Source organism: Rosa chinensis, chromosome 6, assembly GCF_002994745.2.
Source record: "Rosa chinensis cultivar Old Blush chromosome 6, RchiOBHm-V2, whole genome shotgun sequence".
NCBI classification, from domain to species: domain Eukaryota; kingdom Viridiplantae; phylum Streptophyta; class Magnoliopsida; order Rosales; family Rosaceae; genus Rosa; species Rosa chinensis.
Window position 1 is genome coordinate 581,046 of NC_037093.1, and position 117,233 is coordinate 698,278.

The 117,233-nt window shown below is 40.7% G+C and overlaps 11 protein-coding genes, 3 long non-coding RNA genes, 1 other non-coding gene and 2 pseudogenes across 23 annotated transcripts; 3 read left to right on the forward strand and 14 right to left on the reverse strand.

Annotated features, from left to right (window-relative positions):
- Positions 1–3,075: 3,075 nt before the first annotated feature.
- On the reverse strand, positions 3,076–4,178 carry LOC112174748. The gene is made up of 2 exons (XR_002926158.2): positions 4,069–4,178; positions 3,076–3,124 (listed from the first exon to the last, which is right to left on the reverse strand). It is a non-coding gene; the product is annotated as an uncharacterized LOC112174748 (long non-coding RNA).
- Positions 4,179–11,526: 7,348 nt separating this feature from the next.
- LOC112174467 (translocase of chloroplast 120, chloroplastic-like) lies at positions 11,527–16,051 on the forward strand. The gene is given in 3 exon segments (XM_024312243.2): positions 11,527–11,685; positions 11,994–13,910; positions 13,913–16,051. Coding segments are annotated over 2 exon segments (3,687 nt in total). The 5' UTR covers positions 11,527–11,685; positions 11,994–12,010; the 3' UTR covers positions 15,700–16,051.
- Positions 16,052–16,672: 621 nt separating this feature from the next.
- On the reverse strand, positions 16,673–17,603 carry LOC112174561 (dirigent protein 22). Its single transcript, XM_024312350.2, has one exon. The coding sequence runs from the start codon at positions 17,590–17,592 to the stop codon at positions 17,017–17,019; it is 576 nt and encodes a 191-aa protein (XP_024168118.1). The 5' UTR covers positions 17,593–17,603; the 3' UTR covers positions 16,673–17,016.
- Positions 17,604–34,893: 17,290 nt separating this feature from the next.
- Positions 34,894–38,175, reverse strand: LOC112172847 (dirigent protein 23). Of its 2 annotated transcripts, none has more exons than XM_040507617.1 (2): positions 37,457–38,175; positions 34,894–37,426 (listed from the first exon to the last, which is right to left on the reverse strand). In XM_040507617.1, the coding sequence occupies exon 1, from the start codon at positions 38,054–38,056 to the stop codon at positions 37,496–37,498; it is 561 nt and encodes a 186-aa protein (XP_040363551.1). In that variant the 5' UTR covers positions 38,057–38,175; the 3' UTR covers positions 34,894–37,426; positions 37,457–37,495. The 2 variants fall into 2 exon arrangements, with proteins under 2 accessions (XP_040363551.1, XP_024166110.1); XM_024310342.2 differs by having other exon boundaries at positions 34,894–37,421; positions 37,452–38,174.
- A 1,468-nt stretch (positions 38,176–39,643) lies between these two features.
- On the reverse strand, positions 39,644–40,491 carry LOC112174512 (dirigent protein 23). Its single transcript, XM_024312294.2, has one exon. It carries the CDS (start codon positions 40,405–40,407, stop codon positions 39,847–39,849), a length of 561 nt encoding a protein of 186 aa, XP_024168062.1. The 5' UTR covers positions 40,408–40,491; the 3' UTR covers positions 39,644–39,846.
- A 15,796-nt stretch (positions 40,492–56,287) lies between these two features.
- On the reverse strand, positions 56,288–57,014 carry LOC112169431 (dirigent protein 23). Its single transcript, XM_024306455.2, has one exon. It carries the CDS (start codon positions 56,895–56,897, stop codon positions 56,334–56,336), a length of 564 nt encoding a protein of 187 aa, XP_024162223.1. The 5' UTR covers positions 56,898–57,014; the 3' UTR covers positions 56,288–56,333.
- Positions 57,015–57,809: 795 nt separating this feature from the next.
- LOC112173660 (dirigent protein 15) lies at positions 57,810–58,388 on the reverse strand. The gene has a single exon (XM_024311345.1). The coding sequence runs from the start codon at positions 58,383–58,385 to the stop codon at positions 57,810–57,812; it is 576 nt and encodes a 191-aa protein (XP_024167113.1). The 5' UTR covers positions 58,386–58,388.
- Positions 58,389–61,552: 3,164 nt separating this feature from the next.
- LOC112173659 (dirigent protein 4) lies at positions 61,553–62,137 on the reverse strand (the record flags this gene model as incomplete). Its single annotated transcript, XM_024311344.1, has 1 exon — positions 61,553–62,137. A coding segment is annotated over one exon (585 nt), but the record flags the coding sequence as incomplete, so codon positions are not given.
- Positions 62,138–62,711: 574 nt separating this feature from the next.
- Positions 62,712–65,414, reverse strand: LOC112173657 (probable amidase At4g34880). The gene is made up of 5 exons (XM_024311343.2): positions 64,587–65,414; positions 64,111–64,325; positions 63,692–63,931; positions 63,393–63,591; positions 62,712–63,183 (listed from the first exon to the last, which is right to left on the reverse strand). Exons 1-5 carry the CDS (start codon positions 65,133–65,135, stop codon positions 62,827–62,829), a joined length of 1,560 nt encoding a protein of 519 aa, XP_024167111.1. The 5' UTR covers positions 65,136–65,414; the 3' UTR covers positions 62,712–62,826.
- Positions 65,415–65,543: 129 nt separating this feature from the next.
- LOC112173655 (probable amidase At4g34880) lies at positions 65,544–68,980 on the reverse strand. Its single transcript, XM_024311339.2, has 5 exons — positions 68,305–68,980; positions 67,460–67,674; positions 67,028–67,267; positions 66,736–66,934; positions 65,544–66,305 (listed from the first exon to the last, which is right to left on the reverse strand). Exons 1-5 carry the CDS (start codon positions 68,845–68,847, stop codon positions 65,892–65,894), a joined length of 1,611 nt encoding a protein of 536 aa, XP_024167107.1. The 5' UTR covers positions 68,848–68,980; the 3' UTR covers positions 65,544–65,891.
- Positions 68,981–69,299: 319 nt separating this feature from the next.
- LOC112173656 (probable amidase At4g34880) lies at positions 69,300–71,801 on the reverse strand. Of its 5 annotated transcripts, none has more exons than XM_024311342.2 (5): positions 71,242–71,801; positions 70,704–70,918; positions 70,354–70,593; positions 70,030–70,228; positions 69,300–69,847 (listed from the first exon to the last, which is right to left on the reverse strand). In XM_024311342.2, exons 1-5 carry the CDS (start codon positions 71,770–71,772, stop codon positions 69,491–69,493), a joined length of 1,542 nt encoding a protein of 513 aa, XP_024167110.1. In that variant the 5' UTR covers positions 71,773–71,801; the 3' UTR covers positions 69,300–69,490. The 5 variants fall into 5 exon arrangements, with proteins under 5 accessions (XP_024167110.1, XP_040365300.1, XP_024167109.1 ...); XM_040509366.1 differs by having other exon boundaries at positions 69,300–69,841; positions 70,033–70,228; positions 70,704–70,975; XM_024311341.2 differs by having other exon boundaries at positions 70,033–70,228; positions 70,704–70,975.
- Positions 71,802–81,961: 10,160 nt separating this feature from the next.
- Positions 81,962–88,622, forward strand: LOC121050155. The gene is made up of 2 exons (XR_005802146.1): positions 81,962–82,085; positions 88,361–88,622. It is a non-coding gene; the product is annotated as an uncharacterized LOC121050155 (long non-coding RNA).
- An 8,951-nt stretch (positions 88,623–97,573) lies between these two features.
- LOC112169437 (heat shock cognate 70 kDa protein 2) lies at positions 97,574–99,781 on the reverse strand. The gene is made up of 3 exons (XM_024306459.1): positions 99,562–99,781; positions 97,658–99,085; positions 97,574–97,599 (listed from the first exon to the last, which is right to left on the reverse strand). The coding sequence occupies exons 1-3, from the start codon at positions 99,779–99,781 to the stop codon at positions 97,574–97,576; spliced, it is 1,674 nt and encodes a 557-aa protein (XP_024162227.1).
- A 1,047-nt stretch (positions 99,782–100,828) lies between these two features.
- LOC112173662 lies at positions 100,829–102,672 on the reverse strand. 4 transcript variants are annotated; one of them, XR_005802145.1, is made up of 5 exons: positions 102,067–102,672; positions 101,853–101,896; positions 101,469–101,575; positions 101,166–101,221; positions 100,829–101,072 (listed from the first exon to the last, which is right to left on the reverse strand). It is a non-coding gene; the product is annotated as an uncharacterized LOC112173662 (long non-coding RNA). The 4 variants fall into 4 exon arrangements; XR_005802144.1 differs by lacking the exon at positions 101,853–101,896 and having other exon boundaries at positions 102,067–102,236; positions 102,351–102,633; XR_002925656.2 differs by lacking the exon at positions 101,853–101,896 and having other exon boundaries at positions 101,469–101,560; positions 102,067–102,666.
- Positions 102,673–105,205: 2,533 nt separating this feature from the next.
- LOC112173658 lies at positions 105,206–107,793 on the reverse strand (annotated as a pseudogene).
- A 1,421-nt stretch (positions 107,794–109,214) lies between these two features.
- On the forward strand, positions 109,215–109,308 carry LOC112174960 (annotated as a pseudogene).
- A 6,131-nt stretch (positions 109,309–115,439) lies between these two features.
- Positions 115,440–115,546, reverse strand: LOC112174987. Its single transcript, XR_002926287.1, has one exon. It is a non-coding gene; the product is annotated as a small nucleolar RNA R71 (small nucleolar RNA).
- Positions 115,547–117,233: the final 1,687 nt, after the last annotated feature.

A 117,233-nucleotide genomic window follows, 5' to 3' on the forward strand; every position in this document is an offset into this window, starting at 1 on the left:
GAACGGAATGAGTATTTTAGGATCCTTTGTGTAGGACGGTCTCGGTCCTAATTTCCCGAAGGAACAGGCTTTGCAAAATGAGCGAGAGGCCTTAGAGGTAACCAATGAGAATTTTGGTTGGGCCTGAGCGTCTGTAGCGCTATTAGAAGCAAAGTATGTGACTACATCTCCCATCATGGCGTTGGAGCCATGGGAATAAGGATGTATGTCGTCATGGCCATTGGGAGGAACAACCATGGCGTCATGCTCATGGTTGGTGCCATTTATGGCATCATCAAAAAGGACTTGGGAGGCCCTATGGCATCCCAACACAGCTGCAGCGCCAGATGCTGCGGTGGCTGCTGTCTTACTAAGTCCTAGAATCAATTTTCGATTCTTGCTTCTTCTCACTGTTGTGAAATTTTAATTAAAACTTGCTAGCGTATGAATCGTCATTAGTATAGTGTGCAAGTACGAGGTCGTTCTAACTGAGGATTGATAATCAATTTAAACCCTAACCTAATTAATCCAAACACAAAAACACATAAACAATCAAACTAAAGAAGATATGGTTTTAAGGTTTTCGACTAAACAAATAAGAAACAAAAAAAAAAACAAATAATGATAAAACCTAGGGTTTTAGAATCAACCACTAACAATCCTATTTATGTTTCAATGCAATTAATAGATTCTTTTGTTTATCTAGATGATAATTCCCGTATCTATGTCCTTCTCAGGTACTCTAGACCATAGTTTTCCTTAAGTGTATGATGCTCTCCCTCTCAGGTAAAGATCTTATATCCTAACTATGCAGTTTATCCTTCTCAGGTATAAATTTAACATGCAAGACTCATTACGCTTTAGAAAACAAGGGAATCAAGCAAACCATTAGTCTTTCTCAAGTAATAATGTAATTTACCACACTTAATCACAAGAAGCTAATCAAATTATATTGTATCTCTGCTTCAAATTTATCTTCCAATTACCATATGCAAAGCCCTAAGGTGATCAATCAAATAACTTAAACATAAAGCATCAATTCAAATAGTGATCAAGCATTCATCATAAAGAAACTATAAATCCATCAATAAATCATCAACGTACATAAACAATCATTATGGGCATCATCCTAACCCTAGAGAAAAAGAGTTTAGCGAAATATAACTAAATAAAACATAGGAAAAACATAAAAAGAATGGAAGGGGAAAAGAAGGGAAAGATGGATGAGTCGTCTCCGCTCCTTAGGCATCTACATTGTGCTCCTGAGACTCCCTTCTCATGTAAATTCGTGCTCCCTTATATATGGAAGATTTCTGCTATTCTTTGGCTTCAAGTTTCCTTTTAAGACTTGAGATTAGATTCCTTTTTTGATTTGGAATGGGAAAAGCTTGAAATATCTCTCGTAGAAGTAGGAATACATGTGCTCTTTGAATCCTCATCTGAATTAACTTCCTTGAAATATTAGGATTGATGATCTTGTGCCACGAAACTTGAGTTCTCCACGAATGGTTGTAATTCTCAAGCAGATTTCCTGTCTGACCTATCTTCACTCAAATAATCATAACTTGCTCTAGAAGAATCAAAATTGAGGTCTATAAAATTCTACAGAAAGTAGACATCTGTAGTTTCCAATGATATAAGGTTAATTGTCTGATTCGATCTGAGTAACTCCCAGTAATTCAGCGAAGTTGGATATTCTGCAAAGACAGATTTTGGAACGTGGTATTGCAATCGCCTTTCAATCCTACTTAGCTCATTCTAGCTTCTTTTCTTCTTTCTACGAAACAAACCAACAAAAATACTAAAATATGTAAATAAATCATAAATAAGGAAAACTAAACATAAAAATTAAGATTAAGAGGCAAATAAATATAGGAAAATGTGTGCACATAACTCACTCTGAAAAATGGATATCCGTGTGAAGTTTTTAGTATACGGAGCATCATATCACGACCAGGATGTCCTAGTCGGTCATGCCAAAGCCAGTATGTGTCAGAATCCAAGAGATCTTCTCTTATTACATTATTGGATTCAATTGGTCGAATTGTAGTGACATAAAGTCCACTAGACTGACACATAAGCTTCTCTAAGATGCGCTTTCGTCCTCAATCATTAGAGGTAATGCAAAGGAACTCTTTTCAGTTTTCATTATGCGTTTCCACATAGAATCCGTTGGCTCTGATATCTTTAAAGCTCAATAAGGTTCGATTTGCCTTAGGAGCATAGAGAGCTTCCGGGTCTTTGATCAAGGTGCCATTTGGCAATAGGAATTGGGCTATTCCATGTCCTTGAACTAAACCTGATGGCCCAGCCATCGTAGTCACAGAGGAATATGCACTACTAAAAAAAACCTCAATTGCGACGGCAGTTTGCGACGGCAAATAGTCATTTTGCCGTAGCAAATACTTTTCGCGACGGCAAATTGAGCATTTGCGACGGAAATGTTAGCGTTGCAATAGGTGGCGTCACAAGATCCATTTGCGACGGTAAATTTCCGTTGCAAAAAGTATTTGCGACGGAAAACTGTTGCCGTCGCATCAGTTATTATTTTGCGACGGCAATTTGCTACGCAAGCTTCCGTCGCAAAGTCCGCATCAGGGTAGTCCATGTGGAGGTATTTGCGACGGCTATGATGCCGTCGCAATGTGTACATTTTCAAAATAACCGCCAAAACCTTACCGCCAAATTTGTTGCTACGGTTAGTTTGCCGTTGCAAATATATTTATATTTTTTATTAATTTTTTTAATAAATAGATAAAATTATATATTTTCATACCAATTGGGACGCTGAAATCGGCATCACAAACGCCAATTTTATTTATTTATTATTATTTAGCCCATTTACACAAAATTAAACAAATGAATAATAATAATAATAATAGTTAAGCCATTAAATATTTGGATCTATTAAATCAAATAAGAAATTAACATTAATTCATGAAAAATATACTTAAACATATCCATTGACTCATTGTACTATATTCAAATACAAATACTAAAGTGAAAATAATGTCATTTCTAAGTATTGAACATGATAATAAGCACTCTTAAAATAAAACAACAATTACAAGTGCATCATTTTACTTTGTCATTTTGTGAGCTTTGCACTTGCTTTCATTTGCTTTGCTCTTTTTGCCATGAGAACCTGTAATATCAACATATGAAAACCAATGTTAGCTTAATGTCCAATAGGCAAGATAGTCAAAACAACTAACCCCCATATATTAAGCATCTACTTCTCAACTCTATATCATCTTTTGCAAGAAGTATAACACAAACTAGGGGCTATTAACAATAATCTATCATAACCTAAACAATGAAAAGCCTTTCATGAATGGAAAGGAAAAGCAACACCTATTAATATGGCTAAGGTTAGTTACAGAGTAGCTGGAATCATAAAAAATATAACTGCTTCATCATTACCCATATAAACAACCAAACCAGTTGAGATAAATATATCAACAAAGCAACACCTATTAATATGGCTTCAAGGTAATAGTCACATGGAACTAATTAAATCCACAAACTAGATAATGAAGCACAATCCAAAAAGTCCATCTAAATTTTGAAAGCCAAACCACAAAACAGTTGCAAAAACACAGCTCAAAACATATTTTCCTGCATCATCCACATATAGCATTATAACATTCCTCATCAGGAAATCATTTTCTTTACTCAAACTGTAAATTTCAAAAAGGCAAAAGCAAGCTGACCTAGCAGTAAAGCAACTTGAATGAACTAACAATCTTAAAAAAAAACCCATAGATCTAATCATACATAACAACCTTATAGCAAAAACAAGTTCATCAATATCCTTCGGTGAAAGCCACAATAAGATATACCAAACAAATACATAATCAAACATTTGCAATACAAACCGAACTAATTTCCATGTGAAAGGACATAAAAAAATCATAAGTATAGACCTCAATAACTAGCTTGAAACAACACAACCATTTGCAAGCAAGCCAATTATAACTCATGGTGATGATAATGTCAAGCATCAACTAGAAATACAATATGTAAGAGCAATATAAAAAATTAATATAAGAAGATTGTTGCAATTGCCTAAATTAATAGGAGAATTACCCTTTCAGATCCATTTTGTGAAGGGGATGTTATTGGAGAATTCTGCTCCAATAATGGCTGGTCACTATTTGCATTCGGAGTTATTTCATCTCCTATAGACTCTCAAAATTTCTTGCCCGCTGGTTGCCTCAGCAACCTAAGAAATATACAATACATATATATACACATATTAAACTTAAGTTAGTGCAAGTAGTAATACAATTGACAAAAGTCCAATTTATCAACCATATATCTGCATATTAAGTTTGTGCTCAACCGATACCTGTCTAGGAGACTCTGTACTACTGTCCTTGTTCTGCAGAAAATCAATTCGAGCATGTAGTTGCTGAAGCTGCAAGTGAAACTCTTGACGCACTTGTTCAGTAATTTTTTGTACGAGATCATCTGTGCTTTGAGATATGCTTAATTCCTTTGAATATACTAGACTACGAGGCACACCAGCTCCAAAAGTACTACAATAGCCATGACCATCATCTCCCATCAAAGAGTGGAAAATTCGATAATGCACATAAAGTAATAGACATGAAACAAACCATAAACATAAAGTAATATATAAACTAGCTGTAGAATACAAAGTAGCACCTATCATTCTGATAATGCACAAAAAATGTATAAATAGACCATGTTAATATTAATTAGTGGATATTATACTTAGTAGAGATATTGTACACCAAAAAAAAAAAAAAACTAGAAGGGGAAAGAGAAAAAAAAGGGCAAAAAGTAAGAAGAACAAAGGATTGGAAGTATCCCTTCAATGACATTGTTTCCTTAATGGGGATCAACATCTCTTTTAAATCATGTCAAAAAAGTAAGCTTCTTTTAGATGATACTCAGTAGACATACACAACAACAATTGACTAAGAATCCATCACCCAAAAGTTATGTCAGAACAGGGTAACTAAATTCTTCAAACCCTTAACATAGTTGCATGAAGCAACCACTTCAAAAATTCCAATGCACGCATTTGCGATGTGGGGATCTCATGATTTTAAAGGTAAACCAAAAAAAAGTATTTTGTTTTGGTTTGACCCGTAATCATATATGAAATTGCGGACGGTATAAATTTAGCAACACTCTTTCACTCCTACAGTCCTACTGAAGTACCAGATTACACATTACACTAAATAATGGATTGTAAAATTACTGCCACATCAATTATGTACCCCATCAAAAATGAAAAGAGGATCTGAATTACAGTGCCACAACAACAGGCACATGTGTCCCTGATGAGACATAGTCATCTGGCTTAATCAGATCACTGTGTCTTCATTTGCTCTAACATATTCTATCTAGTAAGTTCCAAGCAATGACATTGTCAAATGTCAATTAAGCCACACCCAACTACTCAGCATGGTCAAACTTTGGCACAACCTCATACCAAGCATGGTTACGGAAATGGAAATTTTACATGCTCAAGTTTTTGGCATATTCTCTTTTGATGTCCAAAACTAATTCAACTGCACTTGGATTTACCAAGTCGGGAGGGATATCAGAAATGTCAGAAGTTGCTAGTGCTGGAGTATTGCCCCTTCGCATAGCCTGAGCTTGTAAGAAGCAAAGAGAATATAATCAAAATAACAACAATGCCTGCTCCTTGCAAATACATACAAATTTTTTTTTTTTAAAATAATAATGCCAGTCTCTTGACATTTCCCTCGTTAATTAAAGCAATAGCATGGGAGTAAGGGCAAGAGCTATATATTTATAAGGCTATGTGTCCATACAACTGAATTCAGATACTAGAATTTCAAATTGTAGTTTCATATTCCAAGGAATATCAATGAAAACTTAGAAGATAGAGGTTGGTTACAAGCCATAAGTGATAAAAGACTTTAGTTCTTAAAATATATTATCAAAAGTTTGATATTTCCACAGAGCATATACAAAATTATCATGTCAATTGATTATTCACTGTGCTATAACTTGGTTGGTAGCCTGGCAATACAGAATGCACATATTAAATTCAATAATGAATTTAAATATGTGTTGATAGCTAATAAAAACGGTGCATGCAGCCAACCATAGGTAACCAATTAATGTTATATGTATTCATATATAGCAGAGCTAGCATGCATGATCGGTTAACTGAACACGTATATGGCATCAGACATATCACCCTATTAGATACGAGGCACTTATGAGAATTCTATAACCAAATACCAAGGCACAGGTAATTAGAATTAATAAACCAATTAATAAAGCAAAGAGTAATCTATATTTTACAATAAAAGATAGAACAGTTCTATCTATATATAAAGTTAAGAACAAACCTGATAATGATTATAGTGAGGAGACAAAAGTAGACAGCAAGCTTAACAAGCCAACACTTCTTCTCAGTATTAAGAACCCTGAATACTTCAGTGACATCAATAAGATGCTTTTGTTTTACAAACCTGAATTATAGAAAGTGGATGGTTAGGACTTGGGAGGGGGTAACGCTAGTTCATCTGCCACCAATACACCAAGACATACATAGAGGCAGACATGTAAACAGACAATATAAGGCAAAACAAAAGCTTATGTTATGAGGATCAATTATTGTCACTCTTTTGTGTTTCACAACCTATTCTAATTGGAACAGTAGACAAAAAGTCATGATCATCACAAGATGCACCAACCATAAATTGTACCAACCCTCTAGTTGTGTCGCTGCATATATCATTTTAAAAAGAGAAGTTCCATAACTAATATATGTGTAATGTGAGTATAAATATAAATAACTCCATGCTATTAGAGCAGGCTTAGAGTAGTGAAAAACAAAGGTGTGGTTCCTGTTTTCATCATATTCTATGGTATAGAGATTGGTCCAATAAAATGTTACAGATATCGGATCAAAATTAGGTAGGAAAGAATAATGAACCTACATATAATGGGTCGCTTAACAAGGAACAGAGTGAGAATAGAGAAAGTCGCTCTCATTCACCATCAACAATCAGCCAAGTTTACTATGAAAATTCATACTCTAAGCTAACAATCAGCCAAGTATCTATTGTCAACTAAGCAATCAACATAACCAAATCGAGCCCCTAACCTAAATCCAATAAAATCTACAATTAACAGCAAAATAAAATGACGAAATCAAGTAAAACTACGTTGGTGATTACTCGGTAGGAGAAATAGGCCTACATGCCATTGCCTAATTACCTTGGTAGGTTCCAGTTCGAGGAGCTGCAAAGCATACACAATCAAAAACCAAGATCCACAACCTAACCAGGTAGCTCCTAAAGCTACTGTAATTTGCAATCAACAAACTAGATCTTCTTCCCAATCACATCCCATACAGACCCAAAATCAGGACACAAAGACAACCAAGAGCCAAAATACACCGAAAGTTGAAAAGCAAAGAGTCACCTGTAAGCTGCCGGCGAGAAGAAAATTCAGTTATCGAAATGTTCAGAACGGCGGGAACAGTGAGGTTTCGGAGCTGAGAAAGAGGGTGATGTTTGGGCGAGAGAGAGAGAGAGAGAGAGAGAGAGAGAGAGAGAGAGAGAGAGAGAGAGAGAGAGAGAGAGAGAGAGAGAGAGAGAGAGAGAGAGAGCAGGGTGATGTTTGGGACTTTGGGAAAAAGAGGGAAAGAATTAGGGCTGATGAGTGTTTTGTTAGTAGGACATTTGGCCAAAAAAACAAAAGAAAAAATAGAGAGAAAATTATTTGGGTTAGCGCCAAGACTAATACTGTGACGTTTATGTGTTGCCATGCTTCTTTCTATTGTATTTTTTTTTCTGTAAAGTACATATACAAATAAGTTTTGCGACGGCAAGTGGAAAAGGCGTCGCAATTGAGTACAAAATTACTACGGCAAACATTTTCCGTCGCAAATGATAAGACTTAATCGCGACAGAACATTTTCCGTAGCAATAGGGTGTCAATTGCGACGGCAACTGTTGCCGAAGTAAAAAGGCGAAGCAATTGAAGTTTTTTTTAGTAGTGATGTAGGCAACATCTCCAAGAATAATTGCCTATGTTGTAGAATGGTGTGCGTAGTCACACTATCAGCGAGACATTGTAGTTCATCCATTCCTAAAAGAAAAGCTCGTAATTAAAAGGAATCATAAAGAAAAGAACTCGACTTTTATTAATAAGCCAAACGAAATTACATCATTGTTTCTTTTGATCAAAGAAAATCTAATCCAATAAACTAGCTAATGCAAAACAATGGTAGTCGTCTAACTCATTTCGATAATTCCAATGCAAATGTGACCAGGTGAGTAGAGAGATGTCGGTGGAGCAAGGCTCGCTTAAGTACCACTTATCTCAAAACCTTCCTAGACATCACACTTACATTGAGTACGCCTACTTTGAAGAAAAACTAATACCATTGGCATCTACTACAAAAATAATATGGCAATTGCCTATATCTCTTGGAAAATAAAAAAACTTAATCAAAATCGCCAGTTTCTGGGTCTTGATTCTTGAAATCTTCCACCCTTAGATCGAGATCGCCATCTTGATCTTCTTGTTCCATGTAGTTTGCCTCCCTTGCTTTGCGATACCTCCTGTATGCGTTTGCAACATTCTGGGATGCTTTACATGCTTTGTCCCAATGTCCAGTTGATCCACATCTGAGACAAGCATCATTATGGTCAGGTTCCCTTGATCGAGGCACTTTGAGGATGGTTATTGCCTTTGGTGGCGTCACCACCATAACCGGAGGCTTGGCCTCTCTCTCTTTTCACACGTTTTCCTCCACAGATCCGTGTACGCCTATCTTGGCTGTTTCCTTCCTCTTTGGGGCGAGAATATGGACCAGAACGTCCAGAATTATCCCTATGTTTAGGGTTTCGCTCCTTGCGTCCTCCCTTGGAGGCGCGACTATAATTAGACTCTAGAATTGACTTGGCTCCCATGGGTCTAGTGTTATAGTTCTTCACAAGTATGTTGTCGTGCTTTTCAGCTACGTTCATGGCACCAATTAGCTCATGAAATCTTGTGACGCGTCTAGCATTGACATCATTCCGATAGTTTTTGGCTACCATCAATGCAGAGACGGGGAAGGTGGAGAGAGTTTTCTCGATCAATATCGTATCAGTGATTTTCTGTCCACAGAATTCCATCAAAGACTTGATACAAAGTTCTTATGAATTTTAGTCAAGTCCAGACTTGAAATCCCAGAAGCGGAGGCTATGCCATCTCACTTCTAAGTCTGGAAGTAGGGAATCACGGACGTTGCCAAAATGCTGCTCGAGTTCTACCCATAGTTTTCTTGGGTCTTCCTCATTGAGGTACTCATTTTGGAGCACGTCATTCATGTGTCTTGTCATGAGAATGATGGCTTTTGCTTCATTTGCCTCTCTGGTAGCTCTATTTGCTTCAAAAGTAGTAGCTTGTTGAGGAGTAAGCACGTTCTGACTTGGCTCTTGGATCGTACACAGGATCCCATCAGCCTTAAGATGCTGGCGCACATCATAGACCGACTTGTGGTATCCTGTGCCTGTTGTCTCTAGTGGAGCAACAACTTGTTCAGGTTACTCATCCTGAAAAACAACAAGAAAAGAGGGTTAGTTTCAGAGCGAAAAAGGCTACCACGAAAAACTATTAAATTTCTGAGCGTAGTTGCTTCCAAGAAAATCCGATTCCATGAGGGGTTTTGGATTATATCGAAACAATGACGTATGTGGTCGATCGTTTTTCTTCTCAACAAACTCTATGTTTGGAGGACTCTACAAGCTCTAAGCTTGGAGTGAGCACGAACCCCCACAGTTCGGCTATTTGGTATCCCCTATGAAGAAGAAAGGGGGGGGGGGTAGAAGAAGGGAGGTTGCAAGTCCTTGAGAAGAAGAAGAGAAAATAATAAAAACTTCAAAAAAGGGGAACTTTTAGGATAATTTACCTCTTAGGATTGCAGAATGTATTTGGTCATTGTCATAGGATTTGGAGATGAGCTTCAGTCCCAGTGCAAGCGAGTAGACTTGTAGGATTGCAGCGTGGGGGGGGGGGGGGAGGGGGGGTCGCAGAGTAGCGAGGGAGCGGCTTTGCGGAGTCGAGGTCGCGGGGTAGCAGATTCGCGAGGTCTAGAGGATGCTGCGGAGATGCCGCGAGTGTGCACGGGGAAAGGCCAGTGTTCGCGGGGGCAGAAGGCAAGGAGGGCTTGTGGACATTGCAGGGGCAGCGAGGCTAACCTGGTAGGGTTAGCGTTGAGTTGCAATGCGGGGGCTGCGGGGGCAGTGGTAGCACCGGCGAGGCTGATCCGGTGAAGATTTTTTTTTTTTTTTTTTTTTTTTTTTTTTTTCCGGCTTTTAGGGTTTTGGTTTTTAAAATTAGGGTTATGGCTCGTGCTGATAACGTGTTTTAGAGAAACAAGAATTGAGAGAAAATCGGTGTGTATTCTCATCGATAATAGGGGTCTCTTTATATAGAGGATTACAAGGCAAAGAGTCTGAATTATACAAGGAAAGATAATCTCTAGATTCTTCTAAAGTAAACCTTATTACTACTAGGTCAAATAACCTAGAGTTTGGGCCAAACACAAATTAGGGTTTTACTAAAACAAAAACATAATTGTCAATTGATAATCAAACAATAATTGGTTAAGGGTTAAATAGATTACCAAAGTTTAAATATTTTGGACAATTGGATATATTACTAATCCAATGGTCTAAAATATTTAATAAAATGAGTGTATGACAAACACCCGGGTACCTAAGAAAATTTCAATATTTTGTGATCAACCCACAAGATATTTTCATCCCTCTCCACCCATCCAACTCTTCCTTTCAAATTTACAACAAGAACCACCTTCGCTGACTGATTGTGTCATTGCTGGAGCTTCTCCATGGTCTCGCGTTGAAGCATGATGACCGAGTTGTAATGGTCGATGGCTTCTTCCATCACTAGCTGACTCACAACCTCCTTGCGCTCTAGAAAAGCAATGCTGAAATCTCGTTAATAACTTAGATTCAGACAATCTAAGTTAATCTATCATAGTGAATATGAAAAAAAGTAGGAAGACTGAAGAGAGATGCTGAGAGGCTGAGAGTAGAACGAGTCGAATAAGATAGGTGTTCTTTTTCCTTTTTTTTCTTCATTTTTCTTTTACTTGCCCAAAAACGTTTATCTTTCTTTGGCAACTCGAGAAATCATTTGCCCCAAGGAAGTACATTTTTAATTAGAAATCCAACAACCCAAGAAAATTATGGCATAACCAAGATAATAAAGGATCTCGTGGAACATGCGTTGGCCCTTGGGGCTCCCCTCCCCTCTAAAACTTCCCACGTGACCATCACGTGACAACAATCGCTAACAAAAATGTCCAAAGCAAACATCAAAATCAACGGATGTAATCAGAGGTCACGTGACTTCCCTCAGCCGTCGATTCCACACGTGCGAAACGCCCAAAATTGGGCACGGGCAACAGCGAACCCTTTTTCTAGTTTCCGTCCACGTCACCCCGATTGGCGTCTTTCACGATGATACCAATGCAACAGTCCCTACCCTCGGATCAAAACCCCAGGAAATTAGTTGACCGTCCGATGAGACTCTTATCCTTAATTACTCTGCTCTGAAAGTAAAGCATAAGAAAAAAAGAAGATCCTCAGTCTCTCTCTCTCTCTCTCAATCTCTCTCTCTGGAAACGAGTCCAAGGCAGGGCCTTTTTCTCTGTGGCACCCAGAAAACCTGGTAAGCTCTCTCTGCTATTTCATATTTCATAACCCTTTTTTTCTTTTTTGCATTTCTTTGTTTGTTTGGGATTGGTTTTGTTATTGATAAACCCTAATAAATCAAAGTCACGATCTTGCGGCGGTTTGCTTCAATTATTGTATTGATTAATCGATTTTAAATACTTAGTGGTAGTTGGGTACTGAAATTTGGTATTGGGGTTGTGTTTTGATTAGGTTTATGATTAGGGGCTGGGATAAAGATTGGTTCTTTATTTGGTTTGTTGAGCTTTTGGTGATTTGAGTTTTTGTGGGTTTTGGTGAATCTAGGGTTTTGAAGATTTGGGATGGAAAATGGTGATGGGATTTTAGGTGGGTCTCAGACGGTGGGTGAGAATAAGGCTGAGGTTGTTGAGGAGAGGGTTGTAGAGGATTCTAATGGAGTCAAGGATGATGTGGAGGAAGAGGTTTTTGAGGAGGCGATAGAGACCGGGACTGTTGGCGACAGTCCTCGTGCGGAGGATTTTGAAGAGGCGATTGAGGTTCTGGATGAGGCTGAGAAGAGCAAGGAGGAGGAGGAGGATGTGGAGAACGGTGGGGAGGAAGTAGAAAAATCGGTGGGTGGGGATAGGGTTGATGGGTTTGTGGGGACCGGTAGTGTTGATGTGGAAGAGACTAGTGCGTCAAAGGGATTGGCAGATGAAGAGATGGTGGGTAGCCTAGAAGATGCGGTAAAAGATGTCTCGGAGGTTGGTGCTGATGGACAAGTAGCAGTTTCGACAGGTGGGGATGAGGCTGACCATGTGAAGTGTGAGAATCACGATTCTAAATCAAATGGATTGACGAATGACGGGTTGTTGGATGCAGCAAATGAGGTTTCAGGGATTGGTGCGGGTGGAGAAATGCCAATTTTGACTGATGTGGACAAGGCTGATGGGAAGCCCGTTGAGGTTGCTGAGAATGAGAAGTCTGAGAAGGGCGACCAGGATAACTTAGTTTTGGAAGTAGTGGCCACGGATGAAAAATTGGAGAACGAAGGTGCTAATCTTGATTCTGCTCCTGCAACTGAATTTAATACGGAAAATTTGAAGGAAGCTGGAAATGGTGAGGAAATAAAGGAGAATATCTTGAGTACAGAGAATCTGGATGATAAGACTGTGGATGTGGTAGATACTTCTGTTGGTGTTACTTTGAAGCTTGAAGATGATAAGGGTGTGGAATTGCAAGAGAGAAATATGGATCCAGAGCATACAGAATGTGAGAGTACTGACTCAAATAATGCTATATTTGTCACTGAAGCAAGGCAAGTGGATAATAAAGTTGAAGAACTGAGAGCTACTATGACTTGTACGGATGCAGGAGATCAAGATTCAATGAAAGTGAAAAGTGTTTCTTCTGGGCTTGGTTTGGAGCATGATGTGGAAACATCTGAACTTAGAGGCATTTCATCTGAACAACAGTTGTCAGGGGTAGAAAGTCCTGTAGCATCTGAAATGGCAGGCTCAGCTGTTTCTAAAAGTTCTGCACCTGAGGACACAGAGAAGATTCAGGTTGGTAGCACTGTTTTGAGATCAGAGAATATCAAAGACGATGAACCTCAGCCAGCTGATGAGGTTGCTCATGTAGTTTGCAACAATGGTGCTGTGCCTGAGGAGCCTGAAAAGAAAGAAAACAATCATGTAGAGAAGAGTAGCAACAGAATGAATAGAGTGCAGGAGGTCCAGCATGCACCAGCTCATGGTAGCTCTGGAAATTCTACAAATCCAACTCCCCTTCCCGCTCGTCCAGCTGGCCTTGGGCGTGCCGCCCCCCTTTTGGAACATGCACCTAGGGCGGTACAGCAGCCTCGGGTAAATGGTACCGTATCTCATGTGCAAAACCAGCAAATTGAGGATCCTGTTAATGGAGAGGCAGAGGAGTCGGATGAGACTCGTGAAAAGCTTCAGATGATCAGAGTAAAATTTTTGCGGCTTTCGCATAGGCTTGGGCAGACTCCACATAATGTTGTTGTGGCCCAGGTCTTGTACAGACTGGGGTTAGCTGAGCAGCTGCATGGGAGAAGTGGGGGTCGTGTTGGTGCCTTTAGTTTCGACCGTGCGAGTGCTATGGCGGAGCAGCTAGAGGCATCTGGGAATGAACCCCTTGATTTCTCTTGTACAATTATGGTTCTTGGAAAGTCAGGAGTTGGTAAAAGTGCCACCATCAATTCTATATTTGATGAAGTGAAGTTCAATACTGATGCTTTTCAGATGGGACAAAGAAGGTTCAGGATGTCGTGGGTACTGTGCAGGGGATTAAGGTAAGAGTCATCGACACACCTGGGCTTCTGCCTTCCTGGTCGGACCAGCGTCAGAATGAGAAGATTCTGCTCGCTGCTAAGCGCTTTATCAAGAAAACACCTCCAGATATTGTTTTGTATCTTGATAGGTTGGACATGCAGAGCAGGGATTTCAGTGACATGCCACTCTTGCGCACAATCACAGAGATTTTTGGGGCGACTATATGGTTCAATGCAATTGTGGTTCTGACTCATGCTGCATCAGCTCCGCCCGAGGGCCCAAATGGCGCTGCTTCTAGTTATGACATGTTCGTCACTCAACGATCTCATGTTGTCCAGCAAGCCATTCGTCAGGCGGCTGGGGATATGCGCCTTATGAATCCTGTTTCCTTAGTAGAGAACCACTCTGCTTGCAGGACCAATCGGGCTGGCCAGAGAGTCTTGCCAAATGGTCAGGTTTGGAAGCCTCATTTGTTATTGCTCTCTTTTGCATCCAAGATCCTTGCTGAAGCTAATGCACTATTGAAGTTGCAAGACAGTCCTCCTGGAAGACCTTTTGCACCTCGATCTAGGCCACCTCCATTACCTTTCCTTCTTTCCTCCCTCCTTCAGTCAAAACCGCAGTTGAAGCTGCCTGAGGATCAATTTGGTGATGATGATGATGGCGTAGATGATGATCTGGATGAGTCTTCAGATTCTGAAGATGAATCAGAATTTGATGAATTACCACCATTCAAACGTTTGACTAAGGCCCAGGTGGAGAAACTCTCTAAAGCTCAGAAAAAGGCATATTTTGATGAGTTGGAGTATAGAGAAAAGCTTTTTATGAAGAAACAGTTGAAGGACGAGAAAAAGCGACGAAAGTTGATGAAAAAAATGGCAGCTGCAGCAAAGGATCTGCCAAGTGATTATGGTGAAACTGTAGAGGAAGAAAGTGCAAGTGCAGCATCTGTACCCGTTCCTATGCCAGATTTGCCCTTGCCTGCTTCCTTTGATTCTGATAATCCCACTCATCGTTATCGATATCTAGATTCTTCCAACCAGTGGCTTGTAAGACCTGTTCTAGAAACTCATGGTTGGGATCATGACGTTGGTTATGAGGGCATAAATGCAGAAAGATTGTTTGTCTTAAATGGCAAAATACCCTTATCATTTTCTGGCCAGGTCACCAAAGATAAGAAGGATGCCAATGTCCAAATGGAACTAGCTAGTTCAGTAAAGCATGGGGAAGGGAAGGCAAGTTCGGTAGGACTTGAAATGCAGACTGTTGGAAAGGACTTGGCTTATACTCTACGAGGCGACACTAGGTTCAGTAATTTTAGGACGAATAAAGCAAGTGCTGGTGTCTCGGTCACCCTCTTGGGTGATGCTCTATCAGCTGGGTTGAAAATTGAAGACAAATTTATTCCTCATAAACGGTTCCGGTTGGTTATGACGGGTGGTGCAATGACTGCTCGTGGGGACATTGCTTATGGTGGTAGTTTGGAGGCTCAGTTAAGAGACAAAGATCATCCGCTGGGTCGTTCACTATCAACTTTTGGGCTCTCTGTGATGGATTGGCATGGAGATCTTGCTATTGGAGGTAATATACAGACTCAGATTCCAGTTGGTCGACATACAAACCTTATAGGTCGTGCCAATTTAAATAATAGGGGAGCAGGACAACTGAGCATCCGCTTAAATAGTTCAGAACAGCTTCAAATAGCTTTGATTGGTCTCATTCCGCTGCTTAGAAAGTTGTTCATTTACCCTGAATAGTTGCAGTAGGGACAATGATGAAAATTAGATCAATAATTGTGAAGCAGCAGCCTTGCGGAAATAGGTCGTCAGCAAGATTGAGCGAGGAGGTCCTAATGTGATGGTTCACCACAAGTGAGTGATAATATGCTGTTGGTTTCTATCCATATGAATCTGGAAGTGTTTCTATTGATCATAGTGAGATTTTTGAGCTTCTTAATTAGATACTGGCAGTTGGTATATTTTTGTTCTTGTTAAGGTACTGGACCCAATGTTGCTTATTGAATCTGGCCTGTCTTTATTCTCTGTATGGGTGTGAAAATTCGTTTATATAGGCAAAATAGAATCAGGCATCTCTTCCATTCTCTTTGCAGATACAGTTTCAACATCTGCTCAGTTTATTAGCTTTTCATCAACTTGATATTAGTTTGTATTTCTTTCACTAGTTATTGAATTGCAGGTGTTTTGAAAGGAACAAGCTTAATAATCTTCGGTTTTTCGAATCCATCATCCTGGAGTTTTGCTGCTTCCCACAAAGGGAAATCCCTTTGCCTGGGTGATGGCAAATAACTATGTCATCTTTTTGTTGTGATTGTATAGCATGTTTTTCTTTCCGGAGCAGATTTAAGGGTTGTGCTTCAATTAGATGTTGGAAGCCTTGTTTAGGTTTTCTAAGAATTCTGTCCGTTGATTTAGTGAGTAAAGACATTCTTATTCCTATGCTTGGATCATTATTTGGAATTCCCTTATGAGTCGAGTCTATCAAAGGCTTAACGTCCATGGAAATGAAGGTTGTATGGCTTCGAATTGATGCTTACGGTTTAGGTTATTGATGCTGTGTTGTCTTAATCATCGAAGACAGAGGGGTAGGGCTTGGAGCAGCTGAGATGGGATTATACTACCTACATTATTTGTATCATTAATGTTCTAATTCAACTCTACGTAAGAGGACGATACACATTCCCTCAATTTTATTGCATCCAATATGACTGATCATATCAAGCTATATACTTGCATAATTTCTTCAACATTTCAGGTGTTGTGACATTCCAACTTACAACGAGAACTTTGGGGAAATTGTAAAAATATATTTGAGGTACAAAGTCTAGAAAAATACGGACTTCAAAAATTATTGAGGTAAAAATTCTGAAGCAACACAATGAAGTCGTCGGTAAAATAATCTTTGCGGACCTGTTTATCTCTTTTTCAAATTCAATAAAAAACCCATTAGAATACTCGCATATCTCCGGCAAAAGCCACTAATCAGAGAAGTCCCTACAAGAACAACAATATTATTAAACAAGTAGGGAAAAGACAACGCCATTCTCATTTTTTCATTCAATAATGTATAACCATAAGATTATATTCCAGAATACCAAGAGTAGCATTAATAAAATAGCTCGAGACTGACGCAAATCCACGGGCCAACCGGAAATCGCCAGTTCCGCCGACAATTGGAAACTCTCGCCGGGATTGAAACACTGCGTTGCGCCCCAAAATAGTGACACTGCTACCGTTGTGTTTGCCGCTGGTGAAAACAATGGTCATGGCCATAAGTAGACAGAGCTCTTCTTGGGACGCGAAACTGTATAGCCCCTGAACCCTGCCTACAAGCCCGGACGTGAGTTCGGGTCCCTTGGTTTGTGGGTTGTCAAACATGTTGACTTGTCCGAACAAGGTGGTCGATGGCCTGATGATCTTGGGTGGTGGAACCACTACGAATGATGTCTGGCCATAGCCTGAAACGATGTCGTGAAAGTAGAAGTGGAATCGGGTCAGCTTGGGTTTTGAGTTGTCGAGCTTCTGAAACCATTGGTCAAATTCTCTATTTTCTTCGATGCTGCTACAGTGCCCTAGTAATGGTATGAACGTGAACAGAGCTATGAAGAAAAGCTTTGGAACTACCTTCTCCATTTTTCTCTCTTGCGGAGCAAAACAAATCAAGGCCGAGGATGCATTTTATAGGAGGACTGGGGAATCAATAACATTATTGTCTTATTATTTTTAATGGGTAGTTCACTTATTTTGCCCAATGTTTCATACCTACTGATGCTATGAATCCTCTTTTGAATGTGGGAGAAGAAAAGTAGTGGCAGCATGAGACAAAAAAAGAGACAAAAGAAAAGAAAAACACTTTAATAGTTTAGGGTTTTGTCTGTGTGGTTGTAAAATTCGTTTACATAGGCGAAATAGAATGGCCTCTCAGGTGTTTTGAAATCAACGAATTTAATAGTGTTCTGCTAGTGGTCTGTGTTTCGAAGCCATCATCCTGGAATGGAGGGAAATCCCTTAGCCAGGGTGATGGCAAATAACTACGTTATCTTTTGCTTGAGATTATATATCATGTTTTTCGTTTTAAAGCATATTCAAGAGTTGTGCTTCAATTACATGTCAGCTCTTTCTTTGAACGTGCCTAGACAGCTAGACTTATTCTGGTTTTCTAAGACATTTAGTGAGGAAAGACTACCTTTTTTCTTAAATGCTTGGATCGTTATAATTTGGGATTCCCTTTTGAGTTTGCCAAATGGTTAATATAGGGCTGTCATTCGGTCGGTTCGAATCGGTTATAGTTATTACCAACTTCAAAACCAAAGCTTTCAGTTTCAAAATTGAGTTACCAATTACCAACCAAAATTTTCAGTTTTTAATCATATCTACCAAATTCGGTATTTCGGTTTTCGGTGTTACTAACTTTAGAACAAATAATTCTTTGTAATATAAATTAGAATGAACAAAATTAGGTTTTTCAATTTTATAGTTGTAAATTTCGTATTCATCTACTAATCATAGCTTTCTTTTGTATATATGACATCAAATTTTAGCAATTTTCAATAAAACTAGGTTATTTAACCATCTTGGACTAGGTTACTTAAAATACATGTACTATTAATGTAGTATGTGTAGTAATATTCATACTATTATAAAATTTTTTATGTTTATTTATTAATATACTTGTATGTGTTGAAAACCATAATATATAAAGTTAATATTTAGATAATCGGTAGATTTGGTATTTACCAAAACCAAACTAACTTTTTTAGTAATTTTTTATTTTTGTTTTATCAGTCTCGATTACCAAAAAGTCGATTTACCAAAACCTAAAATATCGATTGGTATTCGGTCGGTTTGGTAATTACCAAATCAAGTGACAGCCCTAGGTTAACATCATCCCTTCGAATTGATGCTTTTGGTTTAGGGTATTGATGCTGTATTGTCTTAATCATTGAAGACAAGGGGACAGGCGTTTGGAGCAGCTGAGATGGGATTAGGGATTATACTACCCGCATTATTTATTGCATGAATGTTCTAAACGTTAAACGATGGTTTCATCATATCCAGCTTTTATCTTGCATAAAATTTTCATCAACAATAATATTCAAAACTTTCATCTGGATGGGTTGGAATGGGTGTTAAAGAACTTTCATCACCCAAATCCACTTCAAATGTTCTGAAGGCAAAATTCTTCATTTGGCTTTCACCAATGTAATACTTGATTCACTTTAAAAAATGTAACTTAGTTCACTCAATTTTGAAAATTGGTAAATTCATGCTTAAACAATAAGAAAATACTATTTAAAATATTTTTAACCTATATTTATCAGAATCTTAATTGACACTTGAACATTTCGATACATAAGGAAATTTTAATCAAAATTCTATACCTTGCTCTTAATTGGCCAATTACATGACTACCTATTTTTAATTGGCAAAGATAAAAGGGGAGTGAAATTTGCACAACGACTTTTACAATCTGCACTCCCTTAGTATTGATTTTACAAAACTGCCCTTATACTTTACTACTCTCTCTACTCCATCGATCTTCTGATTCTTCTCTCTCTCTCTCATCTTCCTATCAATTGAACAAGAACCCTTAAGAGAAAAAGCCAGCTGTGAGGTTCAGTACACCCTAATAAAGGCTCGACCTTTGGGAGCGAGAGAGAGATAGAGAGAGTAATTGGAAGAACCTAGAAAGAATAGGATATGCGGAGAGAGATGGAGGGGGGAGTTGAGTGACCGGAGAGGGAGATCGGAGAAGGGGGAAGCTCTTGTTCTTCCTCTTGGTAATTTTTGCTTCTTCCTTATCTCATCTAAATTGATATGCCCAATCATATTTGGGGCTTATATAATATGCAATTATCAATACTTCCATCACTCAAAAGCAGGACATATATTCTCAAGCAACTCAACTCCAATGCTTGGTTGCTTAATTTTCAATTTTGTGCTCCTGATTTATAGCCATTGTTTTGCCCACGTTGTACAACAAGTTACTGCTGTTATACCCATGCTTGACTTTTGCCAGCTTGAGGAAGGTTATGTAAATATCTCTTCCTTCCGGGCTCACATTCCTTAACTCGCATCGGGAATTCTTCAATTCTCCCTCCACACTACAAATTGAAGCAAGAACTTGAGGGGAATGGTAATATGGTTCAAGCAGCTCCGATCAGGACCCGTTTCATCGCCGGAGATGGCTGGAATCAGAAGAAATAGCCGGAAAATCGCTAACTGCTACAGTAGCTTCAAGGCGTCGATTCTTCCTTCTTTGGCCAAGATGCCGTGATCTACCACCATCGGCGTGTGCAGCAGGAAGAGGCAGTCATAAAATGACCGGTGGAACGCCGTCAGGTGGCAGGAAGGCGGAGTTATGCAGGAAAAACCAAAGAACCCGAAGAGAGAGAGAACGCGGGAGAGGGGAGAGAGAGAGGAGGGTAGTTATGGAAGAGAATTAACAGCACTAAACAAAATAATATTAAACAATTCAAAAGGAGAGCAAATTGTAAAATTGGGTGTGCAAATTTCACTCCTCAGATGAAATTACCAAACTGTAAGACGTTATATAAGTTAAGTGAGTAAAGTAATAATATTTTTTTGAGATATTTTAATCAATTTTCAAAAATAAATGATTTTATTTTATTTTATTTATTTTATTTTTTCTGGAAGGGTGTCAATCCATTAAGAGTAAATGTAGTTAACAACATATCATGACCCACCCTTTGCAGGGTATGTTAATATTGAGTTATGTAAAGCTACCCTAAAGCAACCTAGAATGAAACACAAGTAACCAAGATAATGCTAGGGTTTAAGACCAAAGTCTGCTATAACTTATTTTAAAAACCATAGGACCTCCCTACTCAGAAGGGGCTTTCCTAGGATCAGTACTAGCTGGCACCATTGTCATATCCTCCTCCACCGGAGTAGCACCGGCCTTGTCATCAACCATTTTCAAAGCACGCTTGACTCCACTAGCTAAAATGAACTTTCTCTTCTTCCTTTTCTATCCCTCACCGCAGATGATGCAAACTCCGACTTCAAGGAATTTAGATCCTCCACTTTTGGTTTGTTACGAGCTCCAAGTGGACGTCCCACCTTCTCGATCTTCTTAAGAGACACTATCAACATTCTAGCATGTTGAGGGAGTTCAAGGGCAGGCTTGAAGTTAGGGCATTTTTTTGCTCGTGATTATACATCATATTTTTCTTTCCGGATCTGATTTAAGAGTTGTGCTTCAATTAGATGTTGGAAACCTTGTTCAGGTTTTCCAAGAATTTTGTCCTTTGATTTAGTGCGCAAATGCCTGTTTCTTATTCCGATGTTTGGATCATTATTTGGAATTCCCTTATGATCGAGTCTGTCAAAGGGTTAACGTCCATGAAAATGAGGGCTGTATACCTTCGAATTGATGCTTCAGTTTTACGTTATTGATGTTGTACTGTCTTAATCATTGAAGACAAGGGGGTACAGCTTGGAATAGTTGAGATGGGATTATACTAACTGTTTGGCTCCAAAACTAGTATGGCTAGCAAATAGTCTCTTTTGATGTTGTGATTGCGCGAGCGTGCCAACACCATGGGGTGTAGTTGCCAGGGCGTCCCTTGACCTGACTTCTTAAATAAACGTTGTGGACGAGGAGAGCACCAACCTCGTCACCAGGTTCTTCCTTTTGCCTTTCGGAAAAGGACTTTCACCTTACGGATAAGGACTTGTGGTGTGATTTCTTGAGTTCACCGAATCAATACTTAACATTGTAGATTAAGCAGTGCAATCATTGGGAAGTAGGAGAAATCACAGTTTGCTAAAGCGTGACTTTAGCTTCGTTGGGTTGCGAGGACGTTACCCTTGCTTCCCTGGTTTCAACTAGGTTGAAGGTAGGTTTGCTCCGGAGAGACTTTGATAATCTGTGCGATTAGTTGATTAAAGAGTTGTTTTTTGTTGTTCAGTTTTAGCCTCTATATATAGGCTATTCGCTGCAGATTCTCCTTCCAAATAGGAGTGAAATAACTTCAAATGATATACTATATTTTAGGCCACAGTTATTGGCCTTGAATCGAATCAAAACTCTTATTAGTCTTGATAACTATCGTAGGCAACAATTAATGTTATTTGCCTCTTAACATAGCTGGAATATAGACAAAGTTAATTACCTCTTGGACGCAGACTGTTGGATATGCATGTTATATGGTACTGAAGGATGGCACAATTAAGGATAATTGTATCATTCCCTCAGCTCCACGTCTATTACACATTAATTGCATGGATAGCTTTGATTCCTTGCATATATATTAGTATTGAAGGATGATAGCCTTCCTTAATTGACCTGCCATGCAAGAGCAATTATATATATATATATAGAGGACCGTTTTGAAGAGGACGTCCGCAACCTAGAAAAAGTACGAACGTCCCTCCTCCGGCGTCTAAAAGGCTGCGATGGCTGCGCTGCTGTTGCTGGACGAACCCTCTGAACATCCCGGACCACTTTCCAGTTGGGTTGACTTGCTGGTAACTACTTTCCAGTCGACCTTGATCGGACTACCACTTTGCAGTCGACCACGCTGCCCAGACCTCAGACCTCGATCTCTTTGGCCTTTGTCTTCACTGCAAACTGGTCTGGGATGCATGTAGCCTCCGTCAGGCAAGAAGAGCGCTGCCGTCGGAGCTTGATCGCTGAGAAAGGAGAGACGTCCGCACTTTTTCTGGGTTGCGGACGTCCTCTTCAGAACATTTTCGTATATATATACAGATTTTATCCAGAGCGGAGCTCCACTTTGAAATTAACGTGTGAAGTTTGAGTTTTTGGTCACTTTTCAGTCGCATATCCACATCTCGACCGTTCAGTTTTTAGGTACTAGTGTATAGATCATCTTTGCAAATTTTCAGCCAAATTAATGATCGTTAAGGTATCTAACTCGCTTAAACCAATTGACGGATTGAATCTGTCAACCTGAACCGTACTGACTTTAAGACAATTATCAATGCCTTAACGATCATCATTTTGGCTGAAAATTTGCAGAGACGATCTATACACTAGTACCTAAAAACTGAACAGTCGAGATGTGGATGTGCGACTGAAAGGTGACCCAAAACTCGAACTTCACATGTTAATTTTGAAAGCGGAGCTCCGCTCTGGATAAAATATGTATATATATACATCCAGGGATCCTTTTTTTTTTGTCTTTTCTAGGGATAGGGCATTAGATCAAATTTTCAATCACATTTCATCATCTCAACCGTTCAGTTTTTAGGTCCTAATGTGTAGATCATTTATGCAAATTTTCAGCCAAAATGGTGATCGTTAAGGTATCAAACTAGATTAAATCAATGGACGAACCAAATCTGTGAAAGTTGAACCGTTCATACTTATAATCTTAAATCGTCATTTTGAATGCCTTAATGATAATCAATTTGGTTGAAAATTTGCAGAAGTAATCTACACATTAAGAACTAAAAACTGAACGGTTGAGATGTTAAAATATGATCGAAAAGTTGGTCAAATGCCCTATCCCTAGAAAACATAAAAAAATGGATCCCTCACAAGAAGGGCCCTGTATATATATATATATATATACAGGGCCCTTCTTGTGAGGGATCCATTTTTTTACAGATCCTATCCAGAGTGGAGCTCCGCTTTGAAATTACAATGTGAAGTTCGAGTTTTGGGTCACTTTTCGGTCTCATATCTACATCTCGACCGTTCAGTTTTTAAGTACTAGTGTATAGATCAGCTCTGCAAATTTTCAGCCAAATTGATCATCGTTAAGGTATCTAACTTGCTTAAATCAATGGACGAATTGAATCTGTCAACTTGAACCGTACTAGCTTTAAGGCAGTTATCAATGCCCCCCAAGTATCTTTGTTGGTTGACGAAGCATGATCTTCAATTGCAACTTTGGAGATGAAGATGAGCATAGATTGACTTTATCGCCAACTACCATGTCATAGAACATGGTGTCTTCATAATAATAAGCCACAAACTGGCTTTTGCATTTGACCACTTGTTGGTCTGAATCCTCCATATCAACAACTTAAAAGGACTTGAACTCCTGCATAAGATTTTTGGAACCAATAATGAAATTATGATTATCATCATACTCATCATAGATTGGCTCTGCATCGAGATCATACTTAGTCACCAAAGAGTGGTGAATTGATCTCTTCTTCAAAGATAGGCATATCAAATATTTATTTGGCTCTATACTCTTTCCAGGCATCATATTGAGACGCCTCTATGGACTGTTTAGTGTCATCATAGATAAATTTCTTGCAAGAGAAATTTGGAGTTGGATAATTATAAGCAAGAGTTAGCTTACCCTGATGGTACTCCAATTTACAACCGCAAAAGCTAAATTGGCCACTAAAATAATTGTTCTGACTATTCTTGCAACGTGGGTTGCAAATGTATCCTCCATATATATCAAAGTCACCGCCTGACCTTGAAGCACAGATGAAGAACTCCAAGTTGAATTGATTAATAAAGCCACAGATTGGCTTATAACTTAATTGATAATTAAGTTGGTCATGAACGTGACCCTCTTCAACATGACGTCTAGTACCACGGCCAAGGCTAGATTTATAATTAAGTGGACCAAGACTTAATTGGTCCTCTGCATGATCATGATGACGTCCAGCAACCGAATCACAATTGAATTGATCATGAACTTGCTTATGTTGATCAAAAGAATGCACATGGGCTGCATCTTGCCCCTATGCATCTGACCAGTATTCACATAAATGGCTGGATCAGTGGAAAAATCAACTATCTGTTTAGAGACAATTTTCTTGTCAGAAGAACATTCTTGTTGACCATCTTCTCCATAAGCAGCCTCTTGTAAGGCTGTGATTCACCAGTGAGCAAGCTAGTTTCTTCTTCTGCAACGGGCTGATCTAGATGAAGGTTTTTGCCCCTAGATTGATCGCCACCTGTAGGCAATTCAATCCCAGAAATACCATCTTCATGCACAGTTTCTGGACTTTACAAGAATTTCTCTTGCTTTGTGTTGATGGCATCATCTCACCTTGCTGCGAATCCACCTGAGAAGCTACGCTTTCTATCATTGCAGGCCGACTGGCGTCCTTCTTGGGCATGGTCGAGAACTCTGCTGTGGTGTTTGCGACATGGTGAGCAGCTTGTTTGTTGTTGCTCGAGAAAAGCTTCTGTGATTGCTCTCTAGCTTCTCGAGCGCTGTGCTCCATTTGCTCTTTAGCTAGCTTTCCAGAGCATTCTGGTAAATTCACTGGTCCAGATCACGAAAATTGTTCTCTGACTGTGCAATCGACTTGGCCAACTTTCCCTCGTATTTATCTCTGTTGATCTTCAGGATAGCGAGCTGTTCCTTAACGCTCACACCCACTGGAATGGGGAGAGGAACGAACTTGTCATCAATAGCAGTATCGCCAGTGACGGAAGCATTGCCCATCTTGTCTGTCTGTGAGTCTAGAGTAGAGTTTGTAGACACTTCTTCCTCAAAAAGACCACGACAAGCATCACTTTTATGCGGCTTGTAGCTGGAGGTCTTGTGTTTTGGGAAGTTTAGGAATTTTTTTGGGTAAAGATTTTCCCCTAGCTTCCCAATGATGGACGCAAAAAGACTCTAGTGTAGTCCCACTGGGTGTGCCAAAATGTTTGGCTCCAAAACCAGTCTGGCTGGCAAACAGTCTCTTTTGATGCTGTGATTTTGCGAGCGTGGCAACACTGTGGGGTGTAGTCGTCGGGGTGTCCCTTGACCTGACTTCTTATCCAAACGTTGTGGACGAGGAGAGCACCAACCTCGTCACCAGATTCTTTCTTCTACCTTTTGGAAAAGGACTTTCGCCTTACAGATAAGGATTTGTGGTGTGATCTCTTGCGTTCACCGAATCGATACTTAACGTTGTAGGTTAAGCAGAGAAATCACTGGGAAGTAGGAGAAAGCACGGGTTTGCTAAAGCATGACTTTAGCTTCGCTGGGTTGCAAGGGCGTTACCCTTGCTTCGCTGGTTTGAACTAGGTTAAAGGTATGTTTGCTCCGGAGAGACTTTGATAATCTGTGCGATTAGTTGATTAAAGAGTTGTTTTTTGTTGTTCCGTTTTAGCCTCTATATATAGGCTATTCGCTGTAGATTCTCCTTCCAAATAGGAGTGAAATACCTTCAAATGATATTCTATATTTTAGGCCACAGTTATTGGCCTTGAATCGAATCAAAACTCTTATTAGTCTTGATAACTATCGTAGGCAACAATTACTATTATTTGCCTCTTAGCGTAGTTGGAATATAGACAAAGTTAATTGCCTCTTGGATGCGAACTGTTGGATATGCACGTTATATGGTACTGAAAGGATAAAAGATGGCACAAATCCTTCCCTCTGCTCCACGTCCATTACACATTAATTGCATGGATAGCCTTGATTCCTTCCATATATATTAGTACTGAAGGATGATAGCCTTCCTTAATTGACCCACCATGCATGAGCAATTATATATATATATACACAGATCCTATCCAGAGTGAGGCCTCGCTTTGAAATTTCAGAGCGAGGTTAGGGTTTAGGGTCACTTTTCTGTTGCAAATCTACATCTCAACCGTTCAGTTTTTAGGTACTAATGTATAGATCATCTCTGCAAAATTTCAATGAAATTGATGGTTTTAAGGTATCTAACTCGCTTAAACCAACGGATGAACTGAATCTGTCCAACCTGAACCGTACTAGCTTTAAGGCAGTTATCAATGCCTTAACGACCATCAATTTCATTGAAATTTTGCAAAGATGATCTATACATTAGTATCTAGAAACTGAACGGTTGAGATGTGGATATGCGACCGAAAAGTGACCCTAAACCCTAACCTCGCTTTGAAATTTCAAAACGAGTCCTCGCTCTAGATAGGATATATATATATATATATATATATATATATTTATATATAACAAGATTATATATACCTTCCTTGATGATTGCGAGCAAGGCTATTGTTTCCTTACCCAACTGTTCGTGATCGCGTCCTTGACTGCAATATATGGGGAACCTTGATAATTACCTTGCATGGCTCGCGTAATCTCAGCCATATATGCAGATTGCATGTTTATCTTCCCATTTTGCTGTCTTGATAATCAACCAAACCACCATTAATTATCAAATCTTTTGATAATTACTAGTAAATTAAATCAATGAATATCCAGATTAACCTCGAGATTACTTGATCTCCAAATAGACTTTATTTAGCCTCTAAACAATATATTTTGAGCTTATCGAAAATATATAGTTTGGGTCACGGATATTGGCCCGTTCTCTTCGAGTCACTTCTGTCAGAAAAAAAATGTTAATTTTGGTTTCAAACACTACATGCATTCTTTGTTTCATGAATGTTCTAATTCAACTTTAGGTAAAGAACGATACACATTCCCTCGATTTTATTGCATCCAATATGTCTTATCATATCAAGCTTTATACTCGCATAATTTCTCCAACATTTCAGGATTTGTGATACTTCAACTTACAACAAGAACTTTGGGGAAATTCTAAAAATTATTTGAGGTACAAAGTCTAGAAAAATACTGAGTTCAAAGATTATTGAGGTAAAAAGTCTTAAGCAAGACAATGTAAGTCGTCGGTTTAGAATCTCCCAACTTTTCTTTGTGGACTTGTTTATTTGTTTTTCAATTTCAATAAAGAAACAATCAAGGAATGCTCTTGGACAAGCTGTGGCTGCTAGGATTGAAAGTGTGAATCCAGGTGGTTATTCCTAAACTGACTAGGAAAGCTTCTAGTGTGCTGCATAATTTGTTTAGTTCTTGTGCAGGTGCTTTGTTATGTGATTTTGTGATTGATCTTGTGTGCCATATGTTTTCTAACAAACGAGACATGGGTGAATCCCGTTTAGTTTTGTTATAATGCTGATTTCCAATTCTTGAACAACAATATCTTTGTCTTTATCAATGGAAGTCCAATCATGATCCAGACTAGTTTCATCTATATTACTTGATTTACTTCCCATGACTATGATTCCAGTACTCTAATTAATTTTTCCAAAATGGCTGCAACAAGTTGCAATGGAATGAATAAAATTAGTTAACTGAAAGCACAAGTGAATTAAATTATTTTTCAAACGTCTTCGGTTTTTGATTTATAGGTTTCCGAATTAAAAATCTGAATACAATGGGATCAGACTATTTTAGATGACCCAAACAATAATCAAACCAATTTATTCTACCAACCAATGCAGTCTTCTTTGCCGATGTACAAGAAAGAATTCAGAGACACGTTGAAACAACATACAACCAACAATGGCAGCGTATATATAACAAATAAGAAAAAAGGAATTAACATAATATTGTATCTGGCTTAGCACAAAAAAGGGGAAATAATTTTACCTTCGAGAATGGAAAGAGAGAGACTGGGAGAGATTGTAATGACTTCAAACTCGAACTGAAACTGAGAAGTAGATGTACAGAGACAATTGTTGAAAGATACAAATGGGGGAAGAAATAATTGAGATCTGCAATCATAGAGTGAAGTTTTACTATTCGAAGTCCCTTTGGCCGCTTGTTTCTTTTTGGCTTTTAATTCTGGCCACTAACTACATATCCAATGGCTCATGAGTGACCACATCAGCAATTTCTGAATATTATAGATGCAAAAGTTAGCTTTTCCAGGTTAACAAGACTTAACAGCTTTCATAGTTTTGTTTTTCGTCTCACCCCCGTCTATTATCTTCTTCCTTAACACTTCTCCTTACTTTCCAGAAGCCATTTGCAGGTAATGGAGATTAAGATATTAAGGACAAAAGAAGAAAGAAAAACAGTGAAAAATAAGTAATGTCAGATCCAACAATCATTGAAGCCATTTTAATTAGGGAAAAATGCACCAACAGTGTCTGGACACTGTGAGGACTGTCAAAATGATACCTGAACTTACAAAGTTATCAATGTGATACCTGGACTCATATTTTCGTATCAACGTAGTACCTACGACCAAATCCCGTCATGAATCCGTTAAATTTTACACGTGCAACGCACGTGAGGCCGAAAATGAGGGCAAAAAGATCGATTTACCCTCAAATTTTTTTTTTTTTTTCCTTTCTTTCTTTCTTCTTTTTTATTTATTTATTTATTTCTTCTTTTTTATTTCTTTCTTTCTTCTTCTTCTTCTTCTTCTTCTTCGGAGTTCTTCCCCGACGGCGTGAGTACGCCTTATTGTTGGACTGGTGTTGTGCTTGGGTTCTATGTGCTAGGTTCAGTGTTCAATTCATGGTGTTGAGGGCTCCAATGGCGGCCTGGAGAGGCTGTTTCGTTGTGGGAGATGAAGGTAAGTGGGTCGAAGGGCTGAGAGGAGAACGGGATCAGATCGGATCGCCATGGCTGCCGAAGTGGTTGGTTCGTTGTGGGAGATGAAGGTAAGTGGGTCGAAGGGCTGAGAGGAGTATGGGATCAGATCGGATCGCCATGGCTGCCGGAGTGGGATCTGGTTGCCGGTTCGATTGGGTTTGGAGACGGTAACGGACCGGGGGTGACGTTTGGTGGGGGTGGCTCTAGATTGGGTTTGGTGGGCGTTCGATTACGGCGGCGGCGGCTTGCAGTGACGGCGGCAGCATTACCAATGGTTTGGACAGGTTGCTGTTTCAATCTTCCATGGCCGCTGCTGTTGGTTCTGGCTACTTTTTCGATCAGGTATGCGGATTGTTGGAAAGAGACGCTCCAGATCGGGTTGGGTGGGCGGTGTTGGTGGTGGTGCACTGGTGGTGGCTGTTCAAGGGCGGTGGCGACCTGTGGAGGCGGCAGCAACGATAACAAAGAATGAGGTGTTGAAGAGGTCATCGATCTCGCGGCGGAAGCTGATAAGGCAGCGGGTCTCCTCCTGGATCCAATGCTCGGCAGCTTCTTCGGGGCGCGGACCTAGTGATCCTCGCCGCAGCTGCTGGTATTGCCACCAATTGAGGCAGACTGCCACCAATCAAGAACATGAACAATTGAGAATATGAACATGAAGAAATGTTAGGTTCATTCTTATTGGATTGGGATTTTGATCATGAAAAATTTTTGTTTTTTTGCTGGGTTTGAGAAGATGAACATGAAAAAATGTATTCATCTTTTATTACATTGATGGTTGCGGTGGTGTTGGCGAGGAGAGAGAGAAGAAATAAGAAAATTTTTTTTTTCTTAATAAAAATGTTTAAAAAGACAATTTTACCCTTAAATTTAACGGATCCGTGACGGAATTTGTCGTAGGTACTACGTTGGTACAAAAATATGAGTCCAGGTATCACATTGATAACTTTGTAAGTTAAGGTATCATTTTGACAGTCCTCATAGTGTCCGGACACTGTTGGTGCATTTTTCTCTTTTAATTAAGCAAAGTTATGAGATAACAACTATATATCTCTAAATTCTCTAATTTGAGTATAGATCAATTTCCCAAATGAACTCAAATCACCATTCCTCTATTTATTTCTTCAAATACAGAACACAGATAACCAAAAGCGTCTATAGTTCGAGTTGAGAGAGAGAGAGGTTTCGTTTTTTGTTTTCTTGTTGGATAGACGGCGTTAGTATATACGTTCTTGTTAACCTGAAAAATCTAACTTGTACATTTAATATTCAGAGAAGTTGCTGATATGGTTACTCATGAGCTCTTAGATATGTAATTAATGGTCAAGATTAAAAGTCAAGGAGAAACAAGGCTCAAAGGAAGCCAAGGAGAGGATCCGGATCCTTTACTATTATTGGCCTGAAGTTTACCTAGTCCTTACTGCTATAATTTTCAATTCTTGGATGTAGTAGGACTAGATAGACTTTGTGACTAGTTTAGACAATTTTCAACTACTTTTCTTCGTAAACCAAGGTCCCTAGCTAGAATCCTTTACAGTAGTCGGGGGGGGGGGGGGGGGGGGGGGGGGGGGGAATCTTATTAGAAGTTCACTTTGTATTCACAATAAAATATTGTTAAATGAACCACCTTTTTGAGTACCACTTGCATCCCACATGATAAGATGCATGTGGTATTCCACAATAACAAGATTAATAAGACTAGTATTCCACAATATCAAGACTAGTATTGGCAAAATTTGTGGCAGAAGCAATCCACCCCCCACCCCCCCACCCCCCCCCCCCCCAATCGGAAATTCCCAATTCCACCATTTAAAAAAAAGAAGAGAATAAACCACGCCAGTCTCGTTATTTCATTCAATAGTATATGACAACAACACTATATTCAACAACAGCGACACTAGCATCCGCAATATAAGTCCTTGCCATTGCAAATCCACGCGCCAATCAAAAATTTTCGGGTTATATCTACCGTTGGAAACTCTAGCCGGGAATGTTGCACGGAATTTACCCCAAGACAAATGAAACTGAAATTGAAAATTCCCGGTACCATGGACGATTGGAAACTCCCGCAAGAGATGTTAATTGCATGCATTGCATATCTCCTCAAGAGGCTTAAAATATTATAAAAAATTTAATTGATGTGGTAATGTTAATTAAAAGTTCAACATGCTAAATCTAAGCCAGTTGAGCAGTCAAAATGTGGTAGAAGTTGACAACGTAAGTAAAGTAACAGATATGAGAGGAAGAGGGTTGCGTCTCAGGTTTATGTTCATAAGCAATCCGACCATAGACAAGGCTATAGTTGTTGCTCCTACACCATCTAGAATGGATCGATTGTGGGCGGGACCCTTCTTTTGTTAAAAAAAATCATCGGTCACCGTTGATCATATGACTATTCAAATGGGCATGGATCAAGTTCCTAGTATAGATCGAGGAGAATGCATTTATTGTTACTATCAGGCAACAGCTTGAAGAGAGTGTATTAGTTCTCAAGAGAATGTCTTGCTATATTAGCTAATAAGTCTTGTGAGCCTGTCTTAGAAGACCATAATCATCTAGCCACTGAACCAATAATAGCTCTGAAGAATGCGTGTGAGGTTATGGAGAATGTTTTAAATGTAAATAATAGTGTTATTGTAACAGAGCATGATTCTGAGCCCATTGACACTTTGGTTGCTGATGATATGTATAATTTGCTTATGTAGAATCTCAGGCTCAAACCAAATTTTGTTGGGGTGCTTTGAAAAATGAAGAACTCTTTGGGCATCGTTGCTCTATTGAATCAGATTTCAATTTTGATAGTTCTTGGCTTGATGAAGACATGAATAACTTCGACGATTAGAGTCTTCTTCAGACTCTCTCAAAAGTTTATCACAAAAGATTGAAGACGGCATAAGTTCTTCAAGGTATCCTATAGTTATTTATTTTTTGAATAGGATTGATTTCATTAGTAATCAAGTCATGAAAATATGGCAGAGTCTAACAGAACTTACATAAGAAATACCGGGACAAACCGGATAACCTATCTTAGCCACAACTAAACTCATTAAAATCTGAAGGGACGCTTTTTGAATGGCAAGCTTGAACTAAACAAGAATAGTCTCGCTCTCTAAGGAAAATATATTCATCTAGTCTAATTTGTCAATCACGCAATTGTGGTACAAATATCAACTAGAAACGTCTTAGAAAAACTTATAGAAATTACCCCTACTTCAAAAGGCTTGAGTCTACAATATCTAATAACCTAGAGAAGTGAAGAAAGCATTGGTCCCTCCCCCTTAGGGTTAGAACCAGCACCATCCTTAGCCTCCTCAGTAGCCAACAACCTCGGCAACAGGTTGCTCCTCGGCCTCTTCTTGAAGGCCTGTAGTATATAGCCCTTCTTTCCAAAATTGAGCCCCCCACAAACATGCCCAATCAATGCCGGCCCACAGAGTGCCCCAAACCCAGCGACATCCAGCCCATCAACTTTATTCAGCCCGGTCAAGTTAGCAGTCAACCCTAGTTCAAAACTAGGGTTTTCCGTTGAGTTTGCCAAAAACTCTTTCCCGCAGTCGCACATAGGATCCGACCCAGCCACTGCTAGCGCAAAAGCGAGCCGCCTCGGCCCTCCTACCACCTCTAGAAAGCGCCGCAAACCTGTGGCACCACAACCCTAGTCAATGACGGCCCGACTCAATGCCACCAGCCACCAAGCTAGATCCCAAACTCAGCCAACCAACCCCGTCGCCACAAGGAAGAGCCAAATTGCCTTGAAACCTGCAGGAGTGGACACCAACGGTGCAGCTCCAATACAATCCGCCAAACGGTATCCAAACAACCACCCTCAACCGAGAATCGCCTCGATCAGAGCCTTCAAAAACCTTGGTTGAGATCCGTAGTTGCAGAAGAAACCACGGACTCTCCAAGCCCACATCACCATCTTCTTGCCTCTGCCTGGTCTAAAGAGCGCTGGACTCACCGCCGAAATCACGAAATCGAATTTGCCTTATCGAGTCACTCCGCAAGTGTCGAAGGCCCATTTTTCACCACTTGGAACAAGGTATATATCCTATATTTTGGTATTGCCTTTTGGATTCTAACTTTATGAAGATTGAATCACCAGATAATCCTTTATGGATTCTTAACATATTGTTTTGAAGTTAATTATGGGGTAAATTTGGTTGATTACTTGGGTCTTTTTGTTGAATCCATAACAATATATACATATATATATATATATATATATATATATATATATATATATATATAGGCCCCTTCCACTTAGGGATCCCTTTTGTGGGTTTTTCTAAGGATAGAACATTAGACCAACTTTTCGATCACATTTTGGCATATCTTAACCGTTCAGTTTTTAGGTCCTAATGTGTAGATCATTTCTGCAAATTTTCAGCCAAATCGGTGATCGTTAAGGTATCAAACTAGAATAAATCAATGAATGAACCAAATCTGTCAAATTTTAACAGTTCATACTTATAATCTTAAGTCGCCGCTTTGAATGTTTTAACGATAATTAATTTAGCTGAAAATTTGCAGAAGTGATCTACACATTTGGACCTAAAATCTGAACGGTTAAGATGTTAAAATATGATCGAAAAGTTGGTATAATGCCCTATCCCTAGAAAAGACCAAAAAAAGGGATCCCTCACTAGAAGCGATCTACATATTAGGACCTAAAAACTGAACGGTTGAGATATCGAAATGTGATCGAAAAGTTGTCTAATGCCCTATCCCTATAAAAGACCAAAAAAATGGATCCCTTAGTAAAAGGGCTATATATATATATATATATCACACACTCACAGATCCTATCCAGAGTGAGGCCTCACTCTGAAATTAACGTGTGAGGTTGGAGTTTAGGGTCACTTTTTGGTCTCATATCCACATCTCGACCGTTCAATTTTTAGGTACTAATGTATAGATCATCTCTGCAAAATTTCAGCCAAATTGATGGTCGTTAAGGCATTGATTACTGCCTTAAAGCCAGTACGGTTCAGGGTGGACATATTCAGTCTGTCCATTGGTTTAAGTGCGTTAGATACCTTAAAGATCATCAATTTGGCTGAAATTTTGCAGAGATGATCTATACATTAGCACCTAAAAACTGAACGGTCTAGATGTGAATATGAGACCAAAAAGTGACCATAAACTCCAACCTTATCGTCTATACATTAGTACCTAAAAACTGAACGGTCGAGATGTGAATATGAGATCGAAAAGTGACCATAAACTCCAACCTCATCGTTAAGGTATCGAAATAGATTAATTCAATAAACGAACCGAATCTGTTCAACCTGAACTGTTCGAGTTCATAATTGTAAATCGCAGTTTTAAATGTCTTAGTGATTATCAATTTGGCTGCAAATTTGTAGAGATGATATACTCATATGTACCTAAAAACTGAACGGTTAATGATCAAGACCTAAGGGCAGCTATGCAAGCCTTCTTTCAAAAACTAAACGGTTAAAATGTTGATATGCGATAACAAAATAAGTCTATTCAAGAAAACTCTTAAATTTTAAAATCTAAAGAAGTGCTTCTGTGCTTAGCATAGAATATATTTTATATACACACACACATTCGGGTCCCTCTAATCTTTCACTTTATCAGTTTCCACCTACCATATCTGGACTAACTCATCGCAATTATTAGGAACATGCTTGACCAACACAAAGACTAAACCACATTCATTCATTTGAAAACGAACCACACCGACCATTTTCATTCTTGCGTTCAATAATGCATAATTGCAACATTTATATTCCACGACAGCAACACTAGAATTAACAAGAAAAGTCTTTGCAATGGCAAACCCTCGGGCCAATCGGAAATTTCCGGTTCCACCTACAATCGGAAACTCTCGCGGGGAATGTTCCACTGCATTGCGCCCCAAGATAGTGAAACTGCTGCCATTGTGCTTCCCAGTTCCCACTACTGAGAACAAAGGTCACAGCCATAAGTAGACTGATTTCCCTCTTGGGATGCTATAGCCCCTGGCCTCCACCTAAGAGCTCTTGGACGTGAGTTCGGGTCCCTTGGTTAGCGGGTCGTCAAACATGGTGACTTGTCCAAACAAGGTGGTGGATGGCTTGACAGTCTTGGGTGGTGGGACTGCCATAACTGCCGTCTGGGCCGGCCCTGAAACTGTGTCGTGAAAGTAGAAATGGAGTTGGGTCAGCTTCGGTTTTGCTTTTGAAACCAGTGGTCAATTTCTCTGTTCTCTTCAATGATGACGCTGCTGCGCACTAAGAATAATGGCATGAATAAGGCTAATGAAGAAAAACTTTACCTTCATTTTTCTTTTTGTGAGCAAAGCAAATGAAAGGCTTTGGAGGCACTTTACAGGGAACCTGTGGAAGCATCAATCTTATCTGCTTGTTTTCTACCGTAAGCACTACCCAAAAGTAATACATATGCAGGCCACGAAACTACTAGTTGTCTAGTTGGCTCATGCCTGTTGGTCATATGGTCGCTATTCTATAGTAGGGTAGGACTAGAAAAGTGACATAAAGACGAAAAAAAGAGGAAAACAAATAATGGTGTGCTTTGGCATAATTGTTAAAAAGTGAAAGGAATTGAGTTACCAGTAAAGCAGATACAGGACAAGCTCCTTTAGATATAACAATGGTGGCTTTGGTTTAACGACCAGAATTAAGAGTCCGATTGGCTCATAGTAGTCTTACTAGCTAGGGATAATACTCTATACTCCTGTGAGTCCTGTCCAAATGAGTTCGGACATCTCCGTCGAAGTTCTCTAGACTATGCATATATATAATCCACATTTGTTATATTTTTACAACCAAACTGTATATACAAATAAAAGAATGATGCTGATATTAACATAAGAAAATTAGAGTAGTATTGAGATTATTATTTGATATAATTAATCAAACTAATCGGATTAAAAAAAAAAAAACTAATCGGATATTAGGGTTTATAAACGTAACACATGAAATACGAACACGTACAACTCATTACAGGAATTGCATGCCACTCTTGATCGATGCAGGCTAAAATCACGAAATGATTTCTCTACCTAACAGAAGATGATATTAGTGTTGTCTCTATGAAGGCAAAAAATTTGCATGATTTTTTGATTTGAGAGTTAAATGTCTCTTCAAAGTTATTACAAAGTACAAAACATATATACTTATTATGCATGGGAACACAAAAAAAATGAAGGAAGATATTTCATGATGAGCTCGATCGATATATGGGGTATTTTCTGGGGACGAATCATTCAATATCATAAAAAATTGAGGCTAATTGGTTCTCTTTGCACGATCCAATCACCTTTATTCATCAACCAAAATAGACTGAATGGTCACCTCCATTCATCTAGTGATTCATGCAAAGTGGTGAGGCAAAATATGCATTTTTAAATGAAAATGATTGATTGGGAATTGGTGGAAATTGAGAATTTTGAGCCCGATTAGTTGAAGCGGGGTGTGGAGTAGGGAATTATGTTAGAATTTATAGTTAGGATAGAGATTCGATCTGCTGTAATAATTTTTATTTATTAAACAAAAGAGATCGAACTAGAAGAATAAAGTGAAATTTCACATAATTTATTAAATACATTGAATATAGAATATTTAAATCATCAACCGAAATATATTATGCTAAAATAAGTACAGTAATGGTATTATGTCATTAGACCCCAATACACAAAATGACATATATTGACACTAAGTGATCATAAGAGAGATGAAATAAGTAAAAAAGAACATCACAGAAATTTAAAGCAAAACAAGCAACTAGTTTAAATTGACCCAACAAATGAAAGGAAAATACACACAAGATGACATGTGTTGACACCAAATGATCATAGGAAAGATCAGAAAAGTAAAAAGGAACATCACAGAAATTTAAAGCAAAATAAGCTACTCAGTTTAAATTGACCCAACAAATGAAAGGAAAATACACAGAAGATGACATATGTTTTTTTTTTTTGATAAGCAGAAGATGACATATGTTGACACTAAATGATCTTAGGAGATCGAGATGAGATAAGTAAAAAGGAACATCATAGAAGTTTAAAGCAAAACAAGCAACTCAGTTTAAACGGACCCAACAAATGATAGGAAAATACACACAAGATGACATATATTGACACTGAATGATCATAAAAGAGATGATATAAATAAAAAGGAACAACACAGAAATTTAAAGCACAACAAGCAACTCAGTTTAAATCGACCCAACAAATGATAGGAAAACTAAAAGAAAAGTTCAAAGAGCTAGCTCTAGTGAACTACAGTGACATTGTATCCAACAACTGCATCGCCAGCTGTGGCATTTACCCAATGCGTATGGGCAATTGCATAGCCACGAGCCAACCGGAAAACCCCAGTTCCACCCACAACCGGCAACTCCCGAATTGGGTTCGTGATCGGGTTCTTTCCAAAAATACTAATGGAGCTACCATTGTACGTACCGTCCGAGAACGCAAAGCTCATGGCCATAATCAGGCCAAGTTCCTGCTGGCAGGATGACCCGTATAGCCCTTGTGCCCGGCCTACGAGCTTGGAATTGGGGTCGGGAGTCTCGGTGAGCGGGTCATCAGCCATGAGTAAAGCCCCGAAAAGTGTCGGAGACTTTTCGGTGTCGGAAGCTTGAGCCACACGTACGGCACTAGGGTTCTTCCCACTGACTGTGTCGTGGAAGTAGAACTGGAGGTTGGTTACTGTCTCCGATGGCGTCGCTTCCTTTGTTGCCTCCACGGACTCAGCCCACTTCGCTTCAGTGAAGGACACCACCAAGGAGATGAACACCATCAGCACCAGATGTAGAGCTGTGTTTGCCATTTGGATCTGATTTTTCTCTAGCTTTCAACTGTCCAAAGAAAAAGGAGATGATGTACGTCTGGGACGCGTGGGATATTTGTGGTCCGCAAAGAGGTCTTAAATCACGGGAAAGTTTATGGAGTGTGCAAGTTCCTATATGGGGCCATCTTCTTCCTAGAGAGTTTGATATTACTCGTGAGAGAAAGAACAAAAAAAAAAAACAAAATTAACTATACAGACCCAAATGAAAAATTCACGTACTTTTTCTTTATGGGATTGGAACACTATGGTGCCAATTTGGGTGATTGAAACACTGAAAATTATTCTATGCACCGACGGTGCAAATGACCTAACACTTATAAGATGATCTAAACCCTTGATATTTATAATTAATATTTTTATTAATAACCTAAGAGTGTATTTAATATATTCTAACCATCCATTTATGTAAGTGCAAGTGCACGTCAGTGCACTGAATCATCCCCCTTAAAACACTAGGGACTAATTTGAGAGGGTGAACGATGTGGTTTTGTGTGTTGATTTACCATTGTTCTTGTTTTAGTGGTGAGCAGAATTGAAATTGGTGGGTGAGGTTTGTTATTGATGGGATTGAAGAATCAAGAATTAATGCAAGGTATTGTTCTCTTCTTTTTGTTATATTGAATTCTCTAGTATTTTGGATTTAGGGGAAACTGATTTGTTCTATGATGAAAATTAATTATGACAGGTTCAATCGACGGTAGGCGCCCGTGGTGATGTGATGGCAGTGTGATCTGTGACAAGTTGGTGGTGTTGGACTTGCAGCTTCCTATTTAAGCGAGTTGGGTCTAGCTAGTAGAAAGATATGAATTGTAGCACGAAAAAAATACGCGCGTGCGCTGTAGGAGTCATACTCTCAACAATCAACATATCCAAATAATATATATTAATATAGCACTTGGTGACTCACAAACTTGATTCTTAATCAACCTCAGAGCAAAATTTTGATATTTAATTTAACTCTAATTCTCTAGCAAAAAAAAAAAAAAAAAAAATTCACTCTTAATTAGCTCTTCAAAGCTATTGAAAAGTGCAAAACCGGTCCCATACAATATGTGAAGCGCAGACAACAAATATATTCAACTGAAAGTGAGAAATACCATGATGATGAGGCCAACAGAACTTGTGTGACTTGTGCTCTGTTCCACAACCAAAGAAAGCAGAAAGATATGAAGTTATGAACTGTTGCACGAAAAAGATATGCGGGTGGACAGTAGAGAATTAAAAGAACATAGATTATTTAGGAAAACATGTGGAAAACAAAATGATTTGTTGATTAATTGAGGGACAAATTCTGCCACAAGGCCTTGTAGGGCTAAGTGGTTTCAAATCATTGGCCTGTATTTGCTGCTGGTTATATTAGGTTAAAAAGAAAACATGATTATTTTGTTCGTTAAAAGAGATCAACTCTGTTTGCTAATTTACAAATTTTAGTTTTTTTTTTTTTGAAATTATTTGACGCGTTTTTTGAGTTGTAAAATTTATTGTTTTTCATAGAAATACTTGGCATGGCTCATTAGTTCCCTAGAAGAAGCACTTCAAGTACTTTTGCAAAAACTACCGAAAATATTTACTAAGAAGATGTGGTTCAAACAAAAGAGCTTCCAATGAAAGTGCTACATAACAGAAACTGTCTAAGCCATATTACATATCATAGACTAAATTCATAGAAGAGATCATACAACATTAGAGCAAACAATATGCAATAGATTCAAGTTCAAATTTACCCAACAAATGAAAGGAAATCTGAAACAGAAAATCGTACAGTAGCTCTAGTGAATCACAGTGACATTGTATCCTACAATTGCATCACCACTAAGATCAAACCAATGAGTATGGGCAATTGCATATCCACGAGCCAGCCGGAACACCCCAGTTCCACCCACAACCGGCAACTCTCGAACTGGGTTCAGTGCCGGGTTTTTACCAAATATACTAATGGAACTACCACTGTATGGACCATCCGTGAACGCAAAGCTCATAGCCATAATCAGGCCAAGCTGCTGCTGGCCGGATGACCCGTATAGCCCTTGTGCCCGACCCACGAGCTTGGAATTGGGGTCGGGAGTCTCGGTGAGCGGGTCATCGGCCATGAGTAAAGCCCCAAAAAGTGTCAGAGACTTATTGGTGTTGGAGGCTTGAGCCACACGTACGGCACTAGGGTTCTTCCCACTGACTGTGTCGTGGAAGAAGAACTGGAGGTTGGTTACTGTCTCCGACGGCGTCGCTTCCTTTTTGGCCTCTACTGACTCGGCCCACTTGGCTTCTGTGAATGCCATCACCAAGGAGATGACGACCATCATCATCAGAGGCGCAACTGTGTTGTTTGCCATTTTCTGCTTGATTTCTGTCGTGTCTTGTTTGTCCAAGGAAAAAGGAGATGCATGTGTGGATGTTTCGGTCTGCAGATTATAAGGGCCGAGGATTCGATGTTGTTGAACTACCCACCGCAGGACTTGGGAAGTATAATGCATGGGGCCAACTGCTTTACCAGTGAGTTTGACTACGCGTGAGAAAAAGAAGAACCAAGTAGAATATGGATTTGCCAATTTTGGTCGTTGGTTACAACCAAATACATAACTTCATAAGGTATATAATGTCTGTTTTCATTACCTAATTGTTTGTAATAATTTACGGTGAGTCATGTGTTTAAGTTAGTCACTGAGGTATATTCATCCATGTTAATCTTGTTATGAAAAGTACCAAAAAAATTAGAAAATTAGAAAATTTCTAAAAAGTGTGATTACTGATTTTCATATCCATTAATGATTAGAAGATTTTTCTGAACAGATATCTCTTTCAATCTAATGAAGCTGTTTGGCTCCAAAACCAGCTGGTGTGCAAACAGTCTCTTTTGGGCGAGTGGTTGCGCAGGCGTGCCAGCACCGCGGGGTGCAGTCGTTGGGGTAGTCCCGTGACCTGACTTCTTCTTCAAGCGCTGTGGACGAGGAGAGCACCAACCTCGTCACAGGGTTCTTTTCTTGCCTTCCGGAGAAGGACTTCTTGCCTTATGCGGGTAAGGGCTTTGGTTGTGGTCTCTTTGCGTTCACCAAATCGATACTCAACGTTGAAAGGCTGAGCAGAGCAATCACTGGGAAGTTTGAGAGAAGCACGGGTTTGCTAAAGCGTGACTTTAGCTTCGCTGGGTGCGAGGGCGTTACCCTTGCTTCGTTGGAAGTAACAGTGGCGGTTGTGCTCGCAGTCGGCTCCTGGGGAGACTAGGACTGGAAGTACGGTCGCCGGGTTGAACTGGTGAGGCTGACAGTCGGCTCACGAGGAGACTAGGACTGGCGGGCGGTCACCGGGTTTCAACGAGGTTGAGGGTTTGCTCCGGAGAGGCTTTGTAATTGCTGGGATTGATTGATTTGAGAGAGGTCTTTCTGTATTGTCTTTAGCCTCTATATATAGGCTATTGCAGATTCATTGTCCAAATAGGAATGAAATACTATATTTTAGGCCACAGTTATTGGCCTTGAATCAAATCAAAACTCTTAATAGTTTTGATATCTATCGTAAGCGATAATTAATGTTATCCGCCTCTGTCGTCGCTAGAATGTAGGCAAGTATCGGCCAGAGAAACATTTTGCCTTTTAGAATCCTAGACGTGATCGCTGGATGCGAGCAGTAGGATACGCACGTATTAAGTGCAAATATATCTTCGCGCCCTTCTAAGCGCTCAAATCTTCATGCAATTAATGATGATATCTCCTTATGAGATATGGGATAAGCAGCATCACGACCCAAGTCCATGTAATCCCATTTTGGGCCGCAAGTATCGGCCCACTGGCTCAGACCCACTAAAGGATTTTGCCAAACTTACTTTTGGGCTCAAACATTGCCCCCCAGGCCCCGAAATCAGGCCTGCTAAAATGCAACTGATTGAAGGGGACTTAGAAAGAAGCGTCGGTCGCTTGAAACGATACCATTAATAAGGGTCACGTCCCTTCATTTGTGAAACGCTTTCTGTCGCATCGTTTCCCTCACAAAATTCTTTATTTAAACTCACAGCCGCACTCATCTCTGCTCTATCTTCTTTGCAAACGACCCAGAAATGGCTCCCCCTAAGAAAATTGTCGTCGATCAGGAAGAAGAATTGAACGAAATGGCTGCTCGGACCTGGGGCACCAGTATCGGGGCTCGCATTCATCTAGAGACCACTATTCACCGACCCCTACTCCTTCGTTTTTCCAATCACCACACCGGATTAGGCCCAGCACCGCAAGGTGTTATCCCAAACGATGCTATCGCTATGTACGGTCTTCCTGTCCGACGGCCCATTCTAGTCCTCCGAAGGACTCCCGGAGACTTTAGCGGTTGGGGTGTCCAAAACCATCGAGCCAAGATAGGGAATTGGCCATCCTCCATTAGTGCGCAGGAAACCTCTTGGTATCGCGAGGCGCGGGCGCGAGATCTAGGTCGCTGGAATGCTGCGGGTATCACCCATGCTATTGATTTGTGCTTCCACCTTCCTCGCGGTGGTAATCGCTCGCCACTTGCTGCTTTCCTCTGTTTCTGGAATACCTCCACCAACACATTTGACTTCAGATTTGGTCAAATGAGCATTACCCTGTTGGACATCCTTGCCATCACTGGCCTTCCCATCGATGGCGAGCCGTATGTGCATGGTCAATTTGACTCGACCAATTTCACTTTGACCATGGCCCAGCAAGGCCGCAGCGCTCATAGTGGTTCATACCCAAGATGGCTGGCATATTACAGCCGGGAACACAATGCGACCGGAGGAATCGCTTTCCTTGAGTATTGGCTCTGTAAATTCGTATTCTGCACCTCCTCCTGCAAGCCCACTGGTACCTGGACCTATTTAGCAACGGCTCTCTACAACGGCCGCAACATCGGGCTCGGACAACCGGTCTTGGGCGCTATTTATCGCATGCTGTACCAAGCGACGATGCACCCCTTTGAGACCAACATTTCCGGACCCTTCTGGATCTTGGACTTCTGGATCCAGACCTACTTCCCATTCTTCCGCCGCGAAGATATCCTGCTATCTCCGCCGGTCGATCAACTGTTAGGTCGATGGTTTTGTTGCGAGGACAAGTACTCATCTCCCCCTACTCTGAATGCTTTTCTTATCTGTACTTGCTAGACGACATGCCATACTGTGATTTAATTCTGGGGAGACGATTCCCTTCTGTGTTACAATATGGATTCCTCCCTGGCGATCCTCGTTATCCCGACCGCGCTCGCCTGGCGTTCCGCCGCGCCATCTCTTGTTCAGACATTCGGCTCGCTACCGAGGAACTCAGCTATGAGCTCTACGCTCCTAACCATTTCGCCCGCCAATTTGGCCTTGTCCAATTGGTACCAATCCCTCCGTATGATGCCTGGAACTACAACACTTCCTGGAGAAGATTCGGTCCACCTTCCGGGCCCCCACCGGCACAAAGTATGCTCGTGCTGGTCGACCTTCCCGATTGGGCCCAAAGCCTAGAGGCTGTCGACGGAACTGAAGAAGGGTATGAGATTTGGTGGAAAGAAGTCTCTGTTAACTGCTGGACTCAACCAGATGACGAACTCTTCGCTACTCTCTTTGGCGAGCTCAGGAACCCATACCCCACTGATATTGAAGTGCTCGCTCGCTTTTCTGAAGACGCCAACAGGCCTCGACCCCTCCAAGTGGTCAGGCCTACGCGAGTTCCTCGCCCGGCCCAGGCTGGCATCGTAATTCTTGAACCACCTCCGGAAGTAAGTACTGCAACTCTAATTTCTGCAGACTCCTTCTTTGTTTCATTTACTCATTCTTGTTTGTATTAGGGGAGTGCGCCGCGCCCTGGCCGCCGCACAAACTATGCTTCACCGGCCGCTGGACAGACTGGAAAACAAAAAGCAGTACTTGCTGAAGCTACAGCTGAGGGCTCTTCTTCCTCTTCTGATGACGACGATCTACAAACCGTAAGCACCCTTTGTCTTCAGGACCAACTTTGTGATTTGAATGCTAATCTCTCGCTTCTCCCAGGTCGTGGCTGCTATAGCCCGCAAGCGTAGTCGCTCAGATGCTCATACTGGCACCTGGGAAGAAGATGAACCGATGGCCGACCGGCTGGTAAGAAACAAAGAGCCTATGTTAGAAATTATCCCTGTCTCTGCCCATGTTTCACACCCTTCTCCTTTACAGGTTCGTCGCAGACCATCCAACCATGCCGGAGAAGGCTCTTCATCCGCCGCTCAAGGGACAAACGCTTCGCGAGCGCCAACATCCGTGGGACCTGAAAATCTTCCACCTCCCATCAGCACTGATGGCGGCTCAGCCTCTATCCCTGTACAGATCATAGAAGATAGTTCCGATGAAACGGAAGAGAATGCGCCCCTTCCGGACGCATCGACTGAGGAACTGCTCGCTACACAACCACCAGCACTCGCATCACCTGATCGCAATCCTGATGAGGAAGCTCAGGAATCCATGCCAGTAAACGTCTCATGCGAGGGTCCTGTGGCAGAGGTATTCTTAATTGAAAATTGGTGCCTTAGTTCTTAGTCTTCTTGTACACCTGACCGTCTTTCCTTTTGCAGAGTGACGTCCCTGTTGAGGAGGTCGCTGTCCCTGACCCTGCTGAGCCTGCTGATGACGGCATGGCGAATCAAGAACCTGCCCCCCAGATTCCAGAGATAGTTGCTGATATGGATGCAGTACCAGAACAAGTTGCGGCCCCGACCATCGAACCTCAAGTAGGCCCTGCTGCTGCTACCGCTGACGCAGACATCATCGCTGCAGTTCCTCCTCCTGAGCCTCCTAATAGGCTGGAAAGACTTGTTCGCGTACTCGAAGTGGCTCCCCCGAGGGTCGCGGATGAAGCGAGGGACAATCTGCAGCGACTCCTGGGTCCTGACATTTTACTGCCGGGCGCAGCTGCCAGAGCTCAAGAATATCTGATGGTACTTCGCCGCGAACGCGCCATCGCTGAAGATGAATTCGTTGAAGTATATGAGCTCTTGCAAAATCTTCCTGCAAGGATCAAAGATAGGACGACCGCGGCCGCGCAGGCCAGGCAGGTTCAGGTTCACTATCACGGCCTTGCACAACAAGCAGAAGTATCTCGCGACTCTCTAAGCGATCAAGCGATTCGCGTTAGGGATCTGAGAATCTCACAGAACCACCTTCGGACCCACATTCAGGATCTCCAAACCCAACTAATCGAAGCCCAGGCCCAACTAGTGACGGTCACAGCCCAACTGGCGCAGGAGGAGCCTCAGATAGAACAACCCCTAACGGCGCTAGAAGCAATGTCTCAGAACTTGGCTCAAGCGCGCGAAGCAGTTCGACAAGCAGAGCACGCTGCTGCCGACGCTAGCTTTCGTCTGGATGAGCACTTGCTTCGCTTGACCCATGCGGGTCGAAAACTTTAGGCCTCCTGTTTTAGGCCCATTTTACTTTGTATAAGGATATGTTTAATATATACAATATTCAGCCCGCTTTGTTCGGCCCAAATATCACTTAAGGTTTGCCAATTAATGAAAAGCAAGACCGTTGAAAAGATAATCCTAATTTGGGCGGTTGCTTTCTTGGAGACCGTCCTGCTTCCCACGCGTTTTCAATATCTTCCATTTCCGAGATAATCGCATTTAACCGCATTGATTCTCTTATTGATGGCGTTGAAAGCGTCTCAACTGCCTACCGCACGGTGTGAGATCAACCCTATAAATACCAGCTGCCAGAGAAGAGCGATAACCCAACCACCATGTTTCTTCCAAAGATGAACTCGCCAGCCCTGTTGCTTTTCCTCCATTTTCTAAAGTCTTCCCACCGTAATCTCACCCTTAGCCACAGATTCTTAGGCTTCATGGCTTAATCTCAAGACCTGGTTAGGCCTCATGGCCTAATCTCAGGTCCAGCGGCGTGTCTTTGGTTACTGAAAATCTGGATGAACTTGCCAGTCTCAGTTAAACCGAAGAACACGCCGCGCTCCTAACGCGGCAGAACCAAATTCTGAGGAGTCCAACTTTTCAGATTGCCTGCGCGGAGCAAACGGAGGAGGGGAGGAAGGCCACTTTGAGGCTTTCCTTTCTGCCTCCGCGGTCTATCTCTGGGGCCTGGGCACGCACTTTCTGATTTACCCCAGGAGGTAGATGTGGTTGTGAGTCCCGCCTGCTCTGGAGCCCAACTCCGCCTGGAGGAGAGGCCCCAGCAGGGGAGTGAAGGCCCTCTTTTTCCTTCTTCCTCCAGCATCGATGACAGCAGCGGCGACTTAGATGGGAGGAGGATCTGATCATAGGGGAAGAATGCTCTGAGGTGGTAGCGTCTAGATCCTTCTCCACACGGCCACGGCGAACACTTTAAACTTTCATGTCTGTAGCTCGCATGTGAACCTGTATTGCTCTATTCTGTTGTATGCTTCTGGCCGCAAAGCCACTTTATGAATAAAAATGCTCGATTTAAATAATCCAAAATGAAAGCCTCTTGTATAGGCCTTTGTATTTATTCTTAACACGTTTTGTCAAGATCATGAATAACAACCTAGTAACTGATAACATGAACTATAATCATAAACAAAACCTCTTGTATAGGTTCTTAAAATGAAGCCTCTTGTGTAGGCCCTAATAGATATTGAGATGTTGCCCCCCAATGTTCAGCGGGGAGCAGAAACAAAACAGAAAGGCCACAGAGAAAAGGCCGAATAACCATAACGCTGCGAGCCGATGAAGATTAAGGTTGCCCCCCAGTCGGAGTAAAAACAGAATCGGGAGGATCGTCAAACTCCCAGACACTGGGATAATATTTTTTCAAAAACCGACCGTTAATAGGGTTGCGATGGATAGCGCCGTCGATGTCTTTGAGGTGAAAAGCACCGCGCTCCAATATTCGGTGGATAACAAAGGGTCCCTCCCATCGCGGCGTCCATTTACCGTGACCGGTGACCTTTTCACCCAGGGGTAAAATGGCCTTCCAAACGAGGTCACCGTCTTTGAAACTGCGACCCCGCGTCCTCTTGTCATAGGCGCGGGCGATACGCTGCTTGTCCATCACCAAATTGTCCAAAGCGGCCAAGCGCTGCTCGCTTAAGTCTTCGTGCTCCTGCCACATTGCTTGAACATAGTCCTCACCAATCAAATGATGCTGTTCTTGGACTCGTAAGGAATGCACATTAATTTCTAATGGTAAGACAGCGTCATGTCCAAACATAAGCGCGAACGGCATCGTGGCGGTGGGGTTACGTTTAGAAGTGCGATAGGCCCAAAGTGTCTCGTACAAAGTATCGTGCCACTGTCTAGGATTCTCCACCAACATCTTCTTTAGTAAGGTGATGATTATCTTGTTGCTTGCCTCCGCCTGGCCATTAGATTGAGCATAATATGGAGTACTATGGGTGAACTGAATGCCAAAGTCATGCACCAGCTCTTCAACGGGCCTCCCATGAACGCTGCCCCCCTGTCCGACACCAGCACTTCAGGTATGCCAAACCTGCAGAGAATATTACGGAAAATAAACTGGCGAATGGTAGTGCCGGAGGCCTCCTTTAGAGGTTCTGCTTCAACCCATTTCGTGAAGTAATCAGTGGCGACAATGATAAACTTGTGCTGTAGGGAAGAATGAGGATGGATCATCCCGATCAAGTCCAGCGCCCAGCCTCGCGCAGGCCAAGGTTTAATGATAGGTTGCATAGGGATGTTAGGAACATGCTGGACAGGACCGTGTGCTTGACAATCCGCACAGCCTTTGGCGAATGCAATACAATCCTTCAAAATGCTGGGCCAATAATAACCATGACGTCTGAGGAGCCAACGCATCTTAGGTCCGGCTTGATGAGATCCACATATCCCCGTGTGCACCTCGCGCATCAATCTTTTGGCTTCGCGACCGTAGACGCATCGAAAATCTATACCATCTTCGCCACGTCTGTGCAGTTCATCACCTCTAAGGAAGTAATTCAATGCGAGGAAACGAATTTTCCTATCAGCGCTGGAGTCTGGTCGTTTGAGGTATTCAACCAGTGGGATCCGCCAATCAACATCAATGGGCTCGAGTACCGCAACCACGGGCTCATCTGGAGGATCAGGGCGAGCAAGCCACGAAGGTAGTGTACGGCGCTCAACCTTCAGAATGCACTCGCGCACGCCGTATTTCAAGCTAATGCCTGTAGCCAGCTGAGCGAGCTCATTGGCAGCAAAGTTACGTTCACGTGGTATATGTTCCATACCAACATCTGTAAATTGGTCCAGAAGCTCAATGGCGCGGCTCAAGTAGGGGATGAGCAGCCAACTCGTACAGCGATATTTTTCCAGAAGCTGATTGATCACGAGCTGAGAATCTCCGCGAATCTGAACGTCCCGGACGCCCATTTCCAACAGGACTTCGAGTCCAATGATGAGAGCTTCATATTCAGCCTGATTATTAGTACATTGGAACGTGAACTGGAAAGAATAAGAGAAACGGTCACCGGCAGGATTCTCCAAAACAATCCCTGCGCCGGCCAGAGCATCTGTTCGTGAGCCATCAAAGAATAACACCCAGGGTTGTAGAAAAATAGTAGCCTGATACCAGACCTCGTATTCAGGAATGTATGCTTTATCTGGTCGAGTCGTGGCGTTGCAGGCAATTTCTAGCTCTTTCAGTACGGGTATTTCTAGCTGGGGATGATGTGCTAGAAAGTCTGCGATAGCCTGCCCTTTGACCGCCTTCTGGGGTACATACTGGAGCGAAAACTCTGAAAGTGCCAATACCCATTTGCCAATGCGGCCTCTCAAGATAGGCCGGGACAACATATATTTGACCAAATCGGTCTGAGCGATGATGCAAGTAGTAAAGGATAACATGTAATGTCGCAACTTGCACGCCGAAAAGTATAGGGTTAAGCACAGCTTTTCCATGGGGGTATACCTTGTCTCGCAATCTGTCAGTACACGGCTGAGATAAAACACAGCGTGCTCGATGCCGTCCTCATCGTCCTGAGCGAGCAGGCTACCAATGGAGGCGGCGGCTGCTGAGATATACAGTTTTAACGGGACTCCGGGTCTAGGGGAACCAAGACTGGTGGGCTTGCTAAATAGGCCTTGATACTATCGAAAGCCTCCTGATGCTTGGATTCCCACACAAATTCATTCTGTCCTTGTAGTCCCAGCAACGGTGAGAAGGGCTGGATTTTCCCTGCAGAATTAGAGATGAAACGCCGTAGAAAGTTAATCTTACCCAAAAGACGCTGTAATTCCTTCTTCGTCCGTGGGGGAGATGCATGAATAACTGCGCTTGCCTTGTCCTCGGGGACCTCAATTCCTCGCTGGTGGACTATAAACCCCAGAAAGTCTCCGGCTAACACTCCAAACACACACTTGGCCGGGTTCATTTTGAGTTTATGTTGGCGCATGCGCTCAAACACTTTCCTGAGATCTGCGATGTGACTCCCTCGCTTCTGAGACTTGACGACTACGTCATCAATGTATACCTCTAACACCTTTCCCAGTATGTCGTGGAAGATCAGGTTCATGGCTCTCTGATACGTCGCGCCGGCGTTCTTCAGGCCAAAAGGCATGACTACATATTCAAACACTCCCACGAAACCAGGGCAGCGGAAAGCAGTCTTGTGTCTGTCTTCTTCAGCGACCGGAATCTGGTGATATCCTGCAGTGCCGTCCATGAAGGATAACAGCTCATGGCCCGCCACCGCGTCCACCAACATATCCGCGACCGGCATGGGGTAAACGTCTTTAGGTGTGGCGAGATTCAAGTCTCTATAATCAACGCAGACTCTTATCTTGCCATTTTTCTTCCGGACAGGCACTATATTAGATAGCCACTGGTTATACTTGGCCACCCGTATGATGCCTGACTTGTGCATTTTCTCTACCTCTTCCTTTACCAAGATCTGGGTCTCGGAGTTCATTCGTCGAGGCTCCTGCTTGACGGGCCTCTTTTCAGCCAGAGTTGGTAATTGATGACAAACCAAGTCTGGTGACAGGCCGGGCATGTCCTCATACTTCTCCGCGAAACAATCCTTGAACTCTAGCAATAATTCGATGAGCCTCTGTTTCTCGTTAGGCTCTAGGTAAGCACTGATGGATACTTCCATAGGCTCGCTTACCGTACCCAGGTTGACCTTCTCTGTAGGGTCTTTAACCTTGGGAGGTGTATCGTCCAGCGCCGCTGGAGCGAGCTGAATGTAGACTTCCTCGTCATCCTCCGGATCAGCAAGTTCTTCATTGACGACCTCTAAGGTCGCGATGCGATCGTAAGCCTCTTTTTCCACCATGTATGATGACAACCGCTCGTGTATTGAGTGGAAGGCTTCCAGTCCCTCCTCAGTGAGGTCGTAATCCATTAATCAGTTAACGGTTTGGGCACAGCATGGCCGGGCCGCTCCAAGCCTTCTCTTGCGAGCGTGAGACCCCACTGTGCCAGTTCAGAGGCCGTCACCCCTGTGGGGCGGCCCTTATCGTCGATGCCACTAACCTGCAATGGAGTGATAGGTTCCAAATAGTATCTGGCATCTACATAATTTGCGGAGACTGGAAACGGACGGGGATCGGCTGGGACCACCTCTGCCGTGTCTGTTTCTCTATTCCACATAACCAACTCTTGGTGAAGTGTCGACGGAACACAGTAACTCCGATGGATCCAATCCCTGCCCAAAATGGCGCTGTAGGCCGCATAACAATCCGTCACGAATAAAGCATAGACTCCCTCTGCTGGTCCGACTTTAATACGCAAGAACAATAGCCCTAGGGTTTTGGTGACAGTTCCTGCAAAGTTTTTGAGCGCAAGAGATGTGGATTGGATTTTCTCCCGCTTGATTCCAAGCAAGTGCATGGTCCGAGTAGTGACAACATTAACGGCCGCTCCAGTGTCAATCATGATTTTGCTGACTTTGACACCACCGATATCTGCCGTAATGTATAGCGGCCGCATGTGTTGGACCATGGCTGGTGTTGGCTTAGAGAAATGCATGAGCAACCTTTTGTCTGGAACCCCCGCTGGTTCTGGTAAGGCTCCGTCTTCTATCGGAGTTGCGGCTGCGGACGTGACCTGCAATGGTTGCGCACCCTCTTCTTCTGTCTCCTCCACGCAACACTGGGCAGCGACCGGCAAGGCATATCTCGCGGGGAGCACATAAACCATGTTGCAAGAAACATTATCTGGTTCAGTCCCCTCCATGTTGACATCCAGATCAATCTTGGGTTCTTCCAATGGGATATCAGTCTGGAACTGCCGAGCCAAGCGATCTACCAGCGACTCTTCTGTAAGGCCTTCTACCTGACAGTGTTCAGGCCCTTGTGACTCGATTTCTTGCTCAAGTACCAACGGCTTAGGGTTTTCCGGTTCCCTACCTTCTTCTGGGGCGGAAAGGATCACACTTTGGACTTTCTTAGGTCGCCATTGCAAAGTGCTAACCACTCTGTCCTTGCCCCCCAATCTGTCGAAGACTGAAGCTTTGACCGCCGGTGCTTCATGGGAGAGTCTGCGCCTAACGTGCGGTCGCCGAGTTGGCGTGCTGTTCCTTTGGGTAGGCAGCGGTAAGATCTCTTTAGTAATCCTGCAAAACACACTGGGCTTTGAAGCTCCCATTAGCGAATCTGTTTGCTTGTCAAGACCACGGAGAGGTCTCAGTGGTTTAGCGGCCAGTGCCTCAAGCTCTTTTTGGTATCGTTCAGGCGACTTGACCAATTGGGAAGGTTTGATTAGGCCTTGGTCTAAGGCCTCTAGAGTGCGCTTGGCTTCACCAAAACGGCGCTGCAGCTTCCTCTTTCTGGACGGGCTAATCTCCACTGCCTTCCCCTTTTCCCTGGTGTACCATCTATCTTCTTTGATGGGATTAGCTGCTGCAGGTGGTATGTAGGGCTTGGTCAAAACATCTTTGCAGTCACTTCTGACCTTTTCCCGCTCTGGTTCTTTCGCAGTTGCTTTTAGTTTCAGGAATAAATTGGAATCTCTGGGAGGAGGTGGTGTCACTTTCTCCCGTTCCCTCGGGCTGGTAGGCTGATAGTTCCGCGATGGGGAAGTCCACTTGACTGGTGGTAGAGAACCAAAGCGAAATGTCTGCTCAGCTTCCTCATTCGGCGTTTGGATACCACATTCCTCTTTACATCGCGAACACAGAACCACAGGTGAGGCCTGGTTGGTTGTCGCAATTTTATCCTTAACAGATGCCTCACCTGCGGCGGATTTATAACCCTGTTCGCTTGGGGCCAAATCCAGTGTCGGTTTCCGTTGCTGCTTCCTGCTCCAGTCTATGTTGACCATATTAACCCCAGTATCAGGGAAGGGGTCCACATCCACTAGTGCCGTCGCGGTGACTGGAGCTTCGACCTGCAAGTTACCGTTATTAAGCCATACCTGAATTTGGTCCTTAAGTTTTACGCAGTCCGCAGTGTTGTGGTTCCACAGGTTATGGAACTTGCAGTATTTCTTTCCTTTCAACTGCTCTGGCCGCGGAAACGGCCCAAAATCAGTTTTTACCATCTTCGCAGCAATCATTTCGTCGAGAATCTCGTGCGCTTTGTTGGCATCGTAGGTATATGCCACGAACTCTGGCTTAGTGAAAGCCATTGACTTGAGCTTAACAGGCTCCTTGGACATCTTCAACTGTTTCAAAGATGAGCTTTTCTTCCCAGTCAGTTCATAGGCAGCTATATCATTATCCTCTTCATCTTCATCGTCTTGGCTCATCTATGGCGTACCGCGGTGATAATAAGGGTCGTAAGTGGTCGGCTGGTAGCTCAGGGCCGCTACCGTACGGTGTTTACCGGGCACATACGTTCCTTTAGAAGCGTTCTTCCTTGCATCTGTTTCTCGAAGGAGATGCTCAAAACTGCCTACTTCTGTGATGAGTTCCCCCATCGACTGTATCATGCTGCCATGCTGCTTCTTTCTTTGCCGGGGTTCCAAGCCTTTAACCGCCAACTTGACCAACTCCTTCTCGGGCAGAATGACGTTCAGTTTGGCTTTCTGGATTTGAAAGCGCTGAAGATAAGAGACTGCTGATTCTGCGGGCTGTTGGGCCATCTGAGTAAGAGAGGCCAGATCTACCTCAGGCTCAATATTCCCAAAAGTTGCCCGGAAAAGTAGTTCCATCGCCGGCCAATCCGTTACTGTCCCTGGCCTAAGTTTAGAGAACCATCTGAAGGCAGCGCCGGATAGGGAGGTACCAAAGATCCTGCACTTGAGGACGTCATCGTTCTGATATTGGCCGCATTGCACCCTAAATCTGGCCAGATGAGTGGCCGCATCTTCCGTGTCCTCCCCTGAAAAAGTAGTAAAAATAATGTTCTTATAACCTCGAGGGAAAGGTGCGAGCATGATGTTTGGCGGGAAAGGTCCTTCGTACACTCCATCTGGCTGGGCCCTAGGGTTTGCCATTCTGATCATCTCCTCCACCTCGTCCCGTCTCACGTAATCCAGACCCGGAGGTGGAGGGGGTATCACCAAAGCTCGGTGAGCAGTTTGCTCAGGGGCTATCTGGTTTACTATTGTTGATCCTTCCCCGCCATGTACAGTGCGGGTAGCCGTTTTTGGCGGGAGAGTCACTGCAGGAAGAATTTCTTCCTTTGACAGAGCGGTTATCTTGACCGGAGTGCCAGTTTGGTCGAGCGCATAATAGCTTCCTGGCAGTTCTTGATATGTTATTTCCGCTCCGTCACTGTCATACTGGACTAAAGTCGCAGGTTCTGACGCAGCTCCTGTACTTTTCGAGGCTTGATGCTTCCTGGCAGCCTGTCCACCTGATGAAGCAACCTTTTCCTTACCGCCAGGAATAACCAAGGCCTGCTCCTTGTTCTTCGATGGAGTAGCAGCAGCCATCGTCGACGAAGAACCGACGTTCTGGTTGGCCTTGTCGCGCTGATTTGGTGGCACGTACTTGCCTGAACCGGACGACTGGCCAAGAGAACCAACGATGGTATTAGGGTCTCCTAAAGCCGTGTGCATTACCTCCTTCGCATGGTTCAATTCAGCTCTTTGCATAGCCACTTCAGTTGCCAAGTTGGCCCCTTCCTTGCGGAGATCAGCAATGTTCGATGTGGTTTGCTTGGAATGATCCGCTATAGCATTCAGAATTGTCTTATGACGCTCATCTTGTGCGGCAGCGATAGTTATAGCTTGCGCTTTCAAGGCGCTCTCTGTCTGTGTGACCTGCTGCCTGGTATTCTCCGCATAAAGAGTCATGCGCTGTTCAAACTCGCGGAGGAGCTTCTCTGATTTCGCGGTTTCTCTGGCTAGATCCGCGTCCATCTTCTTGCGATGGTTATCGACATTCTCCATAAGGATCGCGATAGTCTCATCGACGGTTGCTCCCTCCGGGATAGGCTTCGAAACAAAAGCCTCTTCCGCTTCCACTACAGCGTTGACAGTGGAGGGACTAACAGGCTCGCTAGCCTGATTAGTGTTGACGCTCTGACCTTCAGTTGCGGCCAAGTGATTCTCACCTTGCGAAGTTGACATACTGGATGATTGAGCCTGCAGAGAGAATCGTTGCGTTACTTGTTCCTCAGATAGACCACGACAGTCCGCACGAGAATGCGATCTGTAGCTGGAGGTCTTATGCTTTGGGCAGCTAGCGTAGCCTTTTTGGTAAGGGTTATTGCTAGACTTCCCAATGGTTGCGTTCAGAAAGAAACCCTAGTATGTGGTCCCACTGGGCGTGCCAAAATGTTTGGCCCCAAAACCAGCTGGTGTGCAAACAGTCTCTTTTGGGCGAGTGGTTGCACAGGCGTGCCAGCACCGCGGGGTGCAGTCGTTGGGGTAGTCCCGTGACCTGACTTCTTCTTCAAGCGCTGTGGACGAGGAGAGCACCAACCTCGTCACAGGGTTCTTTTCTTGCCTTCCGGAGAAGGACTTCTTGCCTTACGCGGGTAAGGGCTTTGGTTGTGGTCTCTTTGCGTTCACCAAATGGATACTCAACGTTGAGAGGCTGAGCAGAGCAATCACTGGGAAGTTTGAGAGAAGCACGGGTTTGCTAAAGCGTGACTTTAGCTTCGCTGGGTGCGAGGGCGTTACCCTTGCTTCGCTGGAAGTAACAGTGGCGGTTGTGCTCGCAGTCGGCTCCTGGGGAGACTAGGACTGGAAGTACCGTGCCAAAATGTTTGGCTCCAAAACCAGCTGGTGTGCAAACAGTCTCTTTTGGGCGAGTGGTTGCGCAGGCGTGCCAGCACCGCGGGGTGCAGTCGTTGGGGTAGTCCCGTGACCTGACTTCTTCTTCAAGCGCTGTGGACGAGGAGAGCACCAACCTCGTCACAGGGTTCTTTTCTTGCCTTCCGGAGAAGGACTTCTTGCCTTACGTGGGTAAGGGCTTTGGTTGTGGTCTCTTTGCATTCACCAAATCGATACTCAACGTTGAGAGGCTGAGCAGAGCAATCACTGGGAAGTTTGAGAAAAGCACGGGTTTGCTAAAGCGTGACTTTAGCTTCGCTGGGTGCGAGGGCGTTACCCTTGCTTCGCTGGAAGTAACAGTGGCGGTTGTGCTCGCAGTCGGCTCCTGGGGAGACTAGGACTGGAAGTACGGTCGCCGGGTTGAACTGGTGAGGCTGACAGTCGGCTCGCGAGGAGACTAGGACTGGCGGGCGGTCACCGGGTTTCAACGAGGTTAAGGGTTTGCTCCGGGGAGGCTTTGTAATCGCTGGGATTGATTGATTTGAGAGAGGTCTTTCTGTATTGTCTTTAGCCTCTATATATAGGCTATTGCAGATTCATTGTCCAAATAGGAATGAAATACTATATTTTAGGCCACAGTTATTGGCCTTGAATCAAATCAAAACTCTTAATAGTTTTGATATCTATCGTAAGCGATAATTAATGTTATCCGCCTCTGTCGTCGCTAGAATGTAGGCAAGTATCGGCCAGAGAAACATTTTGCCTTTTAGAATCCTAGACGTGATCGCTGGATGCGAGCAGTAGGATACGCACGTATTAAGTGCAAATATATCTTCGCGCCCTTCTAAGCGCTCAAATCTTCATGCAATTAATGATGATATCTCCTTATGAGATATGGGATAAGCAGCATCACGACCCAAGTCCATGTAATCCCATTTTGGGCCGCAAGTATCGGCTCACTGGCTCAGACCCACTAAAGGATTTTGCCAAACTTACTTTTGGGCTCAAACAGAAGCTATAAAAGATTGAAGAAGGGTGCTAAAATCAAAACACTAGCAAAGCCCTAATAAAAGCATATGACATGGTCGGTGCAATTTTTTAAAAAGTCTGTGGTAAAAATCAGAGAAAATTAAAGCAAATCATAAGCAAGTAAATTAAGCAAGTAAATTAAAATTTTTAGGTCACTAAAAGTGAAATGAGAACCAAATTATGTAAGAGAGTATGGAACTAGCTCTGATGAGTTACAGTGAAATTGTATCCTACAATTGCATCACCAGTGCTATCAAGCCGATAAGTCTTGGCAATTGCATATCCACGAGCCAGTCGGAACACCCCGGTTCCACCCACAACCGGCAACTCCCGAACCGGGTGTAGAGCTGGGTTTTTACCAAAAATACTGATGGAGCTACCATTGAATGTACCATCTGTGAACGCAAAGCTCATGGCCATAATGAGGCCAAATTCCTGCTGGCCGGATGACCCGTACAGCCCTTGCGCCCGTCCCACGAGCTTGGAATTAGGGTCCGGCGTCTCAGTAAGGGGGTCATCGGCCATAAGCAGAACCCCGAAGAGGGTTGGGGACTTGTCGGAGTTGGCGGCTTGTGCCACCCGTACGGCACTGGGGTTCTTCCCACTGACTGTGTCGTGGAAGTAGAACTGGAGGTTGGTTATGGTCTCCAAAGGCGTGGCCTCCTTTTTTGCTTCGACTGACTCTGCCCACGAAGCTTCCGTCAAGGCCATCAACAAGGAGGTGATCATTAACATCATTAGCAGCAGAGCTGTGTTTGCCATTTTTTGACCAATTTCCTTCGCGTTTATTCCAGAGAAAGAGGAGATGTCGGTGTCTGGGCTTATTTTGAGTCTTAAATAATGGGCGGGGATTGAATGCAGTTGAACTGGCTAGCACCATATGGCTCCGTTTGGTTGACCAGAATATTACGGTGGGAAAATGAATTATACTAATTTTTGTTTCAAGGATGTAATGAAATTGGTTTAGTATTTCCATTTGTGGTGTTTGGAAGGATTCAAGACTTAGAGATTAGAAAATGGTTTGAGAGAATTAATTTGTTAATGATTTTTCAATAGTGCCCAATTGAATTAAATATGGAAGATTAAAAATGAATGAGTGGAGATAGGAATTATTAATTGACCAAATTTTTTGAGGGGCTAAACAAGTAAATTTTCTATTCCATTGAGTGAAGGAATTGAAATACCACACCCTAGATGGTATTTCTATTCCGTCTCTTTTATGGAATTGAACCCTAGTCAACTCATTTATTTTACATTCATTTCCAGACTTATGATTTAATCAAACACGACAATTTAATTGAATAGGAAACTATTTCACATTCCAGATTCGGGACGTTGTATTTCCATTAGGTGTTTATTGGAAGATTTATGTCTTTTATTTAGGTAAAATTATTTACAAATCAAATATGGCAAAGTATTTATTAATTTGCATCTAACTTTAGGTACATTCACGTACATATTCATGTACGAGAAATATAAATGAATTAATGATTGAAATTTGGAAAATAAGTAAAAATAAATCATTAATTTGCTAACCCAAAAGGAAAAAAAATATATCAATGAATACAAAATAGAATTAAACATGTATAACGTAATATTAATTAGTTATTCCATAAATACATACAAGCATGAATTTTAAATCAAATTCAAATGCATGCATTTTCCTTCGCTTCCTCAATGGTGAATGATGGTTGCCTTATACTCCAAAATGGCATCACCATTTGTAGCATTGAAGTAATGAGTCTTAACCCTAGCAAACCCTCTAGCTAGCCTAAACTTCCCTCTCCCACCAACCACAGCCACCTCCCGCTCCGGCGACTCAGCCACTGGATTCCTTGAAAACACGCCGAATGAGCTCCCTTTAAACTTACCAGTAGTAAAACCGAAATCTGCGTACATCACGATGGTAAAGTTAGCTGGGTCTTGGCTGGCGGACAAGTAGAGTCCCTTCGCATTCCCGACTATCGATGAGTTGGTCTCGGGGCCCTCTCGCAGATGGTCATCGAAGGCATAGAGGCTCCCGAAAGGGGTGGCTGACTTGTCAGTGGTGACGTTCGGACGTGCGATCTCCACGGCGCTGGGTTTGGTGCCGCTGAGGATGTCGAAGAGGTAGAAGTGGAGTTGCGTGACTTTCTCTTTGAGGCGGTCTACAGGGACTGTTTTTGAGTGGTATTTGCAGTGCGAAGGTGTGGTGACGATGGTTAGAAGGATAGTAAAGGCTAACCCAAACATCAAACGACTGCGCTCCATCTTTCTTCTAGTTTTGAATGTTGTGAGAGACTGATGGGGATTAGGTTTAAGTTTATATAGAGATACATGGAGGATGTATTAGGTCCGAAAGCCAAGCAAATTCAAATTGAGTGTTTCTACTTGGACCTCTAAATTTGCTTACTTGACCTCAATCTATTATTAATTATTAAATGACATATATAACCTACTATAAAATGACTATTAAGGACAATAATGATATCAAAAAAATATTATATTTATTTTATGTAGACTTTCCAATTCAATAATATTAGATTGTATTCTTTATTATTTCCTTATCTATTTTCATTTTCTAATTCCACTAGATACTCATTAAAGCTTTCATATATATATTCAATAAGAATTAAAAATATGAGTAAGATCATGTGACATAAAAATGTATGATATATATGTTAAACGCATATTGGTGAGGAAAAACAAAATAAATCCTATTATGATTTATGACCTAAATCTAAGTCTATCTATTATATTTGCAAAATAAAAGGAAAAAAAGAGAGAGCTAGCTAGCAATAAAAAAAAAAATAAAAAATATTTAAATAATTCATCATGAGGTACAAAAAATAGAGAAAAAAATAAACATTAAAAAAATGATTTCTTCATATATCTTTTTTGCACAGCTTAAATAGAAAAAAAATTATAAAAAAAAAATAGAATAGTTCATATTATTTTCTTATTGATTAGAAATTAATTCTTGAAACTCAATATCTTGTGTTTGGTTTTTTTTATTGGAAAAGAGATTTATGCATGTTGTTTGATTAAGAAATGTATATGTAATTAAGATTTATAGAGTAATTAAATAATTGAAAAGACTAAGTATTTTATTTTAAAGATAATAATTTGTTTGCAAATTATATGAGTGAGGTTATTTGAGGAACTTTAGTGAGGTTTAGTGAGTAAATTTAGTATTTGAAAATTTGATAAGTGGTGCAAAAAGCATAGAGGTTAAGTGAGTAAATTTGGAGGTTCTAATAGCAAAACTCATTCAAATTTTGAGAGTGCTTTTGGGTCGGATGAGGAAATGAAATAATAAAAGATATGTTATTGCCATTATGGGCAAACAAAAAGTGTTATATTTTCTGGATTTTGTGTCCCAAAATGTGGTTTTATGAGAGCCATTAAAAGCTAAATCTTAAGCATGAAGATTTTCTTTGAGCTATTGGCTGTTAATGTAACGCCAAGATAGCATCTGTCCTCTTTCTTATTTGTTTTTTCTTCTTTAATTCTTTTAAATTCGTTGTACGTTTTTTTTATTTTTTGAGAAGTAGGTTAACGAGAGAGAGAATGAATGGTTTAAAACACACACACTGACACACACACACACACACACATATATATATATATATATATATATATATATAGAGAGAGAGAGAGAGAGAGAGAGAGAGAGATGACCTCCTTAAACTTGAAATGTGAGGATGTTTTTATCCATAGTATTTTTTTTTTTTGAAATAGAAGTTGAATATCAATAGATCAACAGCCAAGAAGCTATAGTTTACAAAGCTTACATAAGAAAGCCAATATAGAACTAAAAACTGACTGCCTTATTCAAGCTATAGCAAACTACTAAAGTCTCTGATGCGCTGGCAAATTTGCAAGCCTATACAAAAGTGATCAAACCTCGCCTTCTACAGAAGAAATATTCAACTAACCCTTGCTTGCCAGGCACGCAATTGTGGTACAAACACTGATTAGAAATGTCATAGAAGACATATAGAAGCTTCACCACCTTCACATAGACTTGAAGGAAATAAAATTGCAATTAGAAAAGAGTTAGCTCCTTCCCTTTCGGATTGGAGCCTGATCCGCCACTTGCCTTGTCAAGCTTGGGGAGAAGCTTTTTCTTTACCCTGGTCTTGTCCCCCTGCTTTGCTTTCTTCTTTTCCCCATAGGATAATTTGTTCTTACTACCTACAGGTCTCCCCCTCTTTCTCTTCACCTGGAGGGGCTGTTCCTCAGTTTGCGGTACTAAACCTAGTTTTTATTTTTAGTATGTGGTTTAATAATCTAAACAATTCATTCTCTTATTATATACACACATATGAATCCTCCTACAAAAAATTATTCAAATCGAAAAATGTTTAACTATTTGATTAGCACAATGGTTGTTTTAATTTTATCTAACGAACTACATTTGTTTACATAATTTTGAGTGACCAAAGGATTATGGATTTGATTGATTTTTGGTAAACACAAGTAAGGATCAATGGTTGAATCATTAAATTAGGTCATATATTTGTGTAAAATAGTAAAATTCTCAAATTCTTAAAATAAGGAAGATCTCTCTTAATCAGCTCTCTCTCTCTCTCTAGATATATATATATATATCTTATCTCTCTCTCTCTCTCTCTCTCTCTCTCTATATATATATATATACAGATCCGATCCAGAGCGGAGCTCCGCTTTGAAATTAATGTGTGAAGTTCGAGTTTTGGGTCACTTTTCGGTTGCATATCCACATCTCGACCGTTCAGTTTTTAGGTACTAGTGTATAGATCCTCTCTGCAAATTTTCAGCCAAATTGATGATCGTTAAGGTATCTAACTCGCTTAAACCAATGGACGGACTGAATCTGTCAACCTGAACCGTACTAGCTTTAAGGCAATTATCAATGCCTTAACGATCATCATTTTGGCTGAAAATTTGCAGAGACGATCTATACACTAGTACGTAAAAACTGAACGGTCGAGATGTGGATATGCGACCGAAAAGTGACCCAAAACTTGAACTTCACACGTTAATTTTCAAAGCGGAGCTCCGCTCTGGATAGGATCTGTGTATATATATATATATATATATATATATATATATATATATATATGTTGTAGATACATTAGCCAACGTACTATGATACGTCTTGTGCTAGAGATGCTAGGTTATCCAAATTGTCATTTTGAGTTCTTTGTTGATAATTTCTTCATGTTGCGGATGCTTCTCGATCCAAATCCTCATGGGCTTTGACATTCTTGATTTCTTTGTTGATAATGATAAATAAGAGCCATAAATAAGAAAACTGGAGATGATCATATTCAAAATCCGAGAATTTTACCACACTTAGTTTTATATAAACACAAAACATAAGGAATTATCAAGGTGGCATTCAATACAATTTCCAAGGCGCATGCATTGCATAAAGCCCTAGGCTTCAGTCCTCAATAATGGATGAGAGTCACTCTATACTCGACAACGGCATCACCATTACTAACATTTAAGTAATGAGTCCTAAGCTTAGCAAACCCTCTAGCCAACCTAAACTTCCCTCTCCCGCCCACCACCGCCACCTCACGCGGCGTCGTCTCCCAAATCGGATTCCTCGAAAACACCCCGAAAGAGCTCCCCTTAAACTTACCCGCAGTAAAACCGAAATCTTTGTACATCATCAAAGTCATCTGGCTTGCGTATTGGCTAGCCGACAAGTATATCCCCCTGGCATTCCCGATCACCGTTGAGTTGGTCTCTGGGCCTTCGCGGAGAGGGTCATCGGTGGCAGTGAGGCTGCCGAAGGGTGTAGGCGACGTGTCGTTTCTGGTGAGGCTGGGACGTGCGATTTCCACCGCGCTGGGTTTGGTGCCGCTGAGGATGTCGAAGTAGTAGAAATGGAGGTGCGTCACCTTCTCTTTGCGGTGGATGTTGGGGATTGTTTTGGAGTAGTATTTGCAGTGTGCTGGTTTGGTGGCCATGGCTAGAAGAAGCAAGGCCAGTAATCCGAGAACCAAAGCACTGCATTTCATCATTTTTTAAATTTCTTAATTTTGTGAGGGATTGCCGTTCATGCCTTAGTTTATATATATAGAGAGATTTGTGGATGATTTTAATATAAGATGATTCTAACCGGTAAAAATTTCATTATAATCACACAAATAAGTAAATTTTGTGCTGAAATTGAACATTCTTTATTGTTTTAATTACCATTCATGCTACAATTTATGAATGGCCAGATATGAAACCAAGAATATATTATTCTTATAGTTTTCTCAGATTCACTCTACTAACAAATGGGTGTTTTTTTTTTTTTTTTTGACGAGAATTGGTGTTGATTCTGGTACATTTGGTAGTAGTTAAAACGTACATTTACCAAATTATTGCCACCTACTAATGATGCAATTAGTAGGCAATTAATAATTCATTAAGAAAAAGAAAATCATAAGATTCATGCATGCATTGCATGTGTCATGAATCTAGGTCGATATTGTGATGAAATTCATAATGTACGTACATGTCTTTTTAGTGTTTATGATTTAGTTTTTTTTAATTCAGTATGTAGGATTTTTTGCAATGTGAAGATATTACCATTCGTATAATTTTCCGATTTAGATGTGCCAAATAGATAATGTTTACACACACCAGCTCATGATTGAATTCAAGATACAAGAACGAAAATTAAATCAGGGATGAAGCTAGCTAGGCTACCCGCTACCCAAAAGCTTTATGGTAGAAATGTGGGAGGCTTTCTAATCTCAGTAGCTTGCTCGAAACCGTAGGCAATCTGTATAAGCTTTGGTTCAGATCCCTTTAGACCCCCAAAAGTTATGCCGAAAGGCACACCCTTCTTGTCATATCCAGCAGGGACACTAATGCCTGGGAATCCCCCAATTGCAAGTACAGGAGCAATATCTGCACCGGGAGTCACCAATGCATCTAGCCTGTTGTATGTCATTAGTTTCTCAAATCCATCTTTTGTCAGCTTTGCTAAATTTAACAATGCTGCCTTCTCATTGTTGCCTATCCCATTTGTGGCTTGTGCTGCAAGAAAAATGTCTTGGCCAAATTCCTTGATCATTTCCTGCACAACCAACAAGTATATATCGCTCGTTAGCCAGTGAATATGGTTGGGGAGTTGTTGCCAACTTATCAATCTGGATCGATCATTAATAAGATATGTGGTCGAGATTGAGAAACTGGCGAGAAAACTTTACCCTGCCCTTTTTTCTACGTTCTATGGTATAGATCGAGAAATGGATTAGTGAAAGGAATTGAACCTAATTTACTTACCACACCAGAAAACTTCAAGTTGAAGGCTATGATATCTGCCAAAGATCTAACTGGGGACACCACAAGGTCTTCTAGATATGCATTTATGGCTAGTTTGAACTCAGCCACTGTTGCTATTGCTTCTCCACTCAAATTAAAATTCAAGATTGTATCAATATTTGCTATTTCCAGATGGTCTACCAAAACAGCACCTCCTTGCCTATAGTTTGCAGAAAGTTTGAATCATGTTAAATACTCTGAGACATCAGACATGTAATGGGACTAGCTAGTAGTTTGAAAGAAAATACACATACTGTTACCTTAGCGTTTGGAAATGATGCTCAAATGCTTGAATTTGGAGAGATCCACTCCCAGAGGTGAAGAAGGGATTCCTCACTATTCCCAGTCTCTTTCCCTTGAGCCCATAAGCCCCAAGGAACTGCTTATACCCACCGCGTGGAATGTATTTCGATGCTTCTTTGGTTGCTTGATCCTTGTAGTCATAGCCTACAATCGCATCAAGAACATAAACAGCATCTGTCACAGTCCTGCAGATGGGTCTTTTCCATTGAACACAGCATAAGTCATTAGTGAATGTCGTGAAAGTATACAGTTGCACTTGAAACAAAAAATGATCATTAGCAGTCATAGGAATTGGAACTTAAATATAGTACTATACTCTGCACTAACAGAGCAGACACTGAGATAAATGTTTTGATTTTTGATTAACAGGATTTACCCAATGGTGTCCTGTCTGGGAGTAACTGGGATCACCCCAGCTCGGCTTGTGAGTCCAACGGTTGGTTTGATGCCGACTACTGAGTTAAAGCTTGCTGGACATAGTATTGAGCCATCGGTCTCAGTACCAATAGATACAGCTACCAAATTTGCTGCAACTGATATTGATGATCCACTGCTTGATCCACATGGACTTGCAGATAGTACATAAGGGTTCTGCACCCCAACAATGAGCAATGTTCTTATAAGTAAATGGTATGTACATCACGTACTGCTACTAATTTAGACTATAAATTGATCAGCTTTGCATACCTATTGAACTAACAAGTAGGACAATATTATTACACAGAACGTGTAAACAACGCGTCTCTCGTAATAACTGATCACCATTACTTACAATTGAAAGCATGCTACTTGAGTTCTATTGCTATCGATCAAAATCACAGTTGACAAGCATTTGACAAGTTTCATGCTTACCTTTCCTTGGCCACCTCTGGGGCTGAAACCTGGGGGTGACGTAAGAGACCTGACCTGAGCCCACTCACTCAAGCTAGCCTTCCCCAAGATAATGGCTCCAGCGCTCCTCAACTTGGTCACCACGCCAGCATCCCGGGGCACGACAGAGCCGAGCAGCGCAAAAGAGCCAGCAGTAGTGTTCAGCTTATCTCTGGTTCCAATGTTATCCTTCAACAAAACAGGAATGCCATGCAAGCCGGAATAATAACCAGGGGCCTTAGCCTTTCGCTGATAGTCAGCCTTGTCAGCTTGGTAAAGTGCATCCGGGTTCACCTCTATGACTCCGTTAAGAACCGGGTTGAGCCTGCGGATTTCTTGAAGGTAGAACTGAACTACTTGTCTGGAAGTTAGTTGGTTCTGTTTGAAAGCCAGTTGAAGATCGTAGATTGTAGCTTCTCTAATTGACAACCCATGGACAGTGAAACTTTGGGACCCAAATGATGTTAAGGCTAGAAGAACCAACACCAATACTGAGAAGAGAGAAAAGCATGATGTTGGTTTTGTAGCCATGGCAGTAAGGATTGGCTCAGTGCTTACTCAGTTTCTTCGACTTGGTATATATAAACCAAATCTCGGGGACAATAACAGAAATTTCATTCTCAAAGATACATAAAACTACAACAATATAATGGTGACATATGGCCTCCTTGTATCCTAGTTGAGTTTTTGCTAGTTGTTTTAGTTTAAATTCCACTGTGGAACGAAACAACAATAACAATTAGCAGAATAAGACTAGAGCATATGGCATTGATCGGCTCAATTCTACAGCATTTTAGGAATATCCGAGAAGAAGATGGTCCAGATGCATGCAAAGAAAAAAGAAAAAAAATCATTTATGAACAATAATTTTGATTATTTAAGCTTGTGTATGACCGGTTCATAGCCTTGGCCGTCTCATTTCGAATAAGAACAACCTATAACGCTTAATTGCTTACATTTGGGATTTATTAGCTTGTCTACTTGTCTTGTCTAATCCGGTTTAGGACAATACTTATCAGGCTTTGAATACATCAACCTTGATATCTGGAGAAAATGTACAACAGCCAATGTGAATAGACAACTGAAGTTGGCTGTTACACAAGATTTAGACATTTTGATCCACATCAACACAACCAGCAGAACCACACTCACCACTGCAACTTTTGTTAACGGCACTGATTATTCATTAGCCACGTAATTAGACTTGCACCGTTAAAACAATGGAGAGCCAACCATAGTATTAGAGCCACTGCTGTCATACAAGTGACTTGGACTTTCCTGGTAGTGCTATTGAGTAGTTACGTTGGAGCCTCTTGTGACGGTGGTAGAGATACTTTGGTATTGAGAATCAACAGTTGGAGGCTTCCTGATCATAGTTGCTTGCTCAAAGGCATAGGCAATCTCGATCAGCTTTGGCTCTGAACCCTTCAATCCCCCAAAGCAAATTCCAAAAGGGTACTTCTCAGTGTCATGATATCCTGCTGGCACAACGATGCCTGGGAAACCACCAATTGCGAGGATAGAAGAAGCGCTATTAGCATAAGTCACCAATGCATCTAAGTTATTATCTGTCATCAACTTCTCAAATCCATCTCTAGATAGTCTCTCTATATTTGACAATGCCTCAAGCTCTTTGGCTCCCATTCCATTAGTCTCCTCAGCTGCTTCTAAGAGATTTTGTCCATAATCATCATTATTTTCCTGTAAATGATCAATAAGAATGTTTTCAGGTTATTGTTAACAAGTACCAATGTGGGTACATAATGCATGAACTTATATTGGAGATATCGAGTATGTGCCAATGTAATGTATTGGCCTAGAAACTATCTACAAGACTGCATGATATACTCAGGTACACACAGAAGGCTGTTGGGAATAGAACGAAGGAAGAATGCAAGGCACTTGTTTGGGAATAGAAAGCAAGAATTTGAGAGTTATTATGACAGTCAAATTATCAATCTCTCTCTATAATTTCTCGATGGTTTATTTACCATACATCTTTAGTTGAACCAGTTTTTTATATAGTTTACATTTTAGCTGTTGTTAATTGTTAATTCAATTGTGTCTGCTAGACAAGCAGTTCAATTTAGAATATTGATGCAACAACGAAGAATTGCAAACACACACTCACCAGATAAGAATTATTCTTGTTGAATGCTATAACCTGGCCTAAGGTTCTCACTGGAGATTTGACTAGGTCACCCAGGTACACATTCAAGGCGCTCTTGAATTCAGCTAACATTGCTACAAACTCACCACTTGAAGTAAAATCGCGAATATCTTCAAGGTTGGCTATTTCCAGATTCTCAACCAAAATTGCACCTTGTTCCCTACCATGCAGCAAGGGAAACTCCATAATTTTTTTTCCTCATAGAGAGTCTAATCTTTATAAAAACTACAAAAAAGAAAGTGGATTATGTTACCTCAGTGTGGTAAAATGCTGCTCAAAAGTTTGATTCAAGAAAGCATCATCCTTGATCTGAAGAAACATGAGACTGACTATCCCCAGTCTCTTTCCTTTGAGACCATTAGAATTGAGAAACTGGCTATAGCCACCCACTGGAATATACTGGGATACTTCTTTTGTTGCCTTGTCATTGCTATCAATGCCAACAATGGTATCAAGGACATGAACAGCATCCGCTACAGTCCTACAAATTGGCCTGTTCCAACCAGCATATTAGGAGTCAAAGCTATGAACATTGTTACTGACTTCAGTAAATCCAATAAAAGAGAATAAAACGATCCAATTCAGAGACTTGGAGCCACCTAAAAATTACTAGTATAATTCTTACACACAGAATAGAAAACTTGTGCATAAAGTATAATGTCAACAGAATGTGCATAAGGCATACCCAATTGTGTCCTGTCTTGGACTGACTGGGATGACTCCTGCTCGACTAGTGAGACCAACCGTTGGTTTGAAGCCCACTACCGAGTTAAAACTCGCTGGACATAAGATGGAGCTATCGGTCTCTGTTCCTAGAGACACTGATACCATATTTGCAGATACTGATATTGCAGATCCACTACTTGATCCACAAACTTCCAGTGATGAATTATAAGGATTCTGCACATCATAAGAAAAGCTTATGTCTTTGATTCTGTTCTTGCCAAACTTTGTCATTAAAATTCACAGATAAATCATAATTTAGTGATTGCTCTACTATACATGTTACAATAATCCATATATTTCATATGGTATACCCTGCTTAAATCTCCACCAAACTTTATAGCACTCCACAGTCATTGTGCAAAAATTCATAAAAATGTGGACAAGTCCACAGCAAATCAATAACAACATAGAACAGAAGAAACACTACATCACAGGGAAGACTAGACAAAGAACACTCATGGATACAATCACATAGGTACACATAACTTTCACAGAAGTGACTTCCACTTGCATAACATGGACCCAAATGAATCCCATATTATGTGAAAGATGTGGCCAGCAATTCATCATATGGGACATAAATCCTCTCCAGAAGTCTCTAAACAGTTGTGGTCAATGTGTCCTACATCAAAGATAGGGACTTGATACAGAAATTTCCAAAACTCTGCAGAAGCTGATAGCTATTTAATCCAAACAATAATTGGCAGAAACTCTATAATGATCAAACAGTCAAAGACCAAAGCTTTGTAGTTTACTAAATAACCCAAAATCACAATAAGCAGCTGAATGTGAAGGTCAACTCACCACTCCTTGACCACCTCTGGCACTCCAACCATAGGGTGCTTTAGATGTTCTGATATAGGCCCATTCACTCAAAGTAGCCTTCCCCAAAATGATAGCCCCAGAGCTCCTCAACTTTGAGACAACCCCAGCATCTCTAGGCACTACGGAACCCAAAAGAGCATAAGACCCAGCAGTGGTGTTAAGCTTGTCCTTGGTTGCTATATTATCCTTGAGCAGAACAGGAATCCCATGAAGCTTAGGCAGTGTTTGGGCACTGGATTCATATTCACTGCGCTCTTTGTCTGCTATGTCAGCTTGCGACAAAGCATCTGGGTTTATCTCTAAGACTCCTCTGAGGTCTTGGTTGAGTTTGTGGATTTGGTCCAGGTAGAACTGAACGACTTGTCTTGAAGTCAGAAGCTTTTGCTTGAAAGCGAGTTGGAGATCATCAACTGTGGCTTCTTCCATTAGGCTTCTGGGTGTAATGGATTCAGACTCTTTTGATAGTGTGCTTTGAAGGATTAGAAGGAGAACCCAGAAGAGAGAACACGAATTGGTAGCCATAGATAGATGGAGTTATTTCTCAAGTTATTTTAAGTTCTTTCAAGGACTCTACCGGTTATTTTTCTAAGGTTATGTATTTTGCTTTTTGGGTTGGCCAATATTTGGTCACTAGTTTATAAATTGTTTCTTGGCTTGTTTTTTACCACCAACTTCTGAAACCTATTTCTTGGATGGAAAGTATGTGAATTCAGTGTCTCTTATTCGGTTATTCCATATAGACATTTGATATTCCATATCAAACCAAAAATGTAAAACATGATACCCTATTATCTACCAAGTAGCATAATTAAGCTTATAAAAAAGCCGAGTGCACACCCGTGAACAGATGTGTGTCTAAATTCTCTTATTTGCATAGACTCAGTAGGTCAGTTTTAGAATCTAATCTTTTTAAAAGTTATTTAAAACAAATTCAATACAAACAGATATCTTGATGTTGAGAATCAATGCAGTACTAATTCCCAAATCCTTACTCTTATCATTCAAATATCATCTCTGCAAAAATTCAATGCAAATAGATAACTTCCTGTTGAGAATCAAATACTAATGCAGTACTAAACTACTAATGCCTGAATCCTTAGTCTAATCACTTATACAGTAGTAAGGCACATTGGAGCTCTGACAGATAACTTGATGTTGAGAATCATCAGGCTAGAGGAGGTTTTCTCCTTATCTTAGTTGCTTGCTCGAAGGCATAGGCGATCTCAATCAGCTTTGGCTCTGAACCCCTGAGTCCCCCAAAGCAGATCCCAAAAGGATACTTTTTAGTGTTATGATATCCTGCCGGCACAACAATGCCTGGAAAACCACCAATTGCGAGGATAGAAGAAGCACTGTTAGCATAAGCCACCAAGGCATCGAGGCTATGATCGGTCATCAACTTCTTGAACCCCTGTTTAGATAGTCTTTTTAAATTTGACAATGCCTCCTGCTCTTTTGGTCCCATCCCATTAGTCTTCTCAGCTAATTCGAAGATATCTTGCCCATATTCATTGATCTTTTCCTATGAATGACAACCAAACGTCTGTGTTTTAGTAATTTTATAATCACACTAGTTTTTATTAGTATTAATGGTATTAAACTTATGAGATGCATTATGAACTACTATTATGCACTAAATTTCCTAACAGTCAATTTCAGAACTTAAAAGTATGAGCAAAGAGGTCTGCGACCAGATACACTCACCACCTTTGAATGATTCTTGTTGAACTCTATCACCTCCCTTAAGGACTTCACTGGAGATTTTACTAGGTCACCTAGGTACTCATTCAAGGCTATTTTGAATTCAGCTAACATTGCATCAAATTCTCCACTTGAATGAGAATCCAGAACATCTTCAATATGGGCTATTTCAAGATTGTCAACCAAAACTGCCCCCTGTTTCCTATATATATATATATATATATATATTGATACAAGTTATAATATATCACACATGTTTAGAGAAACAGAAATCAAACAACTATTAAATCCTAAATAGTAAAACAGGAGGTACCATATCTGTTATACCTCAGTGTGGTAAAATGCTGCTCAAAAGTTTGTTTCAGGAAAACATCGTGGTTGATTGAATCAAATAACATATTTACTATCCCCAATCTCTTTCCTTCGAGACCATTATGCTTGAGAAACTGTCCATAGCCTCCCACTGGGATGTACTTTGATGCTTCACTTGTTGCATTGTCATTCCGATCAATGCCAACAATGATATCAAGGACGTGAACAGAATCCGCTACAGTCCTACAAATTGGCCTGTTCCAAACATTAACATAGTAAGAGCGAAGGCCATAAACAGCTCTAGTGTTACCATTGAAATTTTCTTTGGCTTAAACTAAAAGCAATGTGAATATCAATTCACATACCCAACTGTGTCCTGTCTTGGACTGATTGGTATGACTCCAGCTCGACTAGTGAGACCAACAGTCGGTTTGATGCCAACTACTGAGTTAAAGCTAGCCGGACAGATAATGGAGCCGTCAGTCTCCGTCCCTAGTGTCACAGAAACCATATTAGCAGCTACTGATATTGCAGGTCCACTACTTGATCCACAAACTTCCACCGATGAATTGTAAGGATTCTGCTTCCATAAATTCAAAAAATTAAACCATGTCGTGTTCAATTTTACGAACCCTTCCTATTTAAATCCAAAGAAGTAGAATTTGTGATTGATTTGATACTCAATATATAGTACCACACAATCCATATATGTCATATACATCCTCTACAAGTACTGCTTTGCTGAAAGTCTGAAACAAGTTATAATCTTCATAAACCAAAACTCCTATATCAGGCAATAAAAATGTTCAAACAATTATTGACATAATCAATGGTAATTGAGACCAACGGTGAATACAAACTTTATAATGATGCTAAGGGACTGATGATTTAACCCTGACTCACCTTTCCTTGGGAACCTCTGGCGCTCCAACCGTTGGGTGCCCATGATGTTCTAAAGTTGCTCCATTCACTCAAGCTAGCCTTCCCTGAAATGATAGCTCCAGACCTCCTTAGCTTAGAAACAACACCAGCATCTCGAGGCACAATGGATCCCAACAAGGCAAACGAGCCAGCTGTGGTGTTGAGTTTGTCCTTGGTTGCTATGTTATCCTTTAGCAGAATAGGAATGCCATGAAGCTTAGGCAGTGTGTGGTTGCATTCTCTGCGTTCTTTGTCAGCTATATCAGCTTGGGATAACGCATCAGGGTTCACCTCTATGACACCCCTAAGGTTTTCGTTCAGTTCTCGAATCTTGTCCAGGTAGAACAGGACAACTTCCCTTGAGGTCAGAGTCTTGAGCCTGAAAGCAAGCTGGAGATCATCAACAGTAGCTTCTTCGATTGTGATTTTGAGCCTTTTGGCTGTGAGTTTTTGTGAGCCATATGATAGAACGCAAATTAGAAGCAAAGACGAGAGGAGAAAATAGATAGCCATGGATGGTAATGGCAGTAATGGAGTGCCCAACCGCCAGTCACCAACAACCCAAGAATTTGAGTTGTATGCAGAGTTTGTCTTTACTGGTCAAACAAAATTACCAGAAAAGAAAGGTAAAAGTGCAGGAAGTCATTAAACACATAGAAGGGTTATCATGAGTAAAAAAGTTAAAACTCTCACAATAACTGAAGGGTAATGTTATAAGCCCTACCTAACTGACTTGTGAACTTTTCTTCGAGAGTTTAGCTGCCATACTGTAGAAATACCCCTTCATCTGTCTTTTACCGTTTTCACTTTCGAAATAAAATCATCCTAAACGTTCATGAAGAATCACAGTAGCTAGGCTTTGCCTAATCAGTTATGAAGTTATCTTATGCTAAATGGAAGAGTCAAACTAATTAACCTCATGAGTGTGGAAGAGGCAAGAAAAAAGTAAACAACAAGATACAAAAGAAAGTAGGGGTCGTCAACGGGCCGGGCCTTACTATATTTTTAAATAATTGCGGGCCGGGCCGGGCTTTATTAAAAATCAAAGGATCCAAGCCCGTCTATATAAAACGGGCCTTGCGGGCTTTTTCGGGCCGGGCCGGGCTTAGCCTTGCGGGCTTTATTTATAAATAAATATTTAAAGACACAAGTATTTTTTTTTTTTAATCAAGCTTTGGAAATTCAATGGATAATGATCAAATACAACCAAAGATAACAATCTATATAACTATATTGTACCAAAAAAAATCTATATTTATATATAGGTACTAATTTGTTGATAAATAAATTTTTAAAGACACTAATGTTTTATAAATCTATATTTATACATCATACACTCCAAAGAGCTACATATAGCAATTCAAAGAAAATGATAAACCGACCGTTGGATAAGTTTATTACAATAAATTATGAGTGTGGTAAAAAATTTAGCCAATTTCACCATATTTTCGAATCCGATCGGATTGGTCAACCATAGTCACTTATATGTTTTATTGGTTGACCGATGTCGTGACAACTGCGAAACGTGCTTATTTTTTCACATCACGTTTGTATATATTCCATCAATGGATATGCGTGGGTATAAGATAAAAAAAAATTAATTTTAATTACAAACACATTGGTCCATACCAATTTTATTCCTATAGTTGTATGACTTATACATTGCATTTAAATTGTTTAGGTTCATTCTAAAGCAACCATGAAGTAGAAAATGAATTCGGAGAAACCAACCGCTCGATGGAGAGATTGTAATGTTTTATGGTGGTTGTAGAAAATTAAGCCAATTTGGTTCTCGTTTCGAATTCGATCAACTAGGTCAAACGTAGTTACTCTTATAAACCTATATTTATATCATAAACTCTAAAGAGCAACCCCTATCAATTCAAAGAAAATGGAAAAACCGACCGTTGGATGAGTTTATTACAATAAATTATGAGTGTAGTAAAAAATTTAGCCAATTTCACCATATTTTCGAATCCGATCGGATTGGTCAACCGATATATAGAATATATATATACACATATTTTATATAGAAGTATAATAATATAAGAACTTCCACACACACACACACACACACACACACACATATATATATATATATATATCTCTCTCTCTCTCTCTATATATATATATATATATATATATATATAAACACACACACACACACACATATATATATATATATATCTCTCTCTCTATATATATATATAAACACACACACACACACATATATGATATATTGATATATATATATATATATCTATATATCTCTCTCTATATATATATATATAAACACACACACACATATATGATATATTGATATATATATATATATATCTATATATATATATATGACTATATATATATCTATATAAACACACACACACAAATATATATCTATATGTGTCTATATATATATATATATTTATAAACACACACACACACATACATATATATATATTAATATATATATATATATATATATATAAACACACACACACACATATATATAAAATATTTTGCGGGCTTTTACAGGCCGGGCCTAGCGGGCTTTTACGGGCCAGGCCTAGCGGGCTTTTGGCGGGTCGGGCCTATGGGCCGGGCTGGGTTTTTGCGGGCCTCCATCGGCCCACAAAGGCGGGCTTTTGCGGGTTTTTTGACGGGCCGGGCCGGGCCAAAAGCCCTGCGGGCCGGCGGGCCTCCATCGGCCCACTTGATCTGTGGGCTTTTTGATGAGGCCTAAAAGAAAGTACGTAGAGATGACAATTTTTGTATTCAAGATTTCTGCTTTCTTCCTGATATAATTTTACTGCACTATTCCAAGTAGTTGGTTTAGAATTTTTACAGAGAAAGACGTAGCAAGTAAAACAAGAAAAAAATTGACAAAGGGTGAAAGTGAAAAAAGAAGGTTATACCCTGTTTTCTCAATGAAGTCGTAAAATCAATCTTCCAGGTGCGTCTGCGAATCAAAATCAAGCTCCCGTTTCAATATCTGACCGAGTCTCTTCGCGACTTCGCCTGCTTTGGCCATATTACACTCTCGCTCTTAATCGTTTGCTTGGCAGAGTAATCATATATTTTTATACAAGCCACCTTTGAATTTAGTACGCTAGAAAATGTGCCCGCACTTTGCTGCGGGACTTATTATTATTACAATTACATTATTATGTACCATTCGGATAATCAAATTATATTCAGCTAATGTCAGTGGTGAAAATTGTTTGACTGAGTAATTGCTTGTATAGACAATAATATTGTTGATCTCATAACATTAATTTGTAGAATCTTTGTGCAAACTGGTTTGAATTTATTGATTACGGGGGAGAAATTGGAGTAAGCTGTCTTCACACACACTTTGAGGTCATGTACAACTTACCAACTACCTTTTGAGGTCAAGTACACACTACCCAAATTTCTTGACCTCAATCAATAAGTAGAAATGAAACTTGGTGTGTGAGAACTCTTTGATGGAAGTTGGCCTGAACAGATTGAGCCAATGAAAAAGCACATTGAGACTTCTTTTGTGTAAGACTTTAGTGGCTTCGTGCTGCACATCTTTTTGCTGGATATAAGTTAGCCTCTGGTCTTGATATTAGCTTCCAGTCACTCCAAAGAGGTTGTTTTGGCTGTGATGATATAGAAGTATTATCAAAGATGTTATACAGTATGAAATGTTATAAGTAGGAAAAATGTTATAAAATAGTTCATGTTGTTTTAGGGAATCAGAAATTGAGAGAAATTTGCTGTGTATTCTCATTGATAATAGGGGCCTCTTTATATAGAGGATTACAATACATAGAATCTCAATCATACAAGGAAAGTAATCGTACATTGATTAGGAATCTAGATCCTTCTAATTGAACCCTATTACCACTAGGTCAAGTAACCTAGAGTTTGGGCTAAACACAAATTAGGTTTTCCTTGAACACTCCGCCTTGTGTTGCCCAAACGTGGTGCTTCTCCCGTTGCCTCATTAAAAACCTTGCCGAGTAACAAAAACCCAGTGGGACAAAAATAACCTCGGTCGAAGGGGAAAAAGAGCACAACACACCATTCACGTTTCGAGACCATACGTGTAGACATCTCCCCCTGATGTCTGCATCTCCCCCTGATGACAACGGTCATGGGAGATCGGATAACTTCCGTAAACGATGCTACCAACACTTTTCTCGAAAGTAGAATCTAGGCAATGACTTAGTGAGCAAGTCTGCCATACTGTCCTCAGATTGAATCTAGTTCAAATTGATCTTGAGGAGATTCTGTTGTTGCTGATTATCCTTGGTGTTGTCACTTTTGATGTAGCCTTGCTTCATTTGTTCAAAACGAACAGCATTATCCTAAATGCTTGTAGGCTCATCTTGTGGTAGACTTCAAACCACAATTGTTCGAACATGTGTGATTATGGATCCAATCCATAAGTATTCACGAACCACTTCGTGAAGAGCAATAATCTCTGCATGGTTCGAAGATATAGCGACTACGGTCTGCTCTGTAGACCTCCAAGATATCATGGTCTTTTCCCATGGTGAACACTTAACCAGTTTGGGAATGACCTTTGTGTGGGTCAGAGAGATATCCAACATCAGCAAAACCTTTCAAAACACATGTTGTTTTGGGATGGGGAGAATGGACGCAGGCCAGTGTTGGCGGTGTTCCTAGTGTGTGATGGGTCCGAATCCATCATCTCTTTGTAGGGATAAAACAAGCCCATATCAATCATACATCTCAAATATCGAAAGATATCTTTTACACCAATCCAATGGCGTCGCGTTGGCGCAGAGCTATATCTAGCTAACAAGTTCACACATATGAGATGTCTGGTCTTGTGCATTAGGATAAGTACAATAATGCCCCTATTGTACTAAGTAAAGCACTTCTGCCTCTAGCACATCTTCGTCATCATCCTTTCGACGAAGAGGATCCTTTTCATGATCAAGACTATGGACGATCATGGGGGTGCTTGAAGGCTTGACCTTGTCAAAATGCCTAAGCATCTATCGACACGATGCTCAAGTTCCAAACTGAGACATAATTGTGTTCTCCCATAATCCTTCATCTCAAAATCGGATTTCAAGTGTTCAGCGGTTTCCCTTAACTCTTTAAGGGCTTCTAATGAAGATCATGTCCAACATGAACCGCGATGGAATCCGAAACTTGTAATGGAAACGCGTGGGCATATCCCTTCCCAATCAAGTAGTCATTTTAGCGAGCGTTTCAACCTCTTTGTAAACGCGCTCCGTGGTCTAGAGCCACTTGACTTGGGTAAATGAAGTTCACCATGAAGCTTCATGTATATTCCGTATCTAGATCCCTATAGAGATACGTAGTGACCACATTTGTAAGCTGCATGTTCAGTTATTCGGAAACTACCAAACTGACAGGGTAGTGGAGTGCAATGACATCCATTACGAGAGAATATGTCTCATAGTAGTCGATTTCAGGGCGTTTTATGAGAAGCCTTGCACCATAAGGCGAGATTACCATCTCTTTTTCTCACTACGCTTTCTAACGAAGACCCATTAGTCAACATGTTTTATGTTAGGAGGTGTTGGCATCTCTAGCTCAAACACCTTCCTCTTCGTTAGAGAATCCATCTTAACCTGGATCGCATCTTTCTATTTAGGCCAAATCTCTCTACGTTGACATTCATTCATCAACGGAGTGTGGTTCGATATCATCTGACTCAACAAATTCATGCGCAACGAAATACGCAACTTCATCATCAATTATGATGGAGTTTCTATCCCACGTCTCATGTACACTAGTGTAAGTTCCATAGAGCTCTATATTCTCAGGAATAGGTTCTGACGTTGAGGCGTCCCCCAACGATAACCATAACCCGGAAGATACTCATGAGACGGATTTTCGAGTGTCGATGATCAAGGATTGGTTTGTGCCAATGTATCTTTCGAACCCACGGGCCTCCCACGCATCCTAGCTGGGGCCATGGCCTGTAACGCCAGAGTGCCACTCTCTTTGGCGTTGGCACCATGCCTACCTCCGTGTAGGGTGGCGTTATGTCCTCTCGTAGGGACGTACTTCCTTGCAGGCATGTTTGCAGCATATTTGTGTGATCTCATCACTTTAATAGGGATCGAGATGAGACATAGTGGGGACAGGCCACGACAATTCCTGTCGTTCCTGCTGAACATTCATGTTCTTATCTCCCCCTAACGAAGGGAAGACTGTCTCATCAAAGTGACAACCCGCAAATCTAGCGGTAATGAGATCGCCTTGCAAGGGCATTAAGTGGCAGACGATTGTTGGAGTCTCAAATCCAACGTAGTTGCCCATTCGTTTGTAAGGACCCATCATAGAGCGCTGTGGCGACGCAATTGGCACATAAATGGCACACTCAAATATGCATAAGTACAATTCTTGTGCCCAGTCACTAGCTGTAACGCAGAGGTAGATTGAGTGGCGGTGGGTTGTAGACGAATTAGCATAGCTACATGCGATATTGCATCCCCCCAGGCGGATATAAGGTGATTGGTGCGCATTACCAATGTCTTGACTATCATCGTATTCGTTTCCGCGAGACCAATTGCGTGTGTACATGGGAATGTGATGTCTAACATCAGTCCCAATGCAATAACCATCGAAAGTCTTCGATGTAAACTCTCTAGCATAGTCAAATCAAATTGACTAAATAGGATGATCCGGGGAGTGAGCCCGTTGTCACATGATATATGCTAGGAGTGTAGCATAAGCAGCATTACAAGTGGACAATGGCACAACACGTGACCAATGTGTTTGCGTGTCAACCAACTTCATGAGATATTTAAACGTCCGCAAGTTGGTTGAACTAGTCCACAGAATCCCTACAGATTTTATGTAAGAACATAATGAGTATTTTCATATCCTTTGCATAGGACGGTCTCAGTCCTAATTTCCCGAAGGAACAGGCTTTGCAAAATGAGCGAGGGGCCTTAGAAGCAATCAATGAGGATTTTAGTTGGGCCTGAGCGTCTGTAGCGCTATTAGAAGAAAAATGTGTGACTACATCTCCCATCATGGCGTTGGAGCCATGGAAATTAGCATGTATGGCGTCATGGCCACTAGGAGGAACAACCATGGCGTCATGCTTATGATTGGCGCCATTTATGGCGTCATCAGATTCTTGCTTCGTTTTGCTCAAAAGGATGGATGTCCGTGTGAAGTCTTCAGTAGACGGATCATCATATCAGGACTAGGATGATCTATCCTTTCGTGACAAAGTCAATATGTGTCTAAATCAAAGAGATCTTCTCTCATAACTTTATTGGATTTAATAGCTCGAATAGTGACATAAAGTCCACTAGAGAGACACATAAACTTCTCTAAGATGCGCCTTTGTTCGCAATCATTAGAGGTATTGCAAAGGAACTCATTTTTTGTTCTCTTCATGCATTTCTGCATGGAATCCGTTGGCTATTCATAGGTGCAATTTGTCCTAGAAGTGTAGAGAGTTTCTGTGACTATAATCAAGGTGTCATTTAGCAAGGGGAACTTGGGCTATTCTATGTCCTTGAATTAATACTAATGGCCCAGCCATCGTAGTCACAAAGTAACTTACTCATGAATCAAAATGGAGTCATAATGAAAAGGACTCGAAATTTTATTCATAAGCCAACGGAGTACATCATCGTCTCTTAACCATTAGGAGAATCTAATCCAAATACTAGCTAATGCAAAACAATGATAGTCGTCTAACTTCTTTCGGTAATTCCAACGCAAATGTGACCAGGTGAGTAGAGAGATGTCGGTGGAGCAAAGCTCGCTTAATTACCACTTATCTCAAAACCTTCCTAGACATCATATTTACATTGAGTACGCCTACTTTGAAGAAAGACTAAACCATAGGCATCTACTACAATATGGTAATTGCCTACATCTCTTGGAAAATAAAGACTTAAACAGAGTTGGCGATCTATTGATCCCAACCAGATTTGTAGTCTTTAACCCTTCACTCTAGATCATCTTCTTGATCTTCTTGTTCCACATAGTGAGCTTCTCTTGCTTCACAATATGCTTTGTAGGCGATGACAAGTTCTTCACGAGCTCTACAAATGTGTGCCCAATGATCAGACACTCCACATCGAGAACATACATCTCTTTGCTCAAACTCCATTGATTGAGGCGCTTTGAAAGCATAATTTAGGTGGCTCTTAGTGTTGGTGGCGCCACCAACATGGCCAGAGGCGTTGCCTCCCTCTCTCTCTATCCACGTTGACCTTTTCGATTCCGTGTTTGCCTATTTTGGCTGTTACCTTCCCAAGTAGAGCGATTATATGGAGCAGAACGTCCAAATGTATCCCTAAGATTAGGGTTTCGCTCTTGGCGCCGCGACTATAATTGGATTCCGGAATATGTTCTGTTCCCACGGATCTCGATTTATAGTTCTTCACAAGGATGTTGTCTTGCTTTTCAGCGACATTCATAGCTTCAATGAGCTCATGAAACCTTGTGATTCGTCTTGCAGTAGCATCGATTCGATAGTTCTTAGCAACCATCAATACAGAGACGGGGAAAGTAGAGAGAGTATTCTCAATCAACATTGCATTTGTGATCTCTTTACCACAGAATTCCATTAAGGATTTAATGCGAAGTGCTTCCAAGCTGTAGTCAAGAACTGACTTGAAATCACAGAAGCAGAGGCTATGCCATCTCACTTCTAGGTCAGGAAGCATGGAGTCACGGACGTTGCCAAATATTTCTTCGAGTGAGACCCACAGCCTTCTGGGGTCTTCTTCATTCATACACTCATACTGGAGCGAATCATCCATATGACGAGTCATTAGGATGATGGCTTTCACCTTATTTGCCTCTAAGGCTGCTCTATTTGCTTCCAAAGCTTGAGCTTGCTCAATAGTTAGCACGTCCTGGCTAGGCTCGAGAATCATATCCAGGATTCCATCAGCCTTGAGATGTTGGCGGATATCACGAACCCACCTGTGATATCCAGAGCCAGTTGTTCTCAATGGAGCAAAGTCCAATTTGTTCAGGTTACTCATCCTGAAAGAGAACAAGAAATTAGGGATAGTTTTGGAGAGAAATAGGCTACCACGAAAACATATGAAATTTCTGAGCGTAATCGCTTCCAAGAAATTAGGAATTTCCGAGCGTAGTCGCTTCCAAGAAATTCTATTCCAAGAGATATTGGATTAGATCGAAACAATGATGTAAGTGGTCGATCATAAATTCTCTACAAACTCTAAGTTTGGAGATCTCAACAAGCTCTAAGTTTGGAGTGAGCATGAACCCCCACAGTTCGGCTTAATTTGGTCTCCCTTATGATAAAGAAAGGGGGGTAGAAGAAGGGAGGTTGCAAGTCCCCGAGAAAAAGAAGCGAAAAAAAATAAAAAAAAATTTCAAAAACGGGAACTTTTAGTAAACCATACCTCTTAGGATTGCAGAGTGTATTCGATCCTCATTGTAGGATTGCAGACGAGCTTTAGTCCTAGGCGAATCAAACTTGTTGAAATTCGGAGCAAATTCGCTTCTGAACAGCTCCCACTCCGATTGGTGTAAAGGTCTCAAAACAACTGCAATAGGGCTTAAATTTGGAGGTTAGATAAAAGAGACAGACTTGAATAACTTTGGTGAAGGAAGAATTTTGATCTGAAGTTCTGAACTAGGCGTTTCGGGGCTCGCAAACTGACTGATATGCACAGGAACGAGCATGCTGAACAGCTCCCACCTCGAATGGTGTACATGTCTCAAAACGACTCCAATAAGGATGAAATTTGGAGGTTAGATAGAAGAGACATAGATGAACAACTTTTATGAAGAAAATATTTTGATCAGAGTTCCGAACAAGATGTTTTGGCGCGTGAAAGCAGACTGATCTGCACAGATATGAGCGAGCTGCTGTGTTGCAGGGGGCAGCAGGCATGCAGTAATGCTGCAGGGGCAGTAGGCGGCACACGGGTGCGCAAGTGCTGCAGGGGCAGCATAGGGCATGGCTAACAAGGGCTTGGAGCTTGCGGCAGTTTTGGTGAGAAGAGTTTTCGGGTTTTTTGTTTTTAGGGCTAGGGTTAGGGCTCGTGCTGATAACGTGTTTTAGGGAATCAGAAATTGAGAGAAATTTGCTGTGTATTCTCATTGATAATAGGGGCCTCTTTATATAGAGGATTACAATGCATAGAATCTCAATCATACAAGGAAAGTAATCGTAAATTGATTAGGAATCTAGATCCTTCTAATTAAACCCTATTACCACTAGGTCAAGTAACCTAGAGTTTGGGCTAAACACAAATTAGGTTTTCCTTGAACACATATATAATTCTTAGCTGAAATGTTATAAAATTGTTCATGCATGATTCTTAGCTGAAATGTTAAGATGGTGAGGTAGTATAGCAAGAGATTAAAGCAGTTTGATTCGGCGTGTAAAAGTTTAGTGTGAAGTTAATCTACTTGAGACACGATCATATCTTAAGAGAAGTACAGTTTATGTGCAATTTGATATGAATTTGTTTTTAGATTGTAAGAGTGGGAAAAGAGATATTCACCTTTATCCGAGAGTGAGCTAATACTATGCTCAATCCTCTGTTGAGTCTTTTGCATATAGTTCTCTGCATATTTTGGAAGAACAACAAAAGCTTGAGAATATATATTAGGTGTTGATAAATTAGGTGTTCAATTAAGAAAAATTCACCGGAAAAAAAACAAAAACCTGCTCAGCCATTGGTACCTCACCATTAACAACAGTAACCTTTGCCTGAGAACAGAGTTCATAATATTTGCCTCAGAACATAAGAGCCTTAGCTTGCATGCTCATTGTTGTTTCATCATGATTGAACCTGGTTGGAAATAGGTCAACTAATTCCAGAAGCAACAAAAAAATGGTACTGTTGTAGGAGAATATAATTGTGTGTTTATTATTGATAATAGGAGCCCTTATATAGGAAGTTACAAGGTATGCAAAAGGTAAGAGAATCCGAATACAATTGAATACCTATAACATTTTCCCATTACAATCCTAAACCCTAGTTTGTAGAGGCACACTATGTTGACATCCTTCAACACTCCCCCTTGTGCCGCTCAAACTTGGTGATGACTCTTTGATCGTTGCCTCGTTAAAAACCTTGCCAGGTAACAAAAACCCTATGGGACAAAAATAACCCTGGTCGAAGGACAAAAAGAGCATAACACGTCCTTTACTCTTCGAGATCGAACATGTAGACATCATGCCTCCCCCTGATGTCAATATCTCCCCCTGATTGCTACAATCATGGGAGTTCGGATAACTTTCTCAATCTGATGCTCTTCACATGTTTCTTGAAGGTGGATTTTGGTAACGACTTAGTAAATAAGTTCGCTACATTATCCTCTTATCGGATTTGGTTCACTTCAGTATTTATAAGTGCTTGTTGTCATTTTGATGGAGGGGAGGAGGAGCACGGAAGTTGGTATTTTGCCTTGTGGGGTCCGATCCCACACTTCCGTCATCTCTTTTCTCTATAGGGATAGAACAAGCCCATATCAATCGTACCTCTCAAATATCGAAAGATTGTCTTTATACCAATATAATGGAGTTGCGTTGGCGCGGGGCTATATCTAGCCAACAAGTTCATAATAACTGAGGTGTCCAGTCTTGTATTGTGCTAAGTACAATAATGCGCTTATTGTACATAAGTAAGCACTTCTGCTATTAACACGTCTTCGTCATCATCCCTGGGACGAAACGGATCCCTTTTAGGGCCAAGACTACGGACGACCATGGTGCATCTTTGACTTTATAAAAAATGTCTATTGACACGGTATACAAGTTCTGAATCTAGACAAAACCGTGTTCTCCTAAGGTCCTTCCTCTTAAACTCGGATTTCAGGTGTTCAGCGGTTTCCCTTAGCTCTCAAGGGTTTCAATTATGTTTATCAACATAAACCGCGACAATTGCAAATCTGGAACTTGTCATAGAAACGCGTGGGCATAGTTCATCATATCCCTTCCCAATCAAGTATTCATTTTGGTGAGCATTTCAACCTCGTTGCAAATACGCTCCGTGGTCTAGAGCCACTTGACTTGGGTAAATAAAGTCCACAAGAACCTTCAATATATTCTGTATCTAGATCCCCATAGAGATACATAGTGACCACATTCGTAAGCTGCATGTTCAGTAATTTGGAAACTACTAAACTGACAAGGTAGTGGAGTGCAATGACATCAATTACGAGAGAATATGTCTTCTCGTAGTCGATTCCAGGGCGTTGTGAGAAACCTTGACCCATAAGGCGAGATTACCATCTCTTTTTCTCATCACGCTATCTAACGAAGACTTATTAATGTCAATAGGTTTTATGTTAGGAGGTGTTGGCATCTTAGGCCCGAAATCATTCCTCTTCGTTAGTGAATCCAATTCAACCTGGATCGCATCTTTCCATTTATGCCAAGTTTCTCTACGTTGGCATTCTTCAACGGAGTAAGGTTCGATGTCATTGGTCTCAATAATTCCACGTCCTCATGTACACTAGTGTAGTTCGTAGAGATCTCTATATTCTCAGGAATTGGTTCTAACATTGAGGCGTCCCCCAACGATGTCTCTTGGACATAACCACAATCCAAAAATATTCTCATGAGACGGATTTTGAGTATCAATGATCAATGGATCAAGTTGTGCCAAACTCACTCTCTTCTTAGGGCGAGAATCCATCAAACCTATGGGTCTCATACTCTCTCTAACGGAACCCATGGCCTATGACGCCATTATGCCCCTTTGTGGCGTCACCATACCACCATCCATGCTGGTGTTGCCATACCCATCTTCTGGGTGGCACCATGTCCTCTTCTGGGGACATCAATCCTTGCAGGCATGTTTGCAGCAGGTATATGTGATCTCGTCACTTTTAGGGGATCAAGATGAGACATAGTGGGGACAGACCACAACAATTCCTGTCGTTCCTGTTGAACATTGACGTTCTAATCTCCCCCTAACGACGGGAAGACTGTCTCATCAAAGTGACAATTCACAAATCCAGCGAAATAAAGATCGCCTGTCAAGGGTTCTACATAGCGGACTTATAGTTGGAGACTCATGTCCAATATATATATGCATTCATTGTAATGACTCATGTTGATGCGTTGTGGCGGTGCAATTGGCACATGAACCGCACACTCAAATATGCATAAATGCGAGATATTAGACTCGAACCCAGTCACTAGCTGTAACGCAAATAAAAGTTGAGTGGCTGCTATGAGTCGTAGACGAATTAGCATTGCTGCATGCGATATTGCATAACCCAAGCGGAAAATATTGGTGTGCATTACCAAAGTCCGGGCTACCATCGTAGTCTTTTAATGGTGGCTTTTCTGCCAGACCAATTGGGTGTGTACATGGGAATATTATACTTGATATCAATACCCAATGATATGCAATAGTTATCGAAAATTTTCGATGTAAACTCTCTAACATTATCAAGTCAAATTGACTGGATGGGATGATCTGGGTAGTGAGCCCGTAGCCATATGTTATGTGCTAGAAGTGTAGTATAAGGAGCATTATGAGTGGATAATGGCACAACACGGGACCAGCGTGTTTACGTATCAACCAACACCATAAAACATCTATACGGTCCGCAAGTTGGTTGATCAAATCCACAGAATTCCCTTAGATTCTTTGTGAGAATGGAATTATTTCCTCAATCTCCTTTGCATAGGATGGTCTCAATCCTAAATAACAGGCTTTATAGAATGAAACATGGGCCTTATAATCAACCAATAAAGGTTGTGGTTAAGCCACAATGTCACAATAGACTTGAGAAGTAGAGAGAGGAGTTTATGGCGTCAATGCCATGTATTTGCCGCAGGGGGTAGGCGGCGCCGGCCATGTATGGCTGGTCTTTGCACAATCATGGGGCCATGAGGCTCATATGCAGCTCCTCGAACCAATTCTTGGTTCTTACTTTTCTTCGTTCTGAAAATGGATGTCTGTGTAAAGTCTTTAATACACAGATCATCATGTCAAAGCCTATATGTGTCAGAATCCCATAAGTCGTCTCTCATGACATGGTTGGATTCAATAACTCAAATAGTGGTTGCATACAACCCACTAGAGCGACACATAAGTTTCTCTAATACTCGTTTATGTCCATAGTCATTAGAGGTGATGCAAAGGAACTCTGTCCATTCTCATAATGTGTTTCCACATGAAAACCATTGGCTCTTATATAATAAAGTTTGAATTAAGGTATGTCCAAGACATTAAGTACAAGAATTGACACTTTATTAATAGCCAATGATTACATCAAAGTTTCCAAAATCTAATCCAAAATAAAATCAAAGTAAGACACATTGTAGTCACTCTATCCGTTTGGTAACTCCAATCAAATATGACCAGGAAAGTAGAGAGAGATGTTGGTGGAGCAAGGCTCTCTTAAGTACCAATAATCTCAATGACTTTCCTAGACATCACATTTTATTGGGTCCGCCACATAAGAAAGAGTTAATACAATTGTCATTTATTGACTACGGCAAATTGCCATTACAAAAGTTCTTGGAAAAATGAAAGGACTAATCTAATCAAAGTCTGCTGCATCCTTGTGCACTTCATCTTCATCTTTGAAGTCCTCTATGGTAAGATTGACATCTCCACCATCTTCTTCTTCTTCTGCAAGGTATACTTTTTGCTCTCTCAGGTCCCTATATGCCTTGTATCTTGCAGCTAGTTCCTCGCTTGCCTTGCATTGCTTGAACCAATGCTCAATTGATCCACATCGATGACACTCATCATTGTGGTTGCCTCCCTTTAATTGAGGTGCACGTTATGCACGTTGCGGGCGTTCCCTAGGAGGGTTGGTGCTACCACCACGACCCATGGCACCACCATTACGGCTAGGGATACCACGACCCCCTCTCCCACATGTGGCATTACCACCACGTGTATCCACACCAAACTTGCGGTTTCCTTCCTGGTTAGGGCGGTTATATAGGCCCATACGTCCCTCATGTCCCCCATTCTTAGGGTACCGCTCCTTGCGCCCTCTTTTGGGTGCATTATAATTCGCCTCATGAACGCTCTTAGTTCTAATGGGCCTTGAATTATAATTACTCACGAGTATGTTATCATGTTTCTCAGCTACAGATATAACATTGATAAGTTGATGAAACCTCGTGATCCGTCCAGCATTGACTTCAGTACGGTATTGCTTTGATACCACAATGGCTGAAACGGGGAAGGTGGAGAGAGTTTTCTCAATTAGCTCTTGCTCTGTGACAGGTTGTCCACAAAACCTCAACATGGATTGTATGTGAAGAGCTTCTGAATTATATTCAGCAACAAACTTGAAATCAGCAAAGCGCAAGTTGTTCCATTGAACCTTCAAGTCAGGGAGGAGGGAATCTTGGACATTGTTGCCAAAGCGCTCTTCTAGCGCTACCCATAGCTGTCTTTCATTCTTGATCCACATATACTCCAATCTAAGTGCCTTGTCCATATGGCATCGCATCAAGATAAATGCTTGAGTATGCTTTGTAGGTGTTCGCACGAACACAAGATCCGGGTTAGGTGCCTGGATTATGGGTAATATTCCCTTTGAAGTGAGATGGTTCTCAACATCGGTTACCCAACTGTGGTAATCCGAGCCTGTTGAGTCAAGCATGGGAAAGTCAAGTCTAGGTTCATTCAACATCCTGAAAATAAGAAGAGAAGATATATTAGCTTCGGAGTTAAACTTCCACGAAAACTAAAACAATAAGATTTCCGAGCTATGCTACCGAGAAATCAATTTCCAAGAATCTCTTTTGGATTAGACCAAACAATGATGTTTTAATATGGTCACAATTTGATGCTTACGGAAGCTCTTAGTCCAAGCATTGTGAACGCTCTTAGTTCACACGAACACTCTTAGTTCGTTTAATTATGAACACTCTTAGTTCATATGAACACTCTTAGTTCGTTAAACGTGAATCCCCACAATTCCGGTTTGTTAAATATCAAAACCATTTGGCAACATATATTCCATATTTGTAGAAAATAAAAGGAATTTAAATACAATAAAGCAGCAACCTTAATTATAAAAACTCACGTGATTGTTCTTGGCTTAAGGACACCCGCGTGTTGGAGCAGGCGTGTTTTTTTCTTTCTTTCTGGGTCGTCTGTTCTTTGAGCTTTCCTCTCTTTTTTTTCTTTCTTTTTCATTTTTCTGGGCCGGCCGGGTCCCTTCTCTTTTTTTTTTTTTCTTTTTTCTCTGGGCCGGGTCCCTCCTTTTTCTTTCTTTCTTTTCCTTCTTCTTCTTTCTTTCCTCTGTTCTTCCTTTTCTTTTGCGTCTTATGTTTTCTGTTTTTTTTTCTTCTTCTATTTCGCTGGCAATCGGAAGCGATGCAGCAGAGGCGCTAGGCAGCAAGGAGGTCTCAGACGCTGGGTGTAGCCGCCGTGGGCGACGACGACCTGCAGGTTGCAGTGGGCTGCTGCTGAGAGTTGGGCTAGCCGCGCTGGGCTGCAGGGAGCTTCGGCGAAGGCTGAGAGGTGTGGACTGTGCAGGGACGCAGGCAGGGCGCGGGAGGGCTTGTAGCAGCTTCGGTAGGCAGTAGGCAGCAGCAGCTTCTGCAGCAGGGCAGTAGAGCAAGGCAGCAAGCAATCGGTGTGCAGAGGCTGTGAGGGCAGTAGGCACTAGGGTGTGCAGGTGTGCGGGCTGGTGCGGAGTTTGCAGGGGGTAACAGGTTCGGTTGCAGCTAGTTCGGCAGGAGGCTGCAGCTGGTTCGGCAGGGGGCTGCAGGGGCAAGGCTACGGTGTTGGGCAGCAGGTAGGTTGGCGGGCTGCTGCGGTAGTGGGATGCAGGCTTGTGGCAGGGAGGCTGCAGGCTGCAGGGGTAGCAGGGTTGGGCGTAGGGGAGGCTAGGGTTTTCGGTAGGAGGCTGCAAAGCTTGCGGCAGTTCTCTTGGTGAGGGAGTTTTCGGCAGTTTTAGGTTTTTTCTTTTTTTGGCTTGGGTTAGAACTCGTGCTGATAATGTGTTGTAGGAGAATAGAATTGTGTGTTTATTATTGATAATAGGAGCCCTTATATAGGGAGTTACAAGGTATACAAAAGGTAAGAGAATCTGAATACAATTGAATACCTATAACACTTTCCCATTACAATCCTAATCCTAGTTTGTAGAGACACACTATGTCGACATCCTTCAACAGGTATTTGTATGCTAACTTGAGAACCAACATTGCAAAGTAATTTTATTTGGAACACCAAGAACAATGGATTTGATTCAAGTTCATCAAGCAGTCATTATAAAACTACATGATGAACTGCATTTCAAGTTGTTACATGAAATGCATGTTCAGTGAAAGAAACCTAGATCGAACACACTCATCTTGTTTTATTGAAAGTTTACTGCAACCTATTTTCAATGCATTACAGTTCGCACTAATAATTAAAACAGCTTTAATATTGTCACTGATATTTGTGCAGAATATTGATTTTTGATTTCAAATTTCAAATTTCAAATAGTTAATTTACAAACAAACACAATACTTATTTCATTTATTCCTCAGTTATGAGCATAGAAAAGATAGACACAAATATATACAATACACAAGAGAAATATACAGAAGATAAATTTTGCTGGCTGGTTACTTCAATTCTTTTTTACTTTACATGAAACAAATATTTATGTCCTTTGAATTTGATAAGAAACTTAAAAAAAGAAAAGAAAAGCAATTTTTTTTAGTGTTTTTCAGTAGATTTCTGATTTAAAGTTTGTACAGATTCATTCAATTCCACATCTTAGTCTTAAATACAGACTCAGATCAGCAGGTTTTCATCAGTAGAAATATTTTCTAAGTGTTAAATCAGCATAGAAATTTAACGCAAACATAATTAATAGTGTTGGCATGCAAGAAGGAGATAGGAGATGTAAGTATACCTTGAAATGTTTTCACCCTGAGACTTGTGAAGATGACTAAAACTGGAGGAGAAAGTTCTCTTATACGGTCTGTTTCAAACCCACGTGCAAGGTCTCCCCACAGACACTATCTGCTATGAATAGCACAACTCTATCCGATTACTTTTTCTGCAAGTAGAGTAGCAAGTTATTGCATACCTAATCGAGATTGATAGTTCACAAAATCTTACAGATATAGATTACAACATCACGCTCATAGCAAAATTACAATCTAAGAATATGAAAGGTAGAGTGATATAAAGTTGGCAAATTGGGATCTATCTATAATATATAGAGCATGCTTGACGTGATAATATAGGAGGACAAAATTAAGTCAGTAAGTTCCAGGTGTAGATATTGCATACATTTGGGCATATTACTGTGGAAACTCCTCTCAGAGCTTTCCTTAGGAATGGCTTGTCCCTTGAATCTCTAGTCAATGACTTCGTAAACAAAAACCACAACCATGTAATGAATGTTTGAAAAACAATGACAAAGAAATATGAATAAAACAACCAAAAAGACTAACAGAACATCATTTCCCTCTCAAAAGGGGTAAATTTATATCAACTAATTCCCATCTACCTCAACATAAGTTCCAAATGCTTCAAGTGCAGCTTGCTTATCCTTCACCAACGCTTTTACTCTAGCTCTTTTGACAATCAACCTGTAACAAATTCAATCAGTTCATGATGAACACAATTACTTGAAGCAAAACCCACTATGCTTGAAGAAAATTATGAAAGCTTATAATCATATGAAATGTTACAGAAGATAGCTATTGGAATTGAAGAAAAAACGGAAGATAAACATACCAAGTAAAACGGAACGAAAATCAGGGTTTCTTCACTACTTCCATGTTTCAAGTGAATTGGATTCACCCACAAAATTTCAGTACACAAAATTACCTCAGTAGTAGGAAAAGAGCTAGATGTGTAATTACTAAAAGATAAACTTGTGCTGCTTAAACTTAAAATTGCAACGATAAGCATAGACTTTGTACCTCATCAAGATCAGTTAATCTTCTCTCCAAAGTAAAAGTATTCCTGTTTAGTCCCAACCTCTCAAGTTCAGCTTCAAGTTTTGCCTGTATTTTACTTATCGTATCTGAACTCATACAAACTCTACCATCATACTTCAGTTTCTGTTAAGGAGATTTGTTCAAATTCAAACATCTGTAACAATCATCCTGTGATCATCTGGTGTGCTGTTCCAAACAATACCCTACTTGTTTTAGGGAATCAGAAACTAAGAGAAATTTGCTGTGTGTTCTCATTGATAATAGGGGCCTCTTTATATAGAGGATTACAATGCATAGAGTTAGAATCATACAAGGAAAGATAATCTCTAGATTCTTCTAATTAAACCCTATTACCACTAGGTCAAGTAACCTAGAGTTTGGGCCAAACACAAATAGAGATATCCTTAAACACTCCCCCTTGTGTTGTCCAAACGCGGTGCTTCTCTCGTTGCCTCGTTAAAAACCTTGCCGAGTAACAAAAACTTAGTGGGACAAAAATAACCTCGGTCGAAGGGGACAAAGAGCACAACACACCCTTCACGATTCGAGACGAACATGTAGACATTCCCCCTGATGTCTGCGCCTCCCCCTGATGACTATGATCATGGGAGTTCAGATAATTTCCGCAAGCCAATTCTTGCCACATGTTTCTCGAATGTGGATTTGGGCAATGACTTAGTAAACAAATCTGCCGCATTGTCCTCAGATCGAACCTGATTTACTTTGATCTTGAGGAGTTTCTGTTGTTGCTGATTGTAGAAGAATTTGGGCGATAATGCTTGGTGTTGTCGCCTTTGATGTAGCCTTGCTTCATTCGTTCAATACAAGCAGCATTATCCTCATAAATGCTCGTTGGCTCATCTGTGGTAGACTTTAAACCACAATTGCTTCAAACATGCGTAACTATGGATCGAAACCATATACATTCACGAACTGCTTCGTGAAGAGCAATAATCTCTGCATGATTCGAAGAGGTAGCGACTAAGGTCTGCTTTGTAGACCTCCAAGATATCGCGGTCTTTCCCATGGTGAAAACATAGCCAGTTTGGGAGCGACCTTTGTGTGGGTAAGAGAGATACCCAGCATCAGCAAAACCTTCCAAAACACTTATATAGTTTTGGGATGGGGAGGGGGAACGCAGACCACCATGTGTGGTGTCCCTGGCACTTGATGAGTCCGAATCCATCTTCTCCCTGTAGGGATAGAACAAGCTCATATCGATCGTACCACTTAGGTATCAAAAGATATCTTTAACACCAGTCCAATGGCGTCGTGTTGGCGCAGAGCTGTATCTAGCTAGCAAGTTCACAAAGAATGAGATATCCTGTCTTGTGCATTGTGCTAAGTACAACAATACGCCTATTGCACTTAGATAGGGCACTTCTGCCTCTAGCACTTCTTCGTCGTCATCTTTTGGACGGAATGGATCCTTCTTTGGATCAAGACTACGGACAACCATTGGGGTGCTTGAAGGCTTAATCTTATCAGTGTTGAAATGCCTAAGCATCTTTTGGGTATAAGCTGAGTGATAAATCAGGATACCATCTCTACGGTGCTCAAGTTCTAAACCGAGGCAAAACTGTGTTTTCCCAAGATCTTTCATCTCAAACTCGGATTTCAAGTGTTCAGCGGTTTCCCTTAACTCTTTAAGGGTGCCAATTATGTTCATGTCATCGACATAAACCACTACTATTGCAAATCCGGAACTTCTCCTTTTTATGAACACACATGGGCATAGTTCATTGTTCACATATCCCTTTCCAATCAAGTAGTCACTTAGACGGTTATACCACATCTGTCCGGATTGTTTCAATCCATATAGTGAGCGTTTCAATCTAATCGCAAATGTGCTCCGTGGTTTAGAGTCACTTGATTTGGGTAACTGAATTCCATCTGGAATCTTCATGTATATTTCTGTATCTAGATCCCTATATAGATACGCAGTAACCACATCCATAAGCTGCATGTTTAGTTTTTCGGAAACTACCAAACTGACAAGGTAGCGGAACGTAATGACGTCCATTACAGGAGAATAGGTCTCCTCGCAGTTGATTCCAGGGCGTTGTGAGAAGCCTTGAGCCACAAGGCTAGCTTTGTATCTTACAATCTCGTTTTTCTCATTACATTTTCTAACAAATACCCATTTGTGACCAACTGGTTTGGTGTTGGGCGGTATTGGTACAACTTTGCCAAATACCTTCCTTTTCGCTAGAGAATTGAGTTCTGCCTGGATCGCATCTTTCCATTTTGGCCAATCAGCTCTACGTTGGCATTCATCAACGGAGCGTGGTTTGATGTCATCGGTCTCAATAATCTCACGCGCCACTGAATACGCAAATACATCATCAATGATGATGGAGTTTCGTTCCCACGTCCCATGTACACTAGTGTAATTTACAGAGATCTCTACGTTCTCATGGATAGGTTCTGACATTAAGGCATCCCCCAATGATGTCTCTTGGACATAACCGTAATCTGGAACATTCTCATGGGACGGATTTTGAGTATCGATGATCAAAGGATTTATCTGTGCCTCATTCGCTTTCTTTCTAGGGTGAGTATCCTTTGAACCAATTGGTCTGCCCGCTTCCTTGTTGGACCTGCGGCCATAGATGCCACATCATTGCCATGCTGGGCAATAGCACCATCTCCTAATGTCACATGAGTGGCGTGATGTCCAGTATTTGGGACATCAATCCTTGCAGGCACGTTTGCAGCAGGTATGTGTGATCTCGTCACTTTGGCAACATCAGAAAACGCATCAGGTAGAGTGTCTGCTATGTTCTGGAGCTCGACTATTCTTCGCACTTCAAGTTCGGACTATGCGGCACGGGGATCGAGATGAGACATAGTGGGGACAGACCACTACAATTCCTGTAGTTCCTGTTGAACATCTGTGTTCTTATCTCCCCCTAACGATTGGAAGACTGTCTCATCAAAGTGACAATCCGCAAATCTAGCTGTAAAGAGATCGCCTGTCAAGGGTTCAAGGTAGTGGACAATGATTGGAGATTCATAGCCAACATAGATGCCCATTCGTCGTTGTGGACCCATCTTAGTACGCTGTGGAGGCGTAATAGGCACATAGGTGGCACACCCAAAAATGCGTAAATGCGTAAATGCGAGATATCAGGCTCGTACCCAGTCACGAGTTGTAACACAGAGTAGGATTGGGTTGCAGTGGGTCGTAGACGAATCAGCATTGCTGCATGCAATATTGCATATCCCCAAGCAGAAACAGGGAGATTGGTGCGCATAACCAATGTCCGCGCTATCATTTGTAGTCGTTTGATAGCGGCTTCTGCGAGACCGTTTTGGGTATGAACATGGGGAACTGGATGTTCTACATCAATCCCCAGTGACATGCAATAGTCATCGAACATTTTCGATGTAAACTCCCCAGCATTATCAAGTCGAATAGACTGAATAGGATGGTCAGAGTAGTGAGCCAGTAGACAGATAATCTGGGTGAGGAGTTTAGCATAAACAGCATTTCGAGTGGACAATAGCGCGACATGTGACTAGCCTGTCGACGCATCAACCAATACCATAAAGTATTTAAAAGGTCTGCATGATGGTTGAATTGGTCCACAGATATCCCCTTGGATTCTCTGTAAGAACGGAATAAGTATTTTTGGATCCTTTGCATAGGACGGTCTCGATCCTAATCTCTCGAAGAAACAGGCTTTGCAAAATGAGCGAGGGGCCTTAAAAGCAATCAATGAGGATTTTGGTTGGGCCTGAGCGTCTGTAGCGCTATTAGAAGCAAAGTGTGTGACTACATCTCCCATTATGGCGTTAGAGCCATAGAAATTGGATTGTGTGGCGTCATGGCCACTGGGAGGAGCAACCATGGTGTCATGCTCATGGTTGGCGCCATTTCTGGCATCATCACTAGGGACAGGGGCGGCCTTTCGGCTGCCCAAGACAGCAGCAGCGCCAGAAGCTGCAATCTTTGCGGTCTTGCTAAGTCCTGGAATCAATTTTTGATTCTTGCTTCTTCTCACTCTGAAGAAAGGATGCCCGTGTGAAGTCTTAAGTATACGGAGCATCATATCATGACCAGGATGTCCTAGTCTGTCATGCCAAAGCCAATATGTGTCTGAATCCAAGAGATCTTCTCTTATGACATTATTGGATTCAATTGGTCGAATTGTAGTGACATAAAGTCCACTAGATTGACACATAAACTTCTCTAAGATGCGCTTTCTTCCTCAATCATTAGAGGTAATGCAAAGGAATTCTATTCCGTTCTCACTATGCGTTTCTGCATGGAATCCGTTGGCTCTTATATCTTTGAAGCTCAATAAGGTTCGATTTACCTTAGGAGCCTAGAGAGCTTTAGTGACTTTAATCAAGGTGCCATTGGGCAAAAGGAGTTAGGTCATTCCATGTCCTTGAACTAAACTTGATGGCCCAGCCATCGTAGTCATAGATGAATATGTAGGCAACATCTCTAAGAATAATTTCCTATGTCGTAGAATGGTGTGCGTAGTCGCACTATCTGTAAGACATTGAAGTTCATCCATTCCTAAAAGAAAAGCTCGTAATTAAAAAGGAGTCATAAAGAAAAGAACTCAACTTTTATTAATAAGCCAAATGGAATTACATCATCGTTTCTTTTAACCAAATTAAGAAAATCTAATCCAATAAACTAGTTAATGCAAAACAATGGTAGTCGTCTAACTTCTTTCAATAATTCCAATGTAAATGTGACGAGGTGAGTAGAGAGATGTCGGTGGAGCAAAGCTCGTTTAAGTACCACTTATCTCAAAACTCTTCTAGACATCACACTTACATTGAGTACGCCTACTTTGAAGAAAGACTAATATCATTGGCATCCACTACAAAAGTAATATGGCAATTGCCTACATCTTTTGGAAAATAAAAAGACTTAATCAAAATCGCCAGTTTCTGGGTCTTGATCCTTGTAGTCTTCCACCCTTAGATCGAGATCGCCATCTTGATCTTCTTGTTCCATGTAATTTGCCTCCCTTGCTTCACGATACGTCTTGTATGCATTTGCAACATTCTGGGATGCAGTACACTTCCTTGCCCAATGTCCACTTGATCCACATCGGAGACAAAGTTCAGCTTGTTCAGGTAACTCATCCTGAAAAACAACACAAGATTAGGGTTAGTTTCGGAGCGAAAAAGGCTACCACGAAAAACTATTAAATTTCTGAGCGTAGTCGCTTCCAAGAAATTAGGGATTTTCTGAGCGTAGTCGCTTCCAAGAAAATCCGATTCCAAGAGGGGTTTTGGATTAGATCAAAACAACGAAGTATGTGGTCGATCGTTTTCTTCTCAACAAACTCCAAGTTTGGAGGACTCTACAAGCTCCAAGCTTGGAGTGAGCACGAACCCCCACAGTTCGGCTTTTGGTCTCCCCTATGAAGAAGAAAGGGGGGTAGAAGAAGGGATGTTTGGAAGTCCCCGAGAAAAGAAGAAGAAATTAAAAAAAACTTCAAAAACAGGAACTTTTAGAAAAAATTTCCTTAAAAAGTGGCCGGAAAACTTGACCGAAAAGTTGGCCGGAAAAATGTTGACTGGCAGTTGACCGGTGTTGACTGAGGTGCTGACATGGAGTCAGGTTGCTGACGTGGCAGATCGGTTGCTGACGCGGCAGGGCTGACTGGGTGATGATGTGGCAGGCTGTCTTTTGGTTCTAGGCCGGAGTCTGTTTCTGGGCTTTAGGCTGCACCTCAGTATCTGGGCCTAGGGCTGCGTCTGATCTGGGCTGAAGTCTGCTGGGTCGGTTTTTCTTCTGGGTTGGTGGTCAGGCGGCGGTTCAGAGCAATGGTTCTTCAGGTGACCGATTCAGGTACTTATAGGCCGGTTCCGGTGATGAGGTTTCCGGTTCCGGGGATCTGGGGTCGAGGAGCTTCTGATGGTGGAGTATTGTTGTCAAAGGCTGAGCGAAAGGCTTTGAGCAGGGCAGGAAGACTTTTGTCACTTCTGGAGGCCTGTTCGGGGTTGTTTCGGCCGGTTCTGGGCTCCTGGGTTGAGATCTTCAAGTTGTGCGGCGGAGGTATCTGGGATTTGAAGGCGTTTTTGGGTTAGGGCTTCGTGCTGATAACATATTTTAGGGAATCAGAAACTGAGAGAAATTTGCTGTGTGTTCTCATTGATAATAGGGGCCTCTTTATATAGAGGATTACAATGCATAGAGTTAAAATCATACTAGGAAAGATAATCTCTAGATTCTTCTAATTAAACCCTATTACCACTAGGTCAAGTAACCTAGAGTTTGGGCCAAACACAAATAGAGATATCCTTAAACACTACTAACATAAAAAAAAAAGTAAAAAAAAAAACGAAGTAAAAAACAAACAAACAAACAAAAAGAATTATAGGAAAAGCTTATAATGAATCTGAAAAGCATTTAGCTAACGTTTGCTCTTGAAAACCAGTACACATCTCAATCGGTTATGAATTAAGATTAACTATCAAATAGAAAACAAAGACTGCAAATTGATATCTAGATTAGATACACATTGATCTCTAAATCAGTAATAAAACATGGATATGTTAGGCCTCCAAATATTGAATAATCACCAAATTTATTTCATAGTCTAAAAATGCAAGACATTCATGAAAGAAAACTCTACCTTTTATTTCCTTAAGCTTCATACTAATGCAATACCCAGAAACAAAAAGCTAAGGATTCACGATTAAGTTTCATATGCAATGGAGGTTGGATGTGGCCTAGTTACAGCCTATACCATATCTCCATGATCATCTCTGCACAAAACTCCAAGAAATAGAACATTATAGAAATGGGTCGGAGAGACGGATAAAAAGGCCAACCTTGACACCCTTTGATCCCATTGCATCTTTTACCTCCTTGGAGTCTCTTCCTGTCCATTTGGGAGTCTCGGGAGTCTTTCAATATCAATTTTCTGTTTGTCATCCTCAGAAATTGCATGCTCAATTATTTCCTTTTTGAATTACAAACAAAAAAATTGCACAAATTAGGGAGACAGTAAGTTAAAATAACTCTATCTACCTGCAAAAATTTCCCAAAAAAAGGAAAAACCAAAGAACCAAATGTTTAGATAACTGTTGGAAGCTTATCTGACCCATTTTCTTCTTACCAATTCTTTTCTGTTTTCCAAAGATTTCAGTATTAAAAATCGGAAGAAATTTTGAGAAATTGAAAAATATCGAACCTTTGAGTCGATTCTAGTTTATCCAATCCACAACATCTCTAATTTCTCCCCCAAATCTTCTTTATGCTCCCAAAGAAACGAACTGAGCTGAACCCAGACATAAAAAAAATCCAATCGATACGAAACGCTCCTCTCCACCGATCTGAATCTCGCTGACTCCAGTCCCGTATATGAACAGTAACTGGAGTTTGGTATATGGTAAATTTTCGCAGAAACCTTATATTCTTAAAATTTACCAAAAACACTCTTTACAAGTTTAATATGCTTGGCCTCATGCATAACTGTCAAATGAGTAATGGTAGAGGCGGAAATCTCCACTACGCCACAAATTAATGTTAGAGGCGATGTTCTTCCGTCTCTAATGCAGACTTAGCCTTCACTTTCTCGTTATATTCCTGGCCCTCTAACTTGTACTTCTCTGCTTCCTTGATCATCTTCTCAATTTCCACTTCAGATAACCCGCCTCTATAATTGGAGATTGTAACCTTCTTCTTAAGATGAAGTCGTTTTTCCTCAGCGGAGACAATCAAAGTTCCATTGGCATCGATCTCGAAGCAAATTGTGATTTGAGGTTTTCCTTTTGGACCAGGAGGGATTCCTTCGAGCACAAATTGCCCCAACGATTTGTTTTTCTCGGCTCTTGTTTCTTCGCCTTCATACACATCAACTATCAAACCGATTTGGTTTTGTACGATAGTTGTGGCCATTTTAATTTTTTTGGTGGGAATGGTAGTGTTTCTTGGGATAAAAACATCAAACTCTCCTGTATGAAGCATACGACCAAGGGAAAGTGGAGTTACATCTAACAAGAGTAAGTCCTGCACTTTCTCAACTCCACCACGCAAAACTGCAGCTTGTACGGCAGCACCATATGCAACTGCTTCATCAGGATTGATGCTCTTGCAAAGCTCCTTACCATTAAAGAGATCTTGCAATAGCTGTTGTACCTTGGGAATTCTAGTAGATCCACCAACAAGAACAATATCATCAACAATTTCCCTATCAATTTTAGCATCCCTCACACAATTTTCCACAGTCTCCATACATTTTCTAAAGAGATCCATGTTGAGCTCTTCAAATTTTGCTCTTGTTATTTTAGAGTGGAAGTCGATACCCTCGAATAAAGAATCAATCTCAATGGTGGTTTCAGCAGTTGAAGAAAGAGTCCTTTTCGCTCTCTCACAAGATGTTCTCAATCTTCTCAGTGCTTTGGGGTCATTGCTAATGTCCTTCCAGTGTTTCTTCTCGAACTCTTGAACAAAATGGTGCACCATTCTATTGTCAAAATCTTCACCACCAAGATGTGTATCTCCAGCAGTAGCTTTTACCTCAAAAATCTCATCTTCAATTTTAAGAAGGGAAACATCAAAAGTACCACCACCAAGATCGAAAATGAGAACATTTTTACCACCAATAGTCGTGGCCTTTTTGTCAAGACCATATGCAATAGCTGCGGCTGTTGGCTCATTAAGAATACGCATCACATTCATGCCTGCAATTACCCCAGCATCTTTTGTAGCCTGTCGCTGAAAGTCATTGAAGTATGCTGGTACAGTTATAACAACATTCTTTATTGTTAGTCCAAGATAGGCCTCTGCAATTTCGCGCATGTTATTGAGAACCATTGAAGATATCTCCTCAGCAGCAAATTGTTTCTTTTCATTCTTGTTGTTGATCACAATCATAGGCTTGTCACCCACCCCACGAATCTTGAAAGGCCATAATTTCATATCACTCTTAACACATGCATCACTAAATTTCCTGCCAATCAATCGCTTTGCATCTGAAGGATTGCAAACAAAACATACTTCATTAATTATGAATCGGCACAGTTAAGAAGGCTGTCACTGGTAGTGTTATAAAACCATAAAAGATATAAATAAAAGTTGAACTACGAAGTATGGAGTGGTTAGAATCTAGCTAGCTTCAGATTATGAACGGTACGTAGATTGGTTTGAACTTTGGTACTCCCGGAAAACATTACACGTTTGAAATTTCATATATAGCGGTCATCTAATTAATTGTTAGCCAAGAAACATAAAGGTTCATCTACTTCTTAGGTATCGTTAGCCAAGAAACATAAAGGTTCATCTACTTCTTAGGTATCATAGAATAACTAAATAATGTATTCTCAAAAAAAAAAAAAAATCCTAAACAAGGTATATACAAAAGGAAGCATCATTTAAATTAATACGAAACCAGCCATGTTGAATTGTTGATTAGTTATATATATATATTGAGATAATGAGTAAATTGTACCAAAAACACTATTGGTAGGGTTGATGGTGGCTTGGTTCTTTGCAGCATCACCGATCAAACGGCCAATATTGGTAAAAGCAACATACGATGGTGTCGTTCTGTTGCCCTGATCATTGGCTATGATCTCAACGCGATCGTGTTGCCAAACGCCAACGCAAGAGTAAGTTGTTCCGAGATCGATGCCGATAGCTGGACCCTCGCCTTTCGCCTCTAATGCCATTATTAATTCAACGTAGGTAAAGAGCTTGCCGGTGTGAATACGTGCCTACAAACTCAATCTTAATTGATAATGGCTCTGATCAGTAGTATACATGGTGAAAGATTTTGCATTGATTAAACAGTATTCAGCTAGGAGATGCATCCCTAGCAATATTAGGAATTCTCTCTCTCTCTCTCTCTCTCTCTCTCTACTTAACCCAATCCTTTCTTAGCTAGAAATCAAATAACCCAAAGAAACTAAAGGAAGTCCCGTCTGGCCAATGATCCAAAACATACAAGGTGGCTCTTTGCCGACTGGCTGCCTGGCCGAGGTCTCTCTCACACCCTTGCTTAAACGCTCTTCTCTAACACCTCGATCAAATTAGCCAACCCCAACAAAATCCGGACATTCTCTTTGTGGGTCTAATCGCTGTGGGTATGGGCTTTTCATAGATAAAGGACAAGGAGGTTCCAAGGAATCTGACTCTACTCAACATTCCTTTTTGCAATCTAGGCTTTTCACCTAGCAGTACTTTGAAGCATGCGTCTTTCTTGCTCTTCATCCCCTAGCTGATGAGGCATATCAAGGTCACGCACCACACACTGTTGGGAGAAGGTCTCCATTTACAATTTATGTCAATCTTTGAGATATAATGATTTCAAGCTCCTTTGTATTCTGGACTCTGTTTGATCACTTTTCGTGTTGGTGTTGAATGACAGTAAAGAGATAAGAGGCTCCTTCTTGTGATGCTGACAAGCTTTGATAGAATAACAAATTACCACTAACTACACTACTGGACTAAAATTTACCATTAACAGGCCTCACTACACCAATAACGGGCTATAAAGACAATCAAGTTTCGCCACTAAAGAAGTATTAGGGACTAAATTACGTACAAATGCGTCCCTAAAAGTATGAGTGACGAACTGGTAATTCGTCTCTATTTCTTGCGTCTCTAAAAATTATTAGAGACAGCTGACTCCAACTATCCGTCTCTAATAGTATTAATATAATATGTATAAAAAATCTGCTTTTTATGTATAATACATAAAAAGCAGAAGAAAAAGCTGAACAAATGATGTATATTAACAACAAAATTAAAACTAATGATTTTATTTGTAATTTACAATAAGTTCAAGCGATTACACTCCCAGAACTAAAACATTATAAAGAGAGAACAAAAAATAACTAGATACTCTTCTTCACACTTCAGTGTAGCTGCAGCTTTCAACAAACAAGACCAGTGAACATATGAACTCTTTCAGTATTCTCAGGTTGCAGTGATTTTCCCTAGCCCAAGTTCCAGTATCATCTTTTCCCAAGCCATGGAAAAACAGAATAGGTTAATGCAATGATAGATACCTACTATGCCTAATAAAGCTAAATTAAAACACCTAATCCATACCTGGACAAAATGGGGTGTGAATTAAGTATAGATGCCCCCTTTATACTCGTTACCATCTGCAACTCCAAGAAAACAGATTAAGTTTGAAATTTGCTGATATCAGATAAGATAAAACCAATGTGAAAAACTTGACAATGAATAAAGCACCCAAATTACAGATAGCAGTGTGAATCTTGACAATGAATAAAACTATTTCTGGGAACAAAAAGCACACATTACAAACGCATGTCTATAGTTGTATACACACAAATAACAAATAAGTATTACTATTTATAACAAATTACTACTACAAGTCTACACTACCTGGAGATGTCACAATCTCTTTCAACTTGATGACATTGTCATGGTGCAGCTTCTTTATTGGTTTTCATGTCCCGTATGGCAGTTATAGGGATCTGGACAAAAAAAAACTACAAAAGGTTGCATATTTGATTATCAATCACATACTGATGGCATCTCTCTTAATTGAGTATAATTGGGCAGAGTAATGGAAACCCAATACTTCAGAAGAAATAAATGAGTAAGCTACAAGTGAAGGGCCAGCAGCACCAATACTTAAGCAAACTGATAAAATTACTGCCAAATCGAAACTCAAAAGCAACACAAGTTATTTACGTATCAGTGTGTTTGTATTCAAGCTACACTTATTAACAAAAGCTTCTGCCCTTTATATATAATAAAACATACCATGAGAGTAAAAGATAAGTTACGAAACCCAGCTTTAGCCATGTCTACAAAATATGACACAGCAAATAGATTAGACATTGTTTTAAATTACGCAACTTTACTCCTACCAATTGCTACTAAATGACGCAATTTTCATAAGCAATCAAAGGATTTGGGTTGTCATGATGCATCCACATATAAACATTTGAGGGAGAGAGGGGCAGGATATACATACTCCAATTGAAGAGGGACTTGGAGAACAGGAGCTGGGCCTATGGTCCGCACAATTGTTCTGAAGTTTCTCATCGCCATTGTTTATCGTAATTGATTGGTATCAATTCCTCCTCAATAATCTCAGCCAATCGATCATTTAGGATTCCCAGCAAACAAATACAAGTTTGCAACCTGCAATTCAAACCAAAGGCAACATACAACCAATCAATAGAAAACCCATCAAACCATAACCTAATTTCTACTCCGAACCATTAAATTTAACCTAAACAGCAAAATTGAACAAACCAATTGGGAATACTCGGAGAAATTTCCAATTCAAAAGCTTTCATCTAGAACAGGACGAAGATGAAGGATAGGGTTTGGGGTAGTTTTGATTCAGATATGGGAGGGTGTTGGCGGTTTTACGAAGGTAGTGGAGGCATGGCGACCTAGAAGACTCTGCAATCCGAGAGAGAGAGAGAGAGAGAGAGAGAGGGTAGATAACACACGGTCATTGTAAAATAAAAAAGACGGTAGAATTTTATTTTATCTTTTATTTACCCAATTCAAATGGTAGGACCCATAGCATTAGAGACTGAAGAACATCGCCTCTAACATTAATTTGTGGCGTAGTGGAGATTTCCACCAAAAACAGGGGGATTTGGCTTCTCTGGTTTTTGTTTGTGAAGAAGATTTGGCTTCACTGTTATAAATATAATTTGCTAGAAAAAAAACTGCAAGGGATGAACTTAAAGTGACTTTTTAATGTGGCATCATCTTGCCCTTAAAACTATATCTGATGGCTGTGAGTAAAATCCAAGCACATTATAGCATATCATATTCTAGCAGAGAAGCCAAGTTCCCCTTAGGGGATGTTTGGAATGATACAGAGAAATTAGAATGCACGAGAATGACACGCATAAATAAAGAAAATAGTCTAGATTTTTTAAGTTGCACCCAAAAAAAAATCTATAGCCTACTTACTAGTTACTACGTGATTGTTTATTTATCATAACCACTAATCGCATGATCAAGTATGACATAAATAATATTGACCCCAAAAAAAAAAGTAATTACAAGATCAAGAGTGATATCAATTGTGTACATTTATATGGACTAGTAAATTCTCAAGGCGAACCGATTTGTTTGGATGGAATCGACTAGCATGGTTTATTCATTGCTAATTGGTTCTACTCGCCGCCCATGTTGTTCTCAACTTATAAACCGTTTCTTGTTGTTGTGGTTAAGAGTTTTCTAGGGTCTAGAGTATCTTTTGTGTCAGCTAAAACGCTGAAACCATTAATCATTTGTCAATGAATTGTGTACGTTAACTGGTCATTCATCCTTCTATCATTCTTTTCTCATCTAAGAAGTCTCGTTGACTTACTGTAGAATTTGGGAGCAGAAACACAACTCCATTTTTCTATTTTTACTAGCTTCTCACATAGCATGAGAATGTAATACAATGTTGTTCTAAGACTTGAAGCACTTTTGAATGAATGAGGCTTCCTAATCTTAGTCGCATGCTCAAGAGCATATGCAATCTCAATTAGCTTAGGCTTTTGATTACATGCATAAAAATGCGAGTCATTATATCTAAAACACTATAAATAAGATAATCCTAAAATCAATTACTAATATTCTATTTTTATTTATTTTGTAGAAAATAATCGGAGTTGCAAAAAGGGATAAAATGAGGAGATATTGAAGGAAAATGAAGTTTTCGGACAAAATGACGAAATAGTTAACACAACTCAACTATGGTCAACGCCATTAAGGGAGCGGAATCCAGTCGCCTGTGATTAGACTTGTAAATGAATCGGATTTAGAGTGGATTGACCTAAATCCGAATCCATTTAGTAATAAAAAAAATTCAACCTGACCCGCTTTGTTAATCCAACGGATCGTTGATAGCTCAATCCAGATCTGTATCCGCTGGATTAACGTATACCCGATCCGCTAATCCGATCCGTTTATAATTACGAATATTTCTAAATTTTAAATAATAATATTAATTTTTTATCATGATACCTAATAAAATATAAAACAACATGAAGATTAATGCCAAAAGTTGAATTACATTATCAAAATATTCCCTAAAATGATAAACTAAGGTAAGTAAAATACTAAGTTTCCAAAGTATTCTTAATATTTTATATTTTTGAAAAATAGTAATATATTAATAAAAATAATATTTTATTATTATGAAAATGGATTGGATCATTAACGGATCAGATCAACCTAAATTCGTGTTTAATCTGTTAAATAAATGGATTGACAGATCCGGATAATTAACGTATCCAATTTTCAATCCAAACTCGTCCAATAACCACGAATCTGGAGCAGACCCGAATCAAAATCCAGTCCATTTATAGGTCTACCTACGATAGTATGTGTGGAAGCGCATTGAGAAGAGTGAAGAAAGAAAACGAAAAAGAAAAATAAAGAAAAAGAAAAGGACCATAAATGAAAAAAAAAAAGGAATTGTGTACGTTAATTAACTAGTCATTACTCTTTCTCTCATTCTTTTCTTATTTAACAAGTCTTATTGCCTTACTATAGAATTTGGGAGTAGATACATAACTCTATTTTTCTAGTAGTACTAGCTCCTCTCATAGCATGCTGCATTCTCCAAGTAATACAATGTTGTAAAACTTGAAGCTTTTGAATGAAGGAGGCTTCCTAATCTTAGTGGCTTGCTCAAGAGCATATGCAATCTCAATTAGTTTTAGCTCTTGATTACATGCATATAAATGCGTGTAATTATATCTAAAATATTATAAATAAGTTAATTTTAAAGTCAATTAATACGTAATTAATCTATTTTTATTTATTTTGTAGAAAATAAGTAGAATTGCGGAAAAAAGATAAAATGAGGTGATATTGGAGCAAAATGGAGTTTTCCGATAAAAGGATGAAATATTCAACGTGGATCAACCGTGGTCAACACATCAAGGGAGCGGAATCCAATCTCCTCAAATTGTATGAGTGAAAGTGCATTGAGAAGAGAGAAAGAAGAAGACGAAAAAGAAGTAGAAAGAAAAAGGAAAAGAAAAGAAAAGAAAAGAAAAAATGAATTCTGTATGTTAACTGCTCAATGGTCTTTCACCAATTCTTTTCTTATCTAACAAGTCTTATCGATTTACTATAGAATTTGTATATACTCAGAAGATCAGTTTTATACTCAATATTCAAAAAATTCAATACAAACAGATAACTTGATGTTGAGAATCAATGCAGTACTAATGCCCAAACCCTTATTCTTATCATTCAAATATCATCTGCAAAAATTCAATGCAAACAGATAACTTGATATTGAATCAAGTACTAATGCAGTACTAAACTACTAATGCCCGAACCCTTACTCTAATCACTTATGCAGTAGTATTGCACATTAGAGCTCTGACAGATAACTTGATGTTGAGAATCATCAGGCTAGAGGAGGCTTTCTCCTTATCTTAGTTGCTTGCTCAAAGGCATAGGCGATCTCAATCAGCTTTGGCTCTGAACCCTTGAGTCCCCCAAAGCAGATCCCAAAAGGATACTTTTTAGTGTTATGATATCCTGCCGGCACAACAACGCCCGGAAAACCACCAATTGCGAGGATACTAGAAGCACTGTTAGCATAAGCCACCAAGGCATCTAGGGCTCTAGGCTATGATCGGTCATCAACTTCTTGAACCCCTGTCTAGATAGTCTTTCTAAATTTGACAATGCCTCCTGCTCTTTTGGTCCCATCCCATTAGTCTTCTCAGCTAATTCGAAGACATCTTGCCCATATTCATTGATATTTTCCTGTGAATGACAACCAAATGTCTGTGTTTTAGTTCATCATTTTATCAGAAAATGGTGAAAAGATATTTTTAGAATCACACCAATTTTTATTAGTATTAATGGTACATTATGTATTAAACTAATGAGATGCATTATGAACTACTATTATGCACTAAATTTCCTAAACAGTCAATTTTAGAACTTAAAAGCATGAGCAAAGAGGTCGTGACCAGATACACTCACCACCTTTGAATGATTCTTGTTGAACTCTATCACCTCCCTTAAGGACTTCACTGGAGATTTTACTAGGTCACTTAGGTACTCATTCAAGGCTATTTTGAATTCAGCTAATATAGCATCAAATTCTCCACTTGAATGAGAATCCAGAACATCTTCAATATTGGCTATTTCAAGATTGTCAACCAAAATTGCACCTTGTTTCCTACACATAACAAGTATGGTATACCAAACATGTTTAGAGAAACAGAAATTAAACAACTATTAAATCCTAAATTGCACAAAAAAGGAGGTACTCTATCTATTGTACCTCAGTGTGGTAAAATGCTGCACAAAAGTTTGTTTCAGAAAAGCATCGTCCTTGATTGAATCAAATAACATATTTACTATCCCCAGTCTCTTTCCTTTGAGGCCATTATGCTTGAGAAACTGTCCATAGCCACCCACTGGGATGTACTTTGATGCTTCACTTGTTGCATTATCATTCCTATCAATGCCAACAATGATATCAAGGACGTGAACAGCATCCGCTACAGTCCTACAAATCGGCCTGTTCCAAACAACATAGTAAGAACCAAGGCCATAAACAGCTCAAGTGTTACCATTGAAAATTTGTTTGGCTTTAACTAAAAGCATTGTGAATATTGATTCACACACCCAACTGTGTCCTGTCTTGGACTGATTGGTATGACTCCTGCTCAACTAGTGAGACCAACAGTGGGTTTGATGCCCACCACAGAGTTAAAGCTAGCCGGACAGATAATGGAGCTGTCAGTTTCCGTCCCTAATGTCACAGAAACCATATTAGCAGCTACTGATATTGCAGGTCCACTACTTGATCCACAAACTTCCACCGATGAATTGTAAGGATTCTGCATCCACATCATGGGGAATTAAAACTTGTAATAGGTGTTTGATTATAGACTTGTACTACATTTTGTTGCTGAATCGAGAAATGAAATCATGAAATAGAATTAGTGAATTATTTGATACTCATGGTAGCACTAGCTCCACACCATATGTCATATATTCCCTGCAAGCACTGCTTTGCTAAAACAAGTCATAATCCTCATAAAGCAAAACTCCTATATCAGTTTAAAATATATAAATGTACGAACAGTTATTCATATAATCAATGGTCAAAGTGATAATAATGGTGACTACAATGTTAATAATTTATCCCGCTAAGAAACTGATAATGTATGTACCTTTAACTCACCATCCCTTGGGAACCTCTGGCGCTCCATCCAGAAGGTGCTAGGAATGACCTGAAATGGCACCATTCACTCAAGCTAGCCTTCCCTAAAATGATAGCTCCAGACCTCCTTAGCTTAGAAACAACAGCTGCATCTCGAGGAACAATGGACCCCAACAATGCAAACGATCCAGCTGTGGTATTGAGTTTGTCCTTGGTTGGTATGGTATCCTTGAGCAGAATAGGAATGCCATGAAGCTTAGGCAGTGTGTGGTTGCATTCTCTGCGTTGTTTGTCAGCTATATCAGCTTGGGATAAAGCATCAGGGTTCACCTCTATCACAGCCCTAAGGTTTTTGTTCAGTTTTTGAACCAGGTAGAACAGAACGAGTTGCCTTGAGGTCAGAGTGTTGAGCTTGAAAGCAAGCTGGAGATCATCAACAGTAGCTTCTTCAATTGTGATTTTGGGCCTTTTGGCTGTGAGTGTTTCTGAGCCATATATGATAGAATGCAAATTAGAAGCAAAAACGAGAGGAGAAGATAGTTAGCCATGGATGATAATGGCAGTAATGGAGTGCCATACTGCCAGTGACCAACAACCCAAGAATTTGAGTTGATCAACGGAGTTTTGGCCATAATGGATTTGGATCCTCTCCTCAGCTAAGCTCTCTGCTGAGCTACCTATGCTTTAAAGGAGATGGTGACACGTGTATATGTGTCACCAGTATTGGATTTGAAAATGCAAGAGTACATCGAAAAGGGACAGAGAGAGAGAGAGAGAGGTAAAGAGAAGATGAGAACAGGACAGAGAGATTGTTTTAAGTTTTCAAAGAACAGATGAGAGAGAAGGTGCTGAGGTTCTCAATTCGAGAGAAAAAGTTGAAGACAGAGGTAAGATTGGAAATACAGCTCTAACATTTTTCTCCAAAACGTCGACAAAGCTACAACCTTTGATCATCTCGGCAAAACTATAACAATAGAAGAGTTTAGTATATATAGTTTTCACTTTCGAAATAAAATCATACTAAACGATCATGAAAAATCACAGTCGCTAGGCTTTGCCTAATCAGTTATGAAGTTATCTTATACTAAAATGGAAGAGTCAAACCAAATTAACCTCTCGAGTATGGAAGAGGCAAGAAAAAAGTAAATAACAAAGATGCAAAAGAAAAAGAAAGCAGAGATGACAACTTTTGTGTTCAAGGTTTCTGCTTTCTTTCTTTATATGAAATTTACTGCACTATGTTGATTCAGATTCAAGAGATATCATCATAGAAACAAGTAGAGATTGGAGGACTTATCCGATCATAGAGCAAATTAGGAGGAGGTGCTCTGTTTTCGCTGAGTGAAGCTGGGACGGTGGATCTTTTGCGGTGGGCTAATCAGCCACCACCATCCATGATTCAGGTTCTGAGAAACGATGGGCTACCTTGCCCTCAGGCGGTGGAGCTATGAACTGGAGGCGGAGAGTTTTTTTTTATTTCTGGACTCCAGTTTAGTTGGAAACGAACTTTGGCTTTTGCCAGGTACTTTTATCTCAATACCAAAAAAAAAAAAAAACAAATAATAAAAAAAATTTAGAGTTGACAATTTTTATGTTCAAGGTTTCTGCTTTCTTCCTTACATGAATTTTACTGCACTATTCCAAGCACTTGCCCTGTTTTCTTAGTGTAGTGGTAAAATCTTTCTTCCAAGTACTTCTGGGAATCGAAATCAAGCTCCCATTTTGTTGGAAAGGAAATATCGTGAGTGGCTCACACCCAATTGAATTGAGGTTTTGTGATTAAAACTCAACACTTAATGAGTGGTTAAGTTAGGATAATCTCGGTACAATAATAAGCCACAGGCCACACTTGTCGTTGTTTAACACATTTCAACCGTTGAATGAGTCTCTTCACCAAGGGGCGTAACTAAGTCAAGGGCTGGTTGGGCTGGGCTATAGCCCAACCCAAGTTTCGGTCGAAAATCTCTTAGGAGATGTTTGGAATGATACAAAGATGATTAGCATGGCTTTTACACGAGAATGACACGCATAAATAAAGAAATAGTCAAGACTTTTAATTGCACAAAAAAAAAAAAATTCATAGCCTGTTGTAAGGAAACAAGAATTGAGAGGAATTTGTTGTGTATTCTCATTGATAATAGGGAATTACAATGCATAGAATCTCAATCATACAAGGAAAGTAATCGTACATTGAATAGGAATCTAAATCCTTCTAATTTAACCCTATTACCACTAGAGCAAGTAACCTAGAGTTTGGACCAAACACAAATTAGGGTTTACTTGAACACTCCCCCTTGTGTTGCCCAAACGCGGTGCTTTTCTCGTTGCCTTGTTAAAAACCTTGCCAAGTAACAAAAACCCAGTGGGACAAAAATAACCTCAGTCGAAGGGGAAAAAGAGCACAACACACCCTTCACGTTTCAAGGTGAATATGTAGACATCTCCCCCTGATGTCTGCGTCTCCCCTTGATGACTACGATCATGGGAGTTTTGATAATTTCGGCAAGCCAATTCTTGCCACATGTTTCTCGAACGTGGATTTGGGCAATGACTTAGTAAACAAGTCTGCCACATTATCCTCAGATCGAAGTTCACTTTGGTATTTGAGGAGAATCTGTTGTTGCTGATTATGTTAGGTGTTGTCACTTTTGATGTAGTCTTGCTTCATTTGTTCAAAACGAACATCATTATCTTAAATGCTCGTAGGCTCATCTTGTGGTAGACTTCAAACCACAATTGTTCCAACATGCGTGATTATGGATCCAATCCATAAACATTCACGAACCACTTCGTGAAGAGCAATAATCTCTGCATGGTTCGAAGATATAGCGACTACGGTCTGTTCTGTAGACCTCCAAGATATCACGGTCTTTTCTCATGGTGAACACTTAACTAGTTTGGGAGCAACCTTTGTGTGGGTCAGAGAGGTACCCAACATCAGCAAAACCTTCCAAAATACTTATATCGTTTTGGGATGGGGAAAGAGAACGCAGGCCAGCATTGGCGACGTTTCTGGTGTGTGATGGGTCTGAATCCATCTTCTCTCTGTAGGGATAGAACAAGCCCATATCAATCGTACATCTCAAGTACTGAAAAATATCTTTTACACCAATCAAAATGGCGTCGCATTGGCGCAAAGCTACACGTTAGCTAACAAGTTCACTGCAAACGAGATGTCTGGTCATGTGCATTGAGCTAAGTACAATAATGCGCCTATTGTACTCAAGTAAGGCACTTCTGCCTCTAGCACATCTTCGTCATCATCCTTGAAGAGGATCCTTTTCAGGATCAAGACTAAGGACGATCATGGGGGTGCTTGAAGGTTTGACCTTGTCAAAATGCCTAAGCATCTATCAACACAATGCTCAAGTTCCAAACCGAGATATAATCGTGTTATCCCAAAATCCTCCATCTCAAACTCGGATTTGAAGTGTTCAGCGGTTTCCCTTAACTCTTTAAGGGCTTCTAATGAAGATCATGTCCAACATGAACCGCGATGGAATCCGAAACTTGTTATGGAAACGCGTAGGCATATCCCTTCCCAATCAAGTAGTCATTTTAGCGAGCGTTTTAACCTCTTGTAAACGCGCTCCGTGGTCTAGAGCCACTTGACTTGGGTAAATGAAGTTCACCATGAACCTTCATGTATATTCCGTATCTAGATCCTTATAGAGATACGTAGTGACCACATTTGTAAGCTGTATGTTCTGTTATTCGGAAACTACCAAACTGACAGGGTAGTGGAGTGCAATGACATCCATTACGAGAGAATATGTCCCATCGTAGTCGATTCCAGGGCGTTTTGTGAGAAGCCTTGCGCCATAAGGCGAGATTGCCATCTCTTTTTCTCATCACACTTCTTAACGAAGACCCATTAGTCAATAGGTTTTATGTTAGGAGGTGTTGCCATTACTGGCTCGAAAACCTTCCTCTTCGTTAGAGAATCCAACTTAACCTGGATCGCATCTTTCCATTTAGGCCAAATTTCTCTACGTTGGCATTCATTCATCAAATGAGCGTGGTTCGATATCATTGGACTCAACAAACTCATGCGCGACTACATCATCAATTATGATGGAGTTTCTATCCCACGTCTCATGTACACTAGTGTAATTTTCATAGAGCTTTATATTCTCAGGAATAGGTTCTGACGTTGAGGCGTCCCCCAACGATAACTATAATCTGTAAGATTCTCATGAGACAGATTTTAAGCCTTGATGATCAAAGGATTGGAATGTGCCAAAGTATCCTTCGAACTCACGGGCTTCCCACGCATCCTAGCTGGGGCCATGGCCTGTAACACCAGAGTGTCACTCTCTTTGGCGTTGGCCCCATGCCTACCTCCGTGTAGGATGGCGCTACGTCCTCTCATAGGGACGTCCTTCCTTGCAGGCTTGTTTGCAGCATATTTGTGTGATCTCGTCACTTTAACAGGGATCGAGATGAGACATAGTGGGGACAGGCCACGACAATCCATGTCGTTCCTGCTGAACATCCGTGTTCTTATCTCCCCCTAATGACGGGAAGACTGTCTCATCAAAGTGACAATCCGCAAATCTAGTGGTAATGAGATCGCCTTGCTAGGGCATTAAATGGCGGACGATTGTTGGAGTCTCAAATCCAACGTAGTTGCCCATTCGTCTGTAAGGACCCATCATAGAGCGCTGTGAAGGCGCAATTGGCACATAAATGGCTCACTCAAATATGCGTAAGTACGATACTTGTACCCAGTCACTAGCTGTAACGCAGAGGTACATTGAGTGGCGGTGGGTCGTAGACGAATTAGCATAGCTGCATGAGATATTGCATCACCCCAAGCGGATATAAGGAGATTGGTGCGCATTACCAATGTCCGGACTATCATCGCAGTCGTTTCCGCAGGACCATTTGGGTGTGTACATGGGAACATGATGTCCAACATTAGTCCCATTGCAATATCCATTGAAAGTCTTTCGATGTAAACGCTCTAGCATAGTCAAATTCAATTGACTGAATAGGGTGATCTGGGGAGTGAGCCCGTTGTCATATGATATGTGCTAGGAGTGTAGCATAATGATAGGAGCATAAATGCGACGAATATAGTGTGAAATCCCTTACACTTTTCTTAGCTATTTCCTTTAAAAAGTCAGTTTTAACTTTGTTTTCTTTTTAGGTAGTTCGTGAAGTGATTCAAGAGAAATAAGAGCTGAAAGGGAGCAACGAAGCCATGAAACATGAAGTACTGATGCAGAGGACCAAGTTTGATCAACCATTTGGCCAGAAATTACAAGGAAAGTCCACGGAATTCATTGTGCAAAACAGTTGCTGCAAAGCAGAAAACTGCAGTTTCAGAATCAGCTTTCTGGGAACGGTTTTGAGGAGAAATTATTGCATCATTCCAGCTTCACATTTGAAGAAAGGACCAGTGATCCTTGAAGACATGATGTTATACTTCAACTACAGCCAAAGAACAGGTCAAAATCATCAACGAGGCAGTAGGAAATCAAAGTCGAAGTATGCTTCCCGATAAGGCAGAAACTGTCAGCTTTTCACGAAGCTTTTTGAGAGATCTTTTCCGGCGATTTTCTTGGAGTTTTTCCAGAAGGTTATCGATCATTCTAGATGATATGATGTCATAGAACACGTGGGAGTCAAGAACCATCCAGAAACTTGTCAAGACGAAGTCGTTCCTTGTCCAAGAAGGAAGCTTCAGAGTAAGAAATCGAAACCTAGTCGAAACAGGACTGTTTGGCAGAAATCTTTTGTGGACGAATTTTGGGGGCATTTTTGGAAGGTTATTGCTGCTGCAAACATGAAGGAGAGTCCTAGAATGATTCCTCAAGATTTTGGGAAGATTACTAAGGCTTGAAAATCATTTAATTATGCACCAAGTAGAGTGATCCTCAAGCAATTAGGAGAGGTTTTCAAAGCAGAATTGGGAAAGGAAACTAGGGCTGTGTATTCTATATATATAGAGCAGTATAACACGTTGAGACACACCATCCTACAGCGCCGCTTCTGCTCCCAAAACCCTAGCACACAAAGTCTAAAATTCCCAAGTCTTCAAGAAGGAAAACCGTGCACATCACCATCCATCTCCATCAAGCTCCTGCCGTGCCCCATCTTGAAGGATTGCCTGCATCTAAGGCTGCCTAAAAGTGAATTCGTGGCTCTCATACTCTGCTCTTTACGGTTTTTATCCTCTTGTAATCGATTACTCATGCTTTTAATTGTTGAATTTAAGACCATGTGTGGCTAGTTATTTTTGTTAGGGTCAAGGTTTGAAGCCCCAATTATGTAGAACATATGTTTGTTTAAATTTAGTTTCTTGATCTTTGGTGTGGATTGGTTGTTTATCTCTGATTGATTGAAAACTTTTGCATGTGTATGTTTTATGGTCGCGAACATAGGATTTATGCATGTAATTGGAGCTAGGTTTAGAAAATAATTCACCTAATCGTTTTGTTTTCTAATCCACAAGTATGCAAGGCTTTGAACAAAAGTTGATGTTTTAAACAACTAGAAGAGCATGCTAGGTAGGCGTTCCACACTAGACTGCAACTCTATAATCAATCGTTTCCATGAGATCTTAATGCTTCAAATGTGTTGACACTATATGTGTTGTTGATAGGATAGCGTTCTATACCTTGATTGCATGTTTGATAGGCTTAGCTATTGTGCATTCACGTAGACTAAGTATTTAGGGAAACATTAATAAGGGACATGATCTGCTCCGACTTGTTTCTTGGTTGATTTCTGTTCACACCTTAGTAATTGAAACTAGGTTAACTTAACATTGTTCGAAAATAATTGGTGGTGGATTTCCGAGTCTCTAACATCTTCTCCATATTTTTTTAACTTAAAATCGAAATTGCTTCCTTTGTTTTCCTTTAATTTTCGTAAACCCTAAAACCCCAAAACATTTCTTCTTCTTTTCTTCTTTTATTTCGTTGTTTTCTCTCTTCTTTTCCCTATTCTGCGTTTTGCTCTTTTAGTTAGTTTTCTTTGTTTGTTTAATTTGTGTTCTTTGTTAGTTTAGCTTAGTTTAACTTTTCTTTGTGATTAATTGGTTACCCTCAATCTCTGGCATCGAACGATCCTTGCTTACTCTATATTGCTAACGACTACATCTTGCAGGGTTAAATTGAGCGCTTGTTTTTAGCGTATCAATTTTTGGCGCCGCGTCGCCGGGGATTGAAAAATACTTATTTTTCACAATTTTAATTTTTAGTTTAATTCAAGTTTCGGTTAGAAGTTGTAAATCATACTTGAATAGTTTTGGAATTCTTGTTTTTAACGTTGACTCTATCTCTACGTCCTCTAGGCGCATCTTATTACAACACGATGTCTAGGATTGGTCTGGATACGAGAAGTGTTTTCAAGTGAGCTTTGTCTCCACCAAAATCGTTCCTTACCTACCTGGTCGTGTTGGAAAGGAGTTACCGAACGACGTAGAGAGAAAGTTTTTGTTAACGATTAGAATTCTATTTCTTTTCTAACTTGATTTACGAGTTCTAGTTGAAATAAAATTTGTTTTGTGTTAGTTTTTCATAATTTCGTCCCTTACATTTATTTCCCCTTGTTTTTCGTTTTTTTTCTTAGGGTTCTAACGCCATTCTTGTTTGTTCCTCAGGCACTTCAACTCGTTTATGCATACAAGGAAAAATCCAAAAGGCGAGCTTGTTCCTTTTGATCCTGAACTTCTGAAAACAATTCGAAGCAAAAACAAGTTGAAGGAAGCAAGCTCGTCTTCACCAAAAGAAGAAGAAGAAGTGTACGACATCTCATCACTCTTTCAAGAGCAAGTTTCAACGCCAACACCTCCACCAATGGCTCTCACCATTAGGCAACTTTCAACTTCTGTGATTCCACCAGGTGGTGTCCCCACTTGTATAACCTACCCTGATGCAGTTGAAGGAGCAACAGCTGACTTTGAGTTGAAGTCTGGGCTACTTCATCGTCTTCCTACATTCCATGGACACTCTATGGAAGATCCCAATCAGCATTTAATGGAGTTTCAGTTCATTTGCACAAGCATGAAGCCACAAGGAGCTGATGAGCAAATCTTGAAGTTGAAAGCCTTCCCATTTTCGTTGGCTGACAAGGCAAAGCAATGGCTTTATGAGTTGCCAAGTGGACGCATCACATCTTGGGCAGACATGATGAAAGCATTTTTGGAAAAATATTTCCCTACATCTCGGATCATCATGCTTAGGAAGAAGATAAGTGGAATTCAACAAGGGCAAGATGAGTCCTATGCAGAGTATTATGAAAGGTTCAAAACTCTCATCACTCAATGCCCTCAACATGGCATGAAGAATGAGACCTTGCTCACTTGCTTCTATGATGGTCTCACCAACTTGGAAAGAGATATGCTCGATGCAGCTTCAGGAGGATCATTTGTTGACAAGGAACCTGCAGCTGGAATGATCTTAATTGAGAATAGGGCCCTGAATCAACAACAATATGGCGGTTCCAAGCCCACCCATACACGTGAAAAAGTTAATGAGGTAAGTACATTGGTTCAATTGGAAGATAAAATTAACAGGCTTACTTCTATTGTTTCTCAGGGAATGAAGGGACAAGTTATGGTATGTGGAGTGTGCTCAATGCAAGGGCATATGTCTGATCAATGCCCTCAACTCATGGAAGGAGGAAACTTTGAAGGTGTCAACGCCCTAGGGTTCCAACAAGGGTACCAACGTCCAAGGAATGACCCATATTCTAACACCTACAACCCTGGATGGAGGGATCACCCCAATTTTCGTTGGAAGGACAATGAAAACGCCCAACCAGCTTCTCAAGCCTTCAATCAACGTCCTCCAGGCTTCTTCCCAAAGCCACAGGCTCCTCTAAACTCTAATCCTTCGAATTCTTCATCTTCTTCTTCTAATAACTATGATGAGATTATAAAAACTTTAACTGTTTCTACTCAGACTTTGTTGCAGAACCAAAATCAAATGCAAAATCAAACCAACAATTTGATGCAAGGTCAGAATCTCATGCAAAAGAGGATGGACGCAATGGAGAAACAGCTTGGTCACGTGGTTGATTTTATGACAAAAGGCCCTGAAGGTGGTAAGCTGCCAAGTAATACTATTCCAAATCCAAAGGGGGGCTTTGAATCTGCCAATGCCATCACCACTAGAAGTGGAAGGATCATCAATGACGTCCCCAAGGCACAAATGAACACCACAGTGCACATTGATGAAGAACAGGAAACACCAATTTCGAAGAGGAAGGAAAACAATGGCCCAGCGACTTCCAGGATTGAAACTGACTTAGCAATCCCAGACCCTGCTACGTCCAGGATTGAAGGCTCATTGCAATCCCCAACAAAACCAGAAACCAAAGGTAAAGTGTCTAACTCTTCAATCCCGGTTAATACTAATGCTTTCCTTTCTCCTATGCCTTTTCCTCGCAGATTTGCTAAGTCCAAACAAGAAGAAAGCGACATGGCTGTTTTGGATACCTTTAAAAAGGTGCAAGTCAACATTCCCCTTCTTGAAGCTATAAAGCAAGTGCCCAAATATGCAAAATTTTTGAAGGAACTTTGTACAACAAGAAGGAGAATTCGAGAAAAGGAGGTTGTGAAGGTGAATGAGAATGTCTCAGCTGTTATTCAAAGGAAACTTCCCCCAAAATGCAAAGATCCTGGAAGCTTCACCATTCCTTGCGTTATTGGTAACACTAGATTTGAGAATGCCATGTTAGATCTAGGTGCATCTATAAATGTTATGCCTTATTCTGTTTATGCATCTTTAGGTCTAGGTACACTTAAAACTGATAACGTAATTATTCAATTGGCGGATAGATCTAAGGCCTTTCCGAAAGGATTGTTGGAAGATGTGCTTGTGCAGGTTAATCACTTGATCTTTCCCGCGGATTTTTATATCTTGGACATGGAGGAATCCACCATAAACCCAACGCCACTTTTGTTGGGTAGACCTTTCATGCGGACTGCTAGGACAAAAATTGACGTCTATGCTGGCTCTCTAACC

Bases quoted from the DNA above. Each gene is read 5' to 3' on its own strand.
- LOC112173660 (XM_024311345.1), bottom strand. From the start codon at position 58,385: ATGGAGCGCAGTCGTTTGATGTTTGGGTTAGCCTTTACTATCCTTCTA.
- LOC112173657 (XM_024311343.2), bottom strand. From the start codon at position 65,135: ATGGCTACAAAACCAACATCATGCTTTTCTCTCTTCTCAGTATTGGTG. The intron at 63,932-64,110 runs GTAAATCCTGTT...TCAATGGAAAAG, and splicing joins CCCAGACAGGACACCATTGG to ACCCATCTGCAGGACTGTGA. The intron at 63,184-63,392 runs GTAAGTAAATTA...TTGGTTGTGCAG, and splicing joins ACTTGAAGTTTTCTGGTGTG to GAAATGATCAAGGAATTTGG.
- LOC112174512 (XM_024312294.2), bottom strand. From the start codon at position 40,407: ATGGCAAACAACACAGTTGCGCCTCTGATGATGATGGTCGTCATCTCC.
- LOC112169437 (XM_024306459.1), bottom strand. From the start codon at position 99,781: ATGGCATTAGAGGCGAAAGGCGAGGGTCCAGCTATCGGCATCGATCTC. The intron at 99,086-99,561 runs GTACAATTTACT...GCAATCCTTCAG, and splicing joins CCCTACCAATAGTGTTTTTG to ATGCAAAGCGATTGATTGGC. The intron at 97,600-97,657 runs CGGAAGAACATC...TCCGCCTCTACC, and splicing joins GGCTAAGTCTGCATTAGAGA to ATTACTCATTTGACAGTTAT.
- LOC112173656 (XM_024311340.2), bottom strand. From the start codon at position 71,772: ATGGCTATCTATTTTCTCCTCTCGTCTTTGCTTCTAATTTGCGTTCTA. The intron at 70,229-70,353 runs GTATAACAGATA...ATATATATATAG, and splicing joins CAGCATTTTACCACACTGAG to GAAACAGGGGGCAGTTTTGG. The intron at 69,848-70,029 runs GTGAGTGTATCT...TGTCATTCATAG, and splicing joins ACAAGAATCATTCAAAGGTG to GAAAAGATCAATGAATATGG.
- LOC112172847 (XM_040507617.1), bottom strand. From the start codon at position 38,056: ATGGCAAACACAGCTCTACATCTGGTGCTGATGGTGTTCATCTCCTTG.
- LOC112173655 (XM_024311339.2), bottom strand. From the start codon at position 68,847: ATGGCTACCAATTCGTGTTCTCTCTTCTGGGTTCTCCTTCTAATCCTT. The intron at 67,675-68,304 runs GTGAGTTGACCT...TATGATGTGCAG, and splicing joins CCAGAGGTGGTCAAGGAGTG to AATCCTTATAATTCATCACT. The intron at 66,306-66,735 runs GTGAGTGTGTGT...GATCATTTACAG, and splicing joins ACAAGAATAATTCTTATCTG to GAAAATAATGATGATTATGG.
- LOC112169431 (XM_024306455.2), bottom strand. From the start codon at position 56,897: ATGGCAAACACAGCTCTGCTGCTAATGATGTTAATGATCACCTCCTTG.
- LOC112174561 (XM_024312350.2), bottom strand. From the start codon at position 17,592: ATGGAGAAGGTAGTTCCAAAGCTTTTCTTCATAGCTCTGTTCACGTTC.